General features: G+C 32.7%; 4 protein-coding genes and 1 long non-coding RNA gene across 12 annotated transcripts in view; 2 read left to right on the forward strand and 3 right to left on the reverse strand.

The window, feature by feature from the left end:
- Positions 1–23,937: 23,937 nt before the first annotated feature.
- Positions 23,938–71,526, reverse strand: LOC112771259 (naringenin 8-dimethylallyltransferase 2, chloroplastic-like). The gene is made up of 13 exons (XM_025815941.2): positions 71,405–71,526; positions 66,415–66,462; positions 63,707–64,005; positions 63,052–63,138; positions 56,062–56,134; positions 44,062–44,147; positions 43,802–43,891; positions 38,258–38,359; positions 33,555–33,650; positions 30,989–31,060; positions 30,802–30,900; positions 30,392–30,499; positions 23,938–23,979 (listed from the first exon to the last, which is right to left on the reverse strand). Exons 1-13 carry the CDS (start codon positions 71,460–71,462, stop codon positions 23,938–23,940), a joined length of 1,260 nt encoding a protein of 419 aa, XP_025671726.1. The 5' UTR covers positions 71,463–71,526.
- Positions 45,967–51,419, forward strand: LOC112771261 (probable choline kinase 2). Of its 7 annotated transcripts, none has more exons than XM_072224026.1 (10): positions 45,967–46,816; positions 46,962–47,080; positions 47,177–47,517; positions 47,598–47,795; positions 48,421–48,493; positions 48,817–48,921; positions 49,542–49,927; positions 50,920–50,961; positions 51,063–51,107; positions 51,203–51,419. In XM_072224026.1, exons 7-10 carry the CDS (start codon positions 49,577–49,579, stop codon positions 51,275–51,277), a joined length of 513 nt encoding a protein of 170 aa, XP_072080127.1. In that variant the 5' UTR covers positions 45,967–46,816; positions 46,962–47,080; positions 47,177–47,517; positions 47,598–47,795; positions 48,421–48,493; positions 48,817–48,921; positions 49,542–49,576; the 3' UTR covers positions 51,278–51,419. The 7 variants fall into 7 exon arrangements, with proteins under 7 accessions (XP_072080127.1, XP_072080128.1, XP_025671728.1 ...); XM_072224027.1 differs by having other exon boundaries at positions 46,967–47,080; XM_025815943.3 differs by having other exon boundaries at positions 45,967–46,212; positions 46,712–46,816; positions 46,962–47,517.
- LOC112771262 (uncharacterized) lies at positions 67,870–69,605 on the forward strand. Its single transcript, XR_003186948.3, has 3 exons — positions 67,870–68,362; positions 69,045–69,188; positions 69,282–69,605. It is a non-coding gene; the product is annotated as an uncharacterized lncRNA (long non-coding RNA).
- Positions 71,527–101,375: 29,849 nt separating the features above from the next.
- LOC112771257 (naringenin 8-dimethylallyltransferase 2, chloroplastic) lies at positions 101,376–117,719 on the reverse strand. Its single transcript, XM_025815939.2, has 13 exons — positions 117,551–117,719; positions 116,175–116,222; positions 113,629–113,927; positions 112,987–113,073; positions 111,931–112,005; positions 108,700–108,783; positions 108,539–108,628; positions 107,236–107,337; positions 106,302–106,397; positions 103,020–103,091; positions 102,837–102,932; positions 102,427–102,534; positions 101,376–101,643 (listed from the first exon to the last, which is right to left on the reverse strand). The coding sequence occupies exons 1-13, from the start codon at positions 117,606–117,608 to the stop codon at positions 101,602–101,604; spliced, it is 1,257 nt and encodes a 418-aa protein (XP_025671724.1). The 5' UTR covers positions 117,609–117,719; the 3' UTR covers positions 101,376–101,601.
- A 16,302-nt stretch (positions 117,720–134,021) lies between these two features.
- The window catches only part of LOC112771258 (naringenin 8-dimethylallyltransferase 2, chloroplastic), a 13,846-nt gene continuing 3,688 nt past the window's right edge, over positions 134,022–144,179 (reverse strand). Inside the window, exons 3-13 of one of the 2 annotated variants that reach the window (XM_072224024.1) lie at positions 143,439–143,737; positions 142,796–142,882; positions 141,711–141,785; positions 140,661–140,744; positions 140,405–140,494; positions 138,834–138,935; positions 136,953–137,048; positions 135,731–135,802; positions 135,403–135,498; positions 135,000–135,107; positions 134,022–134,277 (exon numbers count right to left, since the gene is read on the reverse strand). In XM_072224024.1, the coding sequence (XP_072080125.1) occupies positions 134,236–134,277; positions 135,000–135,107; positions 135,403–135,498; positions 135,731–135,802; positions 136,953–137,048; positions 138,834–138,935; positions 140,405–140,494; positions 140,661–140,744; positions 141,711–141,785; positions 142,796–142,882; positions 143,439–143,737 (1,151 nt within the window). In that variant the 3' untranslated portion in view covers positions 134,022–134,235. The remainder of the gene's footprint in view (positions 134,278–134,999; positions 135,108–135,402; positions 135,499–135,730; positions 135,803–136,952; positions 137,049–138,833; positions 138,936–140,404; positions 140,495–140,660; positions 140,745–141,710; positions 141,786–142,795; positions 142,883–143,438; positions 143,738–144,179) is intronic. The other variant, XM_025815940.3, reaches the window with a different exon arrangement.

Here is a 144,179-nt window from a genome sequence, read left to right on the forward strand (position 1 = left end):
TTAGTATCATTGGTGGGTGTGGCAATAGCCTCAACCCATTTTGATACATAATCAACTGCCACCAGAATATAAGTGTTTGAGTATGATGGTGGAAAAGGTCCCATGAAGTCAATTCCCCATACGTCAAACAACTCAATTTCCAAGATTCCTTGTTGGGGCATGGCGTAACCATGAGGCAGATTACCAGCTCTTTGGCAACTGTCACAATTACGTACAAACTCTCGGGAATCTTTATAGAGTGTGGGCCAATAGAAGCCACATTGGAGGACCTTGGTGGCTGTTCGCTCACCTCCGAAATGGCCTCCATATTGAGATCCGTGGCAATGCCACAGGATCCGCTGTGCTTCTTCTCTAGGCACACACCTACGGATAATTCCGTCTGCACATCTCTTAAAGAGATAAGGTTCATCCCACAAGTAGAACTTTGCATCAGTAATTAGTTTCTTCTTTTGTATCCTGTTGTACTCCTTGGGTATGAACCTTGCAGCTTTATAGTTTGCAATATCGGCAAACCATGGTGCTTCCTGAATGGCGAATAAATGCTCATCAGGAAACGTCTCAGAGATCTCAAGAGAAGGGAGGGACGTCCCTTCCACTGGCTCTATCCGGGACAGATGATCAGCCACTTGGTTCTCTGTCCCTTTTCTGTCTCTTATTTCTATATCAAACTCTTGCAGAAGCAATACCCATCTGATGAGCCTGGGTTTCGAATCCTGCTTTGTGAGTAGATATTTAAGAGCAGCATGGTCAGTATACACAATCACTTTTGATCCTACTAAGTATGATCTGAACTTGTCAATGGCGTAAACCACTGCAAGTAGTTCTTTTTCTGTGGTTGTGTAATTTTTCTGGGCATCATTTAGAACGCGACTGGCATAATAAATGACATGCAGAAGCTTGTCATGCCTCTGTCCCAATACTGCACCAATGGCATGATCACTGGCATCACACATTAACTCAAATGGCAATGTCCAGTCTGGTGCAGAAATGACTGGTGCTGTGACCAGCTTAGCTTTCAGCGTTTCAAACGCCTGCAGGCATGCTGTGTCAAACACAAATGGCGTGTCAGCAGCTAGCAGATTGCTTAGAGGTTTTGCGATTTTTGAAAAATCCTTTATAAACCTCCTATAAAATCCTGCATGCCCCAGAAAGCTTCTGATTGCCTTAACATTGGCAGGTGGTGGTAATTTTTCAATTACCTCTATTTTTGCTTGATCCACCTCTATTCCCTTGTTTGAGATTTTATGCCCAAGAACAATTCCTTCAGTCACCATGAAGTGACACTTTTCCCAGTTTAAAACTAAGTTGGTTTCTTGGCATCTTTTCAGAACAAGTTTCAGGTGATCAAGACAGGAGCTGAATGAGTCTCCATATACTGAGAAGTCATCCATGAAGACTTCCAGAAATTTTTCCACCATGTCAGAGAAAATAGAGAGCATGCATCTCTGGAAGGTTGCAGGTGCATTGCATAGCCCAAAGGGCATCCTTCTATAAGCAAACACTCCGGATGGACATGTGAATGCTGTTTTCTCTTGATCCTGGGGATCTACTGCAATCTGGTTATAGCCTGAGTAGCCATCCAAAAAGCAGTAATAATCATGACCTGCTAGTCTCTCTAGCATCTGGTCTATGAATGGTAAAGGAAAATGATCCTTTCTGGCGGCTGTATTGAGCCTTCTGTAGTCAATACACATGCGCCACCCTGTAACTGTTCTTGTAGGAACCAGTTCATTTTTTTCATTATGAATCACTGTCATGCCTCCCTTTTTTGGGACAACTTGAACAGGGCTCACCCAGGGGCTATCAGAAATGGGATAAATAATCCCAGCCTCTAGTAATTTGGTGACCTCTTTCTGCACCACTTCCTTCATGGCTGGATTTAGCCGCCTCTGTGGTTGAACCACTGGTTTGGCATTATCCTCCAATAGGATTTTGTGCATGCATCTAGCTGGGCTTATGCCCTTAAGGTCACCTATGGACCACCCAAGAGCTGTCTTGTGTGTCCTTAGCACTTGAATAAGTGCTTCCTCTTCCTGTGAATTTAAAGCAGAGCTTATGATCACTGGAAAAGTGTCACCTTCTCCTAGAAATGCATATTTCAAGGATGGTGGCAGTGGCTTGAGCTCTGGTTTAGGAGGTTTTTCCTCTTTCAGAAGAAAGTTCAGAGGCTCTTTCATGTCCCCTGAATCCTCCAAATCAGGCTGAACATCTTTAAAGATGTTTTCCAACTCTGATTCGAGACTCTCAGCCATGTTGATCTCTTCTACCAAAGAGTCAATAAGGTCAACTTTCATGCAGTCTGTTGATGTGTCTGGATGCTGCATGGCTTTGACAGCGTTCAACTTGAACTCGTCATCGTTGACTCTCAGGGTTATTTCCCCCTGCTGGACGTCAATGAGGGATCGTCCAGTTGCTAGGAAGGGTCTTCCTAGAATGAGAGTAGCACTCTTGTGCTCCTCCATTTCCAGCACAACAAAGTCAGTGGGAAAGGCGAATGGCCCAACTCTGACAATCATGTCCTCAATCACGCCTGATGGGTATTTAGTGGAACCATCAGCAAGTTGGAGACATATCCGGGTTGGTTTAACTTCTTCAGTTAAGCCAAGCTTCCTGATAGTGGATGCAGGTATCAGGTTGATGCTTGCCCCAAGATCGCATAAAGCTGTCTTGGTGCAATCACCTTCTAATATGCATGGTATCAGAAAACTCCCAGGGTCTTTAAGCTTTTCAGGAAAGCTTTTCAGAATGACTGCACTGCATTCTTTAGTGAGGAGAACTCTTTCTGTTTCTCTCCACTCCTTTTTATGACTCAAGATCTCTTTCATGAACTTGGCATAAGAAGGTATTTGCTCAAGTGCCTCTGCAAATGGAATCTTTATTTCAAGAGTCCTTAGATAATCTGCAAAGCGAGCAAATTGCTTATCCTGCTCCTCTTTCCGGAGTTTTTGAGGATAAGGTATCTTGGCTTTATATTCCTCAACCTTAGTGGTTAAAGAAGCCTTTTTAGAGGGGTTGTTATCAGCACTTGTGTGTGTCTGATCCCTCACTGGCAATTGAGTACCAGAGTCAGAAGCTGGAGTGACGTTAGACGCCAACTCACTGTCTGTTCCTGGCGCCTGAACGCCAGAAATGTGCCCATTTTGGGCGTTCAACGCTGGATTCTGCACCATTTGGGCGTTCAACGCCAGATTCTTGCCCATTTCTGGCGTTGAACGCCAATCCTGCCTTATTTCTGGCGCTGAACGCCAGTTTTGGGCATGGTCTGGGCGTTCAGCGCCAGCCTTCCACCCATTTTCTGGCGTTTTAGTGCCAGAATTATTTTTCCCTGGGCTCTTACTGTCCTCAGGTGAATCTTTGGTGGGTCGCTCATTTCTTGAATTTTTGATGCCTTGAGGTGGGGTATTTAATGTTTTCCCACTTCTTAATTGAACTGCTTGGCATTCTTCTGCTATTTGCCTTGATAGCTGCTGCTTTGTTTGCTTAAACTGTTCGTCCATATGTATATTAGCTATCCTTGTCTCCTGTAGCCTATCTTTGAATTCAGCTAGCTGCTTTGTTAGAAAATCCAATTGCTGATTGAATTCAACAGCTTGTTTTACAGTACTGAATTCAGCAGTTACTGTTTTAACCTCTTCATTCATGGAAGGGTTGCTGCTTAGGTACAGATGCTGATTCCTGGCAACTGTATCAATGAGCTCTTGAGCCTCTTCAATTGTCTTTCTCATGTGGATAGATCCACCAGCTGAGTAATCTAGAGACATCTGAGCTCCTTCTGCAAGCCCATAGTAGAAGATGTCTAACTGAACCCACTCTGAAAACATTTCAGAGGGGCATTTTCGTAGCATCTCTCTGTATCTCTCCCAGGCATCATAAAGAGATTCATTATCTCCTTGTTTAAAGCCTTGGATGTCCAGCCTTAGCTGTGTCATCCTTTTTGGAGGGAAATATTGATTCAGGAATTTTTCTGTCAGCTGTTTCCATGTCCTTATGCTGGCCTTAGGTTGGTTATTCAACCACCTCTTAGCTTGATCTTTTACAGCAAATGGAAACAGTAATAGTCTGTAGACATCCTGATCTATTTCCTTATCATGTACTGTGTCAGCAATTTGTAAAAATTGTGCCAGAAACTCTGTAGGTTCTTCCTGTGGAAGACCGGAATACTGACAACTTTGCTGCACCATGATAATGAGCTGAGGATTCAACTCAAAGCTACTAACTCCAATGGAGGGTATGCAGATGCTACTCCCATATGAAGCAGTAGAGGGGTTAGAATATGACCCCAAAGTCCTCCTGGACTGTCCATCTCCACTTATGTCCATGATGGATATATGGATATAACTTGGACTGATTTACCTTTTTATTTATTTTATTTTATAAGAAGTGAATACTTAAATAAAATAAAATAACTAAAAAGAATTTGAATTTTGAAGTTAAATTTTTTTTTTTCGTAAAAAAAAATAAAATAAAATAAATAAAAATTAATTAGTTGATAAAAAAGAAATTTTTGAAAAAGAGGGGAGATATTTTCGAAAATTAGAGAGAGAGAGAGTTAGTTAGGTAGTTTTGAAAAAGTTAAGAAACAAACAAAAAGTTAGTTAGTTAGTTGAAACAAATTTTGAAAAGATAAGAAGTTAGGAAGTTAGAAAAGATATTTTGAAAAGATATTTTTGAATTTAGTGAGGAGAGAGAAAAACAATAAGATAGTACAAGATTTAAAAATTTTTAGATCTAATGCTCCTTGTTTTTGAAAATTTTGGAGGGAAAACACCAAGGAACACCAAACTTAAAAATTTTTAAGATCAAGACACAAGAAAAACTCAAGAACACTTTGAAGACTCACAAGAACACAAGAACATGAAGAAAGAACACCAAACTTAAAAATTTTTTAGAAAACCACCAAAATTTTCGAAAACCAAAGGGAATTCAACAAGAAAACACCAAACTTAAAGTTTGGCACACAATTTAATAGAGAAAATATTATTTATGAAAAAGAAGGTTTTGAAAAGAGTATAAAAGATTCTAACCCAATTACCAAGAACACAGATTAACGCTCTAGCCAAATGAGTTATGGAATTTTCGAAAATTTTAAGAAAGATTATTTTTGAAAACACCAAACTTAAAGTTTGGCACAGGATTTAATAGGAAAATTATTTTTGAAAAAGGTTTTTAAAAAAAAAATATGATAGCCAATTACCATGAACATAAACACCACGTTCTAAATAACTGAGCTATAAATTTAAAGTGTTTTAACAAGGGATAAATACTAAAAGACTCTAAACCAAAAAAGAGAATTTTTTTCCTAATCTAAGCAACAAAATAATCCGTCAGTTGTTCAAACACGAACAATCCCCGGCAACGGCGCCAAAAACTTGGTGCACGAATTGTGAATCACACTTTTCACAACGCGTACCACTAACCAGCAAGTGCACTGGGTCGTCCAAGTAATACCTTACGTGAGTAAGGGTCGAATCCCACAGAGATTGTTGGTTTGAAGCAATCTATGGTTATCTTGTAAATCTTAGTCAGGAATTCAATTATGTTTATCAGTTGAATTGCAATTAAACAATAGAGCATGGATTAAAGGTTACTTGTTATGCAGTGATGGAGAGTATGTTGGAGTTTTGGAGATGCTTTGTCTTCTGAATCTCTGTTTTCCTCTGTCTTCTGATTCACGCACGCACGTCCTCCTATGGCAAGCTGTGTGTTGGTGGATCACCGTTGTCAATGGCTACCTTCCATCCTTCCAGTGAAAACTACGCTCACGCGCTCTGTCACAGCACGGCTAATCACCGGTTGGTTCTCGATTCGGTTGGAATAGGATTTACTATCCTTTTGCGTCTGTCACTAACGCTCAGCCTTCAGGAGTTTGAAGCTCGTCACAGTCATTCAATCCTTGAATCCTACTCGGAATACCACAGACAAGGTTTAGACTTTCCGGATTCTCATGAATGCCGCCATCAGTTCTAGCTTATACCACGGAGATTCTGATTAAAGAATCTAAGAGATACTCATTCAATCGGATATAGAACGGAGGTGGTTGTCAGGCACACGTTCGTGGTTTGAGGAAGGTGATGAACGTCACAGATCATCACCTTCATCACAGTTAAGCGCGAATGAACATCTTAGATAGGAACAAGCGTGTTTGAATGGAAAACAGAAATACTTGCATTAATTCATCGAGACACAGCAGAGCTCCTCACCCCCAACAATGGGGTTTAGAGACTCATGCCGTCAGAGAATACAAAGTTTAGATCTGAAATGTCATGAGATACAAAATAAGTCTCTAAAAGTTGTTTAAATACTAAACTAGTAGCCTAGGGTTACAAAATATGAGTGGACTATGATGGATGATGCAGAGATCCACTTCTGGGGCCCACTTGGTGTGTGCTGGGGCTGAGATTTAAGTGAGTCACGTGCAGAGGCCATTTGTGGAGTTGAACGCCAGTTTTTGTGCCAGTTTGGGCGTTCAACTCCAGCTTTTGATCCTTTTCTGGCGCTGGACGCCAGAATTGGGCAGAGAACTGGCGTTGAACGCCAGTTTACGTCATCTATCCTTGTGAAAAGTATGGACTATTATATATTGCTGGAAAGCTCTGGATGTCTACTTTCCAACGCAATTGGAAGCATGCCATTTCGAGTTCTGTAGCTCCAGAAAATCCACTTTGAGTGCAGGGAGGTCAGAATCCAACAGCATCAGCAGTCCTTTTTCAGCCTGAATCAGATTTTTGCTCAGCTCCCTCAATTTCAGCCAGAAAAATACCTGAAATTACAGAAAAACACACAACTCATAGTAAAGTCCAGAAATATGAATTTTTCCTAAAAACTAATGAAAATAGACTAAAAACTAACTAGAACATACTCAAAACTATATGAAATTAACCCCAAAAAGCGTATAAAATATCCGCTCATCACCTTGCAAATATTTTGACCTATGTGGACGCACACACCTGTGCGCATGCACAGGTAGGAAAGTGCGTTCTGTTCGCAGTGCTAGCACAGCTTGTGCGCACACATATCCAAGGAAAAATTTCAACCTGTGCGGACGCACAGGCTTGTGCAGACGCACAAGTTGGGGGACTGGTCTGTTGGGGGCGCTGGCACAGGTCATGCGAGCGCACAGATCTTTGTAAAAAATTGACATCTGTGGGTACGCACACCCTTGTGCGTACGCACGCGTTTTAAAACTCTTAGGAGTGTGCGCACGCACAGACCCTTGTGCGGCCGCACATGTCCTGTTTCTCAAAATTTTAATTTGTTTTAAACTATTCTACCTTCCCAACATGGTTGTAAGCTTCTAAAACACCATTTTAAGACTTTTAGGCCTAGTTTTGAGTATTAGAACATGGGATGAAACTTAAGAGTCCTAATACATGGTTTTATGATAACTTAGAAAATGGAGGCCTAGGTATCTGGCGTGTTGAGAATGATTTGACGATTGGGAGAGGATGATTGATATATGAGATAAGGAATGATGAACTTTGGACATTGGAAACTGAGTTCTGAATGGACAGTGGTTGAGATGAGTCGAGGACTCGGATTAAGACGATGGATCCATGTATACTGAAAATGTTTTTTAAAAACCACTGAAATATTGTTTTTACTGAGAATATGAGACGCTATGCGCCCGACAGGGACGGGGTTGGATCCCGCTTGTCGAGGTAGCGGCAGCGGCGTAAGGGCGGTGGTTCGTCTCGCTTGCGTTGAGATGTGAGGTCTGTGGCAAGAGTATCCCGCTCGCATCCTTTCGGACCATAGGCAAGCAGGCGCCGGTACCTGGACAGTAATCCGGGTACTATATCTCGGGGGTTCCCATATGAGAAATCCAAAGGGCGACGTCTCCATGGAGATGTGTCGGGTTGGTAGTTGAACCGACAATGTGATATCACAGCCAGTAGGGCAGGCATTCATCATATGCATTTTCTATCTGCTTGTATGCTTTATTTACTTGTAATGGCTTGCCTAATTGAATAACATGCTTACTTGCCATCTGAATTAATTGTCTCATATGCTTCTACTTGTGTTTCACTTGCTTTGTTTATTAATTGTGTTTTCTACTGGGATTGAGGAGGTTCGGAAGGCGGTGGCGATGGGATCGCATGGAGGATAGGTTGGTGAAGGCTGTGGGACAGCGGTGTTTGGTTAGAATAGACATCCCTTAAGATAGATCACCCGGTTTATTTATAATAAGGTTTATATTATGCTTATTTGTTCTAGAATGCTTTAAGCTTGAATCTTGTGATGGATATGGAGCTTAGGATTGCCTTTGGCGTCCCGGGGTCTTATATCCTATATCAATGGGCACTGTTACCATACTGAAAACCTCCAGTTCTCATACCATATCTTTGTTGTGTTTTTCAGATGCAGGTCGCAACCCACCTCGGTGAGTTGGTTTGGATGGTGACAGGAGCGGAGGATCTTGGTTTCTTTTGGGAGTCTTTTTGGTTTATTTTATTTTTATGTCTCTCATTTTTGTACTTTGGTTAGCCTAGAGGCTTATATTTGAGAGAAAAACTTGTATAAGCTATTTTTAAATTGTCAGGTTCCTATATGGTCTGTATATGGCTAGCCGGCTAAAACTCCGCGAGTCGAGGCTAGTTTCTTATGGTATTACACTATTATATACTATTATCTTTGTTTATATCACATCTGTTTCTTGTGCTTTAAGTTAGACGCTTCGTTAGTACGTTTTACGCTTTTAAATCCTATTTTTGAGCTATATCTTTCATCGGGCTTCTAGATTATTATATTCCTTCTATATATATACTATGTATGAGCTTAGAATTGTCGTAACCTCTTATTAACTTTTGCTTTACGATGCGAGGTAAGGCTTAGGCTAATTAGGGTGTTACACAAAACGGGCTTGGTCACTTGATCCACAGTTCCCTAACAGTATCACCTTTTGTCCTAGTCGTCAGTAACCTATTATGAAATCAATGGCTATTCTCTGTTACCCTTAATGTAGAACCTTCGATGGTTGTAGCATTCTGCACAGCCCCTGGTGGTCTCTCTTTTCTTTCTCATGCGTCAAACTTGTAACCACATAGATTGCCACTTCGTCTTCATTTTTGGCTGCTCAAAATATCTTCTTGGATTCGTGGTAGGTTTTAGAAATATTCAGGTAAATTCGAAAATCCTCTTTTATAAGCTTCGGGCAATAGTTTCTCATTTCAATTTCTGATTTCGACACATAACCCTCTCTTGGTATCTTCTTGATTCAACCCACTTCAGTACTCTTGGTAGCTCCTTATCACCGTTATTACACTCCCTGAGTCCTTGATTCTACGATCTCTCTTTTTGGCATTAGGCATATAAATCTCTTCTTAGTTCCATTTTGTTTACCATGTTGTAAACTGGCAATGGATTTAGTCTGACCCTTCCAACTACACTCTCACTCTCCAACTTAGAACTTTAACTCGTCTAACATTTTCTCCTTTGGAAATAACGTCCAAGAATCCCTTAGAAACTTCTTGCTTAATGCGTCTGCTACGATCTCACGATGTCACTTCAGCACACGTCTTAAGTCTTCCAATAATGCCTCGTAATAATTCCCCAAATGGTTCATTAGGTTTAAGTGATACAAGTATTGGCATAAGGATCGATCTTCTTTCCATGACTCGAAGGCTTTCATCTATCCTGGTATTTCATTCACACGGTGAACCTTATTGCATCTATCTAGTCACGAGCGATACGATAGGCGAGGATTAAGGTTTTGAATTCCCTCATAATGTTGCTGGTTTACTTTCATGTTCTAAAGTCTTGCCCTAAAGGATTGACACTCTAATAATTGCATTTAAGAGTTGTGCGTGATGCAAAATCCAATACGAGTTTATTTTTCAAAGAAACGTTATGTTCAAAGGGACGAACGAGTAGCGCGAACGGTGTTCACAAGAATTCAAAAGAAAGTCTTGCATACAGTTAACCGGATTTGTACAGAACTAATGGGATGCACAAGAGGAGAAACCTAGTTGCATTTCAGGAAAGAAGTTCGAATCAAAGCTTAAATAGAAAGAATAAGGCATATCGGATTGAATAGGTTCTAGTTGACTTGAAAAGAATGCGAGTTTCCACAAGAGAGCAACTTCACGCACCGCAGGTCACCAGGATTCAAAAGTTATGTGATTATATTAGGATGAGTTCAAGCTAAATTCAAAAGAGACAAGCTTTGTACGAGTAAGGAACAAGATCGGAAGAACAATGAGTTGGGATTTTACAGGAGAAGGTTCAAGATAGAACTTTCAATGCAAGCTATAAGAGAAAGGTTAGATTAAGTCGTGAAGATTAGCTGGCACGCTCTCTCAAAGAGACACTTAGTTGGACGATCCTCTCTTCCAGTTCTCTCTTCAACTCGGTCTTGAACTCTACTGATTCTAATGATGTCTTCACTTGTGGTGCAATCGACACTGATCCAATTTTCGACACTACATCTATGGCAAACTCACGTTCTCTCTAAGGTGGAAATTTTGGTACATCTTCAAGAACGGTCTTGGAAACTCTCTCGTATAGGAATTTCGTCTCACCTCTACTTGTCTCTCGATCAATTAACAACTAAAGGTTAAACTCGCTCTATTCCTTTTTTCGTTGAAATCTTAACGTCACTGAATTTCAAACGGTAACTCTGCGTAGCTCTCAACGGTTCCAATTCCTTAGGTATAATTCACCCAGCGTCCACTTCGTCATTCTGATTCTTATCTTCCAAGAATCTAGCCGCTCATCTAAGTTAGCTAAGTATCGCTCCATCTCAACAACTAATAGTCTTCAACTAACCATCGGCTCGGACTCCACGATCATCAAAACTTGTCGTGCTTCACAAATGGATCATACATATATTAATGATACGCAAGGTAGTTAAAAACTCAACTGCTAGCTTATAGTTACCTCGGGTCTGAAGATCGAATTCGACTGCATCCCGGCGTTTTTTGTGTGGACAGTCTCGAGCTATATGCCCCGGCTTCCTGCACTTGTAACATACACCAAGTTCGGCTCTATGCGGCTCATCTGGAGTAGTCTCTCCATAGCCTTCCTATAACATTGCTGACTTCATAGAGTAACGTTTTGCGAATTGACTTTTTATAACCAATTCAGGAAAATTCGTTAACCTTTACGGACTCACGCAGTTGAAGATGTCTCTTCTAAGCCCTTTCTCATACTGAACACACTTCCACGCCTCATAGTCGGTTAGATTTCCTTAACAAACTCTTGAGAGACGACACAAGTTGTTGAATTCACGGGTATAGTCAGCAACAGACATATTTTCTTGCTTCAGTTGCATTAACTCCAATTCTTTTGCAATGCGAATTGCATGAAAGAAATATTTTCCGTAAAATTCCGTCTTGAATCTACTCCAAGGGATATCTGTTAACTCCATCTGCAAGGTGTGATATAACTCCTGCCACCATTCCTGAGCATCACCTTCCAATATGTAAGTCACTATTTCCACCGACTGTACTTCCGGTATGTGCTGAGTGTATAAAAATATCTCCACATCTTGAAACTACCGATCAGCCTCTAACGCATTGGCATTTCCGTTAAACCGGGGTGGACCACTCTTGAGGAAATCGGTAAGGGTCATGGACCTATAGTATTGATCTATGTTGCTCGTACTAGCACCCGAGCTTCCATCTCGGGGTCATCGCATTGGTTCGGTCCTAGGATTTTCCTACCAGTTACCTCACTCGGATCCGCGAGTCGACATTTGTTCCCTGTTCACACCAAACAATTGATATTAAGGTGATCAGTCTCAATATCTCAAGTTTAGTGCTTAAGAGTCCCAAACGCATGCTCACGAACATGTATGCTACACATATCAGTTAGATATTCTAATAGCACATAAACACATACACAGAGAATGCACAAAAGCACCATCAGTCCGTCCTCAGGCTCTATAGGAACGAACTGCTCTGATACCATAATGTAACACCCTACCATACTTAATCTTATGCTTAAGTCATAAGACTGAGATAGTAAGGTATTACGACCTCTAAAAATAGTAATATACATATATAATAATAGAGAAAAGGATACTTAACTAGGAGCCTTGAAAAATGGATAAAATAAAATCGCAAAATAAAAAGTGCAACGCTCAGGAAAGGATTACTTGCGTGCTAAGAAACCTAATAGGGACATGATATAGATAAGCAAAAGAATAAAGGAAAGCCAAGGAAACAGCATAACTAGCCCCTGACTCAGCCTGCGAAGCTAAGGCTGGCCAGAGGATATATATACACACACACACATAGGTATCCCCAAAATACACCAAAATACCAAAATAAACTCCTATCTCTCCCTCAACCTCTAAGAGGAGCAGCATACATAAGTTACTTGGAGAGTAAGCTAAATACATATATACAATAAGAAACCAAAATACACCAAAGGACTACTTCGCTTCCCAAGATCCAGACGACTAGCGAGGAGCCTCTCGACTTGCATCTGAAAAACAACAATACAATATGGAATGAGAACCGGAGGTTCTCAGTATGGTAAAAGTGCCATGCGTATAATAAATAAGGTCCTGAGAATGCCATAGGCCATCCTAGAACTTCGTTATTCAATTATCCAACTTAATTACTAAACAGAAGCCATAAACAGGGGTAGGTATTCTAAATCTACCTAACTTACTCAATTTCAATCCTAATCTAACACCAAACCATTTCTCCTTTCCCTCCATCCCTCCATCATCCATAATGCAACAGAAACAAGCAACCAAACAAGTTCACGCACAAGTAATGAGAAGATAGTACAAGTAGCAAGTATAACAGGTAGTAGGTGATATAAATCAATTAGGCAAACCCAGGAAATGCATAGCAATCAAAACAAACAAATGCATATGATGCATGCCTGTCTTATGGCTGATGGGCCCATCTGTCGGTTATCCAGCCAACTTGACAAGTCCGAAAATCTTAGATTGTCCCCCGTCACGCATCGCCAAGAGTCTATGCATAGAGTTCACATTCAATCATCATATAAACACTCAATGGGGGATATCCATACCCGGGAATTTATACGTGCCCAGTAATCCTTACGACGTAGGGTCAACAGAGTATCGAGATTTAACCTGGAACACGTGGTGGCGAGCCACAGTTTTTACCCAGAAAAACTCGTATCTCAGATATCATCATTCATAAGCCATTTCATAGTCATATTCATTATTTAATCATTCATCAAGCCATGGCATGTTAACTCCTTTTATTAACAACTTCCCTTTCACGTTTTTCATCATCATTTCCTTACATTCGTTCTTTATAGCCATAGCAACATGTATTCATTTAGCTTTCACATCATTCCCTTATAATTCATCACATTTACCCTTTCTGGGTCCTGCCCAAACCATTTATCAAACTCTTCTCAACCTCTTTAATATCGAATAATCTTAAAATTAACCCAACTCTAATATTAAATCAAGCACATAATACGAAGATTAATCTTTGACTTCTCGGACCCATGACTATCACTAAGATATTCTCGACACTCTATTTTATTTTCTATTTTTAATATAACAAATAAACTCAGAATTGGGAAAAATTTATGTCCAGACGTTCATCTCGGAATAAGCTTTCTAACAAACAAAAAATCACAATTTTCTATCTTAACTAGACTCAGAAACAGAGGAGAAACACTGACTGCTCTGCAGTGCTTAGAAACCAAAAAATAGCAGCATCATACGATATCTAAAATTCCATATAAAATTCAAATTAAATCCAATAGCCTTAAAAATTAATATGGTTCAACTTAACATATCCAGGTTTCTTTTCCTATTTGTTTCAGGTCAAAACCGGTTTTAATGAAGGAGTTATGTAACTTGGAAGTTGAGTAACTTTCTGCAGAATTCTATTTTAAAAGCCAATGAACATGTCCTCTTCCAAGTCCCATAACTCAGTCATTAAAACATGGACAGCCCTGAAATTTAAATTAAAACTGCTAAGCATAATTTATTTTCACTTCCAATTGCTTGTACCTGAATATCCATCCAAAATCAGAAGTTATAAACTCTCAAATTTGCTGATCTAAGAAAACAGAATCTGGCTTTTATTGTATACCGCATCGTATTTCAAAAATTCATATCTTTAAAACCACAAGTCCAACCATTCTGAAATTTTACGAGTTAAAACAATAGGACTAAAGCTTTATTTAAAATTGGTTTTATTTCAAAATTCATTTTAAAACATTCGCAGCAGAGCCAACAAGTTACTGCTATTCTAAAAATTATGCAGTAAAAATCAGATTCCACAACTACAATTTGAAAATTCACCATAAATCATATATTTAACAAAAAGATCCCAAATTCTCCGGTTCATTTTCAAATATTCCAAGGTTTAACCAGGACTTGGTTCCATGCAATTCTGATCATCACAGCATTAGTTACAGCATATGCAATACCACCACAACACAACTCTACATCCTTATTAACAAACACCAACCATAATCCATCATAAATAAATACAAGAGCATACCATTAATAACTTCCACACCTCATAATTACAATATATAGCCACCAACAAATCTATTCTAATAACATTACAAGGCTAATCATTAAATACAACTAACAATTCAACTTATCCTATGGTTCCTCTAACCTAAGTTTTCACAACACCGTAAATATTAAATGTGCGAAACTTAAACCATACCTTGGCCGATCACTTAGTTTCACCCAAGGCAGCCTCACAACATAAATCACAGCCCCTCCAAGCTTAATTAAAATAGCCCCAAAACAAGTCTTGATCACCAATAAGCCTCCAAGTACTCCCAACTCAAACCCAATGCATATATATATATAACTCAATTCACCCCTAATTCACATATATATCCAAATTCATATTTTTTATCAATAAATCAAAAATTGACTAGGGTTTAGGTTGTTCTTATCGTATCCATTGATGATTTGAGTGCAACCCAACAATTATCCAATTTTAGTTTGCACCTAAACCACCAAAATTATCAAAATCACTCAAAACCTCAATAATTTTCGTGTATAAAAGGGGCACAGAGAACTGGGAATGAATTGGTGAGAATTTTACCACTTTGTTCAGATATAATTGAAAAGGACTTCAAGACGAACGCATGGCCGCAAACGGCTCGTCAATCGGAGCTCAAACGAGGAAGATACGGTGGATCAAAGATGGTGAGGGTTTGAGAGCTTCTCCTCCCTTCCCCAAATCTGTTTGTATCGTTGCATGCAAATGGGGAAGAAGGAGCTGCTGTTTAGTTTAAATGTTTGGGTCCGGTTGGACCCACGGGTCCGGTTTGGGTCCCGGTTCAACCGGTTCGGCCCTTCTGGTCCGATTTTCGGCCAAAATTTTGAAATTGATATCAAAATTCTCGTTTCGACGAGCTCTATCCTATTTTGATATTAGTTTTGTATTTTTAGCTTTCCTAATTAAAATTTAAATTATTGACTAATTATTTACCGATTTTAGCGGGGTTTACATTACGACTTAAGCGTAAAACTTAGTGTGGTAGGGTGTTATAACTACTGCATGAAATTGAGTCTTTACGAAAGCAACAAAGTTCCTAACTAATTGAGAAGCTTCTGCTTTAGTTTTCATGAAAAGAATCCAGGTAAATCTGGAATGATCGTCTACAATTGTTAAAAAGTAACGTTTACCAAGGAATGTGGGAATTGAGACAGGTCCCCAAATATCAACATGTATTAGCTCAAGGACAGTTGCTACAACAGTAGAGCTATCAGTAAAAGGCAGTCTTTTTTGCTTGCCAAGATGACATGAGTGACAAGGCTCATGACTTATTTTACAATCAATGAAATCAAAATATTTTTGTAATGCAACTAGCCTATCATGAGATGGATGTCCTAATCTTTTGTGCCATAAGTGTTGTGAATTAGTGCTACTAGAAACCATTGTGATGTGGGGGAGAGCCTAAATTTCTTTATTCAGAAGATACAAACTATCAACATTGCTACCTGCACCAATCATCCTCAAAGTGTGCAGATCCTGTATCTCACAATTCTTATCAGTAAAGCTCATTTTGCAATGCAAGGATGCGGTTAACCTGGAAACAGATATGAGTTTGAAATTAAAGGTGATGATGAACAAAGCATTGGTGAGATATAGATTGTCAGAAAATACAATGGTTCCCATAATGCAGCTAGTAGTGAGGGCACCATTGGGTAATCTAACAATAATGGGATCTATTTTAAAGTGATTTTAAAAAGGTTTAATTATTCTGTTGGTCCCTATAGTTTCGAAAAATTTTCAATTAGGTCCCTATACTTTTTTTCTTTTTAATTGGGTCCCTGCACCAAATTTTTTTTCAATTAAGTCCCTCTTAGTAGTAATTGGCTTAATTTATAGGGACCCAACTAAAAAAAAAAAGAATTGGTACAGGGACCTAAATAAAAGAAAAAAAGGTGTAGGGACCCAATTAAAAAAAATTTTGGTGCAAGGACTCAATTAAAAGAAAAAAAATTATAGGGACCTAATTGAAAATTTTGCGAAACTATAGAGACTAGCAGAGTAATTAAACCTTTTAAAAATCTGCCAGGGTATAAGACCCGTGTTCCGTGGCTCCAGTGTCTATGACCCATGGCTTGTGTTTTTGGGTGGAAATGTTTAGAGCCTTGATATGAGAATTAAAATGAAAATATGAACCATTCTACCTTGATGAGGAGAAGGAGTGATTTTGGTTGAAACTTGGCTAACGCTATGAGCATGGTGTGCATCTTGCCTGCTGAGCAATGCTAGAAGTGCCTCTCATTGTTCTGGAGTGAATTCATTGATGGTGGTTTCACTTCTAACCATCTGGTGATCACTAAGATCATCATTATCACCCTCAGTGTTGTCAATGGCTGACATACAATTGAGGACAGGGCTCTTGTTGTCAAAACGAGATTTGAAATTAGGTGGATAACCATGCTTTTTGTAACAATTGTCCACAGTATGCCCAGATTTTCCAGAGTGGGTGCATTGCATTTTATTTCGGCTACCTTGTCCTTTTCCAACCTAAGTCTTCCCTCTTTTTCCCTGACCTTTCCCTCCACTCTGTGAGGAACCTGTGATGCTCGAACAAGAAGCAACATTGGCCAAACTCTTGACCTCTAAATCATTGTCCAAGCTGAAGAGTTACCTTTCTTGCTGAGTGATCATGGACAAGATCTTATTCACAATAGGCAGTTCATCCATCAACATGACTTGTGACTTAACAGTGGAGTATTATTCACCAAGGCCACGGAGGAATTTCGTGACTCTGTCTTCCTCTCTGTGCATTCGAACAGTCCCTAGTCCACAATCATATTTCACACAATCACAGGTGGGAACAGATCTGAAATTATCAATTTCTTCCCAAAGGTTCTTCAGTTTGGCAAAGTAAGCAGTAACATTCATATCACCATGCTTAAGTGCATATACCTCTTCATTCAACTCAGCTACTCTGAAACGATCACCCTGATAATCGAGGTGCTTGAGATCATTCCACAATCCGTAACCTACGTTGTTCTAAAGAACGCTTTGATAGATGTCTGGGCTCAGGAAAAGATTTATCCAAGCTACAACATATGTATTGCATCGCTGCCATGCCTTGAAATTCGGATCGGTTTTTTTTTTGTTTCAATATGGCGCCGTCAACAAATTCCAATTTGTTTTTCGAAGTGAGAGCAATGACCATGGCCTTGCTCCACGCGCTGTAGTTTGCACCATTAAGGGTAACATTGGTGATAGGTATACCTGGATTTTCAGATGGAAGAATGTAGTAAGGGCTTGCCAGATCTTGATTTGAATTGGTTTGCTTGTTGATGTGACTCTGAATCTGTGCTACTTGATTGAAGAACGCAGCAAATTGATGTATGTCCATGGTAGGAGTGGCTCCTCCTAATCCAATACTTGAATTCGCCTCCATAGGCTTCAAATCTGAGAAATTTCGAATTTGAGAGTCGAAATCACAACTTTTCTCTCTCAACCTCATTGATCGGAAACTCGTTATTCCACACTATTGAAAAATCAGTGAAACAACAGAGCTCTCATCAAACTTTGTGGTATGAGTTCAAGAGAGAAAAAGAAAGAAAACAGATTAGAAAATTTCGAAGAAAAGGGAAAAATGTAAAGATCGAGAAAATTGAGCAAAAGGAAGGTTCATGAACACTGCGTGAACATTGACGCTGGATTCTTCATTATTCTCTGAATGCGATCGATAATGCGCGAATCAGAGAACAAGTCACTCTTTCTTCAATCAGAGTCTCCATGTTCCTCCATCCAGGCTCACCGCACCATGTGAAAATTTGATGTGTGAGTGGAGAAGAACACACTAGAGAAACTAAGATGAAAGTAAGTGATAAACTTGCATTAATGAAGAATCACACTAATTACAATACTAATGACAACTATATATATGGCTATACTATTCTAACTAACTTTGTACAGCTCAACAAAGCTAACGATAACAAACCTCAACAAACTGCCTAACTAAAGCAAGGGAGTACTAAGGGACTACTACTTCTAACTTTCTATTAAATAATTAATCAGCAACCATTATAATCAAGTAACACTAATTGTACAAAATTTATACATGTAGACTAGTAAAACCTAAATACACAAAGGTGGGCGCTATTCTCTCTATTCACTTAAGGATTAAAATTTTCAGTACATTATCTAACACTTTATACACTTGCACATTTTAATTTTATATTTTTGCTAAAGATTTTTTTTTTCAACTAATAAACAGTTAACATTTGTGAGGTGAAAATTTTTTATATGGATTGATGAATGGTAATTTTTCCAAGATGGGCCAGCATAGTTAATTACATGGATATGTAAAAGGCCTTCTAATAGGTTGTGAAAAGCCCTTTTTTTCAGATTATGAAAAATAGTTGTTTTTTTTTTCATTCTTATTTCTTTTCGTAGGTTGTGAAAAAAATCTTTTCTTCGCTGTATATAAACAGTTGTTCCAACTTTTTTTTTCTAAATTTTTGCATATTGTAATAAGCAAACATTTTTATATAATTGTAAATCGCTTCAGTCACTCATATTAGCATACTACACTAATTTTAAATCTATATAAAAATTAAATTCTGCATTTGTAAAGCCATATGATATTTTACTTTGCTTTTTTTCCATTTTCAATCTCGTGGTGCTGAGGGCGATCATTTTGGTTTTTTCTTGTATCGTCTAAAATTCAAAAAATATAGTATTGAGACATGAGTCCTAATACAACAATTTATGACAAAATAGTGTTGATAATTAATATAAAAATATTATTTGTACATTAAAATCAGTTATTAATATAAAATACATATTAGAATATAAAAGACATATTGAAAATGAATTACCTAATACATGTATATATATAAATATATAATGATAAATTTTCATAGCCAATTTTGATATAGATATAACATGATTTTAATTGATAAGGTTAGCCATTATCAAGTTGAGCAAAATGGTACAAGCTAAGGCCAGCAACGAAAGCAACAAGAAATTTCTTATTCCTCACACATGAATAATGTAGTGATGTTGAAGATGACATTCACAACAGAGGTGAAAAAGTTAAAACATATGAAAAAGAAACAAGTGTCATGCTGACGGCATATGATCTAACTTTTCTACAACAAAAAGGGTTTTTGCAATGGTCGAAAACCATTGCCATAGATCAGAAAACCGTTCTTAAAACTTTAGGCAACACTTTAGTAACGATTTTTGACCTGTGATATATGTGGCTGTTATCAATGTTCATAGGCAACCGTTTTTTCTCTAAGGCAACGACAACCAAAAATCGTTGCCAGAGTTACTAGCATAGACAATAATTTTGACAACCATTTTTAAAGAATGGTTTAGAACCGTTACTGGATAGGCAACGGTTTAGAACCGTTCTCTTTCATGATGTAACGCTTTGAAACCATAACTGGATAGGCAATGGTTATAAGCTGTTGTAGTTTTGTTATTCACAAAGACAACGATTTAAAAGCGTTGCCTTTGTTATTTTTTTTGCAACGGTTTTAATACCATTGCCATTTTGTAGCCGTCTTTGATAACGGTTTTAACACCATTGCCTTTTATGACTTTTGACAATGTTTTTTTTGTAATGATATAATTCTTTAATTACAATAGTTTTCTCACGTTGCATTGAAATTAGTTTCAACTATTTTTTTAATTTAGTATCAATAAATAAGCTTAACTATTTGAATCAAATTACTAATGAAAACTAATTGAAAATTTACCATCAAATTTGATTTATAAAGTATTATGTAAGATCTACAATCACATTGTATCATCATTGCAAAATACCATAATACTAGTCTAAGCCATAACTACTTCAAATTATATCATCATTATTTTTTAAAATATAATAGCAAGGCATAATCTTCAGTGAAAAATACTAATTCATTTTGAACATGACAATGCTGGAACTTAAAAATTATTACAGACAAATTTTTGTGTCATTGAAGTTTGACTAAAGAAAAATATACATAATAAAGAAAAGTAGCACTCATTGCTTTGCATCATTTTACAACTTAAAATGCACCAAACTAAATTTAAATCCAAATCAGAATCAATTAATTCATTGTTTGCACACTCAAAAAACTTCAAAGTTTAAAATTTATACACGTTGACACTAGCCAAGCCATCACCGACTAATAACTTGAAGTAGCAAGTAGTATTCTCAATCAACATGTAACTGCTAAAGTAACTAAAAGAACATTGATTAGCATTAAACAAAATGCAAACTACAAGAAGCATAGAAGAGAAATATGTAACACAAAGCATACCACAACTTTGATCTTAGAAACGTTGTTTGCAATCTCTTTATCTGTTGAGAAACTCCAAAGGACTTGGCTCTCAGACAAGCCGCGGAATTTGTTTCCAAGTCTGCTGCCATCGAGAATGTCCTCAGTCGAATCATCAAACAAATTTTGTCCCTGAATATTACCATAATTTAAACACTCATTTTGTGAAATATTAAGACATCCATTGAGAGAATCATCTCGGAATTCCCAGCCACTTTACATGCTAACAAAATAAACCAACCATCAATTAAGAAACAACCATTAACATTAACATTATGCTCAATAAAACAACTTAGCTTAATTTCAAACTAAATTGAATTAAAACAAAACTTCTATGCTTAACTTTTTCCACAAAGAGAACATGTTCAACTAAATGACTCTTTGATTTATAACAGAAAATAAGTTTAATCCAAACACACACCATAACCGAACCTCAACGGATGAGGTGGGGGGTGGCGCAGTGGATGCAAGCAGAGAGGAGAGCACGGAACAGCAGCGGATGACAGAGTAGGAACCGATGACGAAGCAGAACTATTTTTTCATAACATTGCTCAGAACAAAATCTCATTAAAGAAAAAAATTCATTCAACAAAGTAACTAATGGTAGAACAAACCAACATCATCATAGCAACAATCAACAATCAACAAAATTCATAATAAGCGAAACCAATTCATAAACCAAACAAAATGAAATCATGGAGTTCTTCCCAAAAGATTTTACCATAATAGAACAGGACAATTGTGATGCATTACTCTTTTCAAATAGCGATGACCAACTTCCAATAATTTTATAGTAGCAGCACCCTAAAACATATAATGATTAATTTACAAGGATCAAGGAAAAAAGATATAACTATACAGAGAAAATAGGAAAAAAATAAGGAACAATGAATGAAACTTACCACATTTTTCACCTCTATCCGCCATTCACAGCAACATCATTAATCAATTACTCACTTAAACAAAATATAACTCAATAGCTAAATAACTAAAAACAAACATACCTGATGCTTATTGATGCACCGAGCAGCGATGGACGATCGTGACCCACGAACGAAGGCGAGAAGCGCAGAGAAAAAGAGCAGAGAAGAGCATAGCAGAAAATGGCGAGCAGTGACAGACAATGGCACGATGACGAGAGAGCACAGAGCCACAGAGACACGACGACGCAGGCAGGCGACTCACAAATGCAGGCGACGATGCAACGACGGAGACACAGAGGAGCAGTGACACGAGGCAGAGTTGCCGAAAATTGTGAGTGTGAGAGAATCTGCCTCTATAGAGGCTGAGTTAGAGAGGGTTCTTCACTTCTTCACTTCGAGCTCGAGGGATAAGAAGGGAGGGAATGCTTCGCTTCTTCGATGAACCTAAGATTAGTTACTAGTTAGGTTTTTTTTAAGCGTCAAAATGACGTCGTTTTTAGGGAAGGGGGTTAAAAAATATTTTTTTAAAATTTTTGAAATAATTTTTATAGTTACAAAAAATACTTGTATTTTATGACAAACAAATAACTTGTTACAAACAATATTTAATTTCGTGACAAACTGATTTTTTGTTACAAAATAATTGGAGTTTTTGAAACAAAAGGATATTTTATTACAAAATATTTTGAATTTTTGCAGCAATTTCATCTTTTGTTACAAAATATTATAAAATTTTGTAACAAAACACTGGCTCATTACAAAATCTAATATAATTTGTAACAAAAAAGTTAGGTTGTTACAAAATATTGTTATTCTATAACAATCACTAATTCTTGTTACAAAAAATCAATTTTTTGTAATAATTTCACATTTGACACAAAATATTTGTTACAAATACTCCATTTGCTTGTAGTGTTAGTAGAGGGAGGGAGAAAGATCATCTCTGTATTTTGTTCTGAAGGAAAGTTGCTGAAATTTTTTTTGAAGTGTTAAAAAAATATTATATTAAATTTTAGAGCAGGAATTAAACCAAAAATATATAACATTTGTTATAAATTTATTTTAAATTTATTTCTTCTATAAATAACATTTGTGATATATTTATAACAATAATTTTTTAGTGTTCTACAAATTTAGTATTTATAGAGAAAAATGTTTAAATTTGTATGATTATTTATAACTATTTTTATATGTATCTTTTAATTTGTATAATAATTTAAATAATATTAAAAAATTATTGTTTGATAAAAAATTGTTGTAATGGTTATAAAATTGTTCTTTAAAATAATTAAAGAGAATAGTTTTATTTTGTTGCTATAACGTAATAAAAATTTGAACTTCAACAGCAACATTGTAAAAATTGTTGTCTAAGACCATCTAATAGAACAGTTTTAAAGTGTAGTAGCATTTTGGTAATGTTTTTTATGCATTTTTTTTTTGTACAATTATTTAAATAACATTAAAAAATAGTTGCTTAAAAATAAATCATGATAACACTTATAAAACCGTTCTTTAAAATAGTCAAATAAAATAATTTTAATTTGTTGTTATAAAATAATGAAAAATTGAATTCAAATATAACACTGTAAAAAACCGTTATCTAAAATTATCTAAAAAAACGACTTTAAGATGTTGTAAAATTTGACATTACTAAAACTCATATTTATTGTAGATCTTCTCATTATAAAAAGGCCTTCACTCTCCTCATCTTTCTTCACCACACATAAGCCTCTCACAAATTATTATCCAATTAATGCAGAAAAAAGTTTTTTTTGAGTAGTGTTTTTAAATTGATTCTATAGATATTTTATTCTTTTTAAAATCACATTCAAATATTAATTTAGAATATAATTAAATAATTTTAAACATAAAGGGATATTTTATTCTTTTTAATACTAATCTTAAAATATTATTTTTTAAAAATATTAAAAAATTCCTTAACCCTTTTCCAAAAATTAATTAAAAGAATATTTTAGTCTTGTTTTTTATTAATTTGAAATGTATTTTAATATTAAAGAACATATTATGTATTTTTAAAATAAAAATAAAAAATATTTTGATATGAATTATATAATTCACATGTCAGTTTCTCATTAAGTCATATATTTATTATACCAATACATTTTTATTTCTGCCTGTAGGAGCAACAGGGAAATACCTATTATCTATCTTATGAAAACAGCAATTTACTTGAACAAAAATATATAATAAACTTGCACGAAGATTCATCTAGTTGAAACGTATGGAAAATGCTGCACTATTTATTAAATCCACAATCTCACTTGTTCTTCAACGAACAAATATTACAAGGACACTTTCCACAGTTACAAGCTGCAACAAAAAAATATGAAAACGATAAATCTCATAACTCTAGTCTTCACAAGCATAATAGTTTTATCAATACAGCATCGCTTAATTAAGAAAGAATTGAAATAATTAAGTCAAGGAACAAATATGCAAAGTTCCGAAAATCAAATCAGTATAACGGTTAAAAAATTTAGAAATTTAACCGAAATTCAGCTAGAGTAGTTGAATTGAAATAATAAAATTATATATATATATATATATATATATATATATATATATATATATATTTTAAGAAGTTAATTTTAAGACTAACTTTTGGTTTTATTGGATTAAACACAAATGATCTTTGATAAAAGGTTGCGTTCAGGAGCTTGCAAAGGGAGAACTCATACACAGAGAAGAAGCAGAGAGCTACGAACGTGGAGAGAAAAGTTGCTCTCTTGTATTCACATTTCTATAATGATGAATCTCACTTCTCTAATTAGTTACATATAGATTTATATATACAGTGTCTTGTGACTACAAATATCTACAAGGCTTAAATTAATCTCTAGCTAACTAGTGTCATGTTGGCATTCTCCTAACAAACTTCAAAACTATCTAACTAACATGTTTATCATGTTGATTCCTAACTAACTGTGTATCGATAACCATCATGAGCTCGACTTCCTTCTATCAGCCTCCCTCAAGCTTGGAATATGGATGTCATGCATTCCAAGCTTGCAATGAATCTTTGCTAATGGCCCTGGTGCCAAGCTCTTGGTGAGAATATCGGCGACCTGTTCAGAGGAAGGGATTGGTAACAACTTCAAAGAACCACCATGCACTCGATCTCGAATGGTGTGGCAGTTGATTTTGATGTGCTTGGTACGCTCGTGAAAAACTGGGTTCGAAGCAATATGAATCGCTGATTGATTGTCACAGAACAAGGTAGTCGGCCTACGTAAGGGGACTTGCAAATCTCTGAGAATGTACATGAGCCATCTCCCTTAGCATGTCGCCAGCGCCAATGCGCGATATTCTGCCTCCGCAGAAGAACGCGCCACTGTAAGCTGTTTCTAACTCTTCCATGAGACAATAGAGGAACCCAAGAAGAAACAAAATCCAGATACCGAATGCCTTGTATCAGGGCATGGTCCCCAATCAGAATTAGATTAGCCAGTAAGGCATAAGTCAGAGGTGGTGGAGAACAAAATTCCTCTTGTTGGAGCACCTTTGATATACTTCAAGATGTGCAACCCAGCCTTGCAATGCACGTTCGTGGCACAGTCCAGATATTGGCTGAGCTTGTTAACAACGAAGCTAATATCTGGACGAGTATTCGTCAAGTAAAACAGCCTCCCTATAAGCCTGCGATAGGGAGTCAAGTCAGACAAGGGTAAACCAACATACTTTGACAGGGGAGCAGTGTAATTCATCGGGGTGGAGGTAGGCTTGGTATTCAGAAGGCCAAACTCATCAAAGAGATCAATTGCATACTTACGTTGGTAGAGAAGGATGTCCTGGCTACTCCTTGCAACTTCAAACCCAAGGAAGTATTTGAGAATCTCCCAGATCCTTGATTTTAAACTTGGCATCCAATAGGGCTTTCACTCTTTCAATTTCTTTCATGTCATTTCCAGCTAGAACAAGATCATCAACATACACCAAAAGGGCAATGAAGGCAGTGGAGCTACTTCTGGTGAATAGAGAGTGATCAGCTCGCGATTGGGTGTGCCTTCAATACTGAGCACAAATTATGATTCCACTGTCGACTGGCCTACTTAAGACCATAGAGAGAATGCTCAAGTTTGTACACACTGTTTGGAGGTGCGGAGAGACCGGGGGGAAGCTTTATGTAAACAGTCTCAGAAAGATCCCCATATAGAAATGTCGTGTTCACATTGAGTTAGTGAAGAAACCAACCCTTCTGAGTTGCGAGAGCCAGCAGAACTCAAAATGTGGACATTTTCACTACAGGAAAAAATGTATCAAAGTAGTCAAATCTAGCTAATTGAGTATAGCCCTTGGCCACCAATCTAGCCTTGTGGTATTCTACCGAGCCGTCTGGCTTGAGTTTGGTCTTGAAGACCCACTTGCACCCAACGGCACGCTTACCCTTTGGAAGAGTGGTAATTACCCGGGTTTTGTTAGTTTCGAGGGCCAAAAGTTCATTCCTAATTGACTGGCGCCAACAATCATGCTGAATAGCTTGCTCAAAATTTTGAGGTTCAATGAGGTTGTCGATGGCGGTAGAAAGGGCTTTGTGAGACAGAGAGAGATGTTCATATGAAATGAATTGAGAGATAGGATGCTGTGAAAATGAGGATGATGAGGCACCAGAAGAAGAATCTAATTCACATAGAACCTGCATACATTGAAAATCTGCTAAACGTACAGGTGGTTTTCTAATCCTATTTGAGCGCCTAAGATGTTGGTCTATATGAGGTTGTTCTAAAGCTACATGATCATGTGATGGTGAGTTAGATGGGGGGCTTGAAGCCAATGCTGGCATGTTATGCTCTGCATGCAAGTGTGGAGAATGCAAGGGTGACGCCTGCTAATCTAAGGATGCATGAGTAGGGTGATGTGCTTGTGTGCTTAAGGGTATGTGTAAAGGAACTGGCAACATTTGAGGCATAATAGATGAGGATTGTGCATATGTATGATGTGCTAAATCATTATGATAGAATGGCAAGGTATCCAAAATAGATGCACCATGTGAATCATTAAAAGCGTTGGATTGGTGAAAAGGAAAAATGTCCTCATAGAAGATGACATCTCTTAAAAGAAATACCTCTTTTGAGTATAGATCCATCAATAAAAAACCTTTAGTATTCATTTTGAAACCCAAAAAAATAGCCTTTCTTGCTCTCTTTTCTAATTTCTTTATGTGAGCACTTAGGGTGGAAGCAAAGGCCAAACACCCAAATGTTCAAAAATAAGAGATGTCAGGTAAAGAGTGGAACATTTCTTGAAAGGGGCTTGATGCATTTATAGAGCTAGAAAAAACACGGTTCAAGATATGTATGGCATGAGATATAGCAAAAGTCCAAAGATGATGAGGCAAATGGCTTTGAAAAACAAGCGCTCTAGCCATATTCAACATATCTTGATGCTTGCGCCCCACGACTCCATTTTGTTGTGGATTTTCCGCACAAGTAGTTTGATGAATAATTCCTTTTGATTCATAAAAAGTGTGTAGTAGGAACTCTTTGCCATTATCACTTCTTATGCATTTTATTCGTTTTTGAAATTGTGTATCAATTAATTGTACAAAAATGGAAACTAAATACGTTACTTCAGCTTTTCTCTTCATGAAATATTCCCAGGTGAATCTGCCTTGTCATCCACAATGGATAAGAAATATTTATGGCCTTGACTAGAAGTAACAGCTAATGGTCCCCAAATGTCCATGTGGATGATATCAAAACAAGAAGTGGATTTTGTTTTGCTAAGAAGGAAAGAAAGACGCTTTTGCTTAGCAAAATGATAGGGTTCACAAAGGACATGTTTCATTTGGCTCTGAAGAAAATCATAGTGCTTTTGCATAGCTTCTATTCTATTATTAGTAATATGTCCTAGTCTACTATGCTATAGGGCTGCCAAATCTAACTTATTTACAACATTATTGACACAATATTCTTTATTGACTAATTGAGATTACTGTGAGAGTGAGTGCAGTGTATGCATGTAGGCAGAATCCAAGATATACAAGCCTAAAGTTAGTTCAGCAGTGCCAATTATCCTTAAGCTCATCTTGTCTTAGATCTCACCATTCAAATCATTAAATGTAAATTGGCATAAAAAGGATGTAGTAGCTTTTGAAATGGAGATGAGGTTGAAAGTAAAAGATGGAACATATAGAATGTTTTAAAGTTGAAATTCGATTGAAAAATTAATTGTCCCGCTAATGGCAGTGACAATTCTTGATCCATCTAGCAATTGAAGTGTGATTGGATTTACTCTTTGAAAACTAGTGAACAAGTTTAAAGAACAAGCCACATGTGCCGTGGTACCTGTGTCGAGAATCCAATCTGTGCACTTCAATTTATGTTTGGAGATAGATAGAATTTTGTATATACCTTTAGATGGGGCATGGACTTTAGTAGCCAGATTGATGTTTTGAGCAGGCTTGCCACCATGGTTGTGGAATAACTCAATTAAAGCTTGTTTTTATTCTTTCGTAAACAAGTAGTCTAAGCTCTCACTATCTTCCAAATGAGGCTCACTGATCTTTTGCAAATCTTCATCAGTGTTCACATTATTGATGGTTTTTAAGTCAAAACTATACTTGCAGTGAGGAGAAAACCCATGCTTATGGTAGCATGTGTCAACTAAATTGTCCAGTCCTCTCACAGTGAGAGCACTTCCTCAATTGACCACGTCCATTAGTGCCTCTCCCCCAGTTGGAGCGCCCTCTGCCCCTGCCACGTGAGTCATCTTGCCTACTTCCACCAAAACGATTGTTGGAGGAGTTGTTGAAGTTCATGGCAGCGTTTATTAGCAGCTTCCCATTATTGTGGCTCGAGCATGTTAGCTGGCGCTCTTGCTGCAACAGTAATGAATAAACATCATTCACATCAGGGAGTGGCTTAATGAGTATGATCTGAGATTTGGCCGTTAAGTAATCATCATTCAATCCTCTCAATAATCGAACAATATGAGTCTGAGACCTATACTTTTTCATAAGCTTAATGCCGCATGAGAATGAATCATCACATTCACATTTTATAATTGGTTGAAATTCATCCAATTCCTCCCATAAGCCTTTGAGTCTTGTAAAATAAGATGTGATGGAGGAATCACCTTGTTTAATAGCAAACATTTTCTCTTCCAATTCTGCAATACTAAACAAATCTCCCTGATAAAATCGGTGCTTAAGATCTTTCCAGAGATAACACGCTACATTGCATGATAGAACACTGTGCAAAATTTTACTACTGATAGATGCATGCAGCTAAGACAAGACCAGATTATTGCACCTATCCCAAGCCTGAAATGAATTGTTAGATCTGTCCAGTTTTGGGAGGGAACCGTCAATAAAACTTAACTTGTTCTTCGATTTCAAGGACAACAAAACTGACTTCGACCAAGAGTGATAGTTTAGAATTGTTAATGGATTCATTGTGAGAGGTATATCTGGATTGTCACTAGGCTGGAGATAAAATGGACTCGAAACATCTTGTAGCAGGTTCGAGCTCATCTTCCCTGCTTGAGCCATTTGATTATGTATCAGTGCCAGCTGAAGATTCATCAATTTTGCCAGTTTTTGAAGATATGAAGCTGAGAATTGTTGATCTTCCTTGTTCGAGTTGCATTGCCTTCTGAGTCGGCCATTACACAGTCTCAAGATCTGTGTTTTACGGGATTCTTCAAGAGGTTTTTGAGATAGATCCAGGATCTTTCACATTTGATCTCGTGATCGGAGCCTCCAAATCTCTATCATTGTGACGATTAGATGAGAAATGGAGTAACTCTCATCAACTCTATCGAATAGTTCAAACGTGAAGGAGAAGAATGGAGGTAAGTAAAGAAAAATTGAAGGAGTAGATCAAGATAAGAAAATGAAGATTGTTTCGAGCAAGAACTTGGATGAACAATTTAATCGCAACAATGGATTCATCATTCGACTTCTTCTTCAGTTACTGCATTTCGAATTCTAGCTTCTTCCACACTCACCGCACCATGATAAAAGGTTGTGTTCAGGAGCTTGCAAAGGGAGAACTCATGCACAAAGAATAAGCAGAGAGCTATGAACGCAGAGAGAGAAACTCTCTTGTATTCACATTTCTATAATGATGAATCTCACTTCTCTAACTAGTTACATATAGGTTTATATATACAGTGTCTTGTGACTACAAATATCTACAAGACTTAAATTAATCTCTAACTAACTAGTGCCATGCTGGTATTCTCCTAACAAACTCCAAAACTATCTAACTAACATGTTCATCATGCTGATTCCTAATTAATTGTGTATCGATAAGCATCATGAGCTCGACTTCCTTCTATTAATCTTTAATTTTTTTTAACATGGAAAAAAATGGAGCTACTCCATTTACATAATCAACTTATCGTACGAAATTCAATAACAAGCAAAGTGCATTTGCCCAGAAAATAATACTTCGTATTGTTTTACTAAGAATTTGTTTGGAAATCATTTAATATGAAAAAAGAATTTTAATTTTAAAAAAAATTATTTTTATTTAAAACTCAATTCTATGATTTTAAATGATTATAATATATTAATAGAATAGAATTCAAATTTAAAGAGTGTGTGACTAGATTTGAAAATCAGACTCTTTTTTGTCTCATTTACTAAAAATAAGAATTAAAATTCTAAAAAAAAAAATTAAATTATTCTTTTTTAGTTGTTCTAAAATAAGAAAAAAAATTTAACACCTAATAAATTTTAATTCTTAGCATTCGAAACAAGCTCTAAGTTATTGCTTACCTTAAACATAAACATATCAAAGGAGTGCAAGGAATCTTTGCTTGATAAATCTACTGAATTGACAGCGTAATTCCAAACGTATAAAACCATAATGACATGTGTCACAACCTAACAAATTAAAAATTACAACAAATTTAAGATATTAATAAATTGAATAAAAGAATTAGAATAAAATGCCTTATTTTCTATAAAAATGGTGTAAACTCCAAATAGTTCTTCGAATTGATATCATTATCATTGAAACTTTTGGAATAGATTAATATACATGGTGAAATTTCATTAGTTTTTCCATGTAAAAATTTGTGAAGAGAGAGGCAAACTATAAACTGAGGTACATTTTTTATTACTACACAGTACACACTAATAATTAATTATAATAATCTATATATGCAAATAAAATATGACATTACCGTAACAATTTTGCTCCATAAAACAGGAGATAATAATGCTCCCATTGTAATAGCAATTCCATAAGCCATTTGAATAAGTGATATACATAGCCAGAATACCTAGAAAAAGATAAATAATGAATACATCTGGATATATAATATGCCAAAACCTCATATTTAGAAAATGCAGGAAAGAAAAATAAATTACTTGCTTAACACCCAAGCGTATTGCCAAAGTTTTCAAGCCTGCTGCCTTGTCTCCTTCAACATCCCCTAAATCCTATTTCTCACCCAAAGTGTTAAATCTTGTGTATAAACACATCCAATAAAAAAGTATTAAAGTTAATGTTTTTTAAGATTATTGTTACATATACAAATATTGTTACATATACAAATATATAATAATCATTACAAATATATCTTATGTATAAGAATATATTTTATTAAAGTTATAGAATTAAAACGTAACTAATTTAAATGCGAATGAAAGAGTTCGTGTAATTAATAAAAAATTAGATAGTTAAAGTATAATTAAGTAAAGCTTATGAATCAAATTATAATTAATTAAAATTTTGAGATTAAACGTAAGATGTAAGTGTAATATTTAGAAATTAAAAGATGTAAAAAGAATTTAAGTAAAGATTGAAGTGACGAGTGTCGTAAAATTTAAGAAAATAACGGTAATTATAATAAATGATATAGAAAGATAATTTAGCAACCTAAACTCTAGAGACTTCATAAAACACTTACGAGAACAAGAAGAGGTTTATAATTGGTTATAGTACTAAAAAAAGATAAAAAATATCAAAAAAAACATTAATACAAGAAAAAAGAGAAATAATATTACCAGAAACGGCTACGTCCTAAAAGACCTAAGTGAGGCAAGTGAAAGAGACTAAGATTGATTATGATTATAAAAGAAATAAAATAGAGAAAGAATAATGACACATGAGAATAAAAGACGAAAAAATGGATATCGAAGGATGCAATTGAGAGAAAGAAATAAAAGAAAAAGAGAAACTAAGAGGAGTTATAGCGATTGAAAACTGATAATTGAAAGGAAACAATTATGGTAAAAGGAACAGAGAAAGGAATTGAAAAGGATTGATAGAAAAGAAAAACTGATATATAAGTGTTGACTTGGCCTTGGGCCGAACACAGGAATGGAGACGCTCGCAAACTGTGTGCTACTTTTTTTTCTTAGTCCTAGAAGTCCTGTAGGCTAAAGTTCATCTATAGTGGATACCATTTGTGTACCTTAGGTTATTGCTCTTGTAGGTCGAATTTCATCTACAAAGAGTTGTTATTCCTATAAGACGAAGTTCACTTACAGGGCACCGTTTCTGTACGCCAAAATTTACCTACAGAGGATTAATATGTTGTGTTTTGGAAAAACCATATCCGACTAAGAATGCTAGATTACGTCGGGAGCGAGTAGAAATCGACTCGTGAGCTCATGATCTGCATTAGGACTAGACATGCACCATACTTATTTGCCGTATATATTCTCTAATGTGCGTTCTGTACGTGCGTGTGATTTTCTTGTTATATTTTATATTCGCTCTTTGTTTATTTTTTTTGTATGTTTTGTTTATTTGCTATTTTCTGTATTTTATGTTTAAATACAGTTATTTGGATAATAATATAGAATTAACAAACTTAATTAACAACCTTGATTTTATTAAGAACCTCCAAGTTTTTACCTTTTTTTTTAAGTTCAAGTACGGTCAGGGATGGATCCAGAAAATTTAATATGAAGGGGCCGAATTTTAGATAAATTATTTTTATTCTATAAAAATAATTAACATATAATTATTAGAGTTAGTTTTTCAAAAGATTTATCAATATATATATAATTATAAATTTTTTTTCATAATTTTATTTTTAATATGATAGTTACATAAAAGAAATATAACAATATCAATAGTACATTATAAAATTATAAAGTACCAATAATTTATAGCGTGTTTAGTTAAAAATTATCACATATCTTATTAATTAAAATTAATTCTTTAAAAAATTTGAAAATAAATGATAAATTATTAATTATTTGGAAGACACAATACCTTTATTGAATAAAGATATAAGATATTTTTATAAAAGTTTTTTTTTTAACAACGTAAATTTAAAATAAAAATAAGTATTTTTTATAAAAAAAGAATATCTAAAGTACATCATGTGATTACCAAAATATAACTACGTAAGTTATTATTAATATAATAATATAAATTTTAAATATGTTAATATAAAATAAATAAATGATTTTTTTAAATAAATATAAAAATTATTATATAAAAACTAATTTGAAAGTTACAAAGACTTGATGGTATGATATTAAATCAGTTAAGTGAAAAATATTAGTGAATTAAACAATTAAGCCATAAATCTATCATATAATAAAAATAATACATATAAAATATTAAATTATATAATATTTTTTATTTTTTTAAATACATATCTCATATATAAATATAGTTTCTAAAATTTTTGGGGGTCGAGGCCACTACTCGCCCCTCTAGGTCCGTCCCTCAGTACGGTTATTTATCCTTTTTTTGTTCTTGAATTTTTTGAGAAAGAGAAAAAAAGAAAAACATAACGAAAAAAAAGAAGAAAGCACGAAAAAAAAAAGAAACGTAGACGAAAGATGCATACGAAAAAGAAAAAAAAAAAAAAGTAGAAAAACAAAAGTGTATATGTAGACATACGTATAATCTGACTTTGTTGGAGTATAAAAATATTTATAGGTCTAATATTTCTGTTGTAGAAAATTTTACCTTTGCTATTGATATTACTGTGTAGAGACAACCTATGACGAAACAACCAACAAGCATAGATCTTGAAAATGTAGCTGCCTTTTTCAACACAAAGGTCTGGGCATCGCATGTATTTGAAACAAAAAATTGCATTAGACTTCATAAAAATTGCATTAATCAAAACTAAATGAAGTAGTCTTTAGAACCCATATTAAAAGCCACTAAAGTTTATGTCATGAACTATTAACACAACCTACAATTTTGGTTAAAGATGTTGTCTATTTAATAATTATGTATTCCAATATTTAATATGTGATAGCAACTTCGAAGTATGAATTCATATTTAAAGGAGCAATTGAATAATGTATTAAAGATTTCATTTTTATGTATTATTAGTATAATTACACAAAATATCGAATAATGTTATCACATTAATAAAAATAATAAAAATGTTACTTGCATATTAAATATTAGTTACTAAATCAGTCACTATATATTTGTGTATAAATATATATATATTTAACTCATTTTTAATATGTATTTTATATTTTAATGTATATTTTATATTAATAGATAATTTTAGTAGTTAATTTTAATATATTTCTAATATATATAATATGGTTATAAAAATAATTACGGTTTAAACCTACTACTTAAATATTTAATTAAACACATTAACTCAACTGCATAATAGTATAATTTTTTTACATTATTGTATCAAAATTGAACTAATTTATTAAAGTAATTGTAAACACATCCAAAAAAAATTTTTGTCATAAAATTTGTTTATATTTCATAGATAGGAACCCTGTTTTTGTTTGGTCGTGGAACCTCTTTTTTTAATGTCCGGAGGAACCTTTTTCTGTTACGTTATTTCATTTTAGCTGGATTTAAAGATGAAGTTTGAGGCTCCAACAAAGAGTAAATGGTCAAATTAGTTTTTAAAAAATTATTCGTTCTTTAAATTGGTCCTTCAAAGATTTTTTTAATTAAATTCATCCTTTAAAGATTTTAAACTAGTCATGTTAGTCTTTTTGTCACTTTTTTTGTTGATGGTGTCAAAATTTACTAATATGACACGTTAAGTGACACCCCAATATATATCTATTTTTTTTTTTTTTTTGAAATAAAGAAAGCTCAACACGTTATAGTGGAGCATAAAAAAACAAATAAATAAAATAGAACACACATGAATGAACCTCCGGTCATCTCCAGCAGAGCCATCAACAACCAAAAAGATCAGTACCAGACCACTCCTTATAGCTCAAAAACGTCCTTCCTTGGATGTCCTCAACACCTGCTTCTCTGTTGTTGAATATCCTGTCATTTCTCTCCATCCAGATATTCCAAATCACTGCAAAAAAACTAACCAATAACACAAGCTCCTCCTGCTTTCTGTTACATATGCCTATCCAACTCTCAAACAGTTCTTTTATGGTTCCTGGGACCACCCACGGTCTATCAAAGTATCTGAGCCAAACGCACCATACCTTCCATGTCAGCTCACATACAAGAAACAAATGATGAACAGATTCCGTTTCCCTTTTAGATAGGACACACAAACTATCATTTTGATGAAGCACGCCTAGTCTGCTCAACCTTTCTTTAGTGTTTACCCTGCCAATCAGAACGAACCAGCCAAAAAGCTCAATTCTCGAAGGTACCAACCCTCCCAGATTGATCTGGTGAAGCTATAGCTCGTTATCTCTTCTGAGAGGGTCTCCGATTGCAACACCTGCAGAAAAGAGTTAGTAGAAAAAATTCCTTTATTATCAAATTTTCACACAATCTTATCCTCTCTGCCAGCTGCAAGTTGCACTGGCCTTAACCTCTCATGAAGTTGATTAACTAATTGCAACTCCCATTGGAACAACTCTCTCCTCCAATGGAAGTTCCAGATCCACCCTATCCCATCCCAGAACCCACAGTCCCCTATCACTGATCCTTGCTGGTTTGAAATAGAGAATAGCCTTGAAAAACTCACTTTAAGAGGACCACCTTGCACCCAATTATCTTCCTAGTACCTTGTCCGTCTTCCATTCCCTACTTCCATTGCCAGACCACTAATAAGTTTTTCTTTCACCTGTTGTGCTGAGATATTCAACTGACAGATGTCTTTCCATGGACCCCCTTTCACTGGAAGAGACTGACTAGCTAGCATAGCATTTGGAGTCAGATTATTACATGAACACACAACCTTCTTCCACAGCGGGCAATCCTCCTTTGAGAAGCGCCACCACCATTTGAACAACAGCGCTGAGTTCCTGAGTACTGCATCTCCTACCCTCAAACCTCCCGCTTTTTTTGGGGCCTGGACCACTTCCCACTTCACAAGAGGCATACCATAGTTGCCATCCTCTCTACACCACAAAAAACTCCTCTGAAGTGCAATGAGCTTGTTAGCCACCGCCTTTGGCATCTTGTATAGACTGAGGTAATAAACCGGTAAGCTATTCAAGACCGATTTGATGAGAACTAGTTTACCTACTTTATTCAAAACCTTTGCTTTCCACAAGCTAAGCTTCTCTTCCACCTTATCTATGATCGGCTTCCAAGTCTTTACCAGTCGAGGGTTCGCCCCCAAGGAGATACCAAGGTACCTAATAGGTAGCGCCGCTTGTTTACACCCCAGAAGACCACACACATGCTCTACCCACTCTTGCTCACAATTAACTGGGATCAAATTCGACTTATCAAAATTGATGCTCAATCCAGACATCAGCTCAAAGCAGCGCAGCAGCCTCTTATAGTTTACAATTGTTTCTATCTCCGGAGGGCAAAACAAGATAGTATCATCTGCGACTGTAGATGAGACAATTCAATATGATCTCTCCCGACCAGAACTGGAGCAATGCGCCTATTCCTGATAGCTTCCCCTAACATTCTATGCAATACATCGACCACGAGCACAAACAGCAAAGGAGAGAGTGGATCCCCTTGTCTTAAGCCCCGCTCCATCTTAAACGTCTTGGAAGGTGAACCATTCACCATGACAGACATGGAAGCCGTGCTGACACACTCTTTCACCCAATTCCTCCACCTTTATCCGAACCCCATCTTCTGAAGCACAAGATCCACAAAGCTCCATCTAACTCTATCGTATGCTTTCTAAAAGTCGAGTTTTATGATTACCGCCTGCTTTCTCCTCGTCTTGAGCCATTGAACCGTCTCACACGCAATGAGGGCGCCGTCATGTATCTTCCTTCCCTTAACAAAAGCACTCTGTGTCTCTCCTACCAAGTCCGGCATTACTGTTCGCATACGCCGCACTAAGACCTTGGAGATCACCTTATACACACATCCCACCATACTAATAGGTCTGAAGTCCTTGATCTCTTTAGCACCCACAAACTTCGGAGCTAGCGTCACCCACGTTACATTTGCATCATTTGGTAACTTAGTAGTTTGGAAAAAGTCCATCACTGCTGCAGTGAACTCCTGACCCATATCCTCCCAGCATCGTTTGATGAAGTTCATATTGTACCCATCACTACCCGGGGCTTTAGAGGATTCACAATCCCACACTGCCTCCCTAATTTCCTCCACAGATCTATTAGAAGTCTTAATTGACTATTAACAGTATTAGTTTATGAAATTAGATAAAATTAATCCCAAATTGAGAGATTTTAATGCCTCAAGTTCTCCCCATAATTAGATTTTTATTTGATCTAATTTTATAAATTTATTATGTTAATAGTCAATTAAGACTCCTAAGAATATGTGTTGGAGTATCACTTAATGTGTTACATTAGCAAATTTTGACACCATCAACAAACAAAATGACGAAAGAACTAACATGATTAATATAAAATATTTAAAAGATGAATTTGATTAAAAAAAAATTTTTGGAGACCAATTTTAAATATAAATGATCTTTCAAGTACTAATTTAACTATTTATTCTCCCAACAAAAACACAAAAAGGCCTAAAGAACAGTCCTCCTATATATGACCACACAAATAATAATAATAATAATCCTCCAAAATACCTTATGGGTAAAGTGGTAAACTATCAAATGATACTTGAAAATTCATATTATTAACAAAAGTAACTTCAAAAATACAAATAACAAATAATCTCTCAAATAATTTAAAAATATGATAAAAATATTATATTTCTAATAAGTTACAAATAACTTTTATATGTAGCAAATTACCTGTACATGTTTAATTATTAGAATTTTTATAAAAATATTTAGATAACTGTTTAATGTCCATATAAAAAATCAAAGTATCTCTAAACTTTTTCATTATTTTAAAAACTTTTAGCCATTGAGAAAAGTCGAAAAAAATTAGTTTACAGTAAAATCACAAATTTTAAGATGAAAAATCTCATTTGTTTAATAATATTTGTAAAAAAATTGAATCAAAATTTACTCTCTAAAATTTTTTTGATAATATATATATATATATATATATATATATATATATATATATTTAATATCTAATTATTTTTATTATTTTTTAAATTTTTTTAAAATTTATATGTCATTTATATTTTTTAGAAATTTTTTTCAATAAACTTACAAATATCATTTTGATAGTTTACGCTTGAGTAATAAATAAACTTGTGGCAGCAGACTTCTCCTAAGCTTAATTAGTGTTTTGCTATCAAATTTTTTTTTTTTTTGCATAACATTGATTGTTATTTTTATGTATATAAAGGCTAATACGTGACCATACAAAATAATATATCTCAAAAAATTATGTTTTGTAAGAGAATACCTTCATATGTAGAAAAGGTCCTATATGAAATGATGCCAACATAGACATTGCATTAGATAGTACTGTGAGAATTGTAGATCTCTTCCATCTTAATAAAGGCAACTGAAAAGTATATATATAAATAGTTACAATTTACAAACACAAATTAACACACAAAATGTCGGTGCAGACCATAGTAAAGTCAACGCGAGAGAGAGAGATGGCATATATAAGATTCTTTTTAGAAAAAGAAATACATAAAATTATGATAAAAAAATATTATAATATTATATATATGAAAGAAATTTGTCATTTGTAAAATTCGGTCAAACTGTAATTAATTAAATAATAAATTAAATAAGAGTAAATATGATTAGAAAATTTAGCAATTGAAATTTGATAATTTAAATATGATATTTGAATTCAGTGGATTTTTCCGAGTCGAAAAACATAGTTTTCTGAATAAAAATACACATTGGAAATTTGACCGGCTGTACCGGCTGCGATCTGTCCGGTACTGTGGCTGAGAAAATTAATTAGAAGTGAATAATTTTAAGAAATAAGAATTTATAATTTGAGAAGATATAAATATTTAAAATACGATTTAAAACTCTAATCTTAAAGGTTTCGGCCCAAAATTGGGCCAACGGACTAAACCAAGTAAACTGGGTCCAAGTGGGCCCAAGACCCAACATATATAAATATTAGTTATGAGCATTTCAGCTCATTTACTCTAAAGCAAGAGGGCAGGGGAGATGAAATGGAGAAGAGAGGAAGAAGAGAGAAAATCCTAACTTCATCAAACTTCAAATCATCATAACTTTCTCTCTGGAATTCTGATTGACGAGCCGTTTGTGGCTACGCATCGCTCTTCTCATCCTCTACAATTCTATCTAAGTTTTGTGGTGAGTATTCTACTGTCCTCTGTCCAGTTTTTATTTTTCTCTTTAAATTCAAATTTGGTTTGGGTTTTGAGGAAATCTTGTGATTTTAGTTGTTTAGGAGTGCTCTAGTATGAGCCATTGGTGAATTCCATCAACTAATTTTATGGGTTAAGGTAAGCAATCATCTAACCCTTGTGATTTATCAATTTCATGAACCCTAGGTTGATTATAAGTGTGAAATTTGATTATGTTAGAGTATTGGGTGATTTTGGTACACAATTGGAAGTTTGATATTGCTTGTGAGGTCCTTGGTGAGGCTTGAAACTAAAAGTTGGTGGAGACTCTCAAGAAGAAGCTCAATTATTTTGGCTACAAGAGATACAGTTTAAGTTTCATTTAAGTACCGTGTGGTGTGATGAGAATTCCTAGGCTAGATGCTCCTAGGATTAAGTTTGGATTGTGTAAATGATTGGTACTAATATGCATAATTGATATGTAATGTAAATTAATGATTTGATTGAGAATTGTGTGAATTTGTATGTTTGGTGTGTTGAGGATTTGATGAATTGGATAATGAATATTGGTTTGTGGAACATGCATTTAAATTAAAAATTTGGGTCGGAGGCCGTGAATCTTGGGTCGGAGGCCGAAAAGAGGTAAAGAAGGTAAGTTGATGTGTGTTTTATGTGATGATATAAGAGATTTGATGGATTTTAGATATTGAATGTGTGAATAATTGGTTTCGTCATTGAATAATATGGTTTGAGGAATTGAGGTGTGGAATTTGATAGTTTTGGGTAAAATTGTGTAGATGAGGTAGGTTTGATTTTGGTTGAGTGTGATTATGTGGATGTGGTTGGGTTGTGGCTATTTGGATGAGTGAGAATGAATTTGGCTTGTGAACTTTGAAAAAATTGGTAATTTCTGTTTTTGGGTAAAAACTGATTTTTGACCAACTTCGGCGGTCCGTAACTCGGTCCTCAGAGTTAGGAATTCTTCAAAATTGGATTTCTATGAAAGTTCATTCAATGATCTTTCCAACGGTCCAGAAATGGTTGAAAAAGAATTTTTGTAGAAGAAGTTATGTGTGTCGGAAGTTTGGGGTTTAAAAATGTAATCCTGCAGCTTTTTAACTTAGTAAAATTTTTTGGTAAAACGTACTCCGACGTGCACGCATGGTTGACGCGCACGCGTCACTTACGATTTTTACCCTCTCACGCGTGCGCCTGGCCGACGCATACGCGTCGCTGTATTGATGCAAGTGCCCAGCAAAAAATCCAAAGAGTTGCACTGGTACTGTGCTGGGTTTGTGTGAGGAGCACAAAATGCACCCACGCGTACGCGTCACTGACGCCCACACGTCGCGCTACCTTTCTGCTTCTCATGCATGTGCATGGGCGACGCTCACGCATCACTTCTTTTTTTCGCTTTCCACACGTGCGCATGGGCGATGCGCACGCGTGACCCTATTTTCAGCAAAAGTTGATTTTTGAGTTTTTAAAGCCAAAATTCAGACTTCTAAGCCTCCATTTTCATTCTTTAAGTCCTAAATCTTTATAGTATGCCTAGTAATGAAAAGAAGTTAGGATATGTGGTAACTTGTGGATGAAGTAAAGTGAGAATCAATGATGAATGATGAGTAATGATGATTGTATGAGTTACTGAGGGTGATAATGGAAGTGCGGTGTATCCCGTGAGCCAAAAGGCTGTATTTAATAATAATTATTGGCTGGTTATGGGTTATGTTATGAGCCGGATGGCTATGATAAATATCGATTTATGGCTGGAAGTGAAAATATGACTTTGAATGATTGTTTTATCTTGAGCTCTCTTTCTCGAAAGTGCGACCCCAGAGAAATGAAGGAAGGTGATGATCCCTTTCCTGTTCTTCCTGGTATTGTAAAATCGCTCCCAGCGAGATGGTGGGAGGTTAGGATCCCCTCCTTGGTTCCTCCTGGGCATATGATAACGTACCTCCTAAGTAGATACAAGGGTTGTGGTTGCGCCCCACTTGCTCCAAGTTGGTTAGTATAGAGGCTCCATGGGTGGACGCAAAGGTTGTGGTTTCGCCCCACTTGCTCCGGGATGTGGTGAGATATACCTGCCATGGTAGATGCAGTGGCATTAATCCACTTGTTTTGGGATGTGGTGAGATATACCTGCTTGGGTAGATGCAGTGGCATTGATCCACTTGCTCCGGGATGTGGTGAGATATACTTGCTTGAGTAGATGAAATGGCATTGATCCACTTGCTCCGGGACATGGTGACACATACCTGCCTGAGTAGATGCAGTGGAGTGATTCCACTTGTTCTGGGTTTGCTTTTGAGACTCCTGGGGTAGATGCAGTGGTTAGCCCCCACTTGCTCCCAGTCGAGTATGAATTGAGATTGAAACCATCTGAGTCTCGGATTTTCTTGGGTAGATGTAGTGGGTTGGCTCTACTTGCTCCAAGTTGAGATCTGAGATTCTGCTAATCCTATGTCGTAAGTGTGGTTGGACACTGTGAAAGTTGCAGATGAGCTCGCCCCCGTGGATAAACACCAGTTTGGGTGTTGTGTGATTATGATTATGATTGTGAATAACTCGAGTTGGGGATGTACGACCGAGGGACAGTCCAATCATTAGCTACCAGGACTTGTCGGGTTGGCTTTATAACCGATAGATGAGACTCATCAGCCATAGGGCAGACATACATCATTTGCATATGTTTGAATTGTTTGGGTTTGCCTATTTGTTTGGATTTCTATATCATATATGCTATGTTACCTGACTATATGCTATCTGTTCTACTTGTACCTTAATTGTGTATTACTTGTTTGTATTGATTGTGTTTGTACAATTGAGAGGTCCCTCATACTGGTGTCGGTTGACGCTGAAGGTTGTTCTTTTTGAAATGGAATAATGATATGATTAATTTAAAATAATGATTATTGAATGAGATAATTTGAGTTTCCTGGGTACACGCAGTGAATTGATTTCACTTGCTCCAGGTAGAGAATGAGATATTTTGAGTTCCCTGGGTAGACGCAGTGAGGTGATTTCACTTGCTCTAGGTGAGGAGATGAAGTATTGATATAGAATTGCTGAGATAAAATAACTGATGGTGGTTTGGCTTATGATTTTAATTCTGATTTGTTGGAGAGTTATAAGTTGGGAAGCATGAGGAAGAGGAATTAGATTTAGCATTTCTTTATGACAGTTGCCTATTGATGGATTAGCGAGAACATAGGATGAATATTTGGTGAAAGGAAGTTTAGGATGCTTAGTGAGTTTTTATTACAATGCATTGTATTTATTTGGCATTTTTACCGTACTGGGAATCCATGGGTCGGGGGTTCTCATTTCGTATATATCTCTTGTTTTTCAGATACAGGTCCAGGTGCTCAAAAATGAGCTGTGGTTCATTTGAGAGATGGCAAAGATCTTTATATTCTCTACTTTATATTTTGCTTAGAATCTCTCCACCTTTATTTGGAAAAGCTTATATTATGTATTGAACTCTTTTGAACTTGCCTATAGAGGCTCTTATGTTTCTTTTGGGAGAGATTAGGAGATACTGTTGTCAACTATTTTCATATTGTACCCTAGCCGGCCTAAACTTCGCAGGTCGCGACTAGTGGCTATTTACTTATGTTATATATCTATATACTGTCCTTCTCTTACTCTCCTTCATACCTTTATCTCTATATCGTTTTCGACTTCACGCTTTATCTTTTAGTTGTCGATGCGTGAGTGATACGACTTCGCGATTTTATTTTTACTCTTTTCAGGCTTCTTGATTAATATTCCTTTCAATTATACTTATAATTATGTATTAAAAATCCACCTTGAGAGTCGTACCACCTTATTATCATTGACTTATGACTCGAGTATAAGGATTTGAATATTAGGATGTTACATCATTGACTCTAGTAGAATTCATGATAATATCTTAAGAATAAACTAGATATTAAAATATTATTTGTGTTACATGATAGTTTTTTGACGTAAATCAAGGTATTATTTATTTGTAGAAATAATTAAATAATAAATACTTAATATTTTATTATTAAAAAATATCAATTAATATTAATTTAATTAATAGACAAATATTTTAATATTCTCTAACATGATCCGAAAAAAAAAATTAACATTGTTTCTCAATTATGGGTTGGATACAACTTCGACTAAAATAAGAAAGGAGATCAATAACATAGTGAAAATGTATATTTTCAAGGGTTTATAGGGGGCATCAAAGTAATTTGACCGTGCTAGTTGCATCTAAATGCCTCACAAGGGATATTGCTGGTGTTTCTCTCTATTGTCAAGGAAATTTCTCTAATCAGGATCACACCATTGTCCATGCTACAAATTATTATCTTTAATTTTTATTTTTGTTTTAATCCATTTTGGATTTGACCACTGAGGAAGCTTGAGAAAATTTTTTCGGGAGGCCAAAGATTTTCTTGTAACACAAAATATATCATGATAACAAAATTAAATTAAAATTTGGTAAAAACTTTTATTCAATAAATATAATAAAAAATTTAATTTTTAATTCTTTAATAAAAATGATATATTCCTTAGAAATCGTTATAAGCATAATATTTATTAGTTAAATACATTATATATATATATATATATATATATATATATATATATATATATATATATATATATTAACTTTTAAAGAAACTCACGTTAATTGAATATGCAGCCATTAGCCCTGCAGCAATAATAATACTCCAAATTAATGGCTTTGATCCTACCATCCATGCAAGTCCAAGACTCTGCACAAAAGCATAAAGAATAAGCCTTTTTCTCCGTAATAATATCTTTTTGAAAGATTCTTTTATTGAATCTCTGAATCATTTTTTAATGTACTAACAACGAATATATATATATGATTTATGAGAAATAACAAGAAGTTGTTGAAAGTGATGATCTATATATAAGATACCGTAAGTAGAGACGATGCCACAAGTATAACTCCAAATGTGAAGGAATATTCTCCGGTTGCCAAAGGAAGATCTGGTTTATTAATCTACACAAAATTTATAACAAAGGTAAAAATAAATAATAAGAAAACAAAATATGCAACTTAAAAGGCAATAAGGTTAAATAATTATTTATGACTATACGTTCGGAGTACTAAAAAATACTACTAACTAAAGTGAACTAAAACAGAACCAAGCCATTTTAAAGAAATAGGTTTTCTAAAGTAAAAAATTCAATTGAAATCACGTTTTTTCATAAAAACAAAATTATAAAAACCAGTGTTGTGATTTGATTTTGGTTTCAAATCAAATAAAATTGGTTTTACAAAATAGTGTCTTTCTCTTTTAGAAAATCGTGTCAATCGTCCCACAGTTTGATCATATCAATTGTATCAACCAACTCAATTGTCCAAGTCGATTTTTTCGGTCTAATATTTTGGTCGTCTACGTCGGATAATCAGATCAACCAGGATGATTGGATAACTTACACTAATTGTTTGGATTGGTCGATTACCGATGAGTTAAAACAGTTATTTATATATAAACCGACTAAAACTAATTTTTATCTAGTGAAAACTATTTTTATATATAGAGTTGCTACATATCCAATCATTTTTGTCAACAAAGCCTAATCAAGTTGACCTAAACCCAACAAAAACTATTTTTATTATACGTAGCGTGTACACGCGCGCTTCACATCGAAAGCGCACTAAGACTATTGAAAGGTTGGAAATCCGGATTCTTAATCTGAAAAGCGCTGGTTCGAGCCCACTAATGTAAACGAAATTCCGCTTCACTTTGTATTTGTTCTTCGTGCTCCTCCTCCTCCTTCTTCTATTGGTAATGTATGTTGTTGCTATGTTTTTGTTTTTATAGAGTTTTCTAGAGTTTATCTTCCCCTTTTGGTAATGTATGTTGTTGATATTTTTTTCTTTTTTCTTTTGTTTTATTCTTCTAAAGAGAGTAAATCAAGAATAATTTTGAAAAAATGAAATAAAAAGGAGAAGATAAAGAAAAAAAGATGAAAAAGAAGAAGAAGGCGAAGTAGAAGATGAGGAGGAGGAGAAAGAAGAGTTTTGAATTGTGCAGGACAACGAGACCAAATGCACCGAAATCACATAGTGATTGCGACATAATTAACCCAGAAATGCACCGAAGTTACATAATAATTGTGACACATTTTATGAATTTGAATTTGGATAGAATGCATAATTTTCGGTTCATTTATTATTACACAATGGTGTTTTTATAATAATATTTTGGTTCATTTGGAGTCCAGGTGTGTTGTCGATGAACAATTTATCCCAAAGGTTGGGATGGCTTTCAAGACAAATTGAATGGAATGGAATGAAATATAATGCAATTGAATAAAGTGATAATGAATAATTTCATTCTTCTTTGCTAAAATTAGTGTTACTTATAAATTTGAATTTGGATAGAATGTAGGAGTTTCTGAATTTATAAAATGCATAATTTTCGGTTCATTTGTTATTACACAATAGTGATGTTATAATAATATTTTGGTTCATTTTTAGTCGAAGTGGCACTACTAGAAAACTAGTTATTACAGACGGATATTTCCGACGGATTTTATCCCACGGAAATACAGACAGAATTTCAGAGGAATTTTTTGTCGGAAAACCAAAAAAATGGATTAGCATAAATTACAGACGGAAAAGAGAATCCGTCGATAATTCCGTCGGAAAAATTATTTTTTTTCAGTGAGAAATGGTTACAGACGGAAAATTCGTCTGTAACTAAGTAAACAAAACGGTGCATTTTATTAAATTATTACAGACGGAAAATCCGTCTGTAATTTAAAATTTTTCGTCGGAAATGTTATATTCTGCGTTTTATGATCGATTGTGCCGAAAGCCCCAAACTCTATTCATTTACAGCACCAAATCAAACGAGCTCAACCCAGCTTCTTCTTCTCCGTCGACCAGCTTCTTCTTCTCCTTTCCTCACCCACAGTGCCACCGCCGGCTACCCTAACCGCCGCAGCTACCTTCTCCTTCTTCTCCTCTTCTTCTTCTCCTTCTTCTCCATCATCTCCTCCAGTCAATGCTGCGGCTACCTTTGCGCAAGCCCTAGCTCCGTGGTGACCAAAATCGGTTCCACCTCTCTCTTTTCCCCCTGTTCGAACCGTAGAGAGTTCAATTAATTTTGTTTAGTTAGTTTGATTGTTTCTGCTTCCAGGTTTTGGTTTCAAAATTCTTTTAATTTCTGTTGAGTTCAATTAATTTCGTTTAGTTAGTTTGATTTTAGTAATTAGTTTAATTAGATTTGTTTTCTGATTAGTGGATTTTTAGGTTGTTAAAATAGGATTAGATTAGGTTTTGATTCTGAATACCTGAGAAATGTTTAGATTGTTAATCTGGATTGCTGAACAAACAGAATTCAGAGAAACACTTGTGAGTTTTTCTTTTTCTTCTTCCCTCCCCTCTATGAATTTCGCTGTGCACACCAAGTGTTCAATGGTTTGCTTATTTGTTGGTTTGACCTAACATGCACATCAAATGTTTGTTGCTTTTCTTTTATGTGTACATAAGTAGTAATATGTATCTTTATTCTTGCTATTTCACTCTTAATTAATTATTTTTATGTTGCAAGTTCTGTCAAGGGGAGGGGAGACTGTAGAGATGACTACTGACCATGAATCTAATACTGAGCGGGGCAGCATTGAGAACAGAGGTGGCTTTGTCTCAAACATGCCAGGTTCTTCAACTAACCCTGAATTCTATGCTTTGTTGCTACTAATATTCAGTGCTGATTTTTGTGTTTTCATTCATCATTCCTTTTACTATAGGAACTTGAGTTTCGTATGCTGTGATATTAGTTTACTCAATTCCTTTTACTATAGGGCAGTGTTTCTTAGAGAATATTTCTACTTCTACCCTCCTAGCCAGAACAACAATCTCTGCTGTCTATCAAACTGCAAAATTAATCAGTTCTGTCCCTAATGTGTCATATCAGAAGAAGGCAAGCATTCCTACATAGACTGGAAATAACATTTCTACCTATTCAGCTTTATTCATTTATCTAAAGACATAGGGTGTTTCCTGGACTTATTCCTAGCTTTTCCTGATGCCTTGTTCCATCAATTGCTTGTGGCCATGGCTCATCCGGACCGTGAAAGACAAATTGGAGCACATAGTGTCTTCTCTATGGTGCTTATGCCATCAATGGTTTCTCCTTGGTTGGACCAGAAAACAAAGATGGCTATGAAGGAACAGAGTTTATAAGAGGATGATGAAGAGGATGATGAAGTCCCAAAACTAGTTCATCAGTTTTATTTTCTGAAGCTTTGGCCATCATCAGAGCCTGATTCAATATCTCAAATCAAGAAACAAGAGCTCATGGTGGAGAAAATGAACCGAGACATTCGTGAAATCACTGATAAAATCAAAGAGAAAATTGTAAGCATTGATTTCAGCCTTCAATTTTGATATAGAAGACAGAGAATAATATAATGATGTTATGCTGTTTTTGTTAACAGTCAGAAAAGGATTATGTTGCGTATGGGATGAGAAGCTCATACTACTGGAAAATGGAATGGAGACGCCGCGTCGCGCGAAAAGGGAAGATACTAAGTAACTTGTATGTGGTTCTTGATGAATTGTGTTTCATGAACAATGCACCTAGGAGAAGATCTAAGAAGGAGAAATGCTTCACGGAAGAAGAGATTGATAACCATGTAAGAGCTTAGAAATTTAGTAGGATATATATTGTGCTGTGATTAATCTCTATTTACATCTTGCACTTGATAACAATGTACATTGTATAGAATCTAAATTCATTGATGCGACACGGAAGCATGAGTCTCGCAGACAAAAAGCGAATTCTGAGAAACATAAACACTCATCAGAGAGATGCTGATAAATTTCAGTCACTAGAAGTGCTTAGAAATGCTGTAATTTAAGGACTTATAAGTTATGATCTTTGATTTGATTAAAAATTTATACCAAGGTAAGCATTGAAGTTTGGAGTGTTGAAAAATTTAAACAGATCAAATGGGGTTACTATGAGAATCATTGCTATAAGCTACTGAGAGAAATTGAACAATTCCAAGACCAAAGGAAATAAACTCTACTATATTTCTTAAGCCCTGTGATATATTTGGTACATTGCACTAAACTTGCTATATCAGCCTTGGGACTTCACATTTGGTTTTGTCAAGGGACAAGTGAATAATGATTCAATAAGTGATATGCTTACAAGGCATTAGTCAATAAACCTCAATTAGGCTCTTCATTTTAGAAGTTGACTTTGATACGGTTGTAATAGACTGCTAGTTTGATGAGTTACTATATTTTTATCAGGAAAATTGTAGTGCAGTTCAATGCTGATATTGCTTATGGCATGCCATGGAAGTTTACTCCTACTCAAAGAGAGGTTTTTCTTTACTTAACACCTTACTGGATGTATGCTGTATTTCCATCAAGAAATAGAATTATAACTTGTGCAAGTATTCATTGAGGAACTTTTACTTATAATTTCTTGGAACCATTAAGTTTACTTATATTATATTATTCTATTAAAGTTCCATTCTTCTAGCTTGGAGAGAACTGTTGATTATCATATTAAATAAAAAAGCTTGGTTGTCACAATTTAATTTCTATAGAGACTGATATAGTATTTTCTGATCTGGTTCTAGTTGCATTTACAGTTAACACTTGCTAGATTGGTAATGTAGCATTATTTGATTATTCTAATAGGTAAGAGTCAAGCCTGGAGAAAGTGCCCTCGCATTTTATATGGCTGAAAACAAAAGTTCCACTCCAATAACTGGTGTTTCTACATATAATGTCACTCCTATGAAGGTAATGACTTTGCTAATATGTAGAAACTATAATCAGATATTCAGTCATGTTTTGCTACATTTGTAAAAGTAGTTGTGTTCATGCTTGCTACTTGAATGGTTTGGGTAAAAGATTGGATTTGATAGAATAAGAGAATACTAATGTGGGATTGGTAAGGTGATAAATATCTTGGTTCCTTAGTTAATGAATCCAGGGAACAGAAAAAATATTTGCTAAGGGATCAACCCTCTTCATGGGACTTAAGCTAGGTCGGGGCGGGTTAGCAGGGTTCTTATTAAAGAGCTTGATTCTGTAAATTTTGTGTAAAATTATTTTTTAAACTGACATCTAATTAGGTGTTTTATATAGTTAAAAGTAACTTCTTTTTGAGATATTTGGTGTGAAAATAAACTGACATCTAATTTCTGTTTCTCATGGTGCATGGGGGTTCTTATACCAGCGAATTTAGCTCTGAATTTCTTTGTATTAGGTGAATTGTTAAAATCTCAATTCTATATTTTTCTACATTAAGCAGTGCGAATTTCACACTAGATCGTCAATTCTGTTTCTCAATGGTCTTTGTGGTGCATGCATGGAAAGAAGTTAGTTATCTGTTCTGATTTCTTCTGTTTTTGATCCAGACAAATCTTTGGTATTGATTGGTTGTTCAGCAGAGATGGTAATAAAAATAGTTGAATTGCTGAAAGGCTTCGCATCTCATGAAGAGATTATGGAGATTCTTGCCACAGTGGCTGTAGATTTGGGGGATGTCATCGATGTGAGTTTCTTGCAGGTCAAACCTTTGAAGGGAGCAATGACTAATGAGGTTTTTGAGATAAACTGGCCAGCCAAAAGTGATGGCCATCTCAGAAGGGTTCAAGTCCGATTATACGGCAAAGGTGTTGAGGTTTTCTTCAACAGGGAGGATGAAATACAAACTTTTGAGAGCATGTCAAAGCACGGTCAGGGTCCATGCCTTCTTGGCCGGTTTGCCACTGGTCGAGTTGAGGAGTTAATTCATGCCAGAGTATGTAATATTCATCTTGTTTTTCCATGTTCTGATTAATTAAATCTAACGTGATTGCAGTGAGTATATTAGGCATGATTGTTTTTGTGAATTGGAGAATATGTGCTTAAATTAAAGTCACCGAGCATTATCTTTTCCATGTTGCTTTCTTATTTTTTAAGTCAAAAAGCTTTCCTTTGGTCATGGTTCTTTGGTTTCATTATTTTATTATCATTTTTTGGAAGATAGATAGGTTGGCCACCATTTCCTATTGGTTCTTTAGATTTATAACAAAAAGCATCTATCGAAAATTAAGTTGAATGGCATCCAGTCATGGTAGATCAGGTTTTTAAGTGCTTCATTTGCATACCCTTTTTGGCCTAATACCTTCTGGATGTTCTTTCTTACTTTATCACCAAAGAAATAATCTAATCAAGTAGTTACCAGATGAACAATTTATGTGATCAAGCAGTAGTGACATTATTTATTCGGATATAAAAATAGCAGCATTCATAGTAGACTAAGAGCTCTTTAGTTTTTTAATCAGCACTTATTTGACGTGAGCAAACGAAGTTAAATGAGGTTAAAATTTATCATAAAGAGAAAAAGAAATTGGAAAGTGGAAACGGAGTAATCAAATTAGGGGAAGAAAAGAAAAGAAACTTGCAATTATATAGTTTAAGTATGTCTCATTAATATTTGCTAAGAAGAAATCTATAATTATTTGCAAGATCTAAGCTTGCTTGTTTGTTTTTGGTTGCCAGAATCACTTTGACCAAGAAAAATGCTCTTCACACAGAACTTGCGTTTAGAAAGAGTCAAAATTCAAGTTTAAAAGCAAATTAAACAACAATACACTATTTTGATTTATCTCATTTTTTTAAAAACAATATATAAGTTATATATTGGTGATTCAGCTGCATAATCCGTGTTTCATATCTAAAGATTTCTTATCCTGTAGGATTTAGATTAATATGGCATATAATTTTAAATTCTTCGGTTGTTTTTCACAGTTCCATGTGATCAGAATTCGAACTGAAACCTGTAGGAAAAAGGTGAGCAGTAATTGTGGTCAATCACATAATAATAATATTGCTTTAGTTATTTCTTTGATGAATGATTATTGTTGGTGTTAATTAAATTTTACAATATACAGGTGAGAAGCTTGGAGCAGATGAACGGAAATCTCCTTCTTGAACTTGTAAGAACTTTGATTTATTTGTTTTGATTAAAAATGATATATAGAGGATGGAAAGAAATGAATTAATGATGGATGCTGATTCATGTCCATATCAGGTTCAAGAAGAATTCATGCACATATGGCTGATGGATGCTGATTCATGTCCATTTTTTAAGAAAGAATTCAGTTAATCTTTCTGTAATATATGTAAAATTGTGTAAAATTTAGTATGGTTGAACAATATGCTGAGGATTATAGTTGATAATACACTTTGTTTATGTTTTGAATTATATTGACTTGTTTATTTATAATAATTTTCTTTTAGTTTTATAATACGATGAATTTGTTTATTTTTTGTAATATTATAAATATTCGAATACAAATTAGATAAAAGTTTGTATTAAATTTATATTTATTTTGTATGAAAACAAGTTTATTTTGCAATTAGAAAAATAAAAAAAATTCTATTTTACCTTACAGACGGATTTTCTGTCTGTAATCAAAACGTGGGATGATTTTCCAAAGTTCAAATTACAGACGGAAAATCTGTCGGAAAATTCGTCTGTAATTACAGATGGAAAATCCGTCAGAAAATCTGTCTATAATTACAGACGGAAAATCCGTCTGAAAATTCGTCTGTAATTACAGACGGAAAATCTATCGGAAAATCCGTCTGTAATTACAGACGAAAAATCCGTTGGAAAGTTCGTCATCTTTGGGAAATGGATAGAAAATTTACAGAGGGAAAATCCGTCGGTAACTTGTAAAAATCCGTCTGTAATTTTCCGACGAAAAAAAATCCGTCGGTAAATAATTTCTGACGGGGCTTTTACAGAGGGACAAAATCCGTCGGTAACCAAAAATCCGTCTGTAATAAAGACTAAATCTGTCTGTAAATCTGTCTGTATTAATCCATTTTCTAGTTGTGTGGGTTGTCGATGAACAATTTGTCCCAAAGGTTGGAATAGCTTCTCTTTTTTGAGATGGTCTTCTTTATCATTTTGGTGGTAAGGATCCTATATTGGTTTTCAACAATGTTACTAGCAGCACAAACTATTCTCTAAGTCAGGAAACGAATATCAACAAAACACATTGAATGTATATAGTTGACAAATATTAGAGTTATGACTAATTAAACAAGCACACATGAACAAGTTCAGTAAATTTAAGTGAAATGAAACCAAATGAACATAAATTAAACTAAGAAATGAACCAAAATTTCTTAAGGAATAAAAAATTTAGTCAATACTTAACAGCAGCATCAAGTGAAACTCAGTTAATTCACAAATGAACCGAAATTAGTTTAAATTTGAACAAGCAGTCAAAAAGACTCAATCACCAACAAAAATATATTGAATGTATACAACTGACAAATATCAGAGCCGTAACTAACTAAACAAGCATACATGAACAAGTTCAGCAAATTTAAGCGAAATGAAACCAAATGAACCTCAATTAAACTAAAAGATTAACCGAAATTTTTTAAGAAATAAAAAATTTGGTCAATACTTAACAACAGCAACAAGTGAACCTCAATTAATTTACAAATGAATTGAAATTAGTTTAGATTTGAACAAGCAGTAAAAAAGACTCAATCATCAACAAAAACACATCGAATTCATTTCTAGATCCAAATGAACTTCAAATAAACTAAGAAATAAACCGAAATTATTTAATGATGGCACAAAAAAAAATCAGAACCAATAAAGATGTTAGCAAAATATTGCAGTAAAAAAAAGGCTTTATATCCTAACATTCATTAAAAGAGTGAGCAAAAATAGTTACCAAGTACTAAACATAAGAATAACGACGATATGTAGATGATGATGATGATGATGATGATGATGATGATGATGATGATGATGATGATGATGATGATGAAAAGAAAGGAGAAGAAGAAATTCAAATGAGAAAAGGAGAAGGAGAAGGAGGAGGATGAAGTGGTGGTGTTGTTGGTGATGACGATAACGAAAGAAAGATAACAAAAAGGAAAAGAAGAAGACGCAATATTAGGGAAGAAGAAGAAGAAGGAGGGAAGAAGAAAAATGCGTGTGCACAAATTTAAAAGCAGAAGAAGAATTTGAAAGCAGAAGAAGAAGAAGAACGACAGTAAAATATACGCGCATGAATTTGAAATACTTGATTGGACTTGGTTAGGGTTATAACTTGGATGTAGAGCTTTATTCTTTTATATAAATTATTTTAAACTAATTTTTAAATTTAAAATTGATTTTATTTATATAAATTATTGTGAATTAATGCACTATCTATACTATAAACGGGTTTAAAATCAATTTACTATATATGTGATAAAGTAATTTAATATAATTTTTAAATTATTTAAAATAGTTTAGTTCAGTTGAGATTTTAATCATGTTACACTACAAACACCTCTACGACAATTGATGAATGTAACTTTATACTTATATATATTGAACAAATGCTTATTAGAGATTAAAGAAAAAAACACACAACTAATTAGCTCACTATGATGCACGGATATGGACCTGTCGACACATAAATTTTAAAATTTTATAAGATACGGGGACACGCATACATGTAAAATATAAAATATTGTTGAGTTAAGAAATTAACTAAACTAATTGATGATGACAAACATTATTTTTTGGTGGGTTAAACATCCAATTAGTTTTTAATTGATTTTGTTTAAGTGTTGCAGGCCAAAGAAAAACAAAGCAGCAACTTAAATGGATGGAAAATAAAACCAAAGCTGGTGGGCTACAAAACAATAACAACCCAAAAGAAACAAAGCAATAAAATTAGATGGGCCAAAGAAATCAAACGGACTGAATGAATCCTAACCAACCCAAACCCGAATTGATCACTCAAAGCTGATCCCTCCAAAATACACTCCCCAAAGGCAACACTCACTTTTTCCTCTTCGGTCAGAACTCAGAGAAGAAAGAGAGAGAGCTTCGTTCCTAAGTATTCATCAAAGAAGAAAGAAAGAGAAGGGTTAAGCAAAAATGTTGAGATCTAATCACCCACATCAAACCATATTAAGATAAGTCAGAAGTTAAAGGTGATTCATTTCCTTTTACATGCATTTTATTTTCTTCATCTCCAATTTTCTGCCAATTCGATTTGGGATACATGGGAAAGGTGATCTCTGATAAACTCTGCTGCAAATCTATGGTCAAATTTGTATCTTAGGGACCAAATAGTGTTTCAATGGCTCAGATCTGGATTTACCATTGAAAATATTTTTTCTCTGCTATCCTATGGCTTTCGGTCAAGGAAGAAGGTCAGAACCAAAGTTCCTAATTTGAAGATTAACTGGAAAAAGTGATGTGGTAAGTTGGTAGCACACAGCCCAAGGAGTGGACCTAGGAGAGAGCAACTCAACAACATGCAAGGAGATACAAAAGAAGATTGTTCATCATTCTGAAGCCAAGGAGAGATAACCAGTGTTTTGAGGTTTATGTTCTGAGAAGAGTTCTCTGAAGAAGTTCATCAACTTGGAGAGTGCTTCCTAGTCAAAGGAGCATTCCGCCAGAATGAGGAACTAAATCAGAGGCAAGCAAATCTGGTTTATCACATAGCAAAGAGGCTGTTGAAGCATTAATCTCCTTCATGTTTTACAGATTGTAATTTTCTTTTCAATGTTTATCTTTCTGTAATTTTTTGAGGTAAAAGGCAGAATGAGAGAGCTCAAGTAAAAGCCTAAAAGTGAAAAGAGGCAGAGTGATACACTTGAGTGAAAAGTCTAAAGTGATTTCAGATTTCTTTAGGTTAATTCTATGTCTTGTATCTTGTACCTGTGAGGTACTCATTTCTTAGTTGGGTGAGCACTAAGAGTGAAGAGTTAGGTATTAGCATAACCAAGTCAAGTTAGGTTAGAACTTGAGAGTGAAATGATTGTGTCAATTCTATGGAATTGGTGTATATAATACTTTAACTATAGTGAAAATTCTACCACTGTTGTGGTAAAGATTGGATGTAAGTTGCATTGCACAAGGCAACCGAACCAGGATACACGATGGTGTCAACTTCTCTCTTCTCTGCTCTGTTCTGTTTTCTGATATTCATGAGACAAATGAAATTATCTCATAAATTTTCCACTGCTGAGTTCAAACAGATTCAGATTGAAAGTTTGTTTTAAAGGGTTATTTAATTAAAGTAAAAGAAGGTCATAGATTCAACCCCATTCTCTAAGCCTTCTACAACCTTCAAGTATTTTTTAGATAAATCGTAATGATATTTTGATATTTTATTGATATTAAAATATAAAAAATTTTTAATTATTTTTAATGTCTTATTTTAATTATAAGTTTAATTACTCTGTTGGTCCCTATAGTTTCGTAAAATTTTCAATTAGGTCCCTATACTTTTTTCCTTTTAATTTGGTCCCTATGCCAATTTTTTTTTCAATTAGGTCCCTCTTGATAATAATTGTCTTAATTGTATAGGAACCCAACTAAAAAAAAAAATTGGTGCAGGGACTCAAATAAAAGAAAAAAAAGTGTAGGGACTCAATTAAAAAAAATTGGTGCAAGGACTCAATTAAAAAGAAAAGAAGTATAGGGTCCTAATTAAAATTTTCGCGAAACTATAGGACCAATAGGGTAATTAAATCTTAATTATATTAAGTATTTAAGATATTTTTTTTAATAAATAATAATATATACTATATCTAAATTTATTTCAAAAATATATATTAAGAATAAGACTGGACACGCTGACACGTGATGGTATTTAGGTGTGTCCAAGCATGTCCGAAGAAGAATTTTTTATTTTTTATTAAGATACGGTTGGACACAATAAATACGTGTGTCAGACGAGTATTAATAAGTATCATATCCAAAATATATCCGACATACAAATACGACAACTCAGCGAATATTTCATAGTTACCTCAAAATGTGTATGTAAAAGTAACATACTTGAGTTTCACCTCTATTCAAGCAATGAAAATTTAAACTTATAGTTGACTTTTAGTAATAAGTACATAGCTTGTCTATTTCAATGTCAGATACTTGATTCACTCCCGTAACAAATTGAAACGCGAAGAAGAAAGGTACAATATACTGAAACATGAGGAAAAAATTGAGATTATTAAACTATTTTAAAAAAATAAATATAGAAACCACCTTTTGGTTGGTTACTATTAGTTAACGAAAATTAATATTTTAATTTTATTTGTAGAAAAATTTAAGATTTAAAATTTAAAAATTAAAGTTTAAAATTTAAAATTAGAATTTAAAATTTAAAATAAAAAAATATAATTTCAAAAAAGTTAACTGATATTTTCTAAAAAAATTGACTTTCTAATTAAATTCTTTTAGAAAAGTAAAACTACACGTTATAAAATAGAAAAAAAAAATTAGGCACGACATGAAAAACAAATAGGGATTAGGAATTACTTCAAACAAAATATCATACAAGACCAAATGTTATTACAAATGTTGATAGAAGGATATGATACAAAATCTCTTTAAACATTAAGAATAACAATAAAATATTAGAAACAAAATAAAAATTAACCGTAAACGCTTGGAAAAAGACTAGATGTTATCTCAAAACTTAACATAATTAAAAAAAATTCTAGTAGAGAAAAAGTACGTATTCCGTACTCAAGGAGAATGAGAGAAGGAGAGAGCGGGGGTGAGCCGTTGAGGGTGAAATACGGTGAGGAAGATGGTCATGCTATCGGAAGAGATAAGGGGGAGAGCGTGGAAGGGTGTGTATTCGGTGTTAAGGAGGGTTCTTTTCGAGAGGGTTTAGAAAAGCCATCCAAGGTCTCTTTTAGAGATAAGGTCATTGGTGCAGAAAAGTCTAAAGCCTTTGCATTAGTAGGGTCTTTATCTGATGATGGTATCGCGATGGTGACAGGTAAGCAGGGTGATTCTCGTCCACCAAGTGTCAGTTCTACTAAGGAGGCAAAGAGCTGTCTAGCTGAACCTTATAAGGAAGCCATCGTGATCAAGGTGCTGGATAAGCATTATGGCTACACGGCTCTTATGCATAAGCTTCGGATAGTATGACGCATCAAAGGAGGGTTTGATTTGTTGGATGTGGGGTTTGGGTATTTTTTTGTTAAATTTGATATTGCTGCGGATCGTGAGAAAGTCATTCTTGGTGGCCTATGATTGATAGACGGTCACTATGTTGCAGTAAAGCCTTGGGACGTGGATTTTAGGCCATGCGAAAAATCCTTCGGATCAACGCTAGTATGGATTCGAGTCTCGGGACTTCCAATTTGGTGCTACCAGTGCGAATTACTCCTGCAATAGGAGTTCCGGTGAAAGTAGACTTGGTCACTAAGCTTGCAGAAAGAGAAAAATATGCTCGAGCTTGTGTTCAAATTAATCTTGGGTTGCCTGTAACCAAACATATTATAGTTGAGTGTATGACTCATGAAGTGGAGTACGAGAGGTTACAACTGATTTGTTCTACTTGTGCACGGTATGGGCATGATAAATCGTTGTGCATGCAGAAGGAGTCCTTGGAAGGAAATGGTGATTCTTTTGGTGATGGAAAATATAATGAAGCCTCGACACTAGTGCCATACAACAATCATGAGATTCAAAAAGAGGCTGTATCGAAAGCTCGCGATTTGGGTGAGAATTCTCGTAATTTGGGTGAGAAATTAGGAGTTGCTAAAGGAAAGGATGCGGTTACGGGATTATTGGCTCCTCATGTGCCTGATGGTCATGTTAATGAAGCATGCATGGATGATGGAGAGGGCTGGCAACAAGTGCTGCGTAAGAAAAAAAATCACAATGGGCCAGCCATCAGGTTTAAAGCACCAAGATGGAAAGCAGCACAAGTATGGTTTGAGAAGGGTTCCAAGGCCCAATTTGCATAGTGATTGAGGCAAATCAATTGGCATTAGGATGGGAAAGCGAGAAAAACATGAAATTGTGCCATTTCCATCGCGCAAAACTCCTGCACGTCGTGGAATTTCTCTATGGAAGCGTCTGCGGCCTTCCTCCCTGTAGAACTTGCCAATTGATAAAAATGGTGGTGCAACAGAGAAAACCTTAGTAGATGAAAGCATGGCAGGTGCAGCATTAGGGGTCCTAGGGTGGCAATTATTGAGGATCAGAGTGTGCCAGTACCGTAGGACAAACCACCTATTGAGGTTGGTGATTCTATTTAGAGTTTATGTTCTTATTTATTCTGTCCCTATTATTTATGGATAGTTTAAATGCGATTGTTTGGAATATTATGGGTGCTTCTAATAAGTTAGCTCGAGTGCATTGTAAGGAACTTGTTAGGAAATTTAGACCTGTTTTATTTATTGTGGTTGAAACTCATTCGCCTTTTCAGCATTTAAAATTGTTTTGGGAAAGATTGGGGTATCACTCTATTGGTATAGTAGAAGCAGAGAGGCATAAGGGGGTATTTGGTTTCTATCCTCTATGAAAGGTGTTTGTTGTAAGTTTATTGATGCTTTTGATCAAGGTGTTACTGTTGAGGTTCAATCTGATAATTTAATTTGGAGGTGTAGTGGTATTTATGGTAGTCCTCAATGTAATAAAACAGTTCTCCTTTGGGATTATCTTGTTGCACAATCCATGACTTTTCAAGGACCATGGATTGTTCTTGGTGATTTTAATGAAGTCATATTTTCTCATGAATCTAAGGGTTGTCAATTTTCTCATCAAAGAGCAGACATGTTTGCTACTTCATTAGGGGATAGTGGTTTGTTTGATCTGAAGACTATTGGGAGACGGTTTTCTTGGTACAGAAGGGTGAAAAATTATGTTGACATGGCAAAAAAAGCTTGACCGAGTCTGTATAAATAGTAGTTGGTTATCTATCTTTTCAGAGGCTTATGCAGAAGTTTTAAATAGGCTTCAGTCTGATCATTGCCCTATTCTGGTGCGTTGTAAAGGTCGTCATCAACCTAAAGGGAATCGACCTTTCCGATTTGTTGCTGCTTAGGCTACTCATCCCGGGTATAGGGATATTGTGAATCAGTCATGGTGGTCTGGTAATAGAGGGATTCATGGCAAGCTTTCGAAAGTACAGAAGAATTCACTAGAGTTTAACTCGAAGGTATTTGGTAACATTTTTGTTAAGAAATGTGAATTAGAGCAGCAGATTAATTATTTACAAAAGTGTTTGGAAGTGGTGGATAGCATTTATTTGCATCAGAAAGAGCAACCGTTGCTTGATGATTATAATAATACTCTAGTGCAAGAAGAGCTCCTATGGTTTCAAAAGTCCAGAGAGCAGTGGGTAAGGTTCGGGGATAGGAATACAAGATTCTTTCATATTCAAACTCTTGTGCAAAGGAAGCATAATAAGATTCATGGCCTTTTTCTCAAGGATGGAGTGTGGAAAACTAATACAGAGGTTCTGAGTCAAGAAGCAAAGTCTTTCTATAAAAATTTATTTTGTCATTTGGATGATGTTGATTTGGGTTGCCTTGGTGATGTGCCTCTTCCTTCTCTAAATGAGGAAGTTTGCAATAATCTTGTGACATCAGTTACTGTGGAGGAAGTCAGAACATTTGTTTTTTTACATGAACTCTTTTAAAGCTCTGGGTCCTTATGGGTTTCAAGCTTTCTTCTTCAAAGAATATTGGGAGATCATTGGTCTTGATGTTTGGAAGATGGTTAAGCAGGCATTCTCCGGTGTTACTCTTGATCCGAGAATGATGGAGACTTTACCGGTTCTTATTCCAAAGGTTGAATCACTGATATCTATGAAAGATTTCAGGCCGATTAGTCTCTGCAATGTATTTTACAAGATCATCACGAAGGTTTTTGTTAATAGGCTCTGTCCTCATCTTGCAGAGATTGTTAGCCCACTTCAAGGAGGATTTATTCCAGGACGAGGAACTCCTGACAACATCATTATTGCTCAAGAAGTCCTCCACTTTATGAAGAAGAGTAAATCAAAGAAAGGCACACTGGCCTTTAAGATTGATCTAGAGAAAGCTTATGATAGAGTTGACTGGAGGTTTTTGGCTCATACCCTTAAGAGCTTTGGTTTTCCTATTCCTACAATTAATTTGATTATGAATTGTGTCACTGCTTCCTCCTTATCTATTCTTTGAAATGGGAATCGTCTGAATGGCCTTACTCCTAGCCGGGGTCTTAGACAAGGAGACCCTATGTCACCCTATCTTTTTGTGTTGCGTATGGAGCGATTGTCATATTTTATTAGTCATTAGGTTAATTTGGGCTTGTGGGAGCCGGTTGCTATTTCTAGAAGAGGACCAAGAATATCCCACTTAATGTTTGCGAATGACTTGCTTCTATTCTGTAAAGCTACAAAGAGACAAGTGCAAAATGTGATGTTGGCTTTAGAGACTTTTTGCAAAGCATCTGGGATGAAGATTAATGTGGAGAAGTCTAAAGCGTTTTGCTCCAAGAATGTCTCTGCAACAAGGAATGAGGTTTTCACTGGGGTATCCTCTATCAGATTTGTCCAAGACTTGGGCAAGTATCTTGGAGTTACCTTTAGCCATTTTAGGATGACCCGTTCAGCTTTCAATGGTGTCTTGAATAAGATTCGGAGTAGACTAGCAAGTTGGAAAGGGAGTTTACTCAATCGGGTTGGTAGACTCTACTTGGTTAATTCTGTTGCAGCTGATATTCCCATGTACCAGATGCAGGTCTCTATTTTTTCCAAAGGAATCATTAGTAAATTGGAGTCTAGGAAAATGACAAGTTGATGGAAGAGGATTGAATCTTATTAGTTGGAAGGTATTGGTTACTCCAAAAAAATATGGAGGTTTAGGGATTAGAGATCCTTATTGTGTGAATATTGCTCTTCTTGGGAAGCTAGTTTGGACTTTTTTCCAGCAGCCAAACAAGTTATAGGTCCAATTATTGGACGGCAAATACCGATCATCTCTATATGACTATTTTAGTTGTCCTAAGAACAAGGACTCTCCCATTTGGAGGAGTCTTTGCAAGACTTGGGAAGTGTTGAAAGATGGGTTTGCTTGGTGTATTGGGGATTTGAACAAGAATTTTTGGTTTTCTAGTTGGAGGAGAGAAGGACAGTTATCTAATGAGATGGATTATGTTCACATTTCTGATTCGAATCTTCAGATACAGAATATTTGGTCAGTTAGTAGGTGGCATTTAGATACTCTTTATTCTCCTTTATCTCAAAATCTGAAAAGTAATATTCTCTCTTACAATCCAGATATGCAAGCAGGTCTGGAAGTGGGTTAGTATTAGTTTGTGTCTGCTGCCAAAGTCTATGACTCACGCAATGGTTGTTGTGTAAGCACCTGTTTGGTTGGGAGGAGCGGGAGAATTGGCTTTGGCTTTGGCACCAGCTTGTTCCGGAAAAGCACAAGTTTTTGGCTTGGTTGTGTCTTAAGAAGGCTCTTCTTACTGCAAGTTTTCGCTTCAGAAGAGGGATGTCATCATCGGATAGGTGCCCAAGATGTCTTTCTAGCCAGGAATCGGTTTTACATTGTATTCGAGATTGTCCAAAAGCTCAGCTTGTTTGGCATAGGTTGGATATTTCTTGTCATCCTTTGGATTTGAAGAACTAGTTCTTGTATCATAGTAGAGAGCATCCGTTCATGTTCTTTTTGGGACTTTGGTGGATATGGCGAGTAAGAAATAATGACATCTTTAATCCTCATGAAACTTTGCCTCCAAAAAAAGTGACTTGTCTGGCATTAACTTCAGAAAAGGAGTTTAGGAATATTTTTGAATTACAATGTATGTCCCTTCTCTCTACTCTGAATGGTTTTTGGAATCCCCATCCATTGGTACTTTCAGATTAATTGTGATGCTAGTTATCTTGGTTCGGGTGATAGTATTAGTTTTGCTTGTGTTATTAGAAATTGTAATGGGAGTTGGCAAAGGGGGTGTTTGGGAATGATTGAAAGTAATAGTATTCTTCAAGGGGAATCGTTTGCTATTTGGAGAGGATATCTCTTAGCCTGAGATGTGGGTAAACGAAATGTTATTTGTGAGACGGATTGTGTGGAAGCGTTTAATCTTGTTACTAATCACCAAGATGATTTTGGGTTTATTGGTCCATTGGTGCTCAAAATAAGAGATATCATGCATTGAAATTCGCGTGTTGACTTTCGTTTGATTATGAGAGATGCAAACACGGTGACAGACACTATGGCAAAGATGGCGATGAAGTTATAACTTTCTCATGTGTAGCTTCCTTCATCTTGGGAGGAGTTTAAGAGTAATTTTAAATGGGAATGTCCCTCTATTTAAGAAGTTCCTTTGTTTTGTTTATTTTGTTTTTTTTTTGTTTAGTTCACAAAAAAAAATTTTAATAGAATAACACATAACAATACATTTTTTACCACGGAGAAATAGATAAATAATGCCTAGAAATTATTGTGATTTTTAAATTATACAAAGGGTAGTAATTTGAAATAAATCAATTTATACAAGACTAACAAATAAATTGGTTTCAAAAATAATTAATTTGAAGTTTCTAATAATCCTAAAAGCAAGAAATACAAACATACTTGAAATTTGTTACTACCATATAAATTCAAATTTATGTTATTTATCGGGTAAAATATTCATCTCTTAGCTTTAAATACGTTTTGAAATTTTTATAAGGTGGGTTCTTTGATGGTTAATGCTGTAATGGCTAGAAAAATAGTATGGTGAGCAGATTTTGTAATTTATAGTTATTAATTAGTTATTATTAATATTTTTAATAGTATGAGATTATATCTAATAATGTGAGATTATTCACTTTTATTTTACTGGTTAAGTACTGACCAAATTTTAATAAAAATTTTGATCCCCTAAATTTTTCCAATTACATTGGTCACCAAAAAAATCACTTTTTTTATAAACCTATTATCATTATATTAATAACCGATAGCACTTTTCTATAATAAAAAGATGCATGTAATGTACTATTAAATTTATTTCTTTTGTTCTTTTACTGATTTAATAATATCTATTATGAAATTAGTTAAAATATAATTATAATTTTAAAATTCATATTAAATAAATTATCTTTGTTGTTAATTAGAGCCCACCTGCAAGATTCCTTTTACAAGTAATATTGGAGATATTTCTGAAAAATTATCCACAGCAAGAAGTGATGAAGAAAGTCCTGCTGGTATCTGTTCAAAATAAACAAAATCAATGATGATGATGACAAATTTTTATTTAGGGTGTGTTTGATTGGTAGGTAAAAATAAAGATAAAAATAAAATCAATTTATATAAATATTATACAACACTATCTTAACCAGACACACCATAAGTATTAATGATACAGAGAAGAATAAAATACTGATTTAGTTCTTAAGTTTTGAGTTAAATCTGAATTTCATTTCTAATATTTAAAACGCTTTATTTTTATTCCCAAATATTTTATTTTTTTCTATTTTAATCTTTGATCAAAATTAACATTTTTTTACTAAAAAAAAACTATTTTTTTCATTATAATTTTTTTTCAAATAGTGACAAAAACGTAATTGCATTAATCATAGTGACGGTTGTAATAATTTAAAAGTAAAATGATAAAATAATAAGAAAGAAAAAGAAGATAACAATAGAGAAAAAAAATTATAATTTTGATCAAATGACTAAAATATGATGAAATAAAATATTTAGGATAAATAAAACGTGTTAAATATTAGGAACAAAATTAAAGGCTAAAAGAATATAAATTAAGAATGAGACTAACCATCAAGCTAAAAAATGCATAAAGTCTGCTAAACTTGAGAAAAACAAGCATTGCACTTTTAATAGACTCTAGAGAGTCATTTTGTGATTTTTCTTGAGCTTGTGGTTCAGATTCATGTGATTGTGCAGAAGATGTTGCATTTATTAAGTATGTTTTGTCAATTTTATGATGAGTTGTAGATCCTCCTTCAATGCCCTTATAATGGAGCTTTGAAATGTTGTGCTGCAAAGATGCCTTGATACTCTGCTCTTTTGTGACATTCCTGTTACTCTGCCATAAAGCTCTTGTTTCATAGGAACCTGGCAAGTCAAATTAATTTTTGTATTAGCACTGGCCTTAAGAATTGAGACACTAATTAACTATTCATCTACTGAGAGAATTAATAATAGGTAGTTGTTTCAACTATAGTGCACTAGTGAGATATCAAAAATATTATTTATACACTAAAATCAGTCACTAATGTATTTGTATATAAATATATGTATGGTTTAATTTATTTTTAATATGTATTTATATTCTAATATGTATTTTATACTGATGGCTAATTTTAATATACACGTAAGATTACTCAGTGAGATATATATGACATCTTGTGCAACTTCATTCTATACTAATCAACTATTGTAATAATGATATTATCATTTTAACTTTCTATGACAAAACAATTGTTAAAAGGTTAAAATTGTAAGCATATTTTTATCCCACATCATATTGCAAGCAGTGACCTACTTACATTAATAGCCGGATTTTGTTTTAATAAAAAATAAAATTCCATGTTTACACTTAGGTTTGGATAAGAAGTGGGGGTGTTGGTGGTGCAGTTGGGTAGCAGTGCTGAGGGTGCATGATGCAACGAAATGACACTCATGAAGGAGACGCAGAGAGAATGATGACTAACATGATAATGATATGTATATGCTAAGGGTAAAATTGGAAAAACGAGTTAATTAAACAAAAAATTAAGAATAGAGATAGAGTTAAATTTTATCAAAAATATTTAAGATAAAATTAAATAAATTAAGTATTATTTTTTAAAAAATACTAAAAATAAAAAGTAAATTTTATTCTAATTTTTAAAATATATATATATCAATATAAATATAAGATTTAATTTACTTATTTAAAAAATTCAATTAATTATTTAAAAATGCATATCTGATATATTTGAACAGATACACAAGACTGTAAGTTGAAAAATCAAAATTCATACTAATTTGACTAATTTTACATTAATTATTATATATGTCGAATAAAAACAAGGATTAATTAATATAGGATTTCGCTAGGGAGATAATGGACTATTTGTACAATGTGTACAATAATGAGTTATTGAGTTACAAAATGAACATCTTCCGTACTATCTAGAATAACCATCTGAGTACTAGGGATAATAAACATCTTCCCAAAAGCTTAAATTGATTTTGCGGTTCACCAAGGATCGAACTCTTGACCTTTCGGATCTAGCACTCTAATACCATGTCATGATACTACTTATTCCAAAAGCTTCAACTAATGGAAAAATGTAACATTAATGGTTATATCTCTAATACACCCTAAACCTCCATTGTACAATGATTGGCTCCTCATACTTTCCCATTAATATATGGATAGATACGCATGTATGTCTGGATGATCTTTTTTAGCATAGTTGTCAGGATTGAATCGGTGATCGGACCGGTCAAATTATTAGTTTATTGGTTTATTAGTTTAACCGATAAATTTCTGGTTGAACTGATAAAATCGGTCTTACGTAAATATAAAATATAAAATAGTTAAAAACTTAAAATTAAAATTTGAAATATATATCTTCACTAACATTTTATGAAGAATAAGTCTCAACTTCTAAAAATAACTAATATAAAAAAATCATAAAATTTATCAGTAATACTACAATAGTATCTTAATTTGACACAATAAAAAAATAATTAATTCACAAAGCTTATCATTTAACTATAATATCAGTAGATTTTAACACTAATATCAAAACGAATAACCTTAATCACAATACTAACATTGAAATAGATTAAGTAAATTAATAAATTTTTAGTGAAATTTATATTTATATTAATAATGGTATATAATTAAAATATAATTAATTTAAAAAGTAGAAAAAACAAAAATTAAATTAAATTAGATATTTATGTATACTATATAATTAATATTTGTCACATATAGTGATGATAAGAGTAATGGTTGAGTGACAAGTGGAGGTTGCTTTTGCTCAAAAGTTCTTGGTGCACATTTTAAAATTTGTTTCAAGCAGACCGATTCGGTTAGGCCGATTTTTGTCGATTTTAATCGGTTCTTATCGGTTCACACCGATTTTTTCTTTAGACGGTCCAAAAAATAAACAAAACCGGATTAGAGTTCGGTTCACCAATTTTCCGATCGAATCGGCTGATCCGGTTCGGTTTTTATAACTATTTTTTAGAGTCTAATTTTTATTTTATTAAAATATTTAATGTTAGATTTATATTAAAATTAATTATAAAAATTTATTATAAAAATAAAATATATATTAAATTAAATTATATATATTATATTTATATATAATGTTGACGTCAGTAATTAATTTTACTATTTCTAAAGTTGGAATGTAAGACTATTTTCTGAAAAGAAAAAATTAATAAAAAGACAAATGTCCAAGTAAAACTTTGGACACATGCCCTAGTAGGACAAGGAAAGGAGAGAGAGAGAGAGCGCCATACTTGCATAGTAATATGTGGCGAATTTCTTACTCTTCCAGCAACTTCCGCCTGACAATTTCACCATTGTTAACAAGCAAATATGAAGAGAGAAAAATTTACCAATAGTTATAATTTTGAGACAACTTTAATTTGTAGTTTTATTTACCAATCACACAGAGACAACCAAACAGAGAAACAAGCCCCCTGCATCATACATGATATACCTTTGATGAGAACTACCATAACCTTCCCTTTGAAGCTGTCTCCACTCTCCACCCTCTTCTACATTGAATCTGAACACATCCCTCCCTCCAATTACTTCCACACTCTCAAGGCCACTGATTTTGATATCTCTCTTAAAACACATCTCATTTCTTTCATATCACAGGTAACCAATCACTAATTCATCATTTTATTACTCTTTTTTCTTTAAAAAAATTGATTGGTTATGTTCTGTTTCAGTTGTCCTGCACCTTTGATCCAGTTCTGCCTTACCTTGCTACCAACTATCTAGATCGCTATCTCGCCAACCAACCCATATTGGTAACCACACACTAAATTATTTAATTACTACTTAATACTATATATCTTTTTCTATTCAAAAACAATGGCATTGACCTCACTTAGTAGTTAAATGACTACTCTTATGTTATATGAACAATATTTTAACTAGCACTAGACTATGTATTTATGGACATATAGCAACTAAAGTCATAGACCAACAAACTTCTTGCAATCTCTTGCTTCTCTCTAGCTACTAAGATGCCAAAGATAGAGTATTCTCCCACTGATGTTCAGGTAAATACTTATTAATTATGAAACTAAAGTTGAAGAAAAGAATACCCTGTTTGATTAATGTTAAAATACATCAACCTATAATAATATTTACTATAATTTTCATGACAAAATTAAGAAGATAATTTAAACTCTTAATTATTAATATATATCATTTATTATAATAACAGTTTTTTTTTTTTGTCTTTTTTAAAGGTATTTTTATCAAATTGTAAGATATTTTTACGAAATTAGAAATTCTGTAAATTTTTTATTTTTTAAATGAATTTAATTATTCATGCTAAAATTTTAATTTTACTAGATGAAATTAATATAAAGAATGATATATCATTGTTAAAAGAGATAAAAGAAAATTATGTAAAAATGAGATTTTATGGGTTCACCTCCCAAAGTGTATTCAAGTTAATTACTTAATGGCGTGAACCATTTTGGATACTATTTTAAAAATAGAGAGGAGTGAAAGCCATTAAAGAGCAGGGGTGTTTAAAACCGATCCGGACCGAATTATACCGATCAACCGAATCGAAAAAACTGAAAACCGGACAAATCGAAAATCGAAAAAACCGAAAAAAACATATTTGGCAGTTTTTTTGCGGTTCGGTTCGGTTTTTGGTTCTAACCATAAAAACCTCAACCGAACTGAACCGAACCGGTGAAGTTAAAAACCCTAAAATAACCACACCCCCACCCCCAATTCCCCATTCAGCTGCGTGACCTAACCCCACGCCTCCCACTCCCAGTCTCCCAGCGTGACCTAACCCCATTCAGAGTGATCGTTCCCCCTTACCCCAATCGGAAGTGAAACCTGCCGATCTCCTCATCGCGCTCTCCCCTCAGGCCCTCACAGTCTGCACCGTTCCCCCTCGAAAGTGAAACCCCATTCTTGAGTCTCGAGGCCGGCGGCGAACTCACGTTGCAGCACCTCCCAGCGCCGCGAGAGACCCTTCCTCCCAACGCCGTCGAACCTCTTCGTGGACAGAGCACCACGAAGACCCAGCACCAGCACCACCCTCGCACCCAGGCGTAGCACTCTAGCAGAACACCCACTGACCCGGCAGAGCACCCACTGACCCAGGCGTAGCAGTGTTTCTGGCCACCCAGGCACCCACAACACAGTAGGCACCGGTTGGCCCTCTTCCAGTGCTCTTCCTCCTTCCCATCCACTTGACTTCAGGTTTGATTTTCTCTCCTTCTATGCATCTAAAGCTAATTAGACATATTAGGTTTATAATTATGAAATGGTTAGGGTTTGATTTTGTTAATTATAATTTCTGTGATTCTGAGTTGCTGGATTTGTTTAGGGTTTTGTTATTTTCTTCTTAATAACTCTGATTCTGTGCTTCTGAGTTGCTAGGTTCAAATTTGCTTGTTTTGCTTAGTTCAAATTCTGTGATTCTCTGATTCTGTGATTATGTGATTCTGAATTGATTTTTGGTTTTCTGCACTTATTTTGCTTGTTTTGAAATTGTTAATAATACTGATGAGTTACTGTGCTTGTTTACTGATTTTGTTAATTTTAGTTGTTTGTTTTGAGTTGATTTTGTGATTTAATTTATTAATAATTCTGATTTTGTGATTTTGAGCTACTGGGTTTAATTTATTTTTGCTTGTTTTGAGTTGATTTTGTGATTTATTTGTATTCAATTTCTGCTCAATCTATTTGTTCATTGTTGCTGATTGTTGTTCATTGTTGTTCATTATTTGTTCATTATTGCTGATTGTTGTTCATTGTTCATTGTTGCTGAATGCTGGTAATTTTATTTTGTTGTGTTTCTGCTTCTGTTTTTTTAATTATTTGTTCATTGTTGTTAATTCCTAGTATTTGTTGTTCATTATCTGGTATTGGTCTTTGGCAGGATATAAGAGAACTTGGAGTTTGTTTTGATGCTAGATGTGGAGCTACAATATTCAGGAGCAAGAATAGAGGGGGATGTTGTTACTTTGGATTTTGTGAAGAAAATGATGGATGATTTCAAGAATCAAAAGTACTTACACAAATGGTACTTAAGCATAGGAGTTCATTAATAACTTTGAATTTCTTTAAGTGTTATCACTTACTAACTTTGCTTGTTTTGTCTTGGTTCTTGTATTAGTTATGCATTCCAGATTGTATTGCAAACCAGAGAAATGTTGAAAGCTTTGCCTTCTCTTGTTGATATAAATGTTCCCGATGGCAAACATTTTACTGTTTGTGGTGATGTGCAATAATTCAAAAATAGAAAGTGTGTTGAGCAAATATGGATACTTGTGTACCACATCTTTGTGCAGACTAAGAGTAGGACTCCAGAAAAGAATTTATGTACTTAGAGAATGATTAACTTGAAAAGAAAGTTAAGTTTCGTCAATGATGTGGATTGTGTATTTGTGTTGTTACAGTAATGCCATTCAATGAATTAGTTTGGTTATGTTCTTTCTAATTTGTTCTTGCAACTTTGGTAATTTATAATAGTATTGTATTTTTTTTTAATTGATTGAAAAAATCGAATAAACCGAACCAAACGAAACCGATTTTAATTGGTTTGGTTTGGTTCGGATGGCCTTAACAAAAAAATCGAATCAAACCGAACCGCAGTTTAATTAAACGATCGGATCGGATGACATTTCTCTTAAAAACCGAACCAAACCGCACTGCGAACACCCCTATTAAAGAGTACGTAGTTTGGAGAAAGAAGTTTTTCAATTTTTTCTTCTTTGAAGAAAATAGGATTAAGTTATTTATATTTTAAAAAATTATATAATTATCTATTTTAAATAATAACTTAATTACAAAATATCCTATTATGGTTAAGATATTAACTCCAATTAAATTGAAGTAACTCAAGTCACAAGTATAATTAGTTATCATTATTAGGTATATAAAGATGGTTTCAAAACACGATTAGATCGTTTTTTTTAGAGAGATATTTATTCTCACACTTAGTTGCTATAGGGTTGATGACAATACTCTCTCGAGATATAATGAAACCTAAGAATTTACATATTGCACTATTAATTATAATTTGTTACATACAATCGTATCTTTTCGATTGCCAATAGATACAATATTTTGAACATACACTGTTCATAAAAGGTTCACTATGATGCATGGACACTGACATGTCACATAGATACGGGATACGACACGACACAGGACACGCGGACACACGAATTTTAAAATCTTATAAGACATGGGACACGGCATATATATAAAATATAAATTGTGTTTTAGATAAATTACAATAAATTTTGATATTTTATTGGTATTAAAATTTAAAATAATTGTTTAACTGTTTTTAATATCTTCTTTTAACTATATAAAAGTATCTAAAATATTTTTTGTTTTAATAAATAATAATTATATTATTTCTAAACTCATTTCAAGAATACATGTTAAAAATAAGGCTGAATACGTTGACACCTGATGGTATTTAGATGTGTCCAAGTGTGTCCGGAGAAGATTTTTTATTTTTTATTAAGACACAGCTGGACACGGTAGACACGCATGTCGGACGAATGTCGACGAGTATCTGTCCAAAATATGTCCGACACGCGGACCCGACAACTCAATGGAGTATCCGTGCTTCGTATAGAAAGATTGTGTCCCTTTAGTCAAATGGTACTAAATGGTTAGTAACCGTTTATTAATATTAATAATAATAATAATAATATTAATAATATTAACTAATTAAATTTGTAAATACTTTTTAATCATATTAAGATAATATCTAATTAGAAATTGACACATCATAGAGAATAAGTTACATGTTATTTTAGAGAGAGTTGAATAAAATTTATCTAATTTTATACTATTAGAATTTAAAATTTATGATTTAAAATTAAATCTTCTATATTTATCATTAGTCAATATTGATAAAAGATAATAAATTTTATTAGTCATATAATTTTATTTTATATTAAAAAAAAAACATTATTTGTCGCGTCACATATAAATGTTGCTCTACGTGAAACTAAGTTGAAAACTTGAAATCTTATCAAATTGGTAGAAGCCTTTTAACAATTTTTATTTCATAATCAAAATCGAAACCCTAAAATCATTGGTTACGGACTAAGGTAATTATCATCTCCCAAACATTCTTCAGTGCATGATGTATTATATTGCTTTGTAACCATTCTTGTGTACAAAAGAAGACAATTCACTCATTAAATGGAAAATAATAGCATTATTATCATAATTAATTCAAAAGAGAAGGAGAAGAAGAAGGAAGAAGATGTGTACCAACAGTGGCGATGGAAGAAGCTGATCTGGGAATTGACACCAAATGCCCGAAAGCCATTAGAAATGCAATCAGCTAATTATTAGTGTTATTTGAAATTGAAGTTGCAATTAGAGCATCAAATCATTAAGTAATAAGTAATTTTCTAACAAGTTGCTATCCCCCGGATATTATCTTTTATTTCTAAAAGTTTTCTTTCTTCCAACGGCGTATATAGTATACGCTAGTACTAAATTATTGTTTCTTCTTTCCTCCAACTTTTAGTCTTTTACTAACTCAACTAGGGGTGTGCAGGGTAAAACCGGGTTTGATGTGATCTAGATCCGACCTGAAATATATACCGGGTTTATTTGTTAGATCTGAACCCGATCCTAGACCCGATGAAATTTATATACTTTTGGGCCATGATTATACCGGATAAAAACTGGGTTGTTAACATTATATTACCTTGATACCTTCTTGTAAGTTAGCATGTAAAAATATCCAAATTTTCAAAACTCCAACCATTATTTGACATGGTAAAATTCACTTAAAAAAATATAATAAGAACTAACTCTTCTCTAAAATTAAAGTATAACCATAATCAATACTAATATTGCCTAATAACACCAAATATTTAAATCAATACAAATAACACAAGATTATGCATTAGTCTAAAGTCTTATGCATTTTAAACATAAAATATTAACTTATAGTCTTATATATAATGACTAATAACACAAAATATTAAGGTTTACAATACTTAAATTTCACATAATAATAGCCATCATCTATCACTAATAACACAAAATATTAATTGTGTATGATGACCGAGCCACCGGGCCGATTTCGGGTGACCCGAGCTATGGTCCAAACCCGACCCGAAATAATAATCGGGTCTACTTTTGAGACTCATACCCGCCCCTAGACCCGATGAAATCACATCAAATTAGTCCCTAAAGTATTCGGGACCGGACCGGGTCTTCGGGTCAGGTCGGGCCATGCACACCCCTAAACTCAACGACGACTATAGCACGCAGCTATACTTTTTTTCTTTTAAATACTAATTATACACTCAAATTAATATATATATATATATATATATATATTATTTAATTATTTTTAATACATATTTTAAATTAATAATTGAGTGATTGATTTTGATGTACACTTAATATAATTTTTTTTTCTCTTTTTCAAAGTTAGTATAGTCTCCGACAATAAATTTTTCTTTTTTTTTTTCGGTCACCAACACTTGTCTTACAAGAAACCCTATTTTGTCCATGGGGATGTTGAATTTCCTTTCGCATTATTTTCTGTTCTCTAGCTAAATTTAATCTTTGTTTTGAGCATTTGTATTGTACCATTTAAAAAAACATAGATATATAACTGATTAGTCGATCACATATTTTTTAAATTGTAATGCAAGATTTCATAGTCTAAATTCTAATGCATGAACTACGTACTTATGCGAGAATTGACTCAATGCGGTTTACTAAATATTATCCATAAATCCTGTTAGATAATTAATAAATTTATCCATGTATTGACTTATTATTTACATAAAAAAAATTAAGAATTATATTTATTTATTGTCGTATATATTTTTTATCATTTGATTAAACATGGACCTTTTTTTAAATTGATTGGTGATTGCATAAGTAAACAGAAAATAAACATTAAGTTTAATAATGATTATTTGGTCAAGTAATAAACTTCTTTTGAATTAATTGTCCATATGAATAATAGGTATTAATTTAAAACTTAAGGGTTACCAAAAATATGGTTGCCATTAGTATGTATATGTATTTGGCCAAATTTAAAATCTTCTTTTAAACCGATCAATATCTACACAAAATATATATCATTATAATCTTAATATTCTAAAATAAATTAATTTTCACAAAACCAAATATTTAAGATAAGTAATTGGGTATATTAGTTTAAAGTTTAAACATTACGGTTACAATTTTTTTATGTAACAAGAATCAAAGATGCTCATATAATACAAAAACAATAATAATATTACGTAATAAAGTATAATATATAATAACTATATAATATTGTGGTTCGCTTTTAGTTATACATTTATTACATATAAAGAATTAGTAATTTCACAATGTTAAAGAATTGAATTTTTTAAATGGAGTTGCAGCAGGTTGCTGAATTTGTCTCTCTCCATGGCTAACAAAGCTAAAGAAGAGTCTAATAATACTATACCTGTACCTGCTTCTCATTATGCATATGTTTGTTTTCTGTAATGCAAGGATAATAGTAGTATTTATAAGATCTGTATTTTTAGTACTAATAATGATATAAAATATTTATATTTTTTTATCATTAATTATGTGTTAATCATTGATGTAACATAGACTTATAGTATTTATGTTGTTTAAATTTGTATTATATTTTATTATTTTTCAAAAAAAAATTGTGTATAAATATTTTGAATTTAATAAAATATTTTATTTTATAGTAATTAATTTTAGTATATTTATATTATGTACAATAATAATAATTGTTAGTAAAAATAATTTGAAATTTTAGAAAAAAGATAGGTTGTTATTTTTAAAAGAGTGAGTATAATTAAAAAAGTCTTAAGATTTTAGCGGTAACAGTAACTGTAACTAAAAGTGAATAATATTACAATTTTAGAATTATTTTAAAAAAATATTTAGAATATATATAAAAAAAACCAGATAATATTCGACTTCTAGAATTCATTTTCATTTTCTTTTGGCCATTAACAAAAATAAATTCCAAGAAAAATTTTATTAAGTGTAAAATCACCAAATTATAAGAATAAAAAAGTCTCATTTTTTTTAACTATATTTGTAAAAAATTACATCAAACTTTAATCTCTAAAATATTTTTTGAGAATATATATTTAATGTTGGATATTTTTATTATCTTCTAAAATATTTTAAAGATATGTTTATCGTTAATAAGAGTGAAAGATATTTTTCTAAGTGTATTTAAAAACAGAAAAGCTCCGCATACAAGCCATTAGGGCTTGTATGCTTTACAAGTTCATTAAGGAATAAACCCAAAAAACGCGCTGCTACACATACGTCTAATACACGCGCTATATAAGATCCCGCGTATATATAACTACCAAATTTAAAAGATTTGTTTCCTTCTTCGTTCTCCTTATTTTCAGATTTGCTCGTTCTTCTTCTCGCGCGTCTTCCCTCCTTCTTCTCGATCGTTCTTTTCCTCTCCTTTCTCATTGGTATGTTCTTTGTCATTTACGTTACTTCCTCTCTCTGTGCAACTCCAGCTTCGTTTTCTATTTGATTTTTCGTTTTCTGAAATCAAATTTTGAACTCATTTTGAAGATAATGGATGATTCAACCTCAGATTGTCAGTTGAATCCAGGCGAAGTGGACTATAAATTTGAATCTAACGAAGTTTCTGAGGTTTGATTTACATATGATTACTATGAATTTTGTTGCAGTAATTTGTATAGCAATGTGTAGGTGAATAATTCGTGAACGTTGACTGTCAAAATAATGCATGAAGATAAATCTGTGGATTGAATGTAATGTATTAGTTTTGATTAATTATCTGGAATTTATAGCAGACGCTCGGGTGTAGATTAGATCTTTTTTGGGTGTATTTTTGCTAGAAGTGTGGGTGTATTTACACTTTACTGCTTTTTCTGTTATTTTAATTGAGTTGTTGTTGTTCAGGTGTATTATATCAGACATGATTGTGTGTGTTTTTAGTTTTTGACATGGTGTATTCTGCAGCCTATGTATTTACAGTTTATGGCTTTTATTGTCATTTTAGTTGAGTTGTTGTAGTTCGGGTGTATCACATGATTGGGTGTATTTGAATCATATCTATGGGTGTATTTGAATCATATCTATGGGTGTATTTACAGTTTTTGACATGGTGTATTCTGCAGCCTCTCTCGGTTGTTGATGACCAGCTTGTTCCGAAGGTTGGAATGACCTTTACCACCCTTGAAGATGCTGGAAAATTTTACAGGAACTACGCCAAGGCTGCAGGTTTCTCTACAAGAGTTCAGAGCACAAATAGAAAGGGAAACGAGATTAAGAATCAATTGATTACATGTAGCAGAGAGGAAAAATGGAAATCTAAAATATCTCCGACCGAGAAGACCAATCCGACAGCCGGTTTAAACTGTCCTGCAAGAATTTATATACACACATTGAAGGATGTCGGTGCTTGGATCATTTCAAAGGTTGTGCTGGATCATTCACACCCCTGCTGTCTAAGTAAAGCAGAGATGCTCAAACAGCACAGGGAACTAAGCATGTCCATTCGTCGTACAATAGAGAATAACGAGGAGGCCGGTATCAGACCAAGCAAAACCTACCAATCATTTGTTGCGGCTGCCGGGGGTCACCGCGAGTTAAATTTTATCGAAAAGGACGTGAGAAATTACATTACCAGGGAAGTGCGGAATGTTTCCGAACAAGAAGATGCAAAGGAATTCGGTAAATATTTGTTAAGAATGAAAGAGAAGAATCAGAATTCCTTTTTTGAGCTCGAACTCGAGGAGGATCAATCGATTAAGCTGGCTTTTTGGGCCGATGTAAGAAGCAGAGCTGCCTTTGAGTATTTCGGAGACGTTATTTCATTCGACACTACCTACAATACAAATAGGTAACAAACTGCCCCTGTTTATGATGCTAAATTAATGTATTTTTATGAATCCGCAGTATAGGTGTATATTGACTATTTTTTTGGGTGTATACGAAGCATTTGTTGGGGTGTACCTAATGATTTTGCATTCTGCACTATGGTAATTTGTTTCAGGTATAATTTGGTCTGTGGTTCTTTTGTCGGGGTGAATCACCACGGTCAGTCAACACTTCTCGGATGCTCTTTGATGAAAAACGAAGAAATTGAATCATTCAAATGGTTATTTCAATGTTGGCTTCGTTGCATGGGAGGAAACGCTCCGAAAGGGTTTCTCACCGATCAATGCGCATCAATGAAAAGGGCTTTAGAGGCCTGTATGCCAACAACAATTCACCGTTGGTGTATTTGGCACATCATGAAGAAGATTCCAAGCAAATTAAATGGGTACAAGGGACATGCAGATATTGAACAAGAAATGAGCCAAGTTGTTTGGAACTCTCATAGCAAAGACTCATTCGATAGGAATTGGAATGATTTTCTGCTGAATTTTGGTCTTGCGGACAACAAGTGGCTTTCAGGTAATGTTTGTTTAAAATCTGCAGCAGAGGTGTAAATTGCATGATTTTTCGGGTGTATTTATAGTCTGTGTTTGGGTGTATTCTGCAGATCTGTATGAAGACCGTCATATATGGGTTCCTATCTATCTGGATCACCACTTTTGGGCAGGGATAAGAAGCACACAAAGGAGTGAGAGCATGCATTCATTTTTTAACAAGTTTATCACCCGGAACAGCTCGCTTATTCAGTTCGTCAAACAATATGATAATTGCCTCGGAAGCCGAGAGCAAGCAGAGAGAGAATCAGATGCTGCAGATTTTCACACGGTCATACCGTGTGCAACCAAATCCTCCATTGAAGCTCTGTACACTCATCAAAAGTTTAGGGAAGTCCAAGCGCAATTCAGAGGAAAGGCGAATTGCATCACCATATTAACGAATTCCGCTCTAGGCTATTCAGTATACGAAGTCGGAAAACAAGTTTCGAGCTCAATATTCAACAAGTTTGTGGTTACTTACGACTCAGTCGCAGCCGAGGTAAAATGCCAATGCTTATTATTTGAGTCGAGAGGGATACTGTGCCGTCACGCACTAAGCGTGTTAAGCTTTGAACGAGTAAGCCAAGTGTCACCGAGATATATACTGGAACGATGGAGCAAGAAGGTAAAGAGACGACACACACACATCAAGAGCAGCCACGACGAGCCACTTTTGGAGCCAAGAAGCAAGAGGTTTGACCAATTGGTTTTTCGTTCGCAAAATATTTGCGAATTTGCATCCGAATCGGAGGAGCTGACTGCAATTCTGCACCGTGCGTACAATAACGTCATGGCTGAGATGGAATCATTAAAAGCCAAAAGGAAGGGGACATCTTCTTTATCCCACGAAGACGCCAACTTGGAATCCGTTAACGAGCTTCAAAGCCCGCCAAGGATTCGAACAAGAGGACGTCCAAAAAATAGGCTAGGTTCAAAGTTGTACAAACAGATTGCAAATGCCACAAAGAAGAAGAAAACGAAAGTTTTAAGCGAGGTAAAAGTAATGTTCTTTAAATTTGTGGTGATTGAGTTTATTTTTCTCGTTAATAGTTTAGCTAATATGTGAGTTTCTTATATTCAGATAAACTTGTTTGATGCCGCATCAGTGGCGCATTCAAATTCCAGCCAATATCAAGGACATGTTATGAATTATCAGTTCAGGGTACCAGCAGCAGGGGATAACTCTTTTGCTGTATAGTTACAGAATATGGGTGTAAAAGCACTGTTCTTTTGGGTTTAAAAAATCCCAGGGTATGGGTGTATATTTGATTTGATGTTTTTCTTCATATTATAGTACCTGTAATTCATACATTTATATTAAGCACAGACAGTTTAACAGCACAGACAGTTTATATTAAGCAATCTTGGGTGTATATTAAACTTTGGTTGGGTGTAAAAGTTTATAATTTGTGTTTTAGATCCGCCTTGATGTTTTCCTTCATATTTTATCACCTGTAATACAGAGCTTTTGAATACAGCACAGACAGTTTAACTATGGAAAAAAATTTCATTGAATAGAAGTTATTTATAAATGGCAAATTTTTACAGCATTTGTTCAATTTACAACCTAGCTAGCAGTTAGATTACTCAGTTTCTACATCAGTAGACTTAATCTGACAAAATGGACTCAATAATATTGACGATGGCTTCGACAGTCTTATTGCATTACTCGCTCTAATTGCTTGATCTCTCTCTTTATTCAATTCACTGAATAGTATCCGCGAGGCATATTCTACTCTGTAGTGGTCCACCTCCTCCTACAATTAAAAAGTATATTCTGTTTAAACAACAATATTAATTCAGTAAGGTAATGCAGAGTTATATAGTTTTAAAGACAGTTACCTGTGGCCAATTATCCCATTCATACTTCCCCCTTTTAATGTTTTCCGGCTCAATTAACTCAAGCCACTTCATAACGTAGATAGCGCAGTCATAGCTGAAAACGAAGAAAATAAATTACAAATCTCATTTAGAAAAGTTTAATGTTCAGAGTCAGAAATTTATACCTTGATTTTTGGCCTGAGATTTTAACGTATGTTGGATTAATTTCCAACTCCTCCTTTTTTTTCAGAGGTTCCACACCGGCATATGCTCTCATTCTTGAAATTACATATCCCTTAAACAACAAAACAAATCAGTAATACACCCGAATGAAATACACCCAAAGGAGAACATACTTACACCCAAAGCAAAACATACATACACCTTATATTGAATTGAAATACACCTATCTATTAAAGTAAAGAACACAGAGCTAACTTACAGTGAATTTATTAACCTGCTTTCTCTCCTCGGTTGGAGCTTTCTTGTGTAGCGGGTCAAGTATATAATATCTCCGTTTTTTTGTATCAATCACCCATAACCACCAATGGCCCGAGTAGCAAACAGGTGCAAAAATCTGAAGGATTGCCACATTTCAACAGTGTGTTATTTTATTTGGCATATAAGTAAAGAATGGTACTAACAAATTTAGCAAATGAAAACTTACATACCGATGCGAAGTTAATTTTTTTGCGTCTATGAAGGGAATAAAACTTGGGTAGTCTTTCACGCTGAATTCTTTATTGGTTTTAGGTGATATGAATTCTCCGTTTGGGTGCTTCGAAACGGCCATGCTCTGCAACAATTGTGAAACAACAAATGAAATACTGAAAATACACCCAAGTGAATACCTTAAACACACCCAATTGAACGTAAAAAATACACCCAAATGAATACAAAAACAAACCCGTTGATCAGAGAATATACACCCTAAGGAATACAGAAAATACAGCCAAAATTCGTAGAAATAACACTTACCACAATATCAAGGGGGAGACAGTATATTTGTTCTTGAAACCTTTTATCATCTTTCTGGTTGAGGATGAGGCACATGGCAGATACAATCTAGAAATATATGTCGAAATCAATTTACATTAATAAACATTGCAGTTAACTTTGTTGTTAAAACATTAATGTTATTCTAATATTACCTCAGATTCTATATAACTTTCTGCCTGGAGCGATGCAAGGTACATTCTATTCAAAATGTAATTGTCTTGGACAATCAGAGTGCACAGGTTGTCAAACTCGTTAGTACTGTCATCTGCGTATGTCTTCACTCGCGTCGCCCAGATGTAGCACTTCTCTTTCATATCATCCGTAATCTGATATATTCCCGCAGAAGTTTCAAACTTCCCAGAACTTTCTCCGCCAGTCTCCTTTTGAATTTGTGGACTTTTACTTTCTTCTTTCGCCGCACTGCTTGCTATTTTTTGTACCAAATCCTCTAATTGTTCCAGCAAAATTGCAGTTTCTGGAGTTTTTTCCCTGTCTGCCTCCTGCGTTGACGCTCCCTCCTGCGTTGTTGTTTCTTCTTGGCTGGAATCAGTGAAGCCAAGGCTGAATGATGGCATCGGATCTATTTTAGGAACGTACGATGCTGTCCGTGCCATCATCAACAGCGTAGCAGCGTCTTCTGGGGCTGGATAACTGCGTGATCATGTATAACGTATTATAAGAGTAAGAATATACGGATTATAAGTAAAGATTGATTTTAGTCTGATGAACTTACCTTTTAGATGGAGCTGGGGGAAGCGTGGGTGTGCTTTCTTCAAGTTTTTGGGGGGCTTCACGAGTGCTGCACGGCACAAAAAATTAATCATGACATAAAAAAAACTATACAGGAACAATATACACCCAAACTGTAACCCAATATACACCCATACATTGATTTTACTCTAATGAACTTACCTTTTAGATGAAGCTGGGGGAAGTGTGGCTGTGCTTTCTTCAAGTTGTTGGGGGGTTCAGGAGTGCTGCACGGCACATCAAATTAATCATGACGAAAAAAAACTATTCAGGAATAATATACACCCAAACTGTAACCCAATATACACACGAACTGTAACCCAATATACACCCACACTCAAAACAAATATACACCCAATACTATTTCTTACGTTTTTGTAGTTCCTTCAATTTGTAGCACAGGGGTTGGTTCAAAATCTATCTCAGGTGTTTCTTCAAATTCCGGCACAGTGGTTGTTTGGGACACTGGCACAAAAACTTGAATCGGAGCTCTAAACAAGTAGAAAAATGAAAGGTTAACAATGCCTTTCAAAATAATAAGGTTATAAGGTGCAAGATATTCTTGAAAAACTCACATTGCAAGCGCGTCTGACGGTGTTTCTTCCCTCACAACCATTATATTCGAATCAGCCGGCTCACTCGCTGACTCTTGAACTAGACTCAACCTAAAATACACCCAAAGAAAGTCAAAAAATACACCCGAACAATTCAAAAGGAAGACAGGCTTTGTTTTTTGAGAACTTACATACTTGCAGTTGTTGCTTTTTTTTCCTGCCTTTTTTTTCTTGAATAAAATAATAAAGGGCTTTTTTTCTAAAAAAAATATATACAAAATTAGAAGCAGAAGGTAATAAAAGAAGAAAATTAACGGTTCTTTGAAAGAGAAATTACGTGCTCTCTGCAGGCTTGTTTACACTACTTTGTTCTGTGTGTCTTTGAGAGGAAGGATCATCACTTTCCAAGTTCACGTCCGGTATTCTAAACAGATTTCATGTTATTTCAAACAAAATATGATACACGTAAATCATGATAAAAAGATTTTATTAAATAAAGCATCTTATGTTTCAGAAGAGACATAGCGACCTTCTGTCGATCGCATGTCAGGTTCCTTCTCCCTGTGAAACAAGAAACAATTATTAGCAAAGAAAACACACTAAAATCTGAAATATACACCCCATCAAAACATACCTCTGTCCACCAGAATTTTCAACGTTTTCCCTTAAGAATTCATCTAGATCTTCACTTGATATTTCATATCTCTCACTACATTCATAAAAGAAGATGTTAACTAAAATAATTATGATGATGACGGTAATATAGCTTACGTATTACTGTACCCATCATAGGATTGATCTTCTTCAGGAGATGAATGCTCAGCAACAACCTTTTTCTTTTTGGATTGTGTTCTGGGTGGAAAAAACAAGTATGAATCAAAAATAAAAAATTAATTTTATCATAGAATATTGTCCAAAGAAGTGCTTACTTTTTTGGATTGATCTTCTTCAGGAGATGAATGCTCAGCAACAACCTTTTTCTTTTTGGATTGTGTTCTGGGTGGAAAAAACAAGTATGAATCAAAAATAAAAAATTAATTTTATCATAGAATATTGTCCAAAGAAGTGCTTACTTTTTTGGTGTTCTTTGTGTCTTTTTCTTTTTTCTTTGCTTCTCCACCGGTGATGATTCTTCGCTTCTATAAGTTAATAAGAGACACTTCAGTTAATACACAAAATCTTGATAATGAAGCCAAAAGAAAGGAGTAATAATTTCAGAACATTACTCATCAGTTGATTCGGATTCTGAATAAGAATCTGAATCCTCTTGACTCTTCTTCCTTTTTTTGGAGTCCATTCTGGAAGGCAAACAATCACTATTTAGAACATACTAAAGATATAAAATACACCCAGATGAATGCACAAGATACAACCAACTGAATGGACAATATACACCCAACACAACAAACGAAATACACCCAAGTTAATAAACAACATACAACCAACTTGATAAACAAAATACACCCAAATGGTTCCACAAAATACACCCAACCGGAGAAAGAAAATACACCCAAGTATGGTACTTACTTTTTTCCCTTTTTGCTGGGTTGTTTTCTTGCTGAATCCTCCGAGTCTTCTTGAGTCTCAGACTCAGAGGTAGAACTGTCACTATCAGTTGTTTCTTCCTCCGAAGACGATGTTGAACTTGCCTTTCTTTTTTTTGTTTTTTTGATTTGTTGTTTTTTCTCTGTTTTCTCTGTTTTTTCATTTTCTCTCTTGTTTGCACCATCTTTACAATCCCCTGAAACATCAGATAATTTATTTAGCAGCGTTCAGATAAATAAATATACACCCAACATATTATGTTCAACTTACCAAAATTTCCTCTGTTTCTGCATTCATTCTTTCGACCAACTGCTCCTTACTCCAGTTGGCAATCCAGAGTTTTGGCGGTCTTTCAGCCCTCTTCTTGCCTTTATTTTTAGAAAGATGAAAGTATATTATCATCAGGGTAAAGAGGCAGCCATCAATTGCCTTCTTCTTTTTCTCCTTGTAGTCGGTTATACCCTTGACGATAAAGGTCAAAACATGCCCTTCCCAGTTTCGCTCCGTTATGCTGTCCATCTCAAAAATTGGGGCCAGGTGTACAGGCGAGATTTTGTTTATTGTCGTTGGCAAAAGAAACGCCATCTGTATATAGAGGATGAAAATCCTCTTGAACATTAGGCGATCCTCTTCGTTACCAACGCCAATATCCATCATCTCATCTGTAAGACTTTTGAGGGTCTTACCCTGGAATCTTCTAAAAATTACTTTGTCATCCTCAGAAAGTTTCTTATAATCCACTTTCTGAGGAAACAGATCTCCTACAAAAAGAAAAACAACAAAGTATCAAAATCGGTTCAAATACACCCAAGCATCAATTTAAAGACACCCCAACCATCAGTTAATATACACCTATAATTTTTATCGAGTTACCTGTTGCGTTGATGCCAAGCGCATGACCTATTTTTCTTGGGGTAATTTTAAAAGAACCGTATCCGGTTTTCAGTCTGTTCTCCCCCAATTTGAAGTTGTTAGCTAGCTCCCTTAACAGTTGGTGATGCACCCTTAGTGGTGGGATGTGCATCAAGCCACCGAATCCCAGATCCTTCACAATCGCCTTCTTCTCCTCACTCATGTTTCTGAATTTATCACTTAGGAGATGTGTGGCACACTTAAGGTCTTTTGTTTGCTATAAGACAAAAATAAAATTATAGTCAGATATATATCTATTATATAAAACTGATTTCATGTAAAACATATATTTGTTCTTACATTTCTTCCAGGTTGGTTTCTCGCTGCTATTTTCTCTGAAATGAAAAATACACCCAAAGATATCAGTAAGATACACCCATATATATGAGTCAGATACACCCATTGATAACAGTAAGATACACGCATATATATCAGTCAGATACACCCAAAGATATCAGTAAGAAACACCCATATATATGAGTCAGATACACGCAAAGATATCAATAAGATACACCCATATATATGAGTCAGATACACCCATTGATAACAGTAAGATACACCCATAGATATGATTCAGATACATCCAATATATCAGTCAGGTATCACTCAAACATGCATCAATATCAAGCAACATTACAAGGTCAAGCAATATACACCCATGGACAAGCAAATATAAGCAAGTGCTGACTATTACAGTATATCAGTTCAGAAATATACACCCTACATTTTATGCCATATACACCCAACAAATTACTCCATATACACCCACCAATCTACGGAATATACCCCCAAAAATCAGTTACCAGAAGATCTAGAACAACAATAACAGTAACACCTACAAGAACAAAGAAGAACAGTGTAACATAGAAGCAAGAATAACAGTAAAACCTAGAACATTATAAACTGTAAAATGAGATGTAGAGCAAGAAGAACAGTAAAATGTACAACAACGTAGAAGAACAGTAAAACCTAGTTCGTAATCTGGAAAATATACAGGAATCGTAATGTAACGTACCTTGAGTATTATAGCTTTGTTTTCTCTGGAGATTCTTGATCGAGAGTTTGATGGTGTGTTGATGAAGGTTTCGAAGGTTAGCGACGAGTTGTATATCTTGATTTTCGAATTTTGCTCGAAAATGGAAGGGTTGCGTTTTCTTTGAATTGCTTTGAGAAGTGGAAGAAGTAGAAGAGTCTGCCATTAAGGGGTGGTTTACTCGAAGCGAAGCGTAACCGTTTGAGTGGGAGCGCGTGAATGTTACGCTCCATTCAATCTAATTAGTGCGCGTCTGGTATGTTTGTGGGCTTGGGGCTTGTAAGACTTGTAAGGCCTTATTGCTTGTATGTGTAGCAGGCCCGATTTAAAAATTAGGTTAATTTTAGTAGTTTATCCTTAAAAGAGAATATTTAATTAGTAGTGTAACACCCTCACTATCAGAAGTCACGCTTCCGGCTGCGCTACCCTGATAGAAAGAAGTATTACGACTATTTTACATACTAAATATTAAAATAGGAGCCTATGACTCGACAATGTATCACTGATTTCTTTGAAAAACCAGAAATAAATACTTTATCTTAAGAAAAATACAAACAGGCATAGATTCATATACAAGACTCCTTACATAATAATTCAATATATTATACATATAAAACATACAATTCTTATCCCTCTTACAAACTTGTAATAACAAAGACAAGGGAAGAAAATAATCTAATTAATACAACAGCATATAAACCAGACGCAGTATAACTCTTCTTAATGCTTCTTCATCCGGTTCCTGAAAAGGTAAAGTTGTAGGGGGGTGAGAACCTAACCACACGGTCACACCACGGAGTTTCAAAGTTGTCATAAGAAGATATTGAATAAGAAAACTGTTTTCAAGCTCAGTGATTATCATTGCCTTATGAATCTTTTAAAACCAATAGGAAATCGTTCAAAAACATTTTCAAAGAAATAATGTTTAATCCTTCAGAAGTCCGAAACCTTTTCTTTCTTATAAGAAAAACTCAATCAGAAACCAACCAGGCAATCAAACAACACAGTCATTAATTTAGCACCAAAGTTTATTCTCAAATGTAGCACGCCAGAACAAACACAGGCAAGACAGACAAGGAAAGCACAAGTAGGTAGCAGTTACAGCAAATAGTTCAAGTAGCAGTTAAGAATAGTTTAGCAATTAGGCAAACCAAAACAAGTTCAAACCCAAGCAAAGCATACAAATGCATATGATGCATGCCTGTCCTATGGCTGATGAGGCTCATCTGTCGGTTATCCAGCCAACCCGACAAGTCTGAATTGTCCTTAGACTGTCCCCCGACGTGCATCCCCAAGAGTCTATGCATAGCTTTTTCTCAAATAATCAATATTGCTCAATGGGGGTAACATTCCCGGGAATTTATATAGTGCCCGGTCACACTTACGTCATAGGGTCAACAGAGTATCGAGTTTTCAACCTGGTACACATGGTGGCAAGCCACAGCACTTAATCCAGGGAACTTCGTATCTCAGATATTTCAAATTCATAAGCCATATAAATAATCCATTCATCATTCATAAATATCTAAGACATTCTCAATATCATCATCATTCATCAATCCATATCCCATTTCCAAATTCATTCAAAAATCATATTTCAAATCAATCCTTATCATCCTTCTTTCCGTTAATCAACAATCTCAATCCAAAACATAATTCTTTCTTTGATAAATAAAGTAATCTTAAACCACATAATGCTTAAAATTAAACCTTTTTAAAATAACTACTTCAAATAAAACTTCTAATTTTATAAAATTTTGGCAGCATCTCCTCTAAAATTCGGATTCTGCCACCCTTTTCAAGTCCCAACAAAACCATTTCTCAAACTCCTTTCAATTCAATTTCAAAATAAGACCAATTTCAATATCTTAGACCATTTCCAATTAAAACTCATTTTTCAACAAATCAAGCTTATTTCTAATATTATAATCCTTTCCAGATCTCAATTCATTTCCAAAAAAGCCAACCAACATTTACTCAAACCCTTTTCAACAGTTTCAAATCCGAGTCATTCACAAATCTCAAGCCTTTTTCCAAATTCAAATTAACTCTAACATCAAATTATTTTCCAATTCTCAAATTATACTTGATAAACATTCAAATCAGATTTTCAAATTAATCTTCCACTCACTATCTCAATACCAACTCAATATTCAGAAATAGCCACAGTCTAGTAAGCAATCACATTCATTTAAGGCAATTCAGTTCAATTCATAAGACTCCATAATCACTAAAAATATTTATTTGCTTAAATATCAATTTATAACAACTCTTAAGAATAAAAATGAGTTTAATGAAAACGCCCCTACCTCGCGAAACCACTAACCAAACGCGTCGGAGAATTCCTTTTTCCTCATTCCGAAATCGAATAGCATTGACTCCGACTATTTCCCGCAACCGTATAGCCCAAAAAGCACCATTCACAACAAAACCCGACCTTGAGACATTAAAGTCACGTAAAACTCATAAACATATAATTGAATACTGACGCGAGGGTTTCGAAATAGAAACACTTACTGTACTAAGAGAATGAAACAATGACAGTGGCATTAGCTACATTGAAAACTCTCCGTAACAACACCATCAAACACGGCTCTATAGTTACAATGGTTCAACCCTGAAACGTGAATACCCAAAACCCTCAACAAGCATATAACAACAATAACAATAGGGATTTTAGTTAGGAATTCACTACAGTTATGGGAAAATAGAACGATGGAGCGGCAATTGCATTAGTACCGGGGCAACTAGAAGCAGAAGCAGAATAGAAGACAACGGTGATCCGAGACAGGGATGAATTGCATCAGAACTAGAATAGCAACTCCGGTGTTCTTCTCCAGCATCAAGGATGACAGTTCGACTTACCATCATCAACAGCAACGAGCTAGGATCCAGATTGACGACGGCGACGGCAGCACTAAACAGAAACATACACTATTTTATCCAAAATAAAAATATAGAAAAATAAAATCAGGAAGCAGAGTACGAGCAAGAGTGTTACAGTTTCAAGAATAGGAGAATTGAAATCAGAACAAGGCTGGTGTTGTCTTCGACTTTGGTGGCGGTGCACGACTCACTGGTGACTGAGGCAGCAAAGGCTTCAACCGAAACAGAACAGAATCAGAATCAACGGCAAAAACCTCGGAACAGTTCCGGTTAGCCCCATCAACGGCGACCTGAACCCTTTCTAACGGCGGTTCCTGCGATGGCTTCGTTCACCACCTCTCCTCTCTCGCTCCCTTACGTGACAGAAACGACCATGGAGACACGACGGCGGATTCGACTCCACCAGCGGTAGCAAGGGCACCCACCGAAGATGGCGAGCCTTGAGGCGACGACGGCGACCTCGCGCAACACAGCAGTGGAGAGGGGATTCACGTCACGAGGTAGCGGCAGCTCGTGAGGACGGCGCGAACTCCTCCCTCCGCTGGCGCGCTCCTTCTCTCTCGGATTCCCTCTTCTCTTCTTTGATTTATTAATTTTAACGAAACATAAACTATTAATTTTAATATAAAAAATATATAGATTTAAAATGAATTGAAATTATTGTGTGCATTTAATAAATTTCTCCTATTTCAATTTTAAAATAATCTCACCTAAAAAATAATTATGTACCTTCGTATAAATTATATTCTTTTAAAATAATACTTCAAGTGTATATTAATTACTGATAATATGATTTATCATATATGCGTATAATAAATGGTGTTGGTATATATGCACATTACATAAACAAAAAAAAAATTGAAAAATTAAAGATCTTGTTGTCAATTAGCATTATTATAAATTTAATTTTATTATTGGTTATTTATTATAATATTTTTATCATATAAAATTATTTATCTTAATATATTTAGTAAATATTTAAATTAACTGCTCTATGAAACTTTAAAAGTTTTTAGTGAAAATTTTTAAATGCGTACGACCTATCAATTGTGTCATTTTTCAACTTTTATTGTAATTTCTAAGGTTGTGAGAACCGGATCGGTCAATAAATCAGTGAGGTCACTGGTTCAATGGTTTACTGGTTCGACCGGGGTTCAACCGGAGTTTAACCGGTTTAATAAAATATTGAATAAAATTATTAAAAAACCTAAAAATAATTTTAAATATATAAATTCAATAATTTCTAACTTCATAAAATTTAAAATTTCACATAATAAATTATCCATAACTTAATATTAGAAGTTCACAAACAACTTCAAACATCAAAATTTATAACTAAAAAAAAAATGCACATAATGACAAACCCATAATGTATAAAATGTATCATAAGCTGTCACTAAGCAGTTTAAGATTTTAACATAGTATTAGACCCTTTGTCACCAAATGATCAAGGTACATCCTTGCTAACCCCTTTCTTCAAAGCAAAGTTGAATTTTAGCACAATAGTATGCATCAAGCTCATGATTATTTCAGGCATATATATCTGTACCTCCTTGTTGCCTTTTTTTTAATAATCCTTTCAAATCCATCAATCCCAAATGTTACAAGTTCATAGGCTATATAACAAACCAAAGAATTGCAGCTCTTTAAGGCACAAAATTTATATTTGATCTGTTGTAAATATCTTGAATTTTGCAGTTCTTGAATATTGTCATATCTCAACAACAATAGTATTTCATATAGCACAATTTACCAGCATTGCAAGAAGAGACATGCAATTCATGTAGCCACCTACTTTTAATTCTAAACATTAAAGAAATTTTATGGAAACACAATGTGAACATGTAAAGGAGCAAAGAATTTTTCTGATAACCTCATCATGAACACAGAATTTTTCTGATGACCTCAAACAGAATTTTTCTGATGACCTCATCATGAATCCAGATATTAATAACAAATGATGAACAGATACCAAATCATGAATCCAGATAACAAAACATGAACACAGATAACAAAACATGAACACAGATCACAAACTATAAAGCACAGAAAAATTATAAAATCAAGCACAGATAACAAATCATGAACAAATCGCAAGCTAATAAATCATAAAATCAATCACAGAAAATCAGAAGGCAGTGAGGTGGAAAGAGGAGGCGACGATTAAACAGGAGGCGAGGTGGAAGGCAGAGTATTACCGGCGGCGAGTAAGGGCGACGATGGAGGAGGCGAGCTCGGCGACGACGATGGAGGAGAGGAGCTCGGCGACGACGAAGAGGGGCTGTGGGACGGAGAAGAGGGGCTGTGGGATGTGGGATGCGGTGGCGATGGCGATGGTGGTGGCTATGCGACGGCGAAGAAGGGCTGCTCCATCGTGGGTGGCTACGTGACGGTGGGTCTGCCCGTGGTGGCTATGGTGTCTCTTGTGAGAGTGTGAGAGTTGAGAGTTGAGACTGAGATTAGGATTAGGGTTCGTGCGTTTAGCACTTTTTTTTTTAAACCCTCAAAACGACACTGTTTTGAAGTTTAATATCCAAACCAAAAACCGCTAAAAAATCGGACGGTTCTTCCGGTTCACCGGTTAACCACCAATTCGACCGATTTTTTCCCCGATTTTTTGCCAGACGATTTCTGACCTTATCCGGACCGGTTAGGTGACCGGTTTTTAGTTTTCCGGTTGAACCGGCCGGTCCGGTTCGATTTTCAGAATAACGGTAATTTCAATGACATATAGCCCATTCACGCAATATTAAATAATAGTGTACAGAAAACACTGCAACCACAAAAATAATATGTTTATATTTGTTCTATTATAGACAAATTCATAATTATATTTTAGTAACCCAAAAGGATACATAATTTTTTTGTATAAGTTGAAGGATATAGAATGAGAAACGAAATAAAGTTTAAAATCCACACAAGTTAAAAAATCTCTTAAAATATGCTGAAGCTATCGGAGTTGAATCCTATTACATCAATGATTAATAAAATACACCTGCACTATATTAATTTTAAATTAAATTTGTAAAAAAAAAGTTATTAAGCCAAAATTTCAAAACAAATGAAGCTATAACATCATTGTTTTACTCTGTAGTTTAGAAAATAGAATAATGTAAAAATTTATATTAGCAGTAAGGATTAAAAGGTAGGGATAATCCTGTAAAAAGAAGACTTTAACTAATTTCACAAGTATTCATCTTATAATTTGTCTAATTAAGAATGTAAGTCTAACATTAACAAGCATAATCAATTGTACAAATTTGGATAATGAACAAACATACCTAGATCTGAATAATCTCTCATATTCAACAAATATATATATAAATTATTCATCATTACTATTTAAGAAAAGAGTACAACTGCAAATGTGATAAAATTCAACTAGAAAATATAAATGAAGGAGAAAATAAAGAGGTAGCATATCTAAGCATTTTATATCTTTTGGTCTATTGAAAAACCTAAACATGAGAAAATGAAATACCACACACGTAAATCACTTGTTCCTTAAAGAAGACAAATTCTCAGTATAAGACAATACATAATTATAATCTCTAAAACAAAAGAATTAACTGTGGAAAAATAATAGATTTTCTTCTATCACCTGCAATCAACAGAAGAAACAGATTGAAAAAAGCACTAAAACAGGAGAAATAATAACGAAAAAAGGAGGGATGGAGAAGATATCAAAGATAATAACAGTAGTGATAGAGAGCGAGAGAGAGACGAACAGAGGGCGACAGTGACAGAGAGCGAGCTAGGGAGATCGATAGAGAGCGACAGAAAACGAGAGATTAGAGTCACAGAGAGACTACCGTATTCGCAAAAATGGATATATGGTGGTAAGGGTTCCTCGTCGGAGGCGAACTCGACTCTGAGAAGGGGAGTGGCGCCGGCAAAATGGGGTTCTCAGATGGGGAAGCTCCGAAATCGACAAATGAGAAAGGGAAAAAGGATCTCTGAAAAGGTTGGATTAGGGTTTAACATGTGTTTTTTCATTTTAAATAATAAAAATAATTTAGTCATTTCATTTATTTTTGTTTCTATTTTTATTTTGAACCAAACATGATATTGAGACATAATTTGATCATATACACCTTATACCAAATACAATACAGTCTATCTCTCAGTCTTATTCTCTCTTCCAAGCGTAATTTTATAGTACAAATTTGTATCCAATTAATACAAAAAAAATTTCTTTTTGAACAGAGTTCCTTCCACATTTTCTTTTCAATTCATTATTTTATACATTTTATTTTCTTGCAAGGTCTTTTTTTCTTTAACTTCCAAGTTTTGTATTTACAACTCCAAAATTGAAAATTGTGTGGAGTCTTCAATTTGTTTTAACATTTTAAAATTCTGTAAAGGGTTTATGAGTATATTATATGCTTCAAAGTTTACAATCTCCATAAATGTTTTCTATTTGTGCATGCATGTTTATTATATCTCAAATTCTATTTTTCTTCTTCATGCCCAATTATGAACTTTGATGCTATGAGACTTGTTGAAGAAAGTGAGTAAAAAGGCTTGTGGTGAGAAACCAAGAAGCAAGAAAGTAGAGGCGGAATAGGGAAAAGAGAAAAAGATGAAAAAGAATTTGATGTAACTGAAAAAACGTGTTATTGAAAGAATCTTTTTTTTTTTCTACATAATCATACACTGAACCTTGCTATTTTATAGCTAGGGATAACTAACTCCTAGCTAACTCTGAACTTTGCTATTTTATAGCCAAGGATAACTAACTCTAGCTAACATATCTCACATCCCCCCACAAATTTAGAGAGGCTTTTGTGCCAACCGAAGTTTGCTTTTAAATTTGCTAAACAGCAAAAGAGATGAGGGCTTAGTCATAATGTCTGCTACTTGTTCTAATCCTGGAATATGAGTAATAGCAAGTTGTCCTTGAATCACTTTATCCCTTACAAAATACATATTCATTTCAAAATATTTTGTTCGCTCATGTAAGATGGGATTATAAGCTAATAATACGGTGGACATGTTATCACAAAAGACTGTGGGAGATGAAGTGCAAGGCTGTTTTAGTTCACTAAGAAGGATTTGAATCCATATTAACTCAGAGAAAGTAGCTACCAACGCCCTAAATTCAGCCTCGGTGGAGCTTCTGCTGACAATGGGTTGCTTTGAACATTTCCAGAAAATTAAGTTTGCTCCAAATTACACACAGTACCCAGACACAGACCTTCTACCATCAACATCAGCAGCCCAATCCGAGTCTGAAAAGATAGTTAAACGAAGATCATTAGTCTTATGAAATTGAAAGACAAGATCAACTATACCTGCTAAATATCGAAGAACACGCTTTATCTCCATTCAATAATCTTGGCTCGGCTTTGACATGAATTGGCTGAGCTTGTTTACTGCAAATACGATGTATGGTCTTGTGACTATGGCATATTGAAGTCCCCCCACAATTGATCTAAACAATGTAGGATCTTTAAAAGGAGTACATGTATTTGCCGATAGTTTTAAAGAACTAATCATGGAAGTGCTAACCGGTTCAGCATCTTATATACTAATCCTGCATAATAATTCTTTTATGTATTTACTTTGACTGAGAGAAATTAAATCAAGTGAGTGAGTGACAGCCTCAATGCCAAGAAAGAAGTTTAAGTCCCCAAATCTTTTAGAAGAAAAGTTGAATGAAGCTGCTTTAAGATAGAAATTATTTCAGTGTCATTATTCTCTGTCACTAACATATCATCAATGTATATAAGTACATAGATAATAGAATTAGAAGAAAATTTTGTAAAAAGGGAAGTATCAAACTTAGTACAGGTGAACCCAAATTGTTTAAGTACAGTAGTAATGGTGAGATACCAAGCCCGAGGACTTGTTTTAAGCCATAGATGGCTTTATGCAATTTACATACAAGATGGGAATTAGAGTGTGTAAAACCTGGAGGCTGAGACATATAAATAATTTTATTGAGGATACCATTTAAAAAAGCATTGTGGAAGTCATCTTGTTTTGACTCTCTAGCCCTTTGATAATGCAAGAGTGAGTATGATTCTTATAGTGACAGGCTTAATTACATGTGAGAATACTTGATCGAAATCAACCCCAGCAGTTTGAGTATAACTTCTTGCCACAAGACAAGCTTTATGTCCCACAACCTGCCCCCTGAGCATTTTTCTTCAAGGCAAATATCCATTTGCAACTAACTACCTTTTCATTTGGTGGAAATTCTACTAAAATCCAAGTCTTGTGATGAACTAATGCTCTATATTCTGCCAGCACAACTTTCTTCCAGTGAGTGGATTGAAGAGCAGCTATGATATATTTTAGAAGATGTGGTATAGTAGAATTATCATGAGTATCGATGCTGGCATGTAACACTCTTGGTTTTGTACTTGCTGTCTTGGATCTAGTCTGCATTGGATGAATATTACCAAGAACAATGTGATTGAGGGGTAAGGTAGTGTTATCAAAGGGCAAAGCAATCTCAATTGGTGAAATAGGATTGGGTTAGTGAAAAGTGAAGAAGGAATAAGAGAATTTTTATCGAGTGCAGAATTAATGTCTTGATGATTCATTGAAGCACTTGGAGGAATAGAAGTAGACGTAGGTGGCCAGCTATGGGATCTAATTGGGTTATTGTAGAAATAGAAAAAAGGTTCAATTGAGAGGGAGGAAGAGTGGCAATAATTGGGAGTATCTCAGTAGTAGTGCCTGTAGCAGTAGTACTATCACAACTAGAATTGTTTTTAATAAAGAAACTATTGGAAGCAAATTTATCCTCATGAAACACAACATCTCTAGAGGTGATAATTTTGCCAATAGAGGTCATGCATTTGTATCTTTTTTTAGTACTAGAATATCCAACAAAAATGCACGGTTGTGATCGTAGTTCTAATTTATGTTGATTATAAGGTCTCAAGTTAGGAAAAGACAAGCAACCAAATACTCGAAGAAAACTATAGTCTAAAACATGATGAAAAAGAATTTCAAATAGAGATTTATATGAGGTGACATAAGAATGCATTCTGTTTATTAAGTACATAGTAGTAGAAAAAGCTTCACTCTAAAGATACAATAGTAAAGAAGCAGTAGCTAAGAGAGTTAGGCCAATTTCTACAATGTGTCTATGCTTTCGCTCAGCAAGACCATTTTGTTGTGGGGTATATGGACATGATAATCTGTGTTCGATACCTTCCTCTCTTTGATAGTGTGAAAAAGTATTGGATAAATATTCCTTACCATTGTCAGTTTGAAGAGCTTTTAAAAAATAACCAAGTTACTTTTCCATGAAAGACTTGTATTATTTAAAAACTGAAAACACTTGATTTTACTTGTTAAGAGATAAATGCTGGTATGTTTAGAAAAAATATCTACAAATGAAACATAGTACCTAAAGCCATGCAAAGATAAAATGTGGCTGGACCCTAAACATTCGAAACAACTAGAGATAGTGGCGAATTATAAATGCGATTAGACAAAGAATAAGGTAAAGAATGAGCCTTAGCCATGCAACAGAATTCACAATTAAGCTTACAATCTAAATTTTATTCTCATGTGCAATAGGTAACTCACATTTAGTAATTATATTCTCTACAATTTGAAGAGTAGGATGGCCAAATCTCTTATGATAAGTATCTAAGGAAGCATGTTTAGCTAAAAAAATAGAAGGTGATGTCATATTCTTCAAAATTTTAACTTTCTCAAACTTATACATTCCATTTTCAGCCTTGCCTCGGAGAAGAACCTCCTCGGTAGCCTGCAATTTTACCAAACAAAATTCAGGCCAAAAAGAGAAGTATACATGATTATCTTTAGCAAATCTAGATACACTGATCAGATTCTGAGTTATAGATGGAACTAGCAATAAATCGTATAATTTATAACGTTTTCTTGTTGCACAACATTGTAAAAAGGATTGTCCAACTTTAGAGATATTCATACCTGATCTGTTGCCAAAATATACCTATTCTTGACCTTAGTAGTCTTGAGAGTATTGTAGATTTTGTGATTCATGTGTGTAGTGATGTGTTGCTCCTGTGTCACCATACCATGAAGAATTTGCCACAGATGCAGGAGTTGCAATCATTGCATGTGGATTATGAAATGATGGATGGGGTGACAGTGCATTGTGCATGGAGATGGAGGGGTTATTTTGTTGAGCATGATTAAAATTTTGATCAAAACGAAAGAAGCAATAGCTGGCTGCCTGGCTACATGACCCAACTTGCCACAAATTTGGCACTGTGGTCGATTTTGATTATTGAAGGAGCCTCTTCCACCTCTACCAAATCTCCTCCAGGTCCACGCCTTCCTCCAGGTCCACGTCGCAAAATTTCGTTGTTGTTGTCTCTGCTAGTTCCATAAGAGGGAGTTGTCTCTGGTGGTTTTATAGGGTGAAGATGCTGTTTGAGAAACATGAACCTGCACCATTGTTGAATCAGGCTTCTTGAACCTTTCTACGATTTCTTTTTCTGCCATAAATAATGTTTCAAGATCAGGAATTTCATAAGATGAATCTTTTGATGAAATCAGTGTAATGAAGGAGTGATAATCTTCATTAAGGCCATCTAGTATAACATTTGTGTATTCTGAGTTTGAAATTAGTATCTTACAGCAGCTAAAGTGTCAGCCAGTTTCTTGATCTTTGTAATACCCGGTCTAACCGAAATTAATTAAATAATAAGTTAAATGGGAGCGAATATGGTTAGAAGATTCGGCAATTGGAATTTGATCATCTAAATATGACATTTAGATTCAGTGAATTTTTCCGAGTCAGAAAATATAGTTTTCTGCGTAAAAGCGCGCAGTGAAATTTTGACCAGTAGTACAGGCTGAGATCTGTCTGGCACTACAGCTGAGGAAATTGATTATGGGTAAATAAGATTAAGAAATGAGGAATTATAATTAGGGAAGGTAGAAATATTTAAAGTGCGATTTAGAGCGCTAATCTTAAAGGTTTTGGTCCAAAATTGGGCCAATGGGAAAAAATAAGTGACCCGGGCCTAAGTGGGCCCAAGACCCAACATATATAAACATTAGTTGTGAGCATTTCAGCTCATTTTACCCTAAAAAGAAGGGTTGGGGCGCTGATTTGAGAAGAGAGAAGAGAAGAGAGAAAACCTAACTCTCTTTGATCTTCAAACCACCATAACTTGAGCTACGGAGCTCCGATTGACGAGCCGTTTGCGGCCACGCATCACTCTTCTCATCCTCTACAATTCTATCTAAGTTTTGTGGTGAGTATTCCATTCATCTCTGCCCAGTTTTCGAAATTCTCCACTGTTACACGTTTTTGGGTAGTTAGTGTTGAAATCTTATGATTTTAGGTGTTTAGGAATACTCCAACATGGATTCTAAGCGGGTTCTATCCCTACTTCATATGGGCTGAGGTAAGAAGTGCTCAAACCCTTGTGATTTGTCATTTTTATGAGCCATAGGTTGATGTATGTATGTGATATTGGTTATGTTAGTGTATTTGGTGATGTTGGTGCACAATTGGGAGATTGGTATTGCTTGAGGAGCTTTGGTGAGGCTTGGAGCTAAGGTTGGTGAAGACTTCTAAAGAAGAGGTTCAATTGGTTTGGCTACAAGAGGTACGGTTTAAGTTTCATTTAAGTACCGTGTGTTGTGATGAGAATTCCTAGGCTAGATGCCCCTAGGATTAAGTTTGGATTGCGTAAATGGTTAGTGCTAATATGCATAGTTGGTATGTAATGTGAATTAATGATTGGGTTGAGAATTGTGTAGCCTTGTATGCTTGGTGTATTGAGAATTTGATGTATTGGGTAATGAGTATTGATTTGTGATTTATGCATTTAAATTGTGAAATTGGGCCGGAGGCCGGAAAAAGGTAAGAAAGGTAAGTTGATGTGTGCATTGTATGATGACACAAGTGATTGGATGAATTTCAGATAATGAATATATGAATGATTGGGTTGGTTATTAAATAATAAGGTTTGAGGAGTTGAAGTGTGGAATTTGGTAAATTTGGGTGAAATTATATAGATGAGGTATGTTTGGTTTTGGTTGAGATATATTATGTGGTCATATATGTGATTATGATTATTGATGCCTTGATGGTATGATGATGCATTAGAGATATGTATGTTGTGATATATGCTTGAGGAATGATTAAGGTTGATTTGTGGGTGAAACCACGTGATAGTGAGTATGATATTGATTATGTATAATGATAGTTGATTGAAAATAGTGTTGTTGAAATTTGGCACGAGGAAGAGTATATGATATGTAAATGTGTTTGAGTTTGAGAAAGTGTCAATGTGTGAGTTGAGGAAGCTTGATATTGATTTTGGTATATTTTGATTGATTTCAAAGAAAGGGATGAAATTGGCATGTTTTGGTTGATTTTGAAAAGAGTTGAAAATGGCTTGTTTTGAAAATGGCACCTTGTGGTTTTGTATGAAAATATGGTTTTTGGGTATACTTTGATGGGACATAACTTGGACTGCGGATTTCCGTTTTGTGCCAAACTTATTTAAAAATGAAATTGGATCCGGGATGTTCGTGCCGTTTGAAGAACGGGCGAAAAACGATTTTAAATGAGAAAGTTATGTCCGTCGGAAAATTGGGGGTTGAATCTGTAAATTCTGCAGCTTTTAACTTAGAAAATTTTTAGCAGAATGACTCTCCGCGCGTAGGCTCACCTGGCGCATACGCGCCGTCCTTCAAGAAAACACCATCAACGCGTGCGCGTGGTGTGCGCGGGCGCGTCGATGCGCTGCACCAAATGCCCAGCCATTTTCCCGAGAGTTGTGCCGGTTTTGTGCCTGGGGCACAAATGTATCCGCGCGTACGCGTGGCTGACGCGTGCGCGTCGTTTGGCTAATTTTCAATCCACGCGTCCGCGTGCATGACGCATATGCGTCGATGAGTTTTGTGGTCATCCACGCGTGCGCGTGGAGTGTGCGTACGCGTGGCCCTGTTTTCATGCCAAAGATGGTTTTTGAGTTTTTAAAGTCAAATCTCATACTTCTAAGCCTCCGATCTCACCCCTTATGTATTAAATCATTATGATATGCCTAGCAATGAGAAAGGAGCTAGGGGATGTGGTAACTTGCGAGTGAATCAAGGGGAAAGGTTATGATCAATGATGGTCAAAGATGATTATATGAGAATGGGAGGATGACGGTGGAAGTACCGTGTATGCCATGAGCCGAAGGGCTATATTTATTGATAAATGGCCGGTTCTTGATTGAACCATGAGCCGGATGGCTGAGTGGTTGCCGGGTTACGGCAAAGTCATTACTGTTTATGGCTGAGTATAAATGCATATATGATTAATGAATGAATGTGTTAAATAGATAATAATGAAAAAGGTTGAAATGTGATGTGTGACCCCGGGTAGTAGGCAGTGGCGTTGTCCACTTGCTCCGGGTATGAGATGGGAAAGGATGTTTATGATAAATGAGTTTAATTATGGAGTTTTGAATAAATGTGTATTTGTGATACCTGGGTAGTAGTAAAGGTGGTGGTTCGTCCCGCTTGCTCCAGGTTAATGTTTGAGATTTGATAACAGTGATGATTGCTTCTAAACTGAACGAATGTATGTTTTGAGATCCTGGGTAGTAGCAAGGGTTGTGGTTCGTCCCACTTGCTCCAGGTCAGAGATTGTGACGCCTGGGTAGTAGCGGCAGTAGTGGTGAATCCACTCGCTCCAGGTTGAGCTTTTAAACACCCGCCTGGGTAGTAGCCGCAGTAGTGGTTATTCCACTGGCTCTGGGTTGAGCGGGTAGTAGCAAAGGGGTTGTAGCTCAAACCTACTTGCTCCGCAATGGGTGTTTCTGTCCAATGGTTAGCTACCAGGACATGTCGGGTTGGCTATATAACCGACAGATGATATCATCAGCCATAGGGCAGGCATTCATCATTTGCATATGTTTGAATTGTTTGGGTTTGCCATTTGTTTTGGATTTCTACATCATATATGCCATGTTACCTGACTATATGCTACTTGTTCTACTTGTACCATATTTGTGTATTACTTGCCTGTATTGCTTGTGTTTGTACAACTGAGAGGCCCCTCATGCTGGTGTCGGTGGGTGTGAGGGCTGTTCTTGATGGGATGAATTGATGATGCGATTGCATGATGATGATGATTATTGAATGAGATAATTGGAGTTCCCTGGGTAGACGCAGTGATGTGGTTTCACTAGCTCCAGGCGAGGGTATGATGTATTGATATAGAATTGCTGAGGCAGAACAACTGGTGATGGTTTTACTTATGATTCTGAGTCTGATTCGTGGAAGAGTCAGCGAGTGGGAAACATGTGAAACATGAATTAAATTTAGCACTCCCTTATGACAGTTGCCTATTCATGGATTAGTGAGAACCTAGGATGAATAATTGGTGAAGAAGTTTAGGATGCTTAGTGAGTTTTTATTGCAGTGCATTGTAATTATTTGGCACTTTTACCGTACTGGGAACCCATGGGCCCGGGGTTCTCATTCCGTATATATCTCTTGTTTTTCAGATACAGGTCCAGGTGCTTAGAAGTGAGTTGTGGGTCGTCTGAGAAACGGCGAAGATCTTTATTTCCCATACTTTGTGTTTTGATTAGAATCTCTCCACCTTTGTTTTGGAAAGGTTATATTATGTATTGAACTCTTTGAATTTGCCTATAGAGGCTCTCTCATGTTTCCTTCGGGAGAGATTAGGATATACTGTTGTCAACTACTTTCATACTGTACCCTAGCCGACCTAAACTTCGCGGGTCGCGACTAGTAGCTATTTACTTATGTTATATATATCTATCTGTTATCTATCTCTTAATCTCCTCTACGCCTTGTCCGTATATCGTTTTCGGCTTCACGGTTTATCTTTTGTTGTCGAAACGTGAGTGATACGTCTTCGCGATTTTATTTCTACTCTTTTCAGGCTTCTCGATTAATACTCCTTTTGAAATTACCTATATTTAAATATTAAAAATCCACCTGAGAGTCGTACCACCGTAATATCATTGACTTATGACTCGAGCATAAGGATTTGGATATTAGGGTGTTACAATCTTGAGTAAATAATCGGATGCAGAACCATCTTTCTTTACAGATCTCAATTTTAGCTGCAATTGTCGAACTCTAGCCTTGGTTTTTAATGCAAAGTATGTATGAATTCGTGCCTAGACTTCATGAGAAGATTTATATCCTATATATCATCCGGTGCTTGAAAGATGCATCCATTGATGCAAAAAGTCAAAATGTGACATTATAATCATCAATGCGCCATTTTTTGTGTTGTTTTGATTCAATTCCATTATGCGCATCTTCAGTGGAAGCATACCTGTACGGGACCCTTTCTTTGTCAAGGTGATCTTCCATTTCTTGTCCACAGATGGTGAGCATCATGACTAAGTGACGTCATGTCAAAAAGTTGTCTTCTGAGAGTTTTTTTAAGAGAGGGACTGTAAATGGTTTATTTTGATTTTGTGTTGTTGCATTTATAATTGGAGGTGTAGGATCAAACGATGGTGTAGGATCATCCTCCAAAGATTCAACGTCATCAGCCATGAACCGATTGGGCTTTTGATACCATATGAGACTTGTTGAAGAAAGTGAGTAAGAAGGCTTATGGTAAGAAACCGAGAAGCAAAAAAACAGAGACAAAATAAGAAAAAAAGAAAGAAAATGAGAGAATTTAATGTAACTTAAAAAATATGTTATTAAAAGAATCTTTTTTTTTTCTGCATAATTATACATTGAACCTTATTATTTTATAGTCAAAGATAATTAACTCCTAGCTAATTCTGAACTTTGCTATTTTATAACAAACAATAACTAACTCTAGCTAACATATCTCACATAGGCTCTTCTTTAACTAGTACCCAAAAGAAAAATAACAAATAATCTTATTAATAGCCAGGTTATCGGTGACATATAATTAAAAATTAATTTTAATTAATTTATATTTACCAACGGCCTAACCATCGTTATGTTATATGAATTGATATATTTTACACGTCAAATAGTGTGAAAATGATGCTAATGTATAATTCTATAGATACCGCCGTTTGTAGTAGTGTTTTTAAATTAATTTTATAGATATTTTATTCTTTTTAAAATCACATTCAAATATTCATTTAAAATATAATTAAATAATTTTAAACATAAAGGGATATTTTATTCTTTTTAATACTAATCTTAAAATACTATTTTTAAAAATATTAAAAAATGCTTTAACCTTTTTTCAAAAATTAACTAAAGAAATATTTTAGTCTTGTGTGTTGATTAATTTGAAGCGAATTTTAATATTAAAGAACATATTATGTTTTTTTAAAATAAAAATAAAAAATATATATTTTGATATAATTTATATAATTCACCTGTCAGTTTCTCATTATGTCATATATTTATTATATCAATACATTTTTATTTCTGCCTACGGAAACACCTATTATCTATCTTATGAAAACAGTAATTTATTTGAACAAAAATATATAATAAAGTTGCACAAAAATTCATCTAGTTGAAACGTATGGAAAATGCTGCACCATTTATTAAATCCACAATCTCACTAGTTCTTCAACGAACAAAGAGTACAAGGACACTTTCCACAGTTACAAGCTGCAAACAAAAAATATGAAAGCGATAAATCTCATAACTCTAGTCTTCACAAGCATAATAGTTTTATCCATACAGTCGCTTAATTGAGAAAGAATTGAAATAAATTAAGTCAAGAAACAAATCCAAAGTTCCAAAAATCAGATCAGTATAAAGGTTAAAAAATTTAGAAATTTAACCAAAATTTAGCTAGGGTAGTTGAATTGAAATAATAAAATAAAATAATATATATATATATATATATATATATGTATAAAATATATATTTTAATTAAAATATAAGAAGTTAATTTTAAAACTAGCTTTTGGTTTTATTGGATCAAACACAAACGATCTTTAATTTTTTTAACATGGAAAGAAATGGAGCTAAAAAAATGGAGCCACTCCATTTACATAATCAATTTATCGTACAAAATTCAATAACAAGCAAAATGTATTCGCCCATAAAATAATACCTCATACTGTTTTATATATTAAGAGCTTGTTTAGAAATCAGTTAATATGAAAAAAAATTATTTAAAAAAAACAATTTATTTTTATTTAAAATTTAATTTCATAATTTAAAATTATTATAATATATTAATAGAATAGAATTTAAATTTAAAAAATGTGTGAATAGATTTGAAAATCAGATTTTTTTATTTAATTTACAAATAAAGAAAAAATTAAAATTAAAATTTTCAAAGAAATTCAAATATTCATTTTTAATTATTTCAAAAAAAAAAACTCTTGAGTGAATTCTAATTTTTAGCATTTCAAACAAACTCTAAATAAATTTATTACTTACCTTAAACATAAACATATGAAAGGACTGCAATGAATCTTTGCTTGATAAATCTACCGAATTAACAGCGTGATTCCAAACGTATAAAATCATGATGACATGTGTCAAAACCTAACAAATTAAAAGTTACAACAAATTTAAGAATTAAGATATTGATAAATTGAATAAAAGAATTAGAGTAAAATGCCTTATTTTCTATAAAAATGGTCTAAACCCCAAAATAGTTTATTCGAAATAATATCATTATTATTGAAACTTTTGGAATAGATTAATATACATTGTGAATTTTCATTAGTTTTTCTATGTAAAAATTTGTGAAGAGAGAGGCTAACTATAAACTGAGGCACATTTTTTATTATTACACACTAATAATTAATTATAATAATCTATATATGCAAATATCACGTTATTACCGTAACAATTTTGCTCCATAAAACAGGAGATAATGCTCCCATTGTGATAGCAATTCCATAAGCCATTTGAATAAGTGATATACATAGCCAGAATACCTAGAAAAAGATAAATAATGAATACATCTGGATATATAATATACCAAAACCTCATATTTAGAAAATACAGGAAAGAAAAATAATTACCTGCTTAACACCCAAGCGTATTGCCAAAGTTTTCAAGCCTGCTGCCTTGTCTCCTTCAACATCCCCTAAATCCTGTTTCTCACCAAAGTGTTAAATCTTGTGTATAAACACTTCCAATAAAAAAGTATTAAAGTTAATGTTTTTTAAGATTATTGTTACATACACAAATATTTTTTATAATAGTCAAGTCCAGCCAAGTTAACTTAGACTGTATTTGGTTCTAAAAATAAGATAAGACAAAACATTAAAAACAAAACACAAAAGATAAAAACATAAAATTAGTGTTTTGTATTTTGTTTGGTGATAAATTAAAATAAATTATGAAAATTTAATTTATTTTAATTTTTTTATTCAAAAAATTTTGTATTTATTGTTATGGAGGAGAAACAAAAAAAATAAACAAAAGTTGTAAACTTTTATAAGAAAAAAAAAACAAAAACACAAAAAGTTTTAATTGCGAGATATATATTTTTGGCGAAAGTTAGTGCACTTCAGACAAAATAAAGAGTGCAGTATTTTTTAAGAATTAATTTACTATCAAAAGTTATGAGGTAAATTAAATTTATTTATTATTATTTTTTTTTATTGTCATGTGCTGAACAAACAAATTGACACAGACAAACAAACTAATCCCCTCTTTCAAGCACCAGGAAAGTACTCGGTAATTTGATGGAACTTTCTTATTATTCTGTTACTAACGATGATGTCTTCAAACATCTTCATTGTTGGTGGTACCCGGCGATAGAATTAAACGTTCTTGAACCCACTCCCTTTTACTTCTGCCATAAATGACCTTTCAAACCCAAAAAATTGCTCCCATGAAAGAGGGAGACGACTGTCTGTCGTCGCTATTGACTGGCTAACTACAAACGTAAAACCGATTATGGAGAAGAACCCTGTCTCCATGAAAGTGCCATGACTCCATTAATTTTAAAATACTAATTTACACTTATAGATTATTTGAAATTCTTTGATTGTATTAAAAATTAAAAATATTAATTTAATATTAAAATAAATTAATCTTTAAAAAAAATTAAAATACTCTTTTAGAATAAAAATTAAAATATTCTTTGAGAATAAATATTTTTTATTTATATTAAAAATTATAAATTTAAACTTAAAAAAAACTAAAATATCCTTGTAATTAATTTTTATAAGAACACAATATTAAAGTAATTTTATAAGAACTAATTCGTATTATTTAATTGTAATAGAAATTAAAAATTTAAAATAATTTTAAAATTATTAAAATATTTTTATATTTAATTTTTAAGATATTAAAATAGTCTTTTAGGATTAATTTTAGAAATAATAAAATACTCATTTAAGATTAGAGTTGTTTAATTATGTTTAAAATTTTATATTATAATTTTAAAATATTAAAATATTTCTTTACAAAAAAATATATTTAACTATTTTTGTTTGTTTCATTCTTTATATTTATCATAAATAAAAAAGATATTAAGACATAACTCAATCTTATACACATTTTACACTAAATATAACACAAAGAATTATGTAGTCTCTGTCGTTTTTCAGTTTTTATCTTTCAGTCTTTCTCTCAGTATATAATTTTATTTATATTTAAGAAGCTAGTTTAGTTTTAGATAGATAAATAACTAATGAGATTATTATTATTATTATTATTATTATTATTATTATTATTATTATTATTATTATTATTATTATTATTGTTTATTTTTTATGTAAGTATATTTATTTTTTTAATTAAATTTATATAATACAAAATTTTTTATCATTGTGTTTATATTTAGGATAAAATACATAATTAAATTAAACTCAAAATAATATTACACGATTCACCCAAAAAGAGAAACGTTACATAGATCACCCAAGTGCATATTTCTATATAAATCGAATGAGATGCATTCGATTTATAAATTCCTATAGTAAATTTGAATTACCAAGACGAATGCAAATCGAATTAGTTAGAGTCGATTTATGCATACATGTTAGTCACCCAATAAATCGAATCAGTTACAATGGAGATTTATACATTCGATTTACATAAAAATATGCACTTGGGTTATCTGTATAAAATTTTTTTTGGGTGAATTATGTAATATTATTTTAGGTTTGGTTTAATTATGTATTTTATCCTTATATTTAATAGTATAATTTTGTTTCACACAAAATAAACTTATTATATGTTTGTTTGCTTTTTAAGTGAGTACATATATTTTTTTAATTAAATTTATATAATACAAAATCTTTTATCATTGTCTTCATATTTAATGTTATAATTTTGTTTCGCACAAAATAAAATTATTATATATTTGTTTACTTTTTACGTCATATATATATATATATATTAATTAAATTTATATAACACAAAATTTTTTATCGTTATGTTCATATTTAATATTATAATTTTTTTACACAAAATAAAATTTATTTAAATTTTAATATTATATACATAATATATATTTAATATTATTTTTTCTAAGATTCTAATATATCTTTTTTTTCTGGATTTGGTGTATGAATTTTTAACTTATTTCTTATGTATTAATTATTTTAATTCTAAAGTTCAATATTTTTTTTTTGTACAAACATGTTATAAAATTAATATTCATATGCTATTTTTATGTTTTGGACTTCAGCCCAATTTCTAATACTTACAAAAAAAGTCCAAGTTTTATAAAAAAAGTGGTTAACCTAATTAATAGGTTACCTTTTTAAATTCAAGCCATTCAAATAAAATATAATAAATAAAAAATTTAAATTTAATAAACTAACAAAGTGTGCAGTATTCCATACTTAATAAGGAGCGTTTAAGAATGAACCTCTACAAAAATGCAAAAAAAAAAAAATTCTTCTACTATTGCAGTTTTTTTCTTTTTTGTTCTTGCTTCTTTTTCTTTGGTTCACAATTTTTTTTATTTCTCCTCTTATTATTCTTGTTCTTTTTGGAAAAAGAGAAAAAAAGAAAAACATAGCGAAAAAAGAAGAAGAGGGGAAGGGAAGAACATAAAAAGATGTACAAGAGAAACAAGGAGAAGGGAGAAGAAAAAAATGCAGACAAAAAAAAATGTAGACAAAAAATGTGTACGAAAAAAAAAGAAATAGAAGAACAAGAGTGTATATATATATATATATCAACTTTGTTGGATTTAATTATAAAAAGAGAAAGTTTAGGAGTGGCATTTTTATTAAAATTTTGCTAATATTTAACCAGTAAAAAAAAAGAGTAATCTCATACTATTAAAAATAATTTTACATTATTAAAAACATTAGTATTTCTGTTGTAGGAAATTTTACCTTTGATATTGATATTACTGTGTAGAGACAACCTATGACAAAACAACTAAGAAGCATAGATCTTGAAAATGTAGCTGCCTTTTTGAGCACAAAGATCTGAGCATCGCATGTATTTGAAAAAAAAAATTGCATTAGTCTTCATGAAAATTGCATTAATCAAAACTAAATGAAGTAGTCTTCAGAACCCATATTAAAAGCCACTAAAGTTTATGTCATGATGAACTATTAAGACAACCTACAATTTTGGTTAAAGATGTTGTCTATTTAATAATTATGTGTTCCAATATTTAATATGTGATAGCAACTTCGAAGTATGAATTCATATTTAAAGAAGCAATTGAATAATGTATTAAAGATTTTATTTTTATGTATTATTAGTATAATTACACAAAATATCGAATAATGTTATCACATCAATAAAAATAATAAAAATACTACTTGCATACTAAATATTAGTTACCAAATAAGTGACGTATACATACATATGTAATTTAAGTCATTTTTAATATATATTTTATACTAGTAAATAATTTTAGTGGTTAATTTTAATGTATATTTAATATAATTATAAAAATAATTACGGTTTAAACTTATTGCTTAAATATTTAATTAAACACATTAACCCAACTGCACAATTGTATACTTTTTTTTTACATTATTGTATTAAAATTGAACTAATTTATTAAAGTATTTGTAAACACATCCAAATTTATTTTACTTATATTTCATAGATAGAAATTCTTTTTTTTTTCACAGCATTCTCCAACCTAACAGATTAAAGACTAATCCGTCCCAGTAAATAGGAACCTTTTTTTATTATAATGGTCGTGGAACCTCCATTTTTAAGATGAAAAATCTCATATGTTTAATAATATTTGAAAAAAAAATTGAATCAAAATTTACTCTCTAAAAATTATAGTTTATAAGAAAATACCTTCATGTGTAGAAAAGGTCCTAAATGAAATGATGCCATCATAGACATTGCATTAGATAGTACTGTGAGAATTGTAGATCTCTTCCATCTTAATAAAGGCAACTGAAAAGTATATATATAAATAGTTACAATTTACAAACACAAATTAACACACAAAATGTCGACCATAGTAAAGTCAACGAGGAGAGAGAGAGCGAGAGAGAGACTATTTTTTTTTTGTGTGTTGACAGAGAACAACTTAACATACATATATAAGATTCTTTTTAGAAAAAGAAATACATAAAATTATGATAAAAAATATATTATAATATCATATGAAAGAAATTTGCCATTGACTCTAGTAGAATTCATCATAATAACTTAAGAATAAATTAGATATTAAAATGTTATTTGTGTTACGTGGTAGTTTTTTTTATGTAAATTAAGGTATTACTTATTTATAGAAATAATTAAATAATAAATACTTAATATTTTATTATTAAAAAATATCAATCAATATTAATTTAATTAATAGACAAATATTATAATATTCTCTAACATGCTTCGAAAAAAAATTAACATTGTTTCTCAATTATGGGTTGGATACAACTTTGACTAAAACAAGAAAGAAGATCAATAACATAGTGGAAAAGCATATTTTAATTTCAAGGGCTTATAGAGGCCATCAAAGTAATTTGGTTAAAAAAAATTATTCAATAAATATAATAAAAATTCAATTTTTAAATTCCTTAGAAATCTTTATAAGCATAATATTTATTAATTAAATTCATTAAATTATAGAATATCTATCTCAATATTATTTTAAAAAGAATTTATATTAATAAATTGGGACAACAAGTATTTTAAAAATTGATTTTTTAAATTTTTTAAAAATAATGTGAAAAGTAAGAAAAGAAAAAAAAGATGTAAAATTATATAATCTGAAAATTGTTGGGAATGAAATTTGAACCCACACAAACTTTTAAAAGAAAATTCTAACTTTAATAAGTAGTTAACTAAATAAATCATAAAGACAATTGTCTTATCATATGTACAACTAGTATTTATTAAAGAAGAGTGTTAGGGGCAGCAACTTTTGTGTTTTGTAATTATCAATTGGCCATTAATAGTGTTTTTAATGGTGTGAGATTACATCTAACACTAATAGCCACAAAACATAAAAATTGCTAGCCCCTAGATTTTCTCTTTATTAAATACTTGGGAGTCATAGTCTTTACTCCTTAACCCGTTACTTATATTTATAAGCAGAAAATAAAATTTAAAAACAATTTTTTGTTTTGTTTTAACTTTTAAAGAAACTCACATTAATTGAATATGCAGTCATTAGCCCTGCACTAGCAATAATACTCCAAATTAATGGCTTTGATCCTACCATCCATGCAAGTCCAAGACTCTGCACAAAAGCATATATATGATTTATGAGAAATAATAATAAGTTGTTGAAAGTGATGACCTATAAGATACCGTAAGTAGAGTCGATGCCACAAGTATAGCTCCAAATGTCAAGGAATATTCTCCGGTTGCCAAAGGAAGATCTGGTTTATTAATCTACACAAAATTTATAGGGTTAAATAATAAGAAATAATAAGACAACAAAATATGCAACGCAACAAGCAATAAGGTTACAAAAACCTATATTTAGGCTTTTTTTATTAATATAAAATAATAAAAATTTAAAATTATCAGAATCTCCTAAATCAAATTTTGCTATTTAATACCCTCTTTCTATTATTATATAAATCGTTTCAGAATTTTGTGGTTTAAGTTAAATAATAAAACGTTAGTCTCTGAGACGATTTGTTTTTTAATTTTTTCAAAAAATAAACATAAATGGTGCCAACGTTGTGGGTTTCCAAAATTGACTACTAAGCAGGTTTATGTGTTTTTGGCCTAAAACACACTAGCTTAGCTTGGGACAATTTACTCGTTGAAGGTAAAATACAATAGACTAACACGATATATGAACGAAAAGTTAAAACAAAATAGATTGAGACAATTTATGTAAACAATAAATCTATAAATAAACGAGTATATGGTGCACTCTTACAAATGTATGTGAAATTTCGGGAGAGATAACCAGCCACCAGCTAATAAATTGATATAATATAAATTACAAATAAAACTTTTAATATTTTTTATATTTAATAAAAGTCTCTTATTTTGTATACCATAAAGATATTATATTCTTAATTTATTTTTAGTTAAATATTTTTGTGTAAAATTTTGATAATTAATAAACAGAAACTAAAATTACCAAAATCTTACCAATGAGTTTCTGTTACGTGAATCCTCTAAATATTTTATGATTAGATTATTTTTTTTTATGAAATTTTTAGTACTCATTGTTCATATAAATTTTTTTAATCATCTTTATTGATATATATTTTTTTAGAGAACTTTTCTTTGTTATTTTTTTATTTGGTTTTGTATAACTTTATTATGTGTTTTTCAATTCGCATGTACTTTATTTATAATTATTATTTTTTTATAATATAAATTATTTATTTCATTAAAAAATTTAAATTTAAATAAAAAAATAGTACTAAAAATTATAATTAAAAGAGTATTAAATTTTAACACATAAATTTAAATTCTTTTTAAAAAATAAGAGTCAAAAGAGGATTAAAAAAATATAATTTTACGTAATATAAATTCATGTCCTTTTGAATAATATAAATTCATGTTCTTTTAAAATTTTTAGAATTTATTGCTCATATAAATTTTTTTAAATCATTTTTATTGATGCATATATTTTATAGAATTTTTTTGTTATTTTTTTATTTGACTTTGTATTATTTTTAATTATTTTTTTATAATTTTAATTATTAATTTTATTAGGAAGACAAAATTAAATAAAAAAAATTCTAAAAAAAGAGTACTTAATAAAATAAATACTAAATTTCAACATTTAACTTCTTTTGGCTTATAATTTTTTAGTATTCTTTTTTTATTTAATTTGATTTTTCTAGTAAAATATTTTCATAGTATAATTTTCATAAATAATTACAACCCACTACAATTTATTGGCAAAAATATCTCAAATTTTACTAGTCAATAAATCGATATAGTATGTTACAATAAATTGATATAATACAAATCACGTTTATAAGTATATACACCATAAATAATCTACATAAATCGTCCTAGCTAATTGTATTTTAGCTTTTCATTCATAAATCATGCTAACTTATTGTATTGTATTTACAACAAGTAAATCGTCACATGCTATTGTGTTTTAGGCCAAATCACATAAAGCTACTTAGCCTAGGATAATTTACATTCAACTTTGTTCTTACTCCACTATTTTGTCACGATTTATGTTTATTAGGGTATAATGTTTTACTATTTAATTTAAACTACAAAGCACGGGAACGATTTATATAATAATAAAAAGAGTATATTCAGATAACATAATTTAATTTAAAAGATTCTAATTATTTTAGATCTCCATCATTTTATATAAGTAAAAAAGTTCTATATTTATGATTATATGTTCGAGATATTAAAAAATACTGAGTTTAACTAAAATTAAATCAAACCATTTTAAAAAAATAGGTTTTTTTTTAAAGTGACGAACTGAATTGAAACCATCATTTTTTTTTTCATAAAAACAAAATTATAATAACCAGTGTTGTGATTTGGTTTTGGTTTCAAATTAAATAAAACTGGTTTTACAAAATAATATCTTTCTCTTTTAGAAAATTGTGCCAGTCATTTCACAACCTGATCATATCAATAGTATCAGTCAACTTAGTTATTCAGGTTGATTTTGTCAGCCTAATATCTTGGTCGCCTACATCAGATAACTAGATCAACCAGGAGGAGGATTGAATAATTTGTGCTGATTGTTTGGATTGATCGATTACTGATAGGGGTGGCAACGGGACGGGTAGGGGCGGGTTTTTGTCCTACCCGACCCCGTCTCACCCGACAAAAAATTCGCATGAAATCCGCTCTGCTCTATCCGTGGGTAGTAAAATGTTAAACCCTAACTCGCTCTTGCAGGTATTCGCTCCACCCCTACCCGCCCCTATAATTATTAAATACAACAAATAAAATAAAATTTTAAAAATTATATAACCACCATTTACATACATAACATAAATTAAAGTAAAAATTTATATATGATATAATATTATTAATCATTTTACTAATTATTTTATATATACCGGAGCGGATTTAACCTAAACCCGCCCCGAGCGGATAGGGGCGGGATGGGTACCCGCGGATTCGGGTAGTGTTGACACCCCTAATTACTGATGAGTTAAACCAGTTATTTATATATAAACCGATTAAAATTAATTTTATGTGCTAAAAATTTTTTTTTTATATAAAGCACTTTGAACTGATTTTTAAATTTAAAACTGATTTTATTTATATAAATTATTGTGAATTAGTGCACTATATATACTATAAACGGATTTAAAATCAATATACTATAGATGTGAAAAAATAATTTAATATAATTTTTAAATCATTTTAAATAATCTGGTGCAGATGAGTTTATAAACATCACTACAAACACCTACTATATGTTAACCAAGACAATTTGATGAATGTAACTTTATATGTATATATATTGAACAAATGCTTATTAGAGATTAAAAAAAAAACAACTAATTAGCTCAAAATGTGTATGTCTATTTAAGCAAAGAAAATTTAACTTATGGTTGACTTTTATTAATAACTACATACCTTGTCTATTTCAACGTCAGCTACTTGATTCACTCCCATAATAAATTGAAACGTGAAGAAGAAAGGTACCATATACTGAAACATGAGAAAAAATTTGAGAGTATTAAACTATTTTAAAAGAATAAATACAGAAACCACCTTTTGGTTAGTTAATATTAGTTAACGAAAATTATTATTTTAGTTTAATTTTTAAAAAGGTTTAAAATTTAGGATTAGAATTTAAAATTTAGAATTTAAAAATTAAAGTTAAGGATTTAAAATTAGAATTTATTATTCAGAATAAAAAATATAATTTTAATTAAACTTTTTTAGAAAAGTAAAACTACACATTATAAAATAGAGAGAGAAAAAAACCAATTTTTAGGCAGGATATGGAAAACAAATAGGAATTAGGAATTACTTCAAACAAAATATCATACAAGACCGAATGTTGTTACAGATGTTGATAGAAGGATATGATGCAAATAAAATCTCTTTAAACATTAAGAATAAAAATAAAATATTAGGAACAAAATAAAAAACAATGGTAAACACTTGGAACAAGACCAAACGTTATCTCAAAGCTTAACACATATAATAATACATTTTCTACCACGGAGAAATAGATACATAATGCCTAGAAATCATTTTGATTTTTAAATTATACAAAGGGTAAGTAATTTGAAATAAATCAATTTATACAAGACTAACAAATAAATTAATTTTAAAAATAATTAATTTGAAGTTTCTAATAATCCTAAAAGCAAGAAATACAAACATACTTGAAATTTGTTACTACCATATAAATTCAAATTTATGTTATTTATTGGGCAGAATATTCATCTCTCTTAACTTTAAATATGTTTTGAAATTTTTATAAACCTATTATTTTTATATTAATAACCGAAACTTAGCACTTTTCTACAATAAAAAGATGCATGTAATGTACTATTAAATTTATTTCTTTTGTTCTTTCTCTACTCATTGAATAATATCTATTATGAAATTAGTTAAAATACAATTATAATCGTAAAATTCATATTAAATAAATTATCTAAGTTGTTAATTAGAGCCCACCTGCAAGATTCCTTTTACAAGTAATATTGGAGATATCTCTGAAAAATTATCCACAGCAAGAAATGACGAAGAAAGTCCTACTGGTATCTGTTCAAAACAAATAAAATCGACAATTGATAATAATGACAAATTTTTATTTAGGGTGTGTTTGATTGAAAGGTAAAAGTAAAATAAATAATTCAATATATATAAAATGTTACACAATGCTACCTCAACCAGACACACCATTAAGTATTAATAATATAGAGAAGAATAAATTAAAATGATTTAGTTTTTAATGTTTAAGGTCAAGTTCTAACTTTGTCTCTAATATTTGAAGCGTTTTATTTTTATTACCAAATATTTTATTTTTTTTATTTTAATCCTTTGGTTGAAAATAAAATTTTTTTACTAAAAATATTATTTTTTCATTATAATTTTTTTTAAATAGCAATAAAAATATAATTATATATAGTTATCATAGTGACTATGGTAGTAATTTGAGAACGAAAATGACAGAATAATAATAAAAAAATAACAATAGAAAGAAAATTGAAATAAAATATTCAAAATAAAATAGAACATTTTAAATATCAGAAATAAAATTTAAATTTAAATTAAATGTTAAAGACTAAAACAATATAAATTAAGAATGAGACTAACCATCATGCCAAAGAATACATAAAGTCTGCTAAACTTGAGAAAAACAAGCAGTGCCCTTTTAATAGACTCTAGAGAGTGATTTTGTGATTTTTCATGAGTTTGTGGTTCAGATTCATGTGATTGTGCAGAAGATGTTGCATTTATTAAGGATCTTTTGTCAATTTTATGATGAGTTGTAGATCCTCCTTCAATGCCTTTATAATGGAGCTTTGAAATGTTGTGCTGCAAACATGTCTTCATACTCTGCTCTTTTGTGACATTCCTGTTATTCTGCCATAAAGCTCTTGTTTCATAAGAACCTGGCAAGTCAAATTAATTTTCGTATTAGCACTGGCCTTAAGAATATAATTGAGACCCTAATTAACTATTTATCTACTGAGACAATTAATAATAGATAGTTGTTTCAACTGTAGTGCACTAGTCACATATATATGACATCTTGCGCAACTTCATTGTAATAATGCTATTATCATTTTAATTTGGGCAAAAAATAGAAATAAGCCAAACGAAAAAATAATTTACCGTGAATCAGGCAAAACGAAAACAGCTTCATAAATTCACCAATGCAATCAGCTACAATCGAATTCCATTTCCACATAATTCGAACCAGCTGGGTTCGAATTATACACAAACACACGCACATACTAATTCGAACCAACTTGGTTCGAAATTATACACAAACACACGCACACACTAATTCGAACCAGCTTGGTTTGAATTACCCAAAGTAATTCATGGTATAATTCGAATTATGCTGTTAAAAATTTAATAATTTATTAAAAAAATTTATTAAAAAAATAATTTAAAAATTAAAAAAATATATATTTTATTTCATACGTTAAAAAAAGCTAATAAAATATTTAATTACGATACTTCTTTAAAATATTAATGAGCTATCAATTCGAATTCCATACAATACTTTTCTGTCCATTTTTAATAACTCATGAATATTTTTTAATAAATTTTTTTAATAAATTTTTTTAATTATACTATACAAAATATTTTTTTGTGGTATAATTTAAATAAATTTATTAAAAAATATTCTATGTAGTATAATTTAAAAAATTTATTAAAAAAATTTATTAAAAAATATTCATGAGCTATTAAAAATGGACAGAAAAGTATTGTATGGAATTCGAATTGATAGCTCATTAATATTTTAAAGAAGTCTCGTAATTAAATATTTTGTTAGCTTTTTTTTAACGTATGAAATAAAATATATTTTTTTAATTTTTAAATTATTAATTTTTTAACAGCATAATTCGAATTATACCATGAATTACTGTGTGTGTAATAATCAAACTGGTTCGAATTAGTGTGTGCGTATGTTTGTATATAATTCGAACCAAACTGGTTCGAATTAGTGTGTGCGTGTGTTTGTGTATAATTCGAACCCAGTTGGTTCGAATCATGTAGAAATGGAGTTTGAATTTAGTTGGTTCGAACTACATATAAACCTGTATTGATGGATTCATGAAGCAGTTTTCATTTTGGCTGATTCGTGTAAATTTTTACTCCCCTTGGCTTATTATTGTGATTTGTTCTTTTAACTTTCTATGACAAAACAATTGTTAAAAGGTTAAAATTGTAAGCATATTTTTATCCCACATCATATTGCAAGCAGTGACCTACTTACATTAATAGCCGGATTTTGTTTTAATAAAAAATAAAATTCCATGTTTACACTTAGGTTTGGATTAGAGGTGGGGGTGTTGGTGGTGCAGTTGGGTAGCAGTGCTGAGGGTGCATGATGCAACGGAATGACACTTTAATGATATGTATATGCTAAGGGTAAAAATTGGATAAACGAGTTAATCAAACAAAAAATTAAGAATAGAGATAGAATTAAATTTTATCAAAAATATTTAAGATAAAATTAAATAAATTAAGTATTATTTTTTAAAAAATATTAAAAATAAAAAGTAAATTTTATTCTAATTTTTAAAATATATATCAATATAAATATAAGATTTAATTTACTTATTTAAAAAATTCAATTAATTATTTAAAAATGCATATCTGATATATTTGAACAGATACACAAGACTGTAAGTTGAAAAATCAAAATTCATACTAATTTGACTAATTTTAGATTAATTATTATTATTATTATTATTATTATTATTATTATTATTATTATTATTATTATTATATATATATATGTTGGATAGAAACAAGGATTAACTAATATATGGATAGATACGCATGTATGTCTGGATGATCTTTTTTAGAGTCTAATTTTTATTTTATTAAAATATTTAATGTTAGGTTTATATTAAAATTAATTATAAATATTTTATGGAAAAGTCTAGGGGCCGGCAATTTTAATAAATTTTAGCCAGTATGTAACCAGCAAAGAAAGGTGAGCCATTGGATGAAATCTCACACCAATCTCACACCATCAAATCATCATTGATAACTAGTTAATGGTTAACAATCACAAAAGTTGTTGGCCACTAACATTGCTCATATTTTATTAACTAGTATCAGTAATACACAGAATATGGAGAGAGAGAATATGGAGAGAGAGAGAGAGAGCGCCATACTTGCATAGTAATATGTGGCGAATTTCTTACTCTTCCAGCAACTTCCACCTGACAATTTCACTATTGTTAACAAGCAAATAGGAAGACAGAAAAATTTACTAATAGTTATAATTTCAAGATTGCATCAATAATAAAAATTCCACAGCCATGATTTCTTATTTATCTGAAACTCTTTCTTTCCTTCATTTATAATTTGAGACAACTTTAATTTGTAGTTTTATTTTGTCTGTTTCAATTATCACTCTATATTTTATTGAGTAATACTGAAAAATCAAAATAATAATTTAATTAAAATATTATATTTAATTTAATATTTATAATTTTATATATGTAATATTTATAGTTATATATTTATTATATCTAATATTATGTATTTATTATAACAATAATTAATAAATACAAACAAAAAACAAAAAAGATAAATTATGATTATTTTTTACACTAAAATATTAAAACTAAGTTTTCAATTTTTCATGTCTCCAATGTTATTTTTTTATTTTCATCATTAGTAAAATCCCTGAATATTTATGAAATTAAAATGCAGATCTGATGGGTTATGTAAATAATAAAAAAGAGAAATATTAAGAGGCCAAGAAATATTTTTTAGCTAACATTTTGAATCAATATCTTAATTTTATACTATTAAAATTTAAAATTTATGGTTTAGAATTAAAATCTTTAATGTTTATCATTAGTCAAATATTAGTAAAGATAATAAATTTTGGAAAAGTATAGGGTACCAACATATTATCTGCCAACTTCTGCCAACTCTTATTTATAATTGTGTTTCATGGAAGTGTGTTCGTAGATGTGTCTAATAATTAATATATTTTAAATACATATATAAAGAGACACATCCAGAAAATATATCTATAAAGACACTTCTATTAAACACAGCTATAAAAAAGACATTTTTATTAGACACATCCACAAACACACTTCCATGAAACACAATTATAAATAAGAGTTGGCAGAAGTTGGCAGATATGCTGTTGGTAACGTAGCGGAACCGATAAATTTTATTAGTGATATAACTTTATTTTATATACAAAAAAAGGGTCCATTATTGGTCGCGTCATATATAAGTGTTGCTCTACGTGAAACTTAGTTGAAAACTTGAAATCTTATCAAATTGGTAGAAGCCTTTTAACGATTTTTGTTTTTCATAATCAAAATCCAAAGCTAAAATGATTGGTTACGGACTAAGGTAATTATTATCATCTCCCAAACATTCTTGGATGCATGATGTATTATATTGCTTTGTGACCATTCTTGTGTACAAAAGAAGACAATTCACTCATTAAATGGAAAATAATAGCATTATTATCATAATTAATTCAAAAGAGAAGAAGTAGAAGAAGGAAGAAGATGTGTACCAACAGTGTTGATGGAAGAAGTTGATCTGGGAATTGAGACCAAATGCCCGAAAGCCATTAGAAATGAAATCAGCTAATTAGTGTTATTTGAAATTGAAGTTGCAATTAGAGCATCAAATCATTAAGTAATAACTAATTTTCTAACAAGTTGCTATCCACCGGATATTATCTTTTTATTTCTAAAAGTTTTCTTTCTTCCAACGGCGTATATACTATATATATTCTTGTACTAAATTATTGTTTTTTTTCTTCAACTTTTACTAACTCAACGACGACTATAGCACGCAGCTCTACTAGTTTGTTTGTTTGTTATTTTTTAAAGAGGAAATACAGAGAACAATGCTTTTTTTAACAACCTAAATAATAGGTTAAAAAAGTTAATTTTAATTTTAAAAATTAAAATTTAAATTAATTAAATATAATCTTTGTTAGTAGTCATGAAATACGACTCATTGTTCACATTGTTTGTATATTTTATTGTTCACCTAACATGATATATATATATATATATATTATTTAATTTATTTTTAATACATATATACTAATGACTGAGTGACTAATTTTGATGTATATTTAATATAACTTTTTTCCTTTTTTTCAAATTTAGTAGTCTTCGACAATAAATTTTTCTTTTATTTTTTCGGTCACCACCAACACTTGTCTTACAAGAAACCCTATTTTGTTCATGTGGATGTTGAATTTCCTTTCTCATTATTTTCTGTTCTCTAGCAAAATTTAATCTTTGATCTTTATTTGAGCATTTGTATTGTACCATTTAAAAAAAATAGATATATAAATGATTAGTCGATCATATTTTTTAAATTGTAATGCAATAATAATTCATAGTCTAAATTCTAATGCATGAACTACGTACTTATGCGAGAATGGACTCAATGCGGTTAACTAAATATTATCCATAAATTCTGCTGTTAGATAATTAATAAATTTATCCTAAGATTGACTTATTATTTACATTAAAATTAAAAATTACACTTATTTATTATCGTATATATTTTTTATCAATTGATTAAGTCGATTTTTTTTGAGTCGATTGGTGATTACATAAGTAAAGAGAAAACAAAAATTAAGTTCAATAATGATTATTTAATTTGGTCAACTAATAAACTTCTTTTAAATTAATTATCTATATAAATAATAACCATTAATTTAAAATTTAAGCAGTTACCAAGAATACAGTTACTATTAGTATGTATATGTCTTTGGCCAAGTTTAAAATCTTCTTTTGGATCGATCAATATCTACATAAATTATATATCACTATAATTTTAATATTCTAAAATAAATTTGATGGTTATCAGTGATAAAGAGAAAAGGAGTTGAATTTTGGCTTCTTTTTTAATTTTGCTTTTAACTTTAATTTTTGTTGAGATACTTTGAATAGAAATTTGGAGAATTTATAGTTTTATCTCTTGACACGACAAGAGTTAAAACAGAGTTACGTGCAAGAAGTGTTGTAGTGAAATGTTGCTGAGTGATAGAATCAAGAGATACTTTAGTTTTGTCTCCTATACCGCAGAACCAGAAACAGAGAAGAGAAAAAAGAATGACACACAGATGTATCATAGTTCAACTACTCAATGCAATGTAGCCTACATCCAGTCTCCATCACAATAGTGACGGAATTTCACTATCTTTCAACAGAATTACATTCACCAATTCTTCCTTAAGATTCTAACCAATCCTATTTGGGACAAATTCAGTTTCTAACCCAAACTAGACTTGACTAAGAACTCACCTTAACTTTTTAACAACAAAGTGCTAACCCAACTTGTAAGAAAATTTCCTCAGGATCATGGCAATAAAACAGAAAAACTTACAAAGGATTTCTAAAATAAATTTAGACTTTTTCTCCAAGTCTAATTCTCTGTCTTTTTTACTCAATGGCTTTTTCTTACATACCTCACCAATTTGCCTTCTACCATTGAAACTCAGAAAGACCAAACTGAGAAAATGAGATACTCAATGAAAACTATGAAGAAGAAGAATAAACAGCTCAATGAGCTAGAAAAACCCAAACATTGTGCTCTCACTCCTTGCCCCAATCCTTGGCCGTTCACCCCTTTAATAGAGGAGTGAAACTTCCAGGGCTTGAAACCTTGCTTCAGCACCTGTTGGTCTTCTTCTCCCAAAATCAGAATCAACAGTAGCGTGACAAAGGAGAGAGATGGTAGAAGCAGTAACAAAATCAAACATGCAACCATACCTTAAATCTTCTCTTTCAACCTTTTCATCTTGCTTGTTGAATCTGAATCCTTTATTCTTGCTTTGGCTTCAAGTCAGATTCTTGAACGTTGATTCACAGCAGAACTCCATAGCCTCCATTTTCTTCATCTTACCAGAAATGTGTATGGAGAGAAAGGAAGTTTCAGCAAGTTACTTTGGGGTACCAAAAATGAAAAGATCTTTTTGATTTGCTTAAGATATGATTTTGCCTTAGCTTTTTATTTCTTCTTCTTTCTTCTTTGTAGCTAATCCCTTTTTCTTGTTTGATGTGAGTCTTAGACAGAACTTTCTTTTTTTTTTTCTTTCTTTTGCTTTAGAGAAATCACATGGGTGATGGAAAAAAAAAAGAGAGAAAAGAGAGAGTTTTAGTTCGATGGTAATGTGATGTGGTTCAGAAGCAAATGGAACTTGAAATACTTACTTAGTAACTAAGTTGAATGAATGGATTTGGATGTGGACCACCAATTTAGACTTGGCTATTCTTGGGCCTATTTTCTTTTCCCCCTTGTTTTGGTCATATTGCTTGCTTTTATTTCCGATGGAGATTAACCACTCATTCTTTGAATTGAACATATGATATGAGTGCTTTGTTTGAATCAATGTTGGACTTTATTAGTTTGTTGGGTCTGTTTTCATGCTTCTTGGGCCTGTGCTAATTTGTTTAACTTTCTGCACACTAAACAAACTAGTTACACATATAAATGACTTTTAACACAATAATAATATTTAGTCATCATCTATAAAATGCTGTTAGTTCTTCAAACTCAATAATTTCCCACTTGATGACAAATATTATGGAATTAATTAAAAGAAAATGAGAGGAGTTTTAGAAACTTTCTTTTGATGTTTTCTTTTTATTTGAATCTCCCCCCTTTTTTTAATCATTGTGCACCCCCTAAATGTTTGCATTCCTCAACCTAATATGAACAAGCTTTACATAAAAATAATGCCAAACATCCACAAATTATCAAATAGTTTTATATCTTAGTGATCCTATTGGATCACTAGCCAATATATACAAGGCAATTTCTCCATTCAAAAAATATCATTAAAATAGCTTTAAAACCAACATTTATCAGAGCTAAACCAACCATTTAATCAGAGCTACTTAGTTCACAAAATTCAGCTACCAATCAAAGATACCAATCAGAGTTATGATTAATAAGCAAGTGTAACCAATATTCAATATCAGAGCAATATGTCTAAACATAAATTCAAATATCTAACAAAAGCTATGATCAATAAATTTAAACAATATTCACAATCAGAACAATATTTATAAGCTACAAATAATAATTTGAATCACAATTTTAAAACAGAAATAGCAGCCTACCTCAAATATCAAGCATCATAATATCATATTTTTAAGATAATTGTTTCAATTCATTCACAACACTTACTCCTCTTTTTGTTATCAAGGAGGGTAACTTGCACAAAAAATAGTTCAACATGCAATCCATAAGTGCAAAACAGGTAATAGTGTTGTGTGAAAGTTAAGTTCCTATGACTATTACAGTCAACCAACAGTAAATAGTATTCAAACAGTAAAATTCAAAAATCAGAAATTGTATAATCAGATTCTTAGAAAAACGGCAGTATCAAACAGGGCTAAACATCAGATTCCTTATTCTTAGTTCCAAGAAGGTCTTCTTCTTGCTCGACATTACTTGTTCGTCATCCAAAGAGTCTATGTATTTGAGCAATACTTCAACTCGGCTTTGAGACTTTCTAAAGGAATTCTCATTTTGAATTGCTAGTTTTCGAGTTGATCATATGTTTAGTGAGATTTATAAACTCTTGTAAGATGCCCTTAACAATGTTATTCATTAGGTGCTTATGAGAGGAAGATGTTCCTGCAACAAATGGAGGAGGAATACTTTCTTTTTCTTCTTCTTCTAAAACCGTGTCCTTGACTGCCTTTGTGCCCTTTTTCTTAGATTGCTTTACTGCACCACCACCCTTGAGATATGAAATTCTGTCTTTTAAGATCTCATTGCTCAGATCAACAACAGAATACTCAAAGATGCAGGTTAAAAATATTTCATATGAAAGAGAGTCATTTTTGTCGCTTTTGATATAGTTAAACATATGGCGCATTATCAAGTAAGAAAAAGAAATTTCAGTTTTGTTGAGTATTGCATAGAGGACCAAGGTATCACTGAGGGTGACTGAAAGAGCTGAGGATTGATGGTTTAGAAGTTATAGTAAACTCTCGTTGTAAGTATAGTTACTAAACCAAGCAATCAACCTTTCTTAGAAAAGTTTTGGTTGTCACAAGTAACAAACCCCTTAAATAAATTGATAACCGAAGTATTCAAACCTCGAGTCGTCTTCTCAAGGAACTGCAGGGAAGTATGTTCTCATTATTGGTTATGGAGATTGTAGATTTGGGGTTTCAAGAATGAGGAACGAATATAACAAATAATTTAAATGGCAATTAAAATAAATAAATACTGTAAAGCAAACTTTTGGCAAGGTATGAGAAACTGGAAGTCCAGACTTAGTTATCCTTATCAAAAACAATGAAAGTTAAATCTTAATTCCACTTAGTTAACCTTTACTAAAGTAAAGGAAAGTCAAGGGGTTAATTAGTTTGATCTTCGAATCCTATTTATTTCCTAAGAAAAGGTTGGAATTATTGAAGTTCAGTTCAATTAGCAAAGATAACAGTTATCAATTATATTGAGCTAAGATAACTCCTGAGTTACTGATTTCTTAACCAAGACCAAAAGGGGAAAAGTAAATCTATTGGAATAAAGATGTCTTCAGATCGAAAGCAATGGTGACATAAATAAAAGAAAGCAATATTAAACTGAAATACCTCAAATAGCATTAATTCAAAAGAGTAATCTGTAACATGGAAGAATTCATAAATCAAATTGCAAGAGTAAATAAATAAAAAGGAATGTTGAACCTGATAAACAGAGATAATCCTGAAAGTGAATAAAATCCTAAATCTAAATCCTAATCCTAAAGAGAGAGGAGAGAACCTCTCTCCAAACTAGATCTAATTCATGAGAAGTAACTAAATTGGCGAGCTCTCTTTGAATGGATGCATTCCCATACTTTATAACCTCTGGTCTATGCCTTCTGGACTTGGATTTGGGCCAAAAAGGGCTTCAGAAATCGCTGGGAGCATTTTCTGTAATTTCTGGTGTGTGGCCTCTGTCACGCGTCCGCGTGGGTCATGCGGTCGCGTCATTCGGAGCTTTTCAGGTCACGCGGTCGCGTCAGTCATGCGGCCGCGTCGCCGTTGATTCGCGCTTGGCATGCGTCCGCGTCGCCCATGCGATCGCGTGGATGCCAGTTTCTTTAGAAACTCCATTTTGTGCTTTCCTTCCATTTTTTGTATGTTTTCTTTTTCATCCTTTAAGTCATTCCTGCCTTAGAAGATCTGAAACTACTCAACACACTAATCACGGCATCGAATGGAAATAAAGGTAATTAAAATAATTAATTTTAAAGCATAGGAAACATGTTTTTCACATACATCACATAATAAGGAAGGGAAAGTAAAACCATGCAATTAATATGAATAAGTGGGTGAAGGATTGAATAAATCACTCAAATTAAGCACAAAATATATCATAAAATATGGGTTTATCAACCTCTCCACACTTAAACAATAGCATGTCCTCATGCTAAATCTAAAGTAAAAAGTAAGGTTAAAGTGGTGAAATGTCATGCAATGCAATCTAATCTAAATGCAACTACCTAGATGAATGATGCATCATGTAATTCTAATTTTTTTATTCACTTGTATATAAAGCTTGCATGTAGTTAAATTAATTCACATTCTTAAGGAGTCATGTATATATATAGCCAAACCTTAGATAGTGATAAAGTGCCTTTACAATTGAGATGGGAGAGAAAAATATTTTAAAAACTTGCAAGACAATTAACAATTTAAACAGAGATAAATGTTAATGAGCTATTGAACCCTCACTGGATTTTGTGTTTACTCTCTAATCACTCAGTGTTTATTGGATTAATCACTCTATTCTTCTTTTTATTCTTACTTTCTATAACTTTGTTCTTCATCTAACCAATCAACAATTATAGAATATAGTCATACCAAAAATCATGAGGTCTTTAATTAAGGTTGTAATGGGGCCAAGGTAAAGGTAAGGGTATATGTATAAGGCTAAGTGAGCTAATAAGTGAATCCTTAATTAGACTAAGATCTCACCTAACATACATATGTTGTAAAGCAAAGCTGCTTTACCTATTTTCCCATATTTTCTCACTTTTGATGTTACATGCTCATATCTCAATATTTATTTTTATCCCATGTGCATTGCTTTATTTGCATTTGGGGAATCCTTTATTCATAACATTTTTTTTAATGCACATGGTAATTTAATTATTTTGATTTTACATGAGCATGCTTCCCAAAACTTTTTATTTTGAGCTATTGTAATTCTTTTCTACCCTTTTATTTTTATCATCCATGTTCCCAATAGGTTTTTCCATATTTAAACTATACATAATTTTCTATCTTAAGCTAACCAAGGATTCATCTTAGGATTTTATTTTATTTTTCTGCTTAAGGCTAGTAATGTGGCTAATAGAATAAAAGGGGATTTAAAGGCTCAAGGGGGCTAACAAGGGTGATGTGAAGGGTATGCTATTTTGGGATAAGTGAGCTAAAATCAAATAATGGCATCAATCACTCTCTTGGTATGTATCTACATTCTATAATCGGACATATAGATTAAAATAAAGTAAAGAACACCAGAATATAAAAGAAGGGCGGAACACACAGGAATAAAAATTATGGTTAGAATGTAACCATACAATTAAGCTCAAAACTCACAGGCTATGTGTTCTCTAGCTCAAAAATCATTTATCACTTATGTATGTCATGCAGGTTTAGTTAAAAATTTCCATTATTCTCAATGTAAAACTTATATTGAATGGCTTTAAAGTTCTAGTGTTTCTCCTTAATGAAATGTTGTTAACTAACATGTAATGCTATATATACAAGGTGTGGGTTGTTTTGATTCTGTTAAAGTCTCTAGTTTACTTCCTTTTTCTTTTCAATCTATTCTGAGTTATCTTATGCTAAAAAGGGTAAACTATACTAATCAATCCACAATTTCTATAACTAATAAGTTAGAATTACAACTAAACTAAGTGGCTAAAATATGAACTAAAAATGCAAAATGCAGAAATAGAGTAAAAATACATGAAAGCAGCAATGTATAAGTACTCAGAAAATAAAAATAAAAATAAGGAAAAAAATACAGAAAAATATAAAAAAAAAAGAGTCTGTAGTGGTTCACCAAAATAATACGCCAGAGATGGCGACCTCCCCACACTTAAAATGTAGCATCGTCCCCGATGCTCACTCAAGCAGGGTGTGAAGGAGTGTCATCACTGGAAGGGTGGGTAGCTAGGGTCTCTGAGGTGGTGATCTGAGGGTCTGACTGCTGTGCAGGAGGTGCTGACTGAAGAGGGATTTCAGGGTCTACAGCCTGAATCTGGGGTGGAGCCTTCTGATGGTGTGCTGCCTGCTGGGTGCCTGCCTTCTCTGCCTCCTGCTGTGGGTGGGTCTCTACCTCGGGCGCATTCGCCTCCTACTCGGATGGTGTGTCAGGCTCGGAGGGGATGTCGCCAGATCGTATCATCAGTTTCAGGTGCTCATAGCGTCGCAAAGCCGTCGAAACAGGCAGTGCACTAGATGATAGATGGGCTCTGGGGCAGGTGGAGGTGCAGTGTAAGACCCAGAACTTTTGAAAAGTCTTATTATGATCAAGTCTCAAATCATATAGTTATTTATAGCCTTAATTTCGGAAATCATTTTATTAAAGATAATTAAGGCAAGTTTTGATTTATTGAATTTGAGACGAGTTATGATTTTTATCCAATTTTATAATTATTGGGTTATTTTCTATATTCAGATTATGAATTTGGCAGTTATGAAATAAGAGGGGTTTTACATGATTTGGATTAAATAATTAATATTTTAAATATTAATACTGCTATTTTGGAAAATAGAGGAATTAATTATATTATTTCTAATTTTTAGATTTGGACCTTTTATCGAAAATAATTTGTGAAAATGATGAACAAATGGTATTTTATATATATAATTAGTGTTGGATTTACATTGGGTTTCAATTACTATATTTTTCCTAATTTCATTTGAATTTACCAAATTGCCCCTAACCATAAGTTTCAAAAATGAAACCCTTACCCTGAAAAACCTAACCCGACCCGGTTTCCCCACAACTGCAGTAGCCCCTCCCTTCTAACAGCAGCGGCAACACACGCAGTTTCCTTTGATTTTTCTGAAAGAAAGAAACAAAGAAAGGAGAGATTTGAGAAGGGGAGGGGGAGATCTGGAAGAAAGAAGGCAGGGGAGGCCTTGTCACCGTCGATCCACTACCTTGGAGCTCGCCGTCGAGCTGCTTTGCGGCGCCGTTCATGGAGTCACTAGTTCGCATCACCACCGATCATCGTCGAGCCACCGTCAGGAGCCGAACAGCGAAGGAGAAGGACGCAAGGCAGGGGCCGACGAGACAGAGGAAGGGCGCGCGTGTAGGAGCTCAGCCGCGGGAGAGGAGAGGCGCGTCCGAACCTTCACCGCCGTTGGAGTCGTGCAGAGAGAGACGCGAAGAGGGAGAGCAGTCGCAAATCCAGATGCGTCCTCACCACCGCGGGAGGAATCGTCGCCGTCGCCCTGGGGTGTAGTCCGCCGCTGTCGCCAGTGGAGGTCCCTGCTGTGGAACGGAGGTGAGAGAGAGAAGCAAGATGAATTTCCTCCGCTTCTGGTGCTCTGGTCCGCCGCTGCCGCCGCCAGAACCCTTGGGCGCCGCCGTCGTTCTTGTTGCCATTAAAGGAAGGTAGCTGCCGCTGCCATTCAGATCCGCTACGGTCTCTGTCGGAAGCCACCATGGGAGCCGTGGAATGAGGGGTTTCTGCCACCTTTGAAACTCCATTGCTGTTGTTGTCATGGCTGCCACGCCGTTGGCTGCCGGGATCGGTATTGTGGCCGCCAGAAACCGTCTTTTCTTGGTAAGCGTTTGGTTTTCGAAACCCCTTAAAGTTAGTGCCCTGTTATACTTCGTTAGAGATTCTGAGATGTTGGTTACACAGGGTTGAGTTCCGATAAATGTACGTCGAAACTAAGGTTGTTGTTGAGCCGCCGGAGCTTTTTGCTGCTACGGGGCTGTTGTCGGGTCGGTTCGGAATCGCAACTGTCCCTTTGTGTTATTTTGGTAAGTAAGTATATTTCGAAGAGCCTCGCGTTAGTATTTTGTTGTGTATGGTTAATGAATATGAGTTTTAATAACATGGGGTCGAGTCCTGATTAGTGTATGTTGCGATTAGTGTTGCTATGGTTATTGCGAACGTGGCTGGGAGCTGAGGTCTTGGTTGCCGTCAGTTCGAGTTGAGGCGGAAAGGACTCTGTGAGGCGTTTGAGTTATGGAATTGCGTTTTGAGGTAGGGGCGCTTTCCAAAAACTATGTTTTGTGTATTGGAATTATTACATATGGATACTGGTGTGAGATATTGTGTATTTGGTGATTGTATCGGCCTTATGTATAATTTGATTGTATCGAATGATTATGAATGTTTGTTTGGCTGAATTGTTGTGCGGCTTTGTGAAATGTAATGTTTTGAAGCTGATTCTTTAAATATTTGAAATCTGAGTTTAATCCGTTGAGGATTGGTTTGAATTGAGTCAATTGTTTTGATGATGTGAAAGATAGAATACTCTTTGAAATTCAGCCTGGTTTGCTTTCACTGATTTGGTTTTGATAAATGATTTGTCGCTGAACCGATTCTTTAAAGCTTTGGAAATGAGTTAAATTGATTGATATTGAGTTGATTTCTGAAATAGTTTCCTTGAGATATGCCACTGAGGCGACTGTTGGATTTAGCTTGCTTTTGAATTGATTTCTGGTTTTGGGCTGTTAAAAAGGAATGAGAATCGGTTTAGTTGGGACCCGAACCGGGTGGCAAAAGTCCAAGTTTTAGGGGAGGTGCTGCCGAAATTTCTACAAAATCCTACTCTTGTTTGTAAAGTTATTTAAAAAGGGTTGGATTTGAGAAATTGTATTAATTGATTTATTAAGAGAATATTTATGTTTTCAAGCTTAATCTATTTAATGAACTTTATGCGTTGAATTTAGCTTATTTAGAAACGAACTATTTGTACAGTTTGAATCACTGAAGGAAAGAATGATGCTCTAATATTGATTTCAATATAAAAAGGAGCTTTTAGTGATTTTAAAGGAATTTAGACTTTTGATTGAGTAATCAAGTTTGAGGCATTTTGGAAGAGTTGGAAAAATGGGTTCCAAAAAGAAATCTGAAAGCGGTATGATTCAAATGAACCGGTTCCGTTTCAAATGAGTTGATTTTTAGACCGGGTTGAAACTTGTGATTTTGTATGGTTCGGTTTCATAATAAATTCAATTTTATTTACTTGAACCGAGAATCTATGATTTTAAGAGTTTCAATGAATTTTAAGGAATTGATGTAAGTTGACCTTCCCCTAAAGACTTTGGACTCTGGCAAGAAACTTTTGTTATAAAATCCCATTGTTGGATGGGTGATTTTGAATGTTCCCAAAAAGAATCTTTAACTTTCCATGGTTTTGGAAGTTTTGGAAAGAGAATGCCGAGAGTGGCTTTGCTTTAAAAAGGAAACTCACTTTGAGTAAATTTGGCTTTTGAGCCTAAGATGATTTGAAAATGAGATCTTCAAAGTCAAGGCTAAAAAGAGTTGAAACTCTATTTCAAGTGAAATGATTTGGGAAAAAGTGATTTATGGCTTAAATGCCGATTTTATGAATTTATGATGTTGAATGTGGAAGTGCTGTTTTGTTGTGAGCCGGAATGGCTATGTATGATTATAAATATTGGTTGGTTCTGGATTGAACCGTGAGCCGGAATGGCTGTGTATGATATGAATATTGGCTGGTTCTGGACTGAACCGTGAGCCGGATGGCTGAGATGGATGTTGATCCATGGATGAGATTGAATGCATGTTTATGCTGAATCATTGATAAATGTGAATGTTGCACTTCCACTATCTGAGATACGAGTTTCCCTGGGTAGTAGCAGTGGCTAGCCACCACGTGCTCCAGGTTGAGACTTGATACTCTGTTGACCCTATGTCGTAAGTGTGGCCGGGCACTGTGAAAGTTTCGGATGAGCTCGCCCCCGTAAATATTCACCAGTGAAGGTGATGGATATGGATCATGATTATGATCAAGTTTATGATGAGTATAACTCGAGTTGGGGATGCGCGACAGAGGGACAGTCCAATGGTTAGCTACCAGGACTTGTCGGGTTGGCTCTATAACCGACAGATGATATCATCAGCCATTAGGGACAGGCATGCATCATATGCATCTATGTGACATTGTTTGGGTGTGCATATCATACTTGGTTTGCCTATGTGATTAATTGCTAATTGTTCTACTTGCAATAACTATTTGTTTGTGCTTGCATCTTCCTTTTTGTGTTTGCTACTGGGACTTTGTTGGATTGTGGTGATTGGTTGATGGTTGGATTGTTTGGGCCTAGGGCCGTGGTTGGAATGATATGAACCGATGGTTGATTTTGGTTTCGTGTTTCTGGTTTGGAATAAAATATGAAAAGCTATTTTGGTACAGTATAGATAAACCTTTTTGAAAGGCTTTGATGTTTTGAGAATAGAATGGTTCCTCTTTCAGAAAAGATTTCCGACTTTTATTACCGTTGTTTTTGAAAAGAGGCATAAGACGGTTATAAATTACTGGCACGGTTTATCTTCATGTATCCTATTACAGTAATTCCCAAAAACCCTCTACTGAGAACCCTTTCGAGGATGATGTTCTCACCCCCCTACATTTTTCCCCTTTCAGGATATGGGCGCAGAAGTTATGAAGAGCTTATTTAATTGTTGTTGTGATGCTCTGTATTGTTTTAGTTATGGTTTATTGTACCCTCGCCTTTATCTTGATATATATTCTGTAAGAGGGATAGGAATTGTATTGGTTAATGTTTGTAATATTATTTATATATATTTATGTATATATATGGATGTACTCTTTTTGAGTTGTTGTAAGTTGAATGGTATTTATGGATGTACGTTATCGAACGAAAGTATTTTTGGGAGCGGTGTTGTGGTTTAAAGTTTTAAACAGGCTCATATTTTAGTATTAAATAGTATAAGTGTCGTCGTAATGTCCGACCTATCAGAGTCGCGCAGCCGGAAGCGTGAGCTTTGGTAGTTAGGGTATTACATGCAGTGGTGGTGGCAGGTGTAGCTGTAGAGGAAGAGGGGCCGGCAGATGGTGTGGCAGTGTCACCAGGAGCAGTGAGGACTGGGGGTCTGTAGCTCAAGGCCAGAAAGTTCCTGCTGTGTGGGATGATCTTCTTGCATTCCGCAGCAGGTGGCCTCTCATTAGCATCCTCCCAAGGCACGTCAGCTCGACGGCCCAGCTGTGTAACCAAATAGGGAAAGGGAAGAGTGCCTCGGACTTGGACTCTAGCCATGTAGAACCGGATAAAGCGTGGCAGGTACAGGTCCTTACCCTCCATCACACACCATAGGAGGGTGATCATAGCGGCTGGTATCTCAGTCTCGTGAGTACTCGGCATAATGTAGTACTAGAATATCTAACAAAAATGCACGGTTGTGATCGTAGTTCTAATTTATGTTGATTATAAGGTCTCAAGTTTGGAAAACACAAGCAACCAAATACTCGAAGAAAACTATAGTCTGGAACATGATGAAAAAGAATTTCAAATAGAGATTTATATGAGGTGACATAAGAATGCATTCTGTTTATTAAGTACATAGTAGTAGAAAAAGCTTCACTCCAAAGACATAATAGTAAAGAAGCAGTAGCTAAGAGAGTTAGGCTAGTTTCCACAATGTGTCTATGCTTTCGTTCAGCAAGACTATTTTGTTGTGGGGTATATGGACATGATAATCTGTGTTCGATACCTTCCTCTCTTAGATACTGTGAAAAAGCATTGGATAAATATTCCTTACCATTGTCAGTTTGAAGAGCTTTTAAAAAATAACCAAGTTGCTTTTCCATGAAAGACTTGTATTGTTTAAAAACTGAAAACACTTTATTTTACTTGTTAAGAGATAAATGTTGGTATGTCTAGAAAAAACATCTACAAATAAAATATAGTACCTAAAGCCATGCAAAGATGAAATGGGGGCTGGACCCAAACATTCAAAACAACTAGAGATAGTGGCGAATTATAAATGCGATTAGACAAAGAATAAGGTAAAGAATGAGCCTTAGCCATGCAACAGAATTCACAATTAAGCTTACAATTTGAATTTTTATTCTCATGTGCAATAGGTAACTCACATTTAGTAATTATATTCTTTACAATTGGAAGAGTAGGATGGTTAAATCTCCTATGATAAGTATCTAAGGAAGCATGTTTAGCTAAAAAAACAGAAGGTGATGTCATATTCTTTTTGAAATTTTAACTTTCTCAAACTTATACATTCCATTTTCAGCCTTGCCTCAGAGAAGAACCTCCTTGGTAGCCTGTGCTTTTATCAAACAAAATTCAGGCCAAAAAGAGAAGTATACATGGTTATCTTTAGCAAATCTAGATACACTGATTAGATTCTGAGTTATAGATGAAACTAGCAATAAACCGTATAATTTATAATATTTTCTTGTTGCACAACATTGTAAAAAGGACTGTCCAACTTTAGAGATATTCATACCTGATCTGTTGCCAAAATATACCTATTCTTGACCTTAGTAGTCTTGAGAGTATTGCAGATTTTGTGATTCATGTGTGTAGTGATGTGTTGCCCCTGTGTCACCATACCATGAAGAATTTGCTACAGATGCAGGAGTTGCAATCATTGCACGTGGATTATGAAATGATGGAGGGGGTGGCAATGCATTGTGCATGGAGGTGGAGGGGTTATTTTGTTGAACATAATTAAAATTTTGATCAAAACGAAAGAAGCAATAGCTGACTGCCTGGCTATATGACCCAACTTGCCACAAATTTGGCATTGTGGTCGATTTTGATTATTGAAGGAGTCTCTTCCACCTCTACCAAATCTCTTCCACATCCACGCCTTCCTCCAAGTCCACGTCCCAAAATTTTGTTGTTGTTGTCTCTGCTAGTTCTATAAGAGGGAGTTGTCTCTGGTGATTTATATGGTGAAGATGTTGTTTGAGAAACATGAACCAGCACCATTGTTGAATCAGGCTTCTTGAACTTTTCTACGATTTTTTTCTGCCATAAGTAATGCTTCAAGATCAGGAATTTCATAAGATGAATCTTTTGCTGAAATCAGTGTAATGAAGGAGTGATAATCTTCATTAAGGCCATCTAGTATAACATTTGTGTATTCTGAGTCTGAAATTAGTATCTTACAACAGCTAAAGTGTCAGACAGTTTCTTGATCTTGAGTAAGTAATCGGATGCAGAACTATCTTTCTTTACAGATCTCAATTTTAGCTGCAATTGTCGAACTCTAGCCTTGGTTTTTGATGCAAAGTATGTATGAATTCATGCCCAGACTTTATGAGCAGATTTATATCCTATATATCATCTGGTGCTTGAAAGATGCATCCATTGATGCAAAAAGCTAAGATGTGACATTATAATCATCAACGTGCCATTTTTTGTGTTGTTTTGATTCAATTCCATTATGCACATCTTCGGTGGAAGCATACCTGTGCGGGACCTTTTCTTTGTCAAGGTGATCTTCCATTTCTTGTCCACAGATGGTGAGCATGACCAAGTGACGTCATGTCAAGAAGTTGTCTTCTGAGAGTTTTTCTAAGAGAGTGACTATAAATGGTTTATTTTGATTTTGTGTTGTTGCATTCATAATTGGAGGTGTAGGATCTAATGATGGTGTAGGGTTATCCTCCAAAGATTCAACGTCATCAGCCATGAACCGATTGGGCTTTTGATACCATATGAGACTTGTTGAAGAAAGTGAGTAAAAAGGCTTGTGGTGAGAAACCGAGAAGCAAAAAAACAAAGGCAAAATAGAAAAAAGAGAAAAAGATGAGAAAGAATTTGATGTAACTTAAAAAACGTGTTATTAAAAGAAATTTTTTTTCTACATAATTATACATTGAACCTTACTATTTTATAACCAAGGATAACTAACTCCAAGCTAGGGGTGGCAATAGATAGGGTAGGATAGGGTTTGGAGTCAACTTTAACCCTACCCGCGGGTTGAGATTTTTATATAAACTCAACCCTACCCTACCCGTGGGTTGAAAATATCTCAATCCTAATCCTACCCACTCTTAACCCGCGGGTACCCAACCTTACCCGCGTGTTACAAAAAAAGATGCAACATTATTATATAATTTGATGATAATTTAAAATAGAACTGCCTTTTATGTAAAAAAAAAATATTAAATTATCAATTAATGATATTTTTTAATGACTAAGAATCTTTTGCATTTAGTGAGAGGTCTTTGGTTCAACATCCACTTAAAACATATTTTTATATAAGTATATAACATATACATATATAGGGTGCGGGTTGGTCGAGTAGGGTTGAGACACAACCCGCACCCGACCCATACCCGTACCCTACCCTACCCGCTGCGAATCGAGTTGGCAATCCTATCCGACCGAGTGAAATCAAATTGGGTATCCGCAGATAAGATACATGTTGCCACCCCTACTCCTAGCTAATTCTAAATGTTGCTATTTTATAGCAAAAAATAACTAATTTTAGCAAATATATCTCACATACGCTCTTCTTTAACTAGTACCCATAAGAAAAATAACAAATAGTCTTATTAATAGGCAGGTTATCAATGACATATAATTAAAAATTAATTTTAATTGATTTATATTTACCAACGGCCTAACCATCGTTATGTTATATGAATTGATAATATTTTACACGTCGAATAGTGTGAAAATGATGCTAATGTATAATTCTATAGATATCGCCGTCTGTAGTAGTGTTTTTAAATTAATTCTATAAATATTTTATTCTTTTTAAAATCACATTCAAATATTCATTTAGAATATAATTAAATAATTTTAAACATAAAGAGATATTTTATTCTTTTAATTAATACTAATCTTAAAATACTATTTTTAAAAATATTAAAAAATTCTTTAACCCTTTTTCAAAAATTAATTAAAAAAATATTTTAGTCTTGTGTGATGATTAATTTGAAGTGAATTTTAATATTAAAGAACATATTATGTATTTTTAAAATAAAAATAAAAAATATATATTTTGATATGAATTATATAATTCACATGTCAGTTTCTCATTAAGTCATATATTTATTATACCAATACATTTTTATTTTTGCCTACGGAAACACCTATTATATCTATCTTATGAAAACAGTAATTTACTTGAACAAAAATATATAATAAAGTTGCACGAAGATTCATCTACTTGAAACGTATGAAAAATGCTGCACCATTTATTAAATCCACAATCTCACTAGTTCTTCAACGAACAAAGAGTACAAGGACACTTTCCACAGTTACAAGCTGCAAACAAAAAATATGAAAACGATAAATCTCATAACTCTAGTCTTCATAAGCATAATAGTTTTATCCATACAGTCGTTTAATTGAGAAAGAATTGAAATAAATTAAGTCAAGAAACAAATCCAAAGTTTCGAAAATCAGATCAGTATAAAAGTTAAAAAATTTAAAAATTTAACCGAAATTCAGCTAGGGTAGTTGAATTGAAATAACAAAATAATATATATAGTAGTTAAAATATAAGAAGTTAATTTTAAAATTAGCTTTTGGTTTTATTGGATCAAACACAAACGATCTTTAATTTTTTTAACATGGAAAAAAATGGAGCCACTCCATTTACATAATCAACTTATTGTACAAAATTCAATAACAAGCAAAATGCATTCGCCTATAAAATAATACCTCATACTGTTTTATATATTAAGAGCTTGTTTAGAAATTATTTAATATAAAATAAAAAAAAATAATTTATTTTTATTTAAAATTTAATTTCATAATTTAAAATTATTATAATATATTAATAGAATAGAATTTAAGTTTAAAAAATGTGTGAATAGATTTAAAAATCAGATTTTTTATTTAATTTACAAATAAAAAAATTAAAATTAAAATTCTCAAAAAAATTCAAATATTCATTTTTAATTATTTCAAAAAAAAAAAAAACAACTCTTGAGAATTCTAATTTTTAGCATTTCAAACAAACTCTAAATAAATTTATTACTTACCTTAAACATAAACATATGAAAGGACTGCAACGAATCTTTGCTTGATAAATCTACCGAATTAACAGCATAATTCCAAACGTATAAAACCATGATGACATGTGTCAAAACCTAATAAATTAAAAATTACAACAAATTTAAGATATTAATAAATTGAATAAAAGAATTAGAGTAAAATGCCTTATTTTCTATAAAAATGGTCTAAACCCCAAAATAGTTTATTCGAAATAATATCACTATCATTGAAACTTTTGGAATAGATTAATATACATTGTGAATTTTCATTAGTTTTTCTATGTAAAAATTTGCGAAGAGAGAGGCGAACTATAAACTGAGGCACATTTTTTATTACTACACACTAATAATTAATTATAATAATCTATATATGCAAATATCACGTTATTACCGTAACAATTTTGCTCCATAAAACAGGAGATAATGCTCCCATTGTGATAGCAATTCCATAAGCCATTTGAATAAGTGATATACATAGCCAGAATACCTAGAAAAAGATAAATAATGAATACATCTGGTAAGGAAAATGTTTGGTAACAAAAAAATATTAGCAAAAAACAGCCATAACTTTTCTTATTTAGCTTTTATTAATTGTCGCGACAATTAATGAATGCTAAATAAAAAAAGTTTCGGCTGTTTTTTTTGTCTACCTAGCATTGCCCGATATATAATATGCCAAAACCTCATATTTAGAAAATACAGGAAAGAAAAATAATTACCTGCTTAACACCCAACCGTATTGCCAAAGTTTTTAAGCCTGCTGCCTTATCTCCTTCAACATCCCCTAAATCCTATTTCTCACCAAAGTGTTAAATCTTGTGTATAAATACATCTAATAAAAAAGTATTAAAGTTAATGTTTTTTAAGATTATTGTTACATATACAAATATTTTTTATAATGATTAAGTCCAAGTCTAACCAAGTTAACTTAGTTATTGACTAACTAAATAAAAATTACTCACACAAAATATATGTGAATCGAACACTTTTTTTTTCTTTTTTTTTCAGTTTTTTTTATTTTGACTTTTTTTTTTTGAGATATAAAAGAAGAAAGAAGAGAGGAAAAAGAGGAGGAAGAATAAGAAAAAAGAATTTTTGTATTATTATTTATAAAGTTATGTATTTTTTTTTAAATTTATGTTTTTATTTTTAAATATAAAAAGTAGAAAAATTTTATAAACAAATAAAAAATCAAATAAATATATAAAATTAGACACAAAAATTTGTGAAGTTGAATACAAAATAACTACATAGACAAAATATAAGAGAAGAAACAAAAATATTAAACAAAAAATTGCAAAATTCTATAAAAAAAAAAATGAAAAACGCATACGTTATTGTGAAGCAAAACACAAAATAATTATATGGACAAAAAAAAAGAAAGAAGAATGAAGAGGAGAAAAAAGAGCAGCAAGAGAAAAAAAAAATGCAGAATTTATGTGCTAGTTTTTGTTTTATTTTTTATAAAAATTATAAACTTTTATAAAAAATAAAACAACAACACAAAAAATTTTAATTGTGAGATAAAGAATTTTTACTATAAAAATATTAAATTTTTTTTCTACTGTTGCAATTTTTTCTTCTTTATTGTTCTTGTTTTTTTCTCTTTGTTTTTCATTTATTTTATTTTTTCTTTTCTTATTTTTGATTTTTTTGAGAAAGAGAAAAAAAGAGAAACATATCAATAAAAGAAGAGGAGAAAAGAAGAACAGAAGAAGATGCAGAAAAAAAATAAAGAGAAGGGAGAAGAAGAAAACGCAGACAAAAAAAAAGAGAAAAGAAAGGTAGACGAAAGGTGCGTACAAAAAAGAAAAAAAAAAAAGTAGTAGAAGAACAAGAATGTATATGTAGAGTGTAGACATACGTATAATCTGACTTTGTTGGAGTATAAAAATGCTTATCGGTCTTACTGTGTAGTATTTCTATTGTAAAAAATTTTACCTTTGATATAGATATTACTGTGTAGAGACAACCTATGACGAAACAACCAACAAGCATAGATCTTGAAAAGGTAGCTGCCTTTTTGAGCACAAAGGTCTGGTCATCGCACGTATTTGAAACAAAAAATTGCATTAGACTTCATGAAATTTGCATTAATCAAAACTAAATAAAAGTAGTCTTTTGCTCACTAGTCCGCTTAAGCAAGTGTCGGGGGTTCGAATCCCGCCTTGTGCATGCAGCAACCCATTGGCCAGCGGCAAACCCTTAAATGGAGCTCAGTACCGCGACGGATTAGTCCTTGACCTGCCGGGTTGGGGGATACCGTGGGAAACCAAAAAAAAAAAAATAAAAGTAGTCTTTTAGAACCCATATTAAAAGTCACTAAAGTTTATGTCATGAACTTTATTAAGACAGCCTAGAATTTTGGTTAACGATGTTGTCTATTTAATAATTATACATTCCAATATTTAATATGTGATAACAACTTCGATGTATGAATTCATATTTTAAGAAGCAATTGAATAATGTATTAAAGATTTTATTTTTATGTATTATTAATTAGTATAATTACATAAAATATCGAATAATATTATTACACCAATAAAAATAACAAAATATTATTTGCACACTAAATATTAACTACTAAATTAATCACTATATATTTGTGTATAAATAATTTAAATATATATGTAGTTTAATTCATTTTTAATGCGTATTTTATATTTTAACGTGTATTTTATAATAGTGGTTGATTTTAGTAGTTAAGTTTAATGTATATCTTATAAAAATAATTATTGTTTAAACATGCATACTACTTAATTTATTTAAACACATTAACTCAACTGCATAATAGTATAAATTTTTTTACATTATTGGATCAAAATTGAACTAATTTATTAATGTATTTGTAAACACATCCATTTTTTTTTTTTTTGGTCTTGAAATTTGTTTTGTTTATATTTCATAGATACGAACCCTTGTATGTTTTTTGTCTTGGAACCTCTGTTTTTTTATGTCCGGAGGAACGTTTTTCTGTTATTTCATTTTAGCTGGATTTGAGGATGCAGTTTGAGGCCCAAATGATAGACAATAGATAGATATTATCATATTACTATCAAATCCAACTTGCGTTATGGCTAAACTATCAAATGATACTTGAAAATTCATATTATTTACAAAAATAACTTCGAAAATATAAATAATAAATAAAATTTTAAATAATTAAAAATATGATAAAAATATCATTGTTTTTCTAAGTTTCAAATAAATTTTATATTTAGCAAATTATTCGGCCATGTTTGATTTGAATTTTTATAGAAATATTTGAATAATTGTTTAATGTCTATATAAAAAATCAAAATATATCTCTAAACTTTTTTATTATTTTAAAAAATAAACTTTTTGTCATTGAGAAAAAAAAATTAGTTGCAATAAAATCACAAATTTTAAGATGAAAATTCTCATTTGTTTAATGATATTTGTAAAAAAATTGAAACAAAATTTACTTTCTAAAATATTTTTGATAATATATATATTTATTTGTTATTTTTTTAAATTTTTTTAAAAACTTATGTGTTATTTGTATTTTTTGAAATTATTTTTTATAATGATATAAACTTACGAATATCATTTTAATAGTTTATGCTTGAGTAATAAATAAACTTGTGGCAGCAGACTTCTCCTAAGCTTATTAATTAGTGTTTTGCTATCAATTATTTTGGTAATTTTTTTTGTATATCTATTAAGTAAATATTATTTTTTCTTATTTACCAAAATTCTTTTTTGCATAACATTGATTGTTATTTTTATGTATATAAAGGCTAATACGTGACCATACAAAATAATATATCTCAAAAAAATTTTAGTTTAGTGGGACAATACCTTCATGTGTAGAAAAGGTCCTATATGAAAGGATGCCAACGGAGACATTGCATTCGATAGTACTGCGAGAAATGTAGATCTCTTCCATCTTAATAAAGGCAACTGAAAAGTATATATAGATATAAAAAAGTTACAATTTACAAACATAAATCAACACACAAAATGTCGGTGTAGACCATTATAGTCAACGGAGGGAGGGAGGGAGGGGAAGAGAGAGACAGAGAAAGAACAACTTTTTTTTTTTTTTTTTGGGTGTGTTGACAGAGAACAACTTAACATACATATATAAGATTCTTTTTAGAAAAAGAAATATATAAAATTATGATAAAAAAATATATATTATAATATCATATGAAAGAAATTTGTCATTGACTCTAGTAGAATTCATGGTAATAACTTAAGAATAAACTAGATATTAAAATATTATTTGTGTTACGTGATAGTTTTTTTATGTAAATCAAGGTATATATTACTTATTTATAAAAATAGTTAAATAATAAATACTTAATATTTCTATCATTAAAAAAATATCAATTAATATTCATTTAATTAATAGACAAATATTTTAGTATATATTCTCTAACACAATTCGAAAAAAATTAACATTAATTCTCAATTATGGGTTGGATATAACTTCGACTTAAACATGAAAGGAGATCATTAGATCAATAACATAATGAAAAAGCATATTTTCAAGGGCATCAAAATAATTTGACCTAGCTTAGTTGCATCTAAATGCCTCAAATGGGTATTTCTGGTGTTTCTATCTATTGTCAAGGAAATTTCCTTAATCAGGATCACACCATGGCCCATGTTAAAAATTATTATCTTTAATTTTATTTTTGTTTTAATCCATTTTGGATTTGACCACTGAGGAAGCTTGAGAAAATTTTTTTTTGGGAGGCCAAAGATTTTCTTGTAACATAAAATATATCATGATAACAAAATTAAATTAAAATTTGGTTAAAAATTTTTTTTATTCAATAAATATATTAAAAATTCAATTTTTAATTTCCTTAGAAATCTTTATAAGCATAATATTTATTAATTAAATTCATTAAATTATAGAATATCTATCTCAATATTATTTTAAAAAGAATTTATATTAATAAATTGGGACAACAAGCTAAGTATTTTAAAAATTGATTTTTTAATTTTTTTTAAAAGAGGAATGTTAGGGGCCAGCAATTTTAGTGTTTTGTAACCATCAATTGACCATCAATAGTGTTTTTAATAGTGTGAGATTACATCTAATGATAAAAGATCACTCACTTTTGTTTTGGGATAATGCTAGGTAGACAAAAAAAACAGCCAGAACTTGCCTTATTTAACATTAATTAATTATCGCAACAATTAATGAATGCTAAATAAGGTAAATTATGGCTGTTTTTGGCCGATTTTCTTTGGTTACCAAATATTTCCGTTGTTTTGATAGTTAAATATTGGACAAAAAAATACATAAGTTACTGACCCTAAACTTCTCCTTTATTAAATACTTGGGAGTCATAGTCCTTCCTCCTTAATCCGTTACTTATATTTATAAGCAGAACATAAAATTTAAAGAAACTCACATTAATTGAATATGCAGCCATTAGGCCTGCAGCAACAATAATACTCCAAATTAATGGCTTTGATCCTACCATCCATGCAAGTCCAAGACTCTGCACAAAAGCATTAAGAATAAGCCTTTTCTCCCTAATAATATCTTTTTGAAAGATTATTTTATTCAATCTTTGAATATTTTTTAATGTACTAACAACGAATATATATATGATTTATGATAAATAACAAGAAGTTGTTGAAAGTGATGATCTATATTTAAGATACCGTAAGCAGAGACGATGCCACAAGTATAACTCCAAATGTGAAGGAATATTCTCCGGTTGCTAAAGGAAGATCTGGTTTATTAATCTACACAAAATTTATAACAAAGGTAAAAATAAATAAATAATAAAAAAACAAAATATGCAACTTAACAAGCAATAAGGTTAAAATAATACTTTATTTATGACTATACGTTCGGGGGTACTCAAAAATACTGAATTTATCTAAAGTGAACCAAAATAGAACCAAGCCATTTTAAAGAAATAGGTTTTTTAAAGTAAAAAACTGAATTGAAACCACGTTTTTTCATAAAAACAAAATTATAAAAACCAGTGTTGTGATTTGATTTTGGTTTCAAATAAAACAAAACTGATTTTATAAAATAGTGTCTTTTTCTTTTTGAAAAATCGTGAATCGTTCTACAGTTTGATCATACTAATCGCATCAGTCAATTCAATTGTTTGAATCGATTTTGGCCTAATATCTCGGTCGACTGCGTCGGACAATTAGATCAACCAAGACGATTGAATAACTTACGCTGATTGTTTCGATTGGTCGATCACTCATGAGTTAAATCAGTTATTTATATATAAACCCACTAAAACTAATTTTTATGTGTTGAAAACTATTTTTATATATATAAATCACTTTAAACTGGTTTTTAAATTTAAAACTGATTTTATTTATATAAATTATTGTGAATTAGTGCACCATATATATATACTATAAACGGATTTAAAATCAATTTACTATATATATGAAAAAGTAATTTAATATAATTTTTAAATTATTTAAAATAGTTTGGTGCAGATGAGTTTATAAACATCACTACAAACACCTCTACTATATGTTAACCAAGACAATTAATGAATGTAACTTTATATGTATATATATTGAACAAATGCTTATTAGAGATGATAAAAAAAAAAAAAAAAAAAACACACAACTAATTAGCTCAAAATGTGTACGCAAAAGTAGTATATTTGTGTTCACCTAGTCTATTCAAGCAATGAAAATTGAACTTATGGTTGACTTTTAGTAATAAGTACATACCTTGTCTATTTCAACGTCAGATACTTGATTCACTCCCATGATAAATTGAAACGTGAAGAAGAAAGGTACCATATACTGAAACATGAGGGAAAATTTGACATTATTAAACTATTTAAAAAAAAAATACAGAAACCACCTTTTGGTCAGTTAATATTAGTTAACAAAAATTATTATTTTAGTTTTATTTTTAAAAAGTTTAAAATTTAGAATTAGAATTTAAAATTTTTTAAAGTTAAGGATTTAAAATTGGAGTTTATTATTTAGAATAAAAAATATAATTTTAAAAAGTTGACTGATATTTTACTGAAAAAATTTGACTTTCTAATTAAACTTTTTCAGAAAAGTAAAACTACACATTATAAAATAGAAAAAAAAAAACCAATTTTTAGGCAGGATATGGAAAACAAATAGGGATTAGGAATTACTTCAAAGTTCAAACAAAATATCATACAAGACCAAATGTTGTTACAGATGTTGATAGAAGGATGTGATGCAAATAAAATCTCTTTAAACATTAAGAATAAAAATAAAATATTAGGAACAAAATAAAAAACAATGGTAAACACTTGCAACAAGACCAAACGTCATCTCAAAGCTTAACACATAATAATACATTTTCTACCACGGAGAAATAGATACATAATGCCTAGAAATCATTGTGATTTTTAAATTATACAAAGGGTAAGTAATTTGAAATAAATCAATTTATACAAGACTAACAAATAAATTAATTTTAAAATAATTAATTTGAAGTTTCTAATAATCCTAAAAGCAAGAAATACAAACATACTTGAAATTTGTTACTACCATATAAATTCAAATTTATGTTATTTATTGGGCAGAATATTCATCTCTCTTAACTTTAAATATGTTTTGAAATTTTTATAAACCTATTATTTTTATATTAATAACAGAAAATTAGCACTTTTCTATAATAAAAAGATGCATGTAATGTACTATTAAATTTATTTCTTTTGTTCTTTCTCTACTCATTGAATAATATCTATTATGAAATTAGTTAAAATACAATTATAATTATAAAATTCATATTAAATAAATTGTCTAAGTTGTTAATTAGAGCCCACCTGCAAGATTCCTTTTACAAGTAATATTGGAGATATCTCTGAAAAATTATCCACAGCAAGAAATGATGAAGAAAGTCCTGCTGGTATCTGTTCAAAACAAATAAAATTGACAATTGATAATAATGACAAATTTTTATTTAGGGTGTGTTTGATTGAAAGGTAAAAGTAAAATAAATAATTCAATATATATAAATATTACACAATGCTACCTCAACCAGACACACCATTAAATATTAATAATATAGAAAAGAATAAAATGAAATGATTTAGTTCTTAATGTTTAACTCAAGTTTTAACTTTGCCCTTAATATTTGAAACGTTTTATTTTTATTCTCAAATATTTTATTTTTTTTATTTTAATTTTTTGGTTGAAAATAAAATTTTTTTACTAAAAATATTATTTTTTATTATAATTTTTTTAAATAACAATAAAAATATAATTATATGTAATAATTATAGTGACTATTGTAGTAATTTGAGAACAAAAATGACAGAATAATAATAAAAAAAAGATAACAATAGAAAAAAAATTTTGAAATAAAATATTTAGAATAAAATAGAACGTTTTAAATATCAGAAATAAAATTAAAATTTAAATTAAATGTTAAACATTAAAACAATATAAATTAAGAATGAGACTAACCATCATGCCAAAGAATGCATAAAATCTGCTAAACTTGAGAAAAACAAGCAGTGCCCTTTTAATAGACTCTAGAGAGTCGTTTTGTGATTTTTCATGAGCTTGTGGTTCAGATTCATGTGATTGTGCAGAAGATGTTGCATTTATTAAGGATCTTTTGTCAATTTTATGATGAGTTGTAGATCCTCCTTCAGTGCCTTTATAATGGAGCTTTGAAATGTTGTGCTGCAAACATGTCTTCATACTCTGCTCTTTTGTGACATTCCTGTTACTCTGCCATAAAGCTCTTGTTTCATAAGAACCTGGCAAGTCAAATTAATTTTCGTATTAGCACTGGCCTTAAGAATTGAGACCCTAATTAACTATTCATCTACTGAGACAATTAATAATAGATAGTTGTTTCAACTGTAGTGCACTAGTCACATATATATGACATCTTGTGCAACTTCCATTGTAATAATGATATTATCATTTTAACTTTCTATGACAAAACAATTGTTAAAAGGTTAAAATTGTAAGCATATTTTTATCCCATATCATATTGCAAGCAGTGACCTACTTACATTAATAGCCGGATTTTGTTTTAATAAAAAATAAAATTCCATGTTTACACTTAGGTTTGGATAAGAGGTGGGGGTGTTGGTGGTGCAGTTAGGTAGCAGTGACACTCATGAAGGAGACACAGAGAGAGAATGATGACTAACGATAATGATAATGATATGTATATATGCTAAGAGTAAAATT

This window comes from Arachis hypogaea, chromosome 18 (genome assembly GCF_003086295.3).
Source record: "Arachis hypogaea cultivar Tifrunner chromosome 18, arahy.Tifrunner.gnm2.J5K5, whole genome shotgun sequence".
NCBI lineage: Eukaryota > Viridiplantae > Streptophyta > Magnoliopsida > Fabales > Fabaceae > Arachis > Arachis hypogaea.

Bases quoted from the DNA above. Each gene is read 5' to 3' on its own strand.
- LOC112771259 (XM_025815941.2), bottom strand. From the start codon at position 71,462: ATGGCTTTCGGGCATTTGGTGTCAATTCCCAGATCAGCTTCTTCCATC. The intron at 64,006-66,414 runs GTATGGCGCTCT...TTGACTTGCCAG, and splicing joins CGCCACATATTACTATGCAA to GTTCCTATGAAACAAGAGCT. The intron at 56,135-63,051 runs GTGGGCTCTAAT...CTCATGTTTCAG, and splicing joins TTGTAAAAGGAATCTTGCAG to TATATTGTACCTTTCTTCTT.
- LOC112771261 (XM_072224025.1), top strand. From the start codon at position 49,342: ATGGGGGTTCTTATACCAGCGAATTTAGCTCTGAATTTCTTTGTATTA. The intron at 49,928-50,919 runs GTATGTAATATT...TGTTTTTCACAG, and splicing joins AGGAGTTAATTCATGCCAGA to TTCCATGTGATCAGAATTCG. The intron at 51,108-51,202 runs GTAAGAACTTTG...TGTCCATATCAG, and splicing joins GAAATCTCCTTCTTGAACTT to GTTCAAGAAGAATTCATGCA.
- LOC112771257 (XM_025815939.2), bottom strand. From the start codon at position 117,608: ATGGCTTTCGGGCATTTGGTCTCAATTCCCAGATCAACTTCTTCCATC. The intron at 108,784-111,930 runs GTATGTAGTTAT...AATTTTGTGTAG, and splicing joins CTGACGTTGAAATAGACAAG to ATTAATAAACCAGATCTTCC. The intron at 101,644-102,426 runs GTAAGTAATAAA...TTTTGTTTGCAG, and splicing joins TTCATATGTTTATGTTTAAG to CTTGTAACTGTGGAAAGTGT.